Genomic DNA, 124,941 nt, shown 5'->3' with positions numbered 1-124,941 from the left:
ATGAATGCCTTCTTGCTTGTGTGCTTGCAGATGATCTAGCTGTCTTCTGTAGTATGTGGTTTAGGACCTCCTGCTTAAGGAATGATCCCACCCACAATGAGGTGGGGCTTTCCACATCTATTAACTATGAAGACACTCCCCTAGATAGACATACCCATAGGCCAATGTGATTTTGTCAATGCCTTACTTGGGTGACTCTAGGCGGTGGCGAGATGACATTTAAAGCCATCACAGGGCTGGAGTGATGGCTCAGAAGTTAAAAGCACATACAGCAGTGGAGTGTGGTAGTGCACACCTGTAATCCCAGCACTCAGGAGATAGAGGCAGGTGGACCTCTGTGAGTTCGAGGCCAGCCTGGCCTACAAAGTGAGTCCAGGACAACCAAGGCTACACAGAAAAACCCTGTCTCAGAAAACCTGAAACAACAACAACAACAACACAGCAACAACAAAAAGACCAGACTGTTCTTACAAAGGACCTTCCCTTTAATTTTGAGTCCGGATCTTGTTGTGTAGAAAACCTTAAATTCTTTCCTCTACTTCCCAAGTGCTAGGATACCCAGCATGCACTACTACACCTGTCTGGAAGGTGGGTTCTATGCTACTCTCCAAGGCAGAGTTCCTGGTCACTCTCCAACACTTACGCCACCCTCCGCATTCCTGTTAACCATGTCCCAGGTTTGAGGTCTTCTGATTCACACAGGCTTCCTTCTAGCAATTTCTTCCCAGTTGTCCTTTATTTCAGCCACTACTGTAATGACAGGGGCAAACCTAAGGCCACAAGGACAGGCCCCCTTATTGGCTCTCCTTGCCTTCCCTGCCCCCAGCACAGGCAAGAAGGCGGCCTCCGCTGATTAGGAGACAGCCCATGGCTGTCAGTTCTGCTTGAACGAACTCCTTTGTCCTCGAGAATTTTCCCATGTCAAACATCTAGTCTGCTGTGCTTTGGGTCAGTGAACAAGGAGGTGAGTCTGAATTTTTAAACAGCCTTATAAATGCAAGACATCTGTCACACAACATCTGTTGCACTGTTGCCGGCTTTCAAGACCCTTCCTTAAAACACTGATAGTCTATATTTCGGGTGCTAATAATTGTCATTTAAAAAATTAATACTATAGACATGTGTTCTTGGGAGATGGAAGTCCACCAGACCCACCTCCCAAGTGCACGCTCCCATGGAGCAATTAGCTATTATTAGTTAATAGTTTGCTGCTTATTTCTCAGGTTTTTTTTCCCCCATGAACACAGGCGTTACTATTGTCATCATCATTGTCCCCATGTTTGCAATTGATCTGTCTGGAGTGAAAATATTCTAGAGACAGGCTAGTGTTTCTCAGTCTATCAGATTATACAGCTTGGCAGACACCTAATAGGACAAGAGTGCCATCTACACAACGAGGGGTCAGTGAAGGACAGGACCACACCCTGATGAGTCTGCTTAGCTGCGCGCCCATCCTCTCTCTCTAAACTCTAATCTGACTTCAGGACCCTAAAGATGGACTTGAGGGAGCATCACTGGGTCTCTTTGTCCCTCTTCCCAGTGTGGCCACATGAAATAAATCTCCCTTTTCAGCCTTTTACTCGTAATTTGGTTGTTTTAGTTGGATCCTCAAGGATGGGTGGATGACTGAACTTGGCTTTTTTGGAGTATGTGCTGTGGCCTCGAGTTTGGTGACATTCTGTTACCATGGTTAAGTTTCTTTTAGAAAAATACTTGTAAAACCCATAACTTGATGAAGAATTCTTTGTCAAAACCAGAAGTACGATCTTTGGGATCTTCCAGTTAGGAATGTTTGATCCTCAAAAGCCCCCTAAGTTTTCTGCCTACATAAAGACAACGGGTGAGGTGCTTCTTGGAACTCTAGTCTAAGGTTTCTTAGAACAGGTGTACAAGGCACAATTCCTTTCTACGCCCAATAGAACCAATGGATAGCTAACACCTAATAAAACAAACTCATGAGGTTGGAGGAATGCTCAGTAGGTAAAGCACAAACATGAGGACCTGATTCCAGCTCCCCAGGACCCATGATGTGACGTCAGACACTGTAGAATGGGTCTGTAACCTGAGGGTCCAGCGATCACAGCAGGACAGGGCAGGAAGGTAATCCTTGGGATAGCTGTGTTTCCAGCTGCCTGTTCACAGTCAGCAATGAAAACAATAGCCTAGGTCTCAAACAGGGGAAGTGATGGCATATATTAAACTTGTCCCGTTGTTGTCTATGAACAAACACTTATTTAATAAGCTCCCTGGAGATACTTAGACTCCTACCCCCCTCTTCTCAGTTTTTCATTCATACAGTGGATGTACTTGAGCATGTATGTGTTTACTTGTCTGTTCTGTGAATGCAGGAGGTATTTCTAGAAGCAGGTAGGCAGCTCCTGACTACTAAGTCTCAAATTCTAAAGTCAAAACAATGGAGTTGTGGCTGGGTGTGGCGGCCCATGCCTGTCATCCCAGCACTCAGGGAGGCAGAAGCAGGCAGAGCTCTGTAAATTTGAGGCCAGCCTAGTCTACAAAGCAAGTACAGGACAGCCAAGGCTACACAGAGAAACCTGGTCTTGAAAAAACCAAAAACTAAACCAAACCAAACCAAAACCCAAACAAAAACCAAAAACAAACGCAAACAAAAAGACCACACACAGAATGGAGTTGTAAGGAAGAAAAGATTTGTTTAATAATTATTGTCGTCGTCTTCGTTGTCATCATCTTCATGATCTTCATCATTGTGTCTTTGCACTGTGTGACGGGGAAACACCCATGCCACGATATGCATTTGGCAGTCAGAGGACAACTTTGTGGGGCTGATTGTTGCAGGATATTTGATGCCATTGTGAACCCCAACATTGTGAATGGGGGTGGGGGGAAACCTGTTTCTTATTGTGGTGTGGGTCAGCCCTAGCACACACCTTTAACCCAAAGCTTCCTGTAAGCAGGAGCTAAATAAAGCCAACCATAGGTCAAGAGGTGGATCAAACAACCAGTTGACAAAGAAGACAAGTAAGTAAATACAGAAGTAGGGACATTGAGTTGAAGGGTACTTAAGACTGTGGAGAAGGAGAAGGGGCTTTTTCCTCCTGAGACACTGGTGGAGTAGGAAGGTCAGCTGGGTGCTTTCTTGCCTCTCTGAGCTGGCAGGTGTTCACTCCAGCATGTGGCTTCATTGGTAATACGGAATGACTGGGATTTTCTTTCTTTAGAGCAACCGTGGATTCTCTTCCCGACCTTTACCTGAGTGTCAGGAGTCTACCTCAGGTCAGGCTTGTGTGGCAAGTGCTCTCCCCATTGGACCATCTCACCCTTCTCCCAAAAGATTTCTTTTCTTCACCGATGGCAAGGTTTATAATTGATATTCCCATAACAAAGGCCAGCTTGCTAAAAGAAAAGTGTACACTACTTCTTAACTAAAATTTTATGTGAAATGGGAGCCTTTGGAATCGAAGATGCACAGACAGAGGGAAAACTGGACCTTTATGCTGAGACACAATGGCTGAACAGCTGTGTGGAAGTATGGAAGGACAGACAGGAAGCCCAACCAATGATAGCAAGCTGGGGGTAGATGGGTTTAGCAAAGCTTGCTTGTTCAGATTCTTTTTGGCTCCCAAATATCAAAGTGACATCCTCACACCAGGATTTTATGACCTACCATTTTCATTTTGCTTAGTTTTGTTTTTTTGAGATAGGGTCTCTCTGTGTAGCCGTGGCTGTCCTGGACTTGCTCTGTAGACCAGGCTGGCCTCAAACTCACAGCGATCCGCCTGCCTCTGCCTCCGCCTCCCGAGTGCTGGGATTAAAGGCGTGCACCACCATGCCCGGCTATGACCTACCTTTTCAGGGGACACACAGAGGCTTTTCCAATGGCCATGATTCAGGAGAGGAAAGCTGGATTAGGCCAGAGAGAGACTTTGCTTCTAGGGTTTTCTCAATTTTCTTCAGCAGAAAATTCTCAGTGTGCCAAAGAGTCTACTCTGAGTGACTTCACCTGACCTAATATGAATTATATCTTATCTGGCCCTGGTGGGCCAGGGCCAGATATATACACATATATATATATACATACAGATATATATATACATATATATATGTAAAATCTTGATTGTAGTGGTAGTCGTATGACTGTATGTTTTATGAGTTTTTAATTTTTTGAACCAAACTGGATTTTATTATTTACATCCTTCATAGAAAAGAGGGCTTAGTAATCAGGGTGGAGCTGTACGGGAAACTCTGGGGTGGTCCAGTACTACTATTTACATGTGGGAGCAGCATTGTCCTTGCATCAGGCATAGTACATGCACTAGTCTGATGTGCCCTTGCAGACACAGCCTGGGCACACCTGGAGCAGCCCACGGGGCAGCAGGAGCAGCAGCACTTCTTGCAGGAGGTACACTTGCAGTTCTCGCAACTGCTGGAGCAGGAGCAGTTGGGGTCCATTCCGAGGTCTGATGAAGCTGAGCTGCGGAGCAAGCAGGCAGGCTGCTGGAAGTCGTGGTGTTGCCTTGCCTTCTGAGTCTTTCTTTTTTTTTTTTTTTCTTTTGTGTGCGTGTAGCCTTGGCTGTCCTGGATTTGCTTTGTACACCAAGCTGGCCTTGAACTCACAAGGATCCACCTGCCTTTGCCTTCCGAGTGCTGGCATTAAAGACGTGCACTGCCACTGCCTGGCAGCTTTATGAGTCTTTTAAATAAAAATTCATCAATTATACTAAACAATAAAACACATTAAAACCTCCCAAAAGGTGACTTGTCTTGAAGAAGCGCACACACATGCTCCTGGGTATGTGTTCCTTTCTTCTGAGACTTTCTTTTCCCTGCTCAAGGCTGTGTTATAGTGTCTTCATTAAACCCCACTTCCACAGTTTAAAACATAGTATCAGAACTATAAAGGTAAATGACTGAGTTTTAACTTCAGGCTACACCCCTTTTTAAAAACATTTAGCCAGGTGGTGGTGGTGGTAGTGGTGGTGCACGCCTTTAATCTTTGTACTCAGGAGGCAGAGGCAGGTAGATCTCTGTGAGTTCGAGGCTAGCCTGGTCTATAGAGTGAGTTCCAGGACAGGGAGGGCTACACAGAGAAGCGCTGCTTGAAGCCCCCCTATATTATTATGTATGTGTGTTTATGATGTGGGGACGCCTGTCCGGTGGTTAGAAGACAACTCTGTGGAAATGTTTCTCTCCGTTCCCCTTTATGTGAGTCCTGGGACTCGAACTCAGTTCTCCATGCTTGTGTAGCAAGCACCACTGAGTTGTCTCACCGGCCCAGTGAGCTACACTTGAATTAAAACAAAGAAAGTAACTCGCCTACTGGGAATTAGGTCTGCCGCCAGCCCCTACTTTACTACCATTGCGCTGTGTGAGCTCTGATCCCATATATGATTTGTCTCGCTGCTTCCTAGGGTGTCATGGGAGGAAACGGAGCATTTCAGAGGCAGGAAGTCAGAAGAGCTATGTGATGAAAATCTGTTTTCTGTTTCAAGATGTGGTGAAACCCCCACTGCATCCCGTTGCCAGTGCTAAGCAGGAAACTCATTCAGTGTGATTGGTTTATTGACCAGATGAACAGCAAGAAACAACTCTGACGTACTCAAGCCTTTGAAGTCACCCTGTGTTTTCCTGGTGTCTTAGAATTTTTTTAAAAAAAATATTTATCCATCTTTCCTTTAAGTGTACGAGTGTTTGTCTATGTGTATGCATCTCATACCCTTGTGTGCATACTTGTGTGCCTCATGATGTCAGAGGCTGAAGCTGGGTGTGGGGTGCGGGGGGGGCATGGAGACCCTGGACCTGGAGTTACTGAACCACCTTGTGGGTACCAGGAACTGAACTTAGGTCCTTTGCAAGAGCCATAGGTACTCTTTCCTGATAAGCGATCTCTCTCCTCCCTGGAGTCTTGGTTTTGATCTCCTCAAGAAACAGGCACCAAGATATGGATTGGATTGCAAAGCGTGGGGAAGCAGCCAGGGAGAGAGATGGTTCAGCCAGTAGAAACACCTGCCTGATGACCTCAGTTCGGTTCCAGAAGACATGTACAATGCTGATGCGGTGGCCTGCATCTATAACCCTGGCAGTCCTGCAGAACAGGAGAGAGAGAGAGAGAGAGCGCCACGGGGGAATCAGCCAGAAGCTCAACGGCCAGCTAGCCTGAATTACTTAGGGGCAGAAACCAAAGAGGTTGCTTCATCAAAGTGGAGGGTGAGAGCTGACCTCTGATCTTCACATACCAGGATGCCAGGGCTCATACACATCGATGCTCAAATAACACATACACAAAAAATAATTTTAATAAGATTTATTTATTTATTATGTATACACTACTGCTCTGCCCACATGTATACTTGCACGCCACAAAAGGGCACCAGATCACACTATAGATGGCTGCGAGCATGGTTGCTGGGAATTGAAATCAGGACCCTTGGAAGAGCAGCCAGTTCTCTCAATCTCTGAGCCATCTCTCCAGCCAAGGTTCTATTTATTTTTATTTTATGTGCAGGAGTGTTTTGCTTGCATGTGTGTATGTGCATCATGTGTTTGCGGTACCCACAGAAGCCAGAAAAGGGTATCAGATTCCCTGGAACTGGAGTTATAGATGCTTGTAAGCCACCATGTGGGTGCTCGCAACCAAACCTGAATCTCCCACAAGAGCAACAAGTGCCCTTACTCTCCGAGCAATTTCACCAGCGCTATAAGTAAATTGCTTTTAAGTCAGAAAGCAACAGAGGAAAGAGAATGAGACAGTTTTCAGGTCAGAGCTCAGAGTTATTTCTACAGAGGAGCCAAGGACCTATGGTGCCCAGCACTTCCAGTCTGGATTGCTTCAGGCTTTCAGCATGCCATCCGGCCAGGTAAAACCCCACAGGCAGAATTTCAGGTATTAGCAACACACAGCATTCTGGTGCAGGGGTGCCACCTACAGGTCTGAACGCCATAGTTTGAATACTGGGGCATCTGCTAGACCTGGTTAAAGTCCCTGGCAACACCACAGTTTCCCCAGATTCATTTAGTGATAAGAAAAGACTGCATTTTTAGCAATCACATGGGCCACAGGGGCAGTGGATGACTGCTTTTCCTTCTTCCTCAGGGTCTTTTTTGTGTCACTTTTATTTAGTCCCAGCAAGCCTGGCGGGGTCAAGAGAGGAGAGATTAGGTTTTGGAAAGGCTTTTTTTCTTTGTTTTTTCTCAAGACAGAGTTTCCCTGTGTAACCTTGGCTGTCCTGGACTCGCTTTGTAGACTAGGCTGGCCTTGAACTCACAGAGATCTGCTTGCCTCTGCCTCCCGAGTGCTGGGATTAAAGGTGTGGGCCACTACAGCCCAGTCAAGTCAGCTTTCTTTTCTTTTCTTTCTTTCTTTCTTTTTACTTGCTCCATTGTAATTTTATTTTAGTACTTTCTGGATGGGCAGATGGCCCATTGTGGGATCATTTACTATAGGGAATATTTTGGGGGCATCTCCAGGAAGTCTGCCATTTCTGGGTATGGTGATTTGAATGAAAATGCCCCCTCCCACGAGTTTAGATGTTTGAATGTGTGCTATCCAGTCCAAGGTGCTGTTTAGGGGAGGACTCGGCACGGCCTCCCCTGAGGAAGTACATCACTGAGGATAAACGAGGTTTCAAAGACACACACCTTTCCTGGCCTCTCCCTTTCTATTCCTGCTTGCAGTTAGAGATGTGAGTTCTGTCATTCTCTCTCTCTCTCTCTCTCTCTCTCTCTGTCTCTCTCTATACTCCTCTAGTCTCTCTATCTATAGCGTCTCTCTGTCTCTCTCTCTCCTGTCTCTCTATGTCTATCTCTATGTCTCTCTCTCTCTCTCTCTCCTTCCTCTGTCTCTCTCTCGCTCTCTCTCTCGCTCTCTCTCTCTCTCTTCTCTCTCTCACAGTATGCAATGATTTCCCTGCATTTCCCAAAAAAACTCTAGTAAATGCACAGAACAGGTCCCAGGGAACCATCATCCAGAACAGACTCGGGACAAAACCCATCACAAAACAGTAGCTTGTGACAGGGATGCATACAGCCTACCCTGCTCCCTGGATTCCTTATTTGGCTGGCAGATAATTAAGGTGGAGTCTTCTGAGCAGAAAATTTCATCATCAGAATCATTGCTGCTGAGGACTGCACAAAGGAAAGAAAAGTCGCTTAAGCATCTTAGGGGTGGCGGCAGGCCCATACAGCAAGGGACACCTGAGTGTGAGCACTAGGAAGACCTGAAAAGTTAACTCAAGGCTGTGAACCAGCAACTGGCCAAACTGGCATAGATGTGGTCCCTCCCAGCCACTCACAGGCATCTTGCCTGCACCCTGGGTTGTGTTCTCACTTCACCACCTGCCCCTTTCTTTCACCCCCATTTCACTCCTTAGCGTTCTTCTCGGCTCTGTCCATCACTCTTGCTCTTCCTCAGTACCTGGCGATGGTCCTCTTCATACCTCTGTCTTGGGTATATTTCCCTGTCCACCCCTCCTTATAGGTCCCTGATTTTCTTTATTTTTTCTCTTTAACTTTCACTCCACTCTCTCTCCCATCTGCCCCCCCTATTTTTCTTTTTTTTTGGGGGGGTGTTTCAAAACAGGGTCTTTCTGTGGAGCCTTGGCTGTCCTGGTCTCGCTTTGTAGATCAGGCTGGCCTCAAATTCACAGTGATCCGCCTGCCTCTGCCTCCTGAGTGCTGGGATTAAAGGCGTGCACCACCATGCCTGGCGCCTTCTCTCTCTCTCTCCTCCTCTCTCTCTCTCTCTCTCTCTCTCTCTCTCTCTCTCTCTCTCTCTCTCTCTCTCTCTCTCTCTCTTTTAAAGTGGGGAAACCCCTCTAGCCTCAACATTTATTAGCCTCCACCTCTCATTTCTGCCTTTAATTCTCCCCTGATTGCTTCTGCTAAGCTGAAGGTTGACTTTGGAAGCAGGGGGCAGCTCGTTCCCTCCTGCCTCCACCTGGCTACCTGGGCCACCCCAAAGGTCCCTGACAGTATATGGAAGCCCCTTGCCTGGAAACCCATTACAATTCCTTCAGTCATCCTTACCTATTACCTCAGATTCCTGATTATCATTGGCCCTTGCTCGGATGTGTTGTTCACCATCCAAGGGAAATGTTGAATTTTCCTTCTTTATATCTACCAGCTGCACAGAACATGGATTAACATGGACTCCATGGCCGAGCAGCACTGCTCCTGCGGAAAATCATAATGAATAAATTATTTTCAGGGACTGAGAAAACAGCTGTAAAGGTTTGCTGTGCAAGCATGAGGACCTGAGTTCGATCCCAGGATCCACATTTTTTTAAAAAAAAAGACACATAAGTGGCATCCATTTGCAATCCTAGAACTCAGAAGATCCCAGAGCATCACACTGGCAATCACCCAGGCTAGCAAGCTCCCTGCCAATGAGAGACACTGGCAAAAAGAAAGAAGAAAGAAAGAAAGAAAGAAAGAAAGAAAGAAAGAAAGAAAGAAAGAACCTTGCAAAGCACAATATAACCAGAGGTTGACCTCTGACCTCTGCACACACATGCACACATGCAACCAGTGCACATAACCATACACATATACGCACAAAGATTTTCTTTTAACCCTCTAGAAGAGCATTTCGAATGCATTGAATGACCCTTCTTCCCATAATTTCATACCCACTCTGCTCTTCCCTTCCCTTTTGTGTATTTCTCAAATCCCTGGATAGATAATTGATATTTTAAAGATAATAATTAATCAGGCATGGCAAGACACATGTGCAGTTCCAGCACTTGGGAGGCTTAGGTGGGAGGAACGTAAGTTCAAGGATAGCCTGGGCTATACAGCAAGACCCGGTTTTAAAAAACAAGTGAAGATAAAATTAAAATCCTAACTTCAGTATAACATTTATATCTAAAAGTGGGGGTTAACTGATTGCAAAGTGAAATTGTCACTTGGATCAAAAAGCAGATGGGTGACACCCCAGAAGCCTCTGGGTAACACATCCCATTGTTCCCACCGTCTTTCTCAGTGTCAACCACCAGCTCCAGCTTCAAGACCTAGATTAATTTGGCCACTTATGTCATCAATATAAATGAAATCATAGCCATACTATCATTTATCAAATAAACCAAACACTCCCAGGTGTATACATGTACATATATGTGTAAATAAGTAATATATATGTATATACATATTAATGTTTGTGAGAGTCTCCTGAATTAATATTTTGATGGTGTGCAAATATGCTGACTTGCCTGCTCTGTTTCAATTATTTAGTTTTTAAGAATAATACTGTTTCTCAGAGAATAGTTAAATTAGGCTCCTGTCTGTACACATAGCAGAGTGTTGTTAATGGTGTCAGAGACTGGCTCTCTGTTCGCATCAGATGCTGAGAGTCACAGCCAAGCATTAGGCAGAGCAGGAGGGTTTATGTGGAAGGGCAGGAGGGAAGGACAGAAGGACCCTGAAGGGACAAGCATGCTGCAAGAAGACCAACAGAGTCAACCACTCTAGACCCATGAGGGCTTACAGAGAAGTAAACACCAACCAAAGAGCATGCAAGGACTAGACCTAGGCCCCCTACACATAAGTAGCTGATGGGCAGTTTATCTTTATGTGGGTCCCCTAGTAAATTGAACAGGTATTGCCCTCTATGACAGAAATTCTATTGCCTTATTTCGATTACTTCGCCCTAACAGGGCTGCCTTGCCTGGCCTCAGTGGATGAGGATGAGCTCAGTCTTAATGTGACTTGATGTGCTGGGGTGGGCTAGTGGGGGGGGTCTCCCCTTTCTGAGGAAAAAGGGAGGGAGGATGGGCAAAGAGGGTGGGAGGAGGCTATGATTAGGATGTTAAGTGAATATCTAAATTAAAAATAAATTTAGAAAAGAATAATATGGCTAGGAGCATTCTTTCGCTCGTGTGTGTGTGTGCGTGTGTGTGTGTGTGTGTGTGTGTGTGTGTGTGTGTTTGTGTTTTGAGTCATTTGTTTTGAGACAGGGTTTCATGTAGCCCCAGCTTGCTTCAAACTATGTAGTTGAGAATAACCTAGAACTCCTGATCTCTCTTCTTCTTCTTCTTCTTCCTCCTCCTCCTCCTGATGCTGAGGTGTGTGTCTTACCCAGAGCCTTTCCAAAGTCTTCTGATCAACACACATTTCTCCTTGTCCCTACTGAAGAATGTAATGGTTGAGCTCTGAGATGTGCATGTTTTCAAACTTGAGAGGATACATCCAACTGCTTCCCCAATCCCCATGGTTCCCACAACCAGAAGAAGCCAAAGAGACAGAGCGTGGCAAACGCAAGAACCTAAGGATAGTAGGTGTGTTAGGATGTGGAACCGAGCAAGGCTGCCAACCTTCACTGCCACTCTGACAATGCGGACGGCCGCCGAGAGACCCAGAAGGCATTGGGATTTACAAGCTGGATGATCTGGGCTGTGTTTAGTTTACTTCTACTTTACATAGGCGAGTGTTTTCCATGCATGTTAGTGTGTACATGCAGTGTCCCAGCATGTCAGAAAAAGGTGTCAGGTGCCCTGGAACTGGAACTAGGGATGATTGTGATATTAGGAACCAATCCTGGATCCTCCAAGCCATCTCTCCAGCTCAATTTATTTTTGGAAGATCCTTCTTTGGCAGAAGACAAGAGATTTGAAGGTATAAATGTTGTTGTGTTTCCTCAGATGAAGGGATAAGATGAGAGCAGTACCCAAGCTGTTTGAATACATGGCTTGGCTGAGCGTAGAGCATTTCTTTTTCTGTTCTATCCCTGGGCGTTCTGGAATCTTCTCGCCTCTGTACAGTCTAATCTTCTCAAAACCTGGACCTTGAAGGTTTCGGCTTCCAGCCTCCATCTCCTAACCTAGGGCTGGAATGTTTCAGCCTCTGAGACTTACTTTAGAATAAACTCACCCTTTCTAGTTCTTTCTGAACTGTATCTGGCTAGTTCAGCTCAGCTGTTATGGCTCAAAACTCTCTTCTCCAAAGTAACTGATTCAAGCCAGGCAGTGGCGGAGCATGCCTTTAATCCCAGCATTTGGGAGGCAGAGGCAGGCAGATTGCTATGAGTTCAAGGCCAACCTCATCTACAAAGTGAGTCCAGGACAGTCAAGGCTACACAGAAAGACCCTGTCTCAGAAACAAGACAAAACAAAACAAACAAACAAAAAATCAAACCAAACAAAACAAAACAAAAAGACAAAGTGACTGATTCAATCTGGCTTCTCTCAACTTCTGACTGAATTGCTCTGCTTGGCCTCAAACCAACTGTGGCAATTTGTTCTAATCTTCTGGTGTCTTATTCTCTGGCTCCGATGGCCTCTGCTGACCTGCACTGAACTCACAAACGAACTCAGCTCCACTGTGCTGTACTCACTGCACTGACTCCCAACTGACTGACTCTCTCCCCCTGCACTGCTCTTAAGTAGCTTCTCTTTCCTGTCCTCATGAGAGTTCAGTGTATCCTATCTCTGACTCACTCTGTTAAATCTTTCTCTGATTTTTCACTTTGTCTTCCCCTCAATTAGACACCACTTTCAAACATGGCTGCTTCCTTCTACAAATTAATTTTACCTTAAAAGTATTTACTAAAGGTATGACTGCGTTCCAGTTACAGGGATTAAAGGTCTGTGTCATGTCTGTGTTCCAGCTGTATCTCACAGACCTGGGTCTTTGGATGTAATCCCTTGCTACAGCAGCCATACTGCTGCACTAAAATACCTGTACATGAAGGGAGCAACACTGGAGGGGCAAAGCAGCATGAAAGCCTGTTCCTCTAGTTTAAGTGTTTGTGATGAGGTCATACATGGGGTGATGGGCCTGGGGATAGGCACACAGGAGCAGGCTGGAGACCTGTGAAAGTTGTAATTAAAGCAGTGCCAAATCACGTGATAGAAGCTTTAAGCCACTGAGTTGGGGGGATATCTGTTACATTGTTGAGCACAAGACGTCCAAACAACCTTCACATAGGTCCATAGGCATTTGGAACAATGAACCAAGAGGACAGACCTGGGGTAGAGAAGTGTGTTTAGGAACCAACAGATCTTATACAGTGATTACGACCAAGAAAACTGGGGTCTCCTGCAGTCTGAGGGGATTACAGAGTCATCATGCTGAAGGGACTTCTTACTCTTATCAACGGAAATAACATGTTAATTTTCCTCACTTTCCACAGCCCATTCCACCAATTTTTCACTCGTTGCCTCTTTATGCCATCCCTATTTTGCCCTGTTTCTTGATATTTCTTTACCTTTCTATTTTCCTCGGCTCATACTTTTTTCCCTCTATATATTTTACTTTTATTTGCTTGTTTAGCATATGTGCACCACGTCAGAGAACAACTGTGGAAGTAGGTTCTCTCCTTCTACCAACTGGGCTCAAAGCTCAAACTCAGGTCATCAGAGCTGAGAACTACCTTGCTGGCTCCCTCTCTCTATATTTTTATTTGCTTGTTTGTTTTTTTTGAGACAGGGTTTCTCTGAGTAGCCTTTGCTTTCCTGGGCTTGCTTTGTAGACCAGGCTGGCCTCGAACGCACAGTGATCCACTTGCCTCTGCCTCCCGAGAGCTGGGATTAAAGGCGTGGACCACCACGCTCGGCTCCTTCTATATTTCTTAAGTCACTTTATTGTAGGACCAGGAACAGGGTGAGGCAGAGGTGGCGTTTTGAGCATAAGTACTCAACATGAGTACTAAGGAGGCAAAAGTCTGAGTACTCGTGTGTGTGTACCTCTATGTATCTCTGTGTGTGTGTGTGTGTGTGTGTGTGTGTGTGTGAGAGAGAGAGAGAGAGAGAGAGAGAGAGAGAGAGAGAGAGAGAGAGAGACAGACAGACAGACAGACAGACAGACAGGCAGGCAGACAGACAGAGACAGAGAGAGACAGATACAGAGACAGACAGACAGACAGAGAGACAGAGACAGAGAGAGACAGATACAGAGACAGACAGACAGACAGAGATCCTTCTCACCACACTCTGCCCTGTTGTCCTCTCCTGGATGTCTCATCCTTCTCTCCTATGTTTCCTACTAGCTCCCCAGCCATCACCAGAGGTCTCCCCTAGCCCCACTTCGCAGTCCTCTATCAGAAGGTCTTTCTCCTGGGCTTCCTTCCTTGAAAATCTGATAGAAAATGTGTTACAGGATCTCCATTTCATTTGAACTTCTAAGAAGAAAGGTACAAGTCATTTCATCCCTCAGCCAACATGAGGATGTTTACACTCCGTGCTATTCTAAAATCTGCCTGCCTGCCCATCAGTGCTATTTATTTTCTCCAGTTGATCCCACACGTTCCTCTCTCCTTTCTGCACCCAGGGGCACCCCTCTATTAAGGAGAGCAGTACTCATTCTCCTTTCCCTCTCACAACTGCCAAAATCACCCAGAGGCTGTAGTATAAAGCCACGTGCCTGGGTTGGGGTAGAAAGCACAGAAGGACACAAGGAAGAAGATGTTTGCTGTCCAAGAAAAGCAGAGGATAACTTTAAAAATGAGGATAGATATGGAAAGCTAATTTGAGAACAATCCAACAGTCATTCTCCAACCCTCTCTGACATCAGCCTGAACAACTGTATGCGTGAAAATACCTTCCTAATACCTGAGGGAACCAAGTGGGCGACCTCGCCGAGGCAAGGAAAATAAACAAAGGTGATATTGAGGATGGCGGACAGGGCAACGTTAAACTATCCCTAATCCCAACAGTACAGCATGGAAAGAGATAGCTCCCAGCTGAGGGCAGAGAAGCAAGAACCAGAGCTGTACCTTGGACCCCAATAATGGTGCTGCCCCAGAGAACCCGATACTAAGCAGGTCCCTATGAGGTCCAAGCTAGTGCTTGTGACATGAGCCTTCAAGCCTGCTACACCCCATAGTCTTAGGCTCTTGGCCAACAGCTCACCTCTAAATCTAGGCCTAATTTCTTTGTAAAGGAACAGAGGAAGAAAAACTGTAAAGATATAATGGAAAACTTTCTGTATTTGTGGAAGAAGGTAGAAGGACGAAGGCCTCTGGTCTGATTTAAGATAAACCACAGCAAATGAAGTTTAATTCATAATTACAAGCCACCTATTATAAAGGTCTGGTATCGGATATCTTCCTGATCTGAAAGGTAGAAGCTGCTTTGCAATTATAACCCATAGCCATATACAGAAACTCACAGCGAACATCTGTACTCAATGGTTTAAGACTTTCCCTTCAGAGAAGGGTACTCACTCTCAATGCTTCTATTCAATAGGACTATGAATGGCCAACAGAAACACAAAAAGGCACCCAACACCATAGTCAGAGAAGCACAAATGTCCTGGCTGGTTTTATATCCACTTGATGCAAGCTAGAGTCATGAGGGAGAAATGAGCCTCAGTTGAGGAAATGCCTCCATGAGATCCAGCTGTAAGGCATTTTTTTTCTTTTCTTTTTGTTTTTGTTTTGGTTTTTTGAGACAGGGTTTCTCTGTGTAGCCTTGACTGTCCTGGACTCCCTTTGTAGACCAGGCTAGCCTCAAACTCATAGCAATCCACCTACCTCTGCCTCTCAAATGCTGGGATTTATGGCGTGTATCACCATGCCCAGCCTATAAGGCATTTTCTTAATTAGTGATTAAAGGGGAGGGCCTAGATCATGGTGGGTGGTGTCATCCCTTGGCTGTGGTCCCAAGTTCTATAAGAAAAGCAGGCTAAGCAAGCCAAGGAAGCAGCACCCCTCTGTAGCCTCTGCATCAGGCCCTGCCTCTAGGTTCCTTCCCTGTTTGAGTTCCTGTCTTGGCTCCCTTTGGTTATGAACAGCAATGTGGAAGTATAGGCTGAATAAACCCTTTCACCCCCAACTAGTTTTTGATCATGATATTTCATCACAGAAATAGAAACCCTGTCTAAGACACCAGGCAACTTCAATGAGATATCAGAGAATTAAAATCAGTCTGCTAAAGAGGTGCTTGACAATCTCCACATATGGATTCATTTCAAACAGCTGCCAGCAGCTGGAGAAAATGTGGTACCACATAATATAGACTTCCAGTTAGCCTAAAAACAAAGGAGACCCCATCAGCTGAGACAACGTGGATGAACAAGAATATTACACAAAGCAAGCCAGTCATAGAAAAGCATAAAGCTGCACGATCTTACCATAGGTGACATGTGAGAGTCAAGTGGGAGTAAGAAGGGGGATCAAGGCCATAGTGGACATAAATCTCAGTCAAGAAGGATAACTTCAAAATGGTTCATTAGACAACATGATATGAATATACTGTATTCTCAAGAAATGGCTGAGATAGTACATTTAAAGTATTCTTACTACAAAAAATATGTATGAGGTAATACATGTACATTGATGTGGTCATTCCACAGTGAATATTTAAAGCATCATACTGCCTCTGAGAGAGACAGACAGACAGACAGACAGAGACAGACAGAGAGACAGAGAATGAGAGAGAGAAAGAGACAGACATACAGAGAGGATGCTGGGATTGAACCAAGGACCTCACACATGCTGGACAAACATTCCACTACTAAGCTACACTGCAAACCCCAAACATACATAATACTTTTCTATAGTCAATTTTGAAAGTGGTTACAGTTAAAAAAAATAAAAAATAAACAAGCAAACAAAATAAAGCTCTACCAAACACATATAGGCCATCTGAAAAACAAAGCCAAGGAGGTAAGCAATAATTACTTTCTTCCTTCCAGAGCAATGGGTCGTGAGGCTTGCATCTCCATTACCCAGCCGGGCTTCTAGTTCATAGGAATCTGAAGATAGAAAGACCATGGGTGAGATCTCCCGGAGCCTAGCCCTTCCCCAGTTTCCATCATCATCCCCCATCTGAGTCTAGCCTCTTGGTTCTACCTGTAGCTCCATCGGTACAGATGGCTACCCCTACCCTGGAAGGTATTTGTGCTTTGTGACTCCCCTGGTATTTGGTATTTCTTTCCAACTACCCCCTCCAGGTCTCATCCTTGCCTCTTCATGCCTAAGTCACTTTCTTCTTACGCCTGCCCATTCCTCTGCTCCCACTCAGAGCTTCTGGGCCCTTCAATCTCACACTCAGTCCATCTCACCCTCTGACTCAGAACCTGGGCCCTGTAGCATGGTTGCGTGCTTCCTTCCTGGTTCATCAGTCTTGTCACCGGCAATGTGTCTTCCCACTTTGCTCATCTGTACAGGTTCACAGAGGTCTTCCGAGCGTTCATTTTCAAGCAAACTCACAACTAGAACAGATTTTGTTTCACAACCATTTTATTTTCCCATTGCATCAGGATGCGATAGAAATGAGACCTCACTCTAAGCTCTTAAGATAGAGAGCGTTGAAAGCTGGGGGAGGGGCTAAAGAGGCCTGTCCGATAATGACAGGGTGATTGGACAGGCAGAATCTGGAGCAGGGGGACGTGGAGCCATGGGGGAGATGCGGCTCCTTCCAAACTGAGGCCCAAAATAGGGATGTGGGAATCCTGGGCTCTGCTTCCTCTGTTCTCTATAAGCTTTTCCAAGTGTTTATTTTGTTAGGAATATTATAGAAAGCTGACTAGAAAGGGACCTTGAAGAAAGCAGGAGCCTGAGGCCAGAGGTAAGGGTCAGAGCCAAGCATGGACTGGGTAGGGAACAAGTTCCAGAGCAAAGAAATTCAGGATCGATACCCCATCTTTCCCCACAGGGAACCTCCCGGCCATGGGTTCTGTCTAGCTAGACGACTCTATTCCACTAACCTCAACGGTATGTGACTGAATAAGATATTTTGCAGTGCGTGTTTTTCTCTTGGGTTTTTTGTTTGTTTGGTTTTGGTTTTTTTCATTTTTTTTTTTTTTTTTTTTTTTTTTTTTGGTTTTTTTGTTTGTTTGTTGAGACTGGGTTTCTCTGAGTAGCTTTGGCTATCATGGCCTCGAACGTACAAAGATCCGCCTGCTTCTGCCTCCCCAAGTGCTGGGATTACAGGGATGGGCCACCACACCCGGCTTATTTACTCTTTTCTCTTTCTTTCTTTTTTTCTTTTTTCTGAGACAGGCTTTTTCTCCGTAGCCTTGACTGTCCCAGATTCACTCTGTAGACCAAGCTGGCCTTGAACTCACCACCAGTCTCTACCTCCCTGAATGCTGGGATTACAGGAGTACACTAATGCATTGGGCTCATTTACTATTTTCTAAACAAAGAGTTAAGTTACCAAGAAAAATAACTGAAAAGCTAATAATAGAAACCTTAACTTGGAATGTGGCCCTGGTTGCACACTTATGTCACAAACCACAGTGGTTAGAGCTGCCTTTTGGGTTCATGGGCATGATTACAGCCCTTAGCCCATGTGTGTACATCACAGCCCGTATCTTCGCTGGGCCAGACTATCCGACACACACACTCATGGCCCATCTGGGTGTTGTGCTGTTGCTTATGCATATTCATCTAAGCCTGCCACTGGCATCATCAGGATGCCGTTTCTGGGTAGCGTGGCTCAAGATCACACAGACTCAGGAAGAATCCACCTGTTTTTCCCTCCTCCCTCCCTGCTGCATCCCTTCCCTCTGTTCATCAAAAAATCACAGTCCCGCCCACTCAGTGCCTATTATCCTTACACTCCACACACATTGGAGGAACAGCTCATATGTTTTTTATTGCTATATTTTCAAATGTTAAAAACCCGGAGTGGAAGGTCTTTGTCACTCTGGAAGGTTGTCATTTTGTTTTGTGGTTTTGTGCAGGGGTGGTGGTGGTGGCTGGAAAGATGGCACAGTGGTTAAGAGCACTTGCTGCCATGTAGAGGACCTGGGTGTGTTTTCCAGCACCTACAGGGTAGCTACAACTGTCTATAACTCCAGTTTCAGGCCATATGACACCTTTTTCTGGCTTCTTAGGGCACCAGGGACATACATGGTATATATATATACACACACACACCACACACACACACCCAAAATAAATAATTTTTAATAAAACATTGTAAAATAAAGTGTTAATGTTAAAAAATCTCTTCTTTAAAAAAAAAAAAAGATTTATTTATTATTTATAGTGTTCTGCCTGCATGTACACCTGCACACCAGAAGAGGGTACCAGGTATTATTATAGATGGCCATGAGCCACCGTGTGGTTGCTAGGAGTTGAACTCAGGACCTTTGGAAGAGCAGCCAGTGCTCGTAACTACTGAGCCATCCTTCTAGCCCAAGAAATCTCTTCTTAAATGGCGTATTATTCCACCTGGAACCTACACAGTAAATCTTCCTGGGTGCTAGGCACATGTTTCCAAAGATGAGCCATGGAGTAAAGAAGTTAATACTATGGCATACATACCAGCGTGATTTGTGGGGTCAGAGAGTCGATGGTTCTCAGCTTGATTTCCTTGGAAGAGCGTGGTGTTTCTTCTTCTGTTATGACTTCTCCAGCCTGAGGAACAATGGCTTTCATAGTGAGTGTCCATATTAGATACAGAGAGAGAAGACAATTCCCATGTAATGCAGTGGTGAGAAGCTTAGACTCCGGAAGCAAATACAAATGACACTGACACAACAAGAAATGCGTGCAACATTGATGAAGTACCAAACACGAATATGAATGTTATTCATGGTGTCACTTGACATCCATGTGGAGCACGTTTCACTGTGATACCCCTTTGATAGATGACACCAGGGCCCAGAGAGCCCTGGCAACCTGTCTAGGCTTGCAGAGCTCTCTCCCTCAGCTCAGACATTCCCACTCTGCCAGGATCTTAAGGTACAACTGAATCCCAATACTTAGTCAGTGAAAAGATTAGATCCCCTCTGCAGCCTCTGAAAAATAGGGTATATGCTGAGTGGTGGTGGCGCATGGCTTTAATCCCAGCACTTGGGAGGCAGAGGCAGGCAGATCTCTGTGAGTTCAAGGCCAGGCTGGTCTACAAAGTGAGTCCAGGACAATCAAGGTTACACAGGGAAACCCTACTTTAAAAGAAGGAGAAAGAAAAAAAAAGGGCAGTAACACCATTTATAAATTACTGAGAAGACAAATGCAAGAATGCTTGTATCGATATATCAGAGAAGAAAACTATTATAATTAATGCCTTGAATTTAGAGTATTCTGCATTAATAGTAGTTTAAATATTTATTAAATTAAGGAAGATCAAAGGTTTAATTAAAACATGAAAGGGAGCTGGGTGGTGGTGGCCCATGCCTTTAATCCCACCACTCTGGAGGCAGAGGCAAGTGGATCTCTATGAGTTTGAGGTGAGCCTGGTCTACAGTTCCAAATGGGACAGCCAGGAATACACAGGAAAACCCTGTTTCCAAAAACAAACAATAACAACAAAAACTAAAGGAATTTTTCTTTTTTATTTGTTTGTTTGTTTTTGCTGTTTTTTGATTTTTTTTTTCCTTGGGAAATGCTCTTTACTTAGGAGTGCTGTCGCACATACATTCTTTTGACAAGGAGACCAATCACATGATTATAGAAGAGTTGAAGATATAATCTTTGTGCTCTCCATACTGCTAAGATCAGAACAGTGTCAACCGTAACAAAGTGGATAATCCAAGAAGCACTTACAGCTCAGCCTGACCTTGTGCCACGAAGCTTCAAGTCCTATGTTTTGCTGAAGATCTTTACAGTTTTGATCAGACACATTTCTATATTCTTGGTCCTGGGAAATTCTATATTATAATCAGATCGTCTGTATAAAATGGAAATGGTATTAAAGCCAGCATCTGAGGGAAACGATGCATCTGTTCTGCATACATGGGCTCTATAGATTTTTTGAAATAAGGTTTTTCTATATAGCCTTGACTATGATGGGCCCACTTTGTAGACCAGGCTCAAACTCACAGAGATGCGCCCTGCCTCTGGGATTACAGAGATGCATCACCGTGCCTGTATTCAAGGGGGCTTTTCAGTGATCCATCTTGTCTATGAAGGCAAGTGGACATATCATATGGGAGGTCCAGTTGAGTTATGATCTGATGAGCTAAACACAGAGGGGAAAATTCGTTACCTCACAGAAGGAACACGTTCAGCACAGCCCTACAACCACGACTGGACATAAGATCAGAGCATGCAGGCAGTGTCTAGCCACAGTCAAGCAAGGCACAGGAATACAGGGACTCTCAATTGAGAAAAAATCCCTTTATCTGATTGGCCTGTAGGCAAGTCTGTGGGAGCATCTTGATTAATGATTGATGTGGGTGGACACAGCCCACTGTGGTCCTCATGTATATGTAAGAAAGCAGGTTGAGCAAGCCATGAGGAGCAAGGCAGTAAGCAACATTTCTTCCATTGCCTCTGCTTCACTTCCTGCCTCAAGTTCCTGTCCTGATGTCTTTCCAATAATAGACTCTAAGCTGTAAGGGAAACCAAACCCTCTCCGCCCCAAGTTACTTTTGGTCGTGGTGTTTCATCATCACAATGGAAAGCAAACTAGGACACGTGGGGCGAGACAGCAACATTTATAGAGTCAACAAAAACAGACCGTCAGAGGCGGAGGGATCTGAGGGTGACCAGGTCAGGCTTCCTTGAGAACAGCCTTCAGCAGGTCCTGAGGAGAAGGAATTAGATGTTTTCTTCAGGAGGTGAAGCAGGGCTTCTCTTCTGTCTTCATGATACAAGGTATAGATAGCCCCTTGAATTATCAATCCAGAGTTCATCTGGAGCTAGTAAGTTCCCCCTGACTCTTGAGGTCAGACTCAGGTCACGAGAGTAGGGGACAAGGGCCACCGCTGGATGAGTAGTGTCCTTCCTGGGCCACGCTAGCATCTGGTGATGACTTGTCTTCATATCCATGGCTAAAGGATGCCGGCATGTGTCCCCAGAGCTTCCCTGCCCAGTGGCCTTATGTGAACTCTTAGGAGTCCTTGGACTATGTCTCCCTTTACACAACAACCTCTTCATGTCTTTTGGATGGCTCGTCCCTGCTGGCCTTCTCATGAGGATTTGGTGAAGGCTTGCCTCCACTTTCTCTCACCTGTACTATTCCTGAATTTTCCCTCTCCCCATCCCCCCTCCCCCCATCCCCTTCTCCCCCTCCCCTTCCCCCACTTCTGTTTCATGTTTTCCATCAGATTGGCAGTGTGTGCTCAAGATTGCGTACTCTGCCTCCAGAATGCCTGGATTCTTGCTTTCTCATTTATCCCCGTGAACACGCTACAGACAATCTCTCTCAATTTTAGCTTCCTCACCTATAAAATGAGCACCTACATGATTACCCATCTTTGAAGGCAGCTGATTTAGACGGTATCCAAGAGTAGATGCTAATTGAAGCAAGAAGCTAACAACATGATTCTTTCTGTGATTGTCCTATTCTCTCTGCTCTCTTTTGTTTCCTTCTCTCTTCCTGTCTCTGTCTCTCAAAGAATCCATATGCTCTTCCCACGCCTCTACCATTTTCTTGCTGTGTGTGTGTGTGTATTCTTCTGTATATCTTTCTCATGGAATATTTTTGCTCTCAAACAACATTTCTCATATTTGAATCTATCTCTTCTGACATCAAGTGTAACACCAAGATATAGTAGGCAATTAAGGTGAAAAGGAAGTCAATCTACTGTTGCTCATAGCCAGCCTTCCTTAGTAATACCCCAGTGTGTGTTAAAGAGGTAAGGTTGGGAAAGCCCTTAGGAATGGAGGGCTGCTTGCCAGGGGAACAAAATATTGTAAGAATGTTGGAATCTGGACCTCCAAGGTGAGAAGAGCTAGAACTTGATACTGTTAATGATGTCATCAACTGTGTCTGTGTAACACAACTTTTATTAAAAATCCAAAGTGACTCTATTTAGAGAGATTTAGGGTTGACATCACACATCTGGTGTCAGAGACCATGCAGAACAAGAGCCTCTCTTTTACAGAGCATTACTTTCTTGATGCTGCTATGGACCAAACTGCTTCACCCTTCACAGTTTCATATTGATTATTTCCTCCAGGGCTTTCTCTAAATCACAATGACTTCTGAGTAGTCGGTCTCTTTCAAGTCTGATTACTGACACTAGTCTGACCATCTGTTGTCATGGTTGATCTGCCAGAACCCTACATCCCATTAGAGGCTGGTCACAGTTTGGACCTCAAATGCCCTCTCCTTTCATGGCCCATGTATTAGAGGCTTGCCCCTCAGAAAGGCACTAATGGACGCTGGTGGTACCTTGAACAGGCAAAGCATAGTGGAAGGAAGTTAGGTTACTAGGTATACCCTTGAAGGGACAAAGGTACCCCCTCTCTTTCCTTCTGTCCAGCTCCTCATGAGGTGAACATCTTTGCTTCACTCGTTCCCTTCCTGTGATGCTCTGCACCCCTGTAGGCCTTAGAGTCAGACCATCTGGGCTGAAGTCTCTCAAACCAGGAACTCAAATAAGTTGACTTGTCAGTTTCTTTTTTGTTTTCGAGAGAAGTTTACTATGTAAATTGGGTAGCTTTAAACTCAGAATCCTCCTGCCTCAGAATTTTGAGGGTCCAGCCTTTCCTGGGTAATTTGTCCCAGTACAGGAAAGCTAACACCAGGCTCACACCAACTCCTCTCCGTACCCTCTCTGTTTCTTCCCTGACTCACAAGCATCTAATGAGCCCCTTTATTTCCTATTCTTGGAGGTGATAAGAAACTTTCCCCAGTTGTAATTACCTTGTTCAAGACTTAGCTGGGAGTTTGGGTCCCCTGTATCACTTCCTCGAGAACACAATCTGATCTGTAAGACTGAAGTAGGGGAGAGAGGAGGAGAGGAAAGAAGAGGAGAAGCCATTATAAATCTCTAGCAAGGACAAGGGACAGCATTTCAAAACTACACACTTAGGAGTTTCTAGTCTTCCAATCATTTGAAGTTCACTGGGTCCCATGTGACAAAATTCACCCATTATGCCCTGGAACATAAAAGACTCCCACAAGGAAGACTTTATGCTTCCCAGACAGAAAGGAGACACTCAAGGTCAGGGATAAAAGAAAAAAAAAAAAAGGAAAAGTAGAAGACACACAGTGAGGTGTTCCTCTTCCAGTGTTCAGAGACCAGGGAAGGTTATACGTCAAAACAGGCAAAATAGAAGCAAAATATGGCTTCCGGGTTGTCACAAGAGCAAGAAGCAACAGGAAGTTTTCCTGGATAGAAGGGCTAGGATCTGGGCACACACCAGAGGGATGACCCCCAGCAGCTTTAAGGTTGTGTGAGATGGGTTGAAGAGCTGGCTCACACATTGTTGATTTCTATGAGAGCATGTGGTGCTAAACTAAGATGGATCCTGCGCCCACAGCTGAGCTGTCATTCAAGATGGACTGTTATGTCTATCATTGTAAAGGCTCCCACTGAAGAGACACAACAGTGCTACCCTCCTGGGACTCAGCACTTCTAATCCTATCTTCTTCTACACAGCCCGATGCCGGTGTGGCGTTCATTGTCCTGAGAGTCTAACTGTCTGGCTGAGAAGACCTCTGGAGGGTGCCAACTCTAGCTACCAGACATAAGTTTCAAGATGACGCAGGGCATGTTATTTTTGTTAACTGCTATGTCTCCAATTGCACTGCACAATATGTGGCACATGGTAAAAGCTTAATAATTGGTTGTTGGTGGGGGGGGGGCGGGACAGACTGAGATCTGAAAGGGCGATACTAAACCCAATTACCGTTTTCAAAGCTTTTGCCAATGGGTTTCAGGTCAGGGTAATTCTCCATGTTGATATCATTGAACACTTCCAGCAGAACCTTCACGTCGAATATCTTCTCCAGCTCATCCAGGGCTTTGTAGATCACTTCTTGTACAGGGACCAGGTGTCTACAAGAATCCTGAAAATCCTTTAAAAATAGTGAGCGGAGAACACTTAGGTGCAGGCTTCCAAATCACAGAAGAGCCCTAGGACATAATTACAGTTAGTGTCCCTCAGTCCCCTACACACACATCTTCTAACGGAAAGTTTTACGTTTACATGAGTACTTTGTGAAACAAGTAAATAGTTTCTCTTTGAAAGTAATCATGGCGACTTCGAACTACCTCCCTTATTTATACGACATATAAGAAGGGCCACCCTTGAAAGAGAAATGTGGGTTAAAGGTCAACAGTGGGGCTGGTGAGACCCTTCAGTGTGTAGAGGCATGTGGAACAGATCCTGAGTTCAGTCCCTGAGATTCAGATGGTGGAAGGAGGGGAACCAACTAGCCACGTGCTGTTCTCTTACTTCTACATATGCACTGCAGCAGGCTCACATGCACATATACCCACACAGTACAAACACACGCACACACACACACACACACACACACTCATACACATTCATAAGTAAGTAAATAGTAAGTGTAGTAATTTTTCTAAAGGTGTGGAAGGGCTAGAGAGGTGGATGGCGCAGTGGTTGAGAGTGCTTGCTGCTCTTATAGAGGATCCAAAGTTGGGCTCCCAGCACCCACACACCAGCTCACAAATATCCATAACTCCAGATCCAAGTGATTCAGTGTTCTTTTCTGGGCACCAGACATGCAAGTGGTATGCACATATAGATTTAGGCAAAATACTTATACACATAAAAAAAAAAAACTTAAAAAAAAAAAAAAAGAGGCTAATGAGTAGCTCAAAGCCAAGAAACTCTTGGAATCGACTTGGCCAGTGGTCAATGCTATTCTGTTAGCTGGACAATTCCTGTCCTCGCACTAGTATTGATTTTGCCTAAATGGGGTGTCCATTTCCTCTGATTGTGAACGCTCCTGGAGGGCAGCATATTTATAATGCAGAAGAAACACTAAGGGGGCTGGAGAGATGGCTTACTGGTTAAGAACACTAGCTGTTCTTCCAGAGGTCCTGGGTTCAATTCCCAGCAACCACATGGTGGTTCACCAATCATTTATATAACTCCAGTTCCAGGGAATCTGGTGCCCTCTCTGCTGACCTCCAAAAGCACCAGGGACACAGGTGGTACACAGATAAATATGCATACAAAACATACATAAAATAAAAATAAGTAAATCTTTTTTACCAAGTACCTAGGGAGGCAGAGGCAGGTGGATCTCTGTGAATTCGAGGCCAGCCTGTTCTACAAAGGGAGTCCAGGACAGGCAAGGCTATACAGAGAAACCCTATCTCAGGGGGAAAAAATTAAAAACAAACAAACAAAAAAACCCAAAAAATTTGTCTTAATAAGACAGACACTCTGCAGTTTGTAGTGTTCTCAAATTTAGGTTTTTAAAATAGACATTTATTCAAACAAAATGTGCTAACTGAAATTTCATGAAGTCAATTCAATAAAATAATTGAACAGTTAATTAAAATCACTTTTGAGTTTTCATTTGCTCTTTTTTTTAGTTTAGTTTAGTTTATGTTGCATAAATTACATAATATAAATGCAGAATACATTGCACATCTATGGAGAACCCCTATTCTGACCTAGCTTATCTGCAACAATACTGATGGGTTCCAGAGGGTGCCATGGCGCGTCATTCCATCAGACAGAAGCAGGACCATGTCCTGAGGCCTCTGCTTCCCCTCTCCCTTAAAACCCGGAGAGATCACTTCCAGAAACATTTACATGATGGGCATCACTCACAGACTTCTAATTGATGGACTCACTATTGTAACTAATATTTCTACAAAATGCTTTGAAAATCCATGAGCTTTCTTTGTCAAAATTAAGTCCAGAGGCTGGAGAGATGGCTAAGTGTTCAACAGCGTGTGTAGCATTTGCAGAGGACCTACGTATCATTCCCAGCACCCAGGCAGCTCACAACTACCTGGAACTCCAGTTGCACGGAATCTGGGGTCCTTTACTGAACTCCATGGGCATGGGCACCAATATGTGAACACACAAACACACACGAATACACACATACACACACACGAATACACACATACACACACACACACACACAAACACACAGAGGAATACACAAACACACACACCTGCAGGTAAGAAATGAAATCTTTTTTAAAATTAAATTCAACTTTGAAAACCTGTCAGTCACCCCATCTGAAGCTTGGTTCCCAGTTATCAAAGTGTAACTTAATTTGAAGCTTGCCTGCCAGGTTATTATGCAATAGACTTCACTTACTTCATACGTTTTATTGGTGATGAGCTCATGGTCACGGAGGCCCTCAAGAAAAGGAAATGGCTTTCTTATTGCATGTGAAATCGCCACTTTCTGTCTTTTGAACAGCAGGAATACGTGTTCGATGGCAAACCTCTCTGTGTTCTCGTGTTCTGCGGACATCCTAGAGGGGGAAGTAACACAGGAGAATGATCCTCAGGACTGTAGATGCTAGAGGAAACTGTAACGCTTTCTATATGAAAGAAAGACTTTGAAGAACCACCATGTATAAGACAGAGGCCTCCAAAGCGAGTCTAGAACAGTGAGGGCTTTGTTACACAGAGAAACCTCGTCTCCAAAAATCAAAAAACAACAACAACAACAACTCTCAAAAAGTCAGCCTAGAAGATCTGTATTTCAATATAATAAAGATTATATGGGGAAGACACAATATTATTCTTTTAAAAAAGATATTTATTTATTTATTATGTATAGTGTTCTGCTTGCATGTATGCCTACAGGCCAGAGGGCACCAGATCTTTCATTATTGATGATTATAAGCCACCATGTGGTTGGGTTGCTGGGAATTGAACCAGAGCTTTTTTTTTGTTTTTGTTTTTCGAGACAGGGTCTCTCTGTGTAGCCTTGACTATCCTGGACTTGCTTTGTAGACCAGGCTGGCCTTGAACTCACAGCAATCCGCCTGCCTCTGCCTCCCAAGTGCTGGGATTAAAGGCGTGTGCCATCACCACCTGGCCCACAATATTATGCCTAAGAGCAAAGAGATGAGAGATTTTCCTTTTCAGGTCAGGGCCAAGGAAAGGGTGCTCACTCTACCAGTCTCTTTTTATACTATACTTGAAGGAAGGAAAGAAGAAAGAAAGGGAAGGAGGGAGCGAGTGAGAGAGGGAAGGAAGGAGGGAGGGAGGGAGGAAGGATAAGAAAAACTGAAATTCTCAGTGTGGCTGGGCATGGTGATTCATGCCTTTAATTGGCACAAGCCATGCAGAAAAGGCTGTGGCCAGCAAGTGAGCTCTCTGAAGGCTGCCCACCATTTTTTGCACAGCTGGCAATTATGAAGAAAATGTAACTTTACCTTAGGCTGGGCCCAAGGTGAAAGCAGCCTTGGGTGGCTTGACCCCACTAAGATTTTGTCTCTACAAATGATAAGGATCTTAGATAGACTCAGAGAGAGAGAGAGAGAGAGAGAGAGAGAGAGAGAGAGAGAGAGAGAGAGAGAGAGAGAGAGAGAGAGAGGAAGTTTCAGCCCAAGACAAAAGACAGGCAACTCTGCCCAGGGTATTGTATTGCAAAAAGGACCAACTATTAGGAGGAGGAAGCAGGGAAGATCGGAATCTTTAGAGAAGAAGGGCATTGGGGAATCAGAGGGAGAGAGCTCAGAGGTTCCAGCGCTAAGTGCGAGGACTTGGTGGTGGGCAGCGAGCTCAGTGGATTCCTCCAGGTTCAGTCCATGGACAATGTGGCTTCTTGAGGATCTGCTAGACTCCTGAGATTTACACCAGGGGATTTGCCCCACAGAACTGATACCCAGAAGGTTTCATTCTTGTTCTCCTTAATCTCCTTTCCCTCCTGTTTAGGGTAGTTGGGTTGTAAGGGAGGTACATGCCTTTAATAAATTACTAATAAAGTAGGGTTGTTAAGGAATCAGAGCCAATAGAGAATGGTTATGCCCTGGTGAGGCATGAGTCCCAGGGATTTTGTCTCCTGATTGCTCCTTGCTACTGATGTGCCTTTCCAGGCTTGCCATTACAGTGTCTCTCATATATGTAGCATGGTGTGGCCGGAAGTGAGGAAGTCCTCACTGCCTCTGCTCTGGGGTGACTGCTTCCTGGGTCTTTACCCACTCTGTTGGGCAGATTTTCTGCAGTATCAATACGAAAGTGTGCTTTCATGAAACAATGCTGTTTAGAAGAATTGTTGATTTTATAATTCCTCATAGTGGTCTTATAGAATTCCTGATTTGATTCAAGTAACTTTAAGCCTCTCCCCTTCCCCCCGGAAGAATAGCAAAGGCTGTAAATGGAGTTCTGTGACTCGTCGTATGTCACAAGCACATAAATTGCACTAGGAAGAAGAACAGGCTTGAGGCAAATTTACCATCTAGGAAGGCATGCACTCTAGGTTAGGTCCAGAGATGGGATTACAGGTCTCGGTATGAACCATGATAACTAATTTAAGCTATACAAAACCTTAAAGATAAGACATAACCTATGACATTAAAAAAAAACAAAACAAAACAAACAAAAAAAAAAACTACTACTTTGAACTCATAATGAGCTTGTGGAATGAAAGATAGATAAAACTGTCAATTTGAACTAATAATAAACTAGAGGAGCCAAGAGGTGAAGAATGTTTAGTTAAGTGTGAGCCTTAATGGAGAGACATGTAAAACCGTTACCTTGCTGTAAATCTTTAAACCATGTTAACATTAAACCTTGCCAGCATACGACAAGAAGAACTATTGCTTTGAACTTACAATGAACCTGTGGAAGGAAGTGATAGATAAGAAATGTTTAGTTAGGCACGACTAATCAATAACCCTGCTGTATTTTCCCCCGGTGTAACATCTGTTCTTGTGATAATTGCTTTTATGGCTGTGAGGTAATTTTTCTTCTGAGAATTTTGCCTTAGAAAGTATAAAAGGAACCAAGAAATAATAAAGGTCGTTGGAGCCTGTGGGGTTTACTCCATGCACCAGATGCGCATGTGTGTGTGTATATATGTTGGTGGAGCCACTTGAATTTGCTCCACCCACCCAATATGTGTGTATGTGTGTACATATGTAGGATGGTGGTTGGAGCCTCTAGGAACCTGCACATTGGAACTTGGTTTTTAGAGTTTGCTTCATCCACCAAATATGTGTCTGTCTGTCTGTCTGTATGTATGTATGAAGTTATTGGAGTCTGCCTTTGCTTCATCTACCAAGTGTATGTGTGTGTGTGTGTGTGTGTTTTTCTCCTTTTTCTTTGCTTTCTCTGCCAGCAGCCTACACCAGAAGCCATCAGGTCTGGCTCCCTCTACTTTCCTTTTCCCTTGGAGTTTCTTTTCTTAATCAGTGGAGCAGCCAGTCACCATCTCTGGCCATTAAAGAGTTAAAGAGAGTTTCAGAGTCTCTGTGACCTATGCAGACCATAGTCTGAAGTTTTCAGCTCCAGGGGTAAGAGTTTGAGAGTTTCTCATTCTGATCAGTAGAAAGATCCATCAGCTCCAGCTGTTAAGGAGTTAAAGAAAGTTTAGAGTTTCTCCTCAGAAGCTAGCTAGCCAATTACAAAGTACTGGCCCCAAAATGTTAGAGAGCCTAGAGATTTTCTCCATTGACAAACAGCACTGGCCCCAAGAAGCCATCAGCCTTTGGCTTCTTCCTCTGGCTCTGTGACTCTTCTCTGTGTGTTAAAGCCAAGCTTTGATATTTAATCTTAACACTCAGGAGGCAGAGGCAGCAGGTGAATCTCTGCATTCAAGGCCAGCCTGGTCTACAAATAGAGTTCCAGGATAGCCAGGGGTACACAGAAAAACCCTGTCTCAAAAACAAACGAATGAATGAATGAATGAATGAATGAATGAGATGAAGGGCAAGTTCCCTATGAATGTTGCAGGATAAAGAACTTATCTCAAACAAACAAAAAATTCAATGTGGAATAACAATAAAATGTTAATTTTTAAAAAATTTGTAGTCACATTCAAACAATTCTAATCACTTATTCCTGCATGGGAGTGAAATAAAGATTTTTTTTTTAAGACTACAAAGGTTCAGAGTTTCTGAAGACTGGCTAAAGGCGAGAGAAACACAGGAAACCGATTATAGAACCCCCTTGGCTCTGCACTCTACAGAGCAGGCAGGAGTAGGAGTTCAAGATAGATCAAAAGTCCTCTGTGGAATGACTAGAAAACAAAAGCATTTAAAAGTTAATACCACTCTTTAGAGGACTATGGGGTTAGAGAAGCTCGGACTAGGGAGACTACAGGAAGCAAGGGAACATCTCAGAGGTAGCCACAGAGCAGGTGCTGCTCTTTCCCTAGGGCCTTTGCTGATTCTGGGAGAGGAGCTAAGCAGTTGCCCTAGCCAAGGCTGTGGAGAGCCAGTATAGAGGGCAAGAGCTTGGATGTTCCGTGGGGCTGGAGACCAGGGCTGGAGACACACTGCCAACTGTCTCCTGGAGATCCATGGTAGAGTCATTCAGGGCAAGGGGAGAGAGAACCCTGGAGAGATGGCTCAGTGGCTAAGAGAGCACTGCAGAAGAGTCAGAAGAGGGGGAGAGGAAGGATTGGAGGAGGCAGAGTGGTGGACACCAGGAGAACGCGGTTCACAGAATCAACTAAGTAGGGCTCATAAGGGCTCACAGAGACTGGCGCAGCAGTCATGGAGCCTGCGTGGGTCTGCGCCAGGGCCTCCGCACACATACTGTGGTTGCTTAGCTTGGCTTTCTTGTGGGACTCCTAACAGCGGGGGGTGAGGGTGTCCCTGACTCTTGGGCCTTCTCTTGGGACTCTTTTTCTCCTCCTGGGTTGCCTCACCTAGCCTTGATATGAGGGTTTGTGCCTAGTCTTTCATATTTTGTTTCCCTGTGTGCAGTTGATAACACTGCCTGCTCTTTTCTGAAGGGGATTGGAAAGAGGAGCGGATCTGAAGAAGAGGAGGGGGGGGGGGGCTGGGGGAGAGGAGGGAAGGGAGGCTATGGTCCTGATACAGTTCATGAGACAAGAATACATTTTTAAAAAGAGCACTCTTAACTCTTGCAGAAGAGGACCTGGCTTCATTTCCAGCACCTACACTGGACAACTTAGAACTGCCTGTGATTTCAGCTCCTGGGTATCTGAAGTGCTCTCTGGCCTCTGCTGGCTCTGGCACTCACATGCGTATACCCACACAGACACCCATAGCCTCTCCCTAGCCACACAGACGCACATAGCGCCGCCCCCCATTTCTCTCTCCCCATTTCTCTCATTGAAAATAAAAAAATTTTAAGGGCCTAGACATCTATAGCAAAAGCTTCTGAAAAGAAAAGTCAAATGGCCTATATGAACTCCATGCTAAAAAAAAAACAAAAACAAAAAACAAAAAACAACAACAAAAAAAAAACCCACAATGATTTGTGGTCAACCCCAGAGAACATGGCTCCAGAGTTGAAAGCTGTGAAGGAAATGTCAGGCTGACCACACCATCTGTACTTGTTTGTCCACCGAGGACACAGCTAAAGGCTGACAATTGAAACTTGGCACAGAAAACGGATGAACCAACAAAATGTTCCAGGATTGTAGGGCCTGGAATGCAAAATTAAAGAGTTAAGGGATCAAAAAGCTTATATGGTTTTTTTTTGTTGTTTTTTTGTTTTTTTTTTGTTTGTTTGTTTTTGTTTTTTTGTCAAGAACTTTCTTAATTTGAAATCTGCCTAAAGCAAGAGGTTGAAAATAGGAGACAAAACCTTTGGCACAGAGGAGACTTGCCTGCTGGTGATCTCAAAAAAACTCCCCTTACGTTGGCTGCTTTCAGAAGACCCAGGTTGAGTTCCAAGCACCCAAATGTTGGCTCACACATGTCTGGAACTCCTGAGAATCTAAAACCCTCTTCCAACTTCCTGGGGGCACCAAGCAAGAAGTGTTGCACAGACATACATGCAGGCAAAGCACTCATACACACACGACAATGAAATAATGCGTAAGATTAAATTAGACATCAGGACAAGGGAGGTGGCTCAGTGGCTTGACTCATAAGCATAAAGACTTGAGTTCAAATCCCCAGAACTCACATAAAAACCAGATGCTTTCAGGGTGTGGCTGCAATCCCTGCACACCTGCAGCCAGATAGGAGATGGAGACAGGAGAGTGCCTGGAAGCCCAGCTACCTACCTCACCTGGTGGACACACAGGCAAACGAGAGCCTCTCCTTCAAAGAAGGTGGGAGGTGAGGATTAATATCCAACATTGCCCTCTGATCTCCACACATGTGCCACCACACACACACACACACACACACACACATACTACACTCACATACACATATACACACACTGTATGCACACACACTGCATTCATACACACACAATGCATTTATGCATATACAGCCATACTGCATTCACTCATACAAATATACACATCGCACACACACGTACTCACATGCACATAGCATTCACACAACACACACTGCATTCATATACACATATATACACTGCATTCACACACACACACACACACACACGTTTTTAAATTTAGAAATGATAAGAAACAGACCTACTGAAAATTAAGTCATTGTCATGGAGAGAGAGTTGAAGATAGCCCTTATGAATGCAAAGTTTAAAACCAGAAAGAGAAAAGCACTGGGGGCAGTGAGAACTGGGGTGCTGATGTGGCTCCAGTGCAGAATTTTTTTTTTAACCTAAAAATGGAGACATATACGAGAAAATGAATTTTCTCTGAATAAAGATAGACTCAGACCCATTACTTGAAGAACACAGAGCTGTGTTCAAAATAAAACAAACAAAAATTCATGCCATGCCTGGTGGGGGAGGGGTATAAGCCCAGCTACTTCAGAAGCTGAGACAGGAGAATTACAACTTCTGTCTCAAAAATAAAAAGTAAATAAGGATCTGGGGATACAGCTCAGTGGTAGAGAACTTGTTGGCAAGTAGAAAGCTCTAGGTTCAAACGCAGATACTGCGAACAGAAACGCAAAACTCCAACAGCGCTTGGACTGTTTCTCAGTGACTTCCAGTAGTCAGTGGCTTCTGGTATCACTTTATATATGATGCTTCTTTCTTTTGGGGGTTTGTTGTTGTTTTTCAAGACAAGGTTTCTCTGTGTAGCCATGGCTGTCCCAGACTTGCTTTGTAGACCAGGTTGGCCCTGAACTGACAGTGATCCACCTGCCTCTGCTTCCCGAGTGCAGGGATCAAAGGCATGAGCCACCACGCCCGGAGGATGCTTCTTTCTTACAAGATCAACTAAAATTCAGATTTTAACTTTATATAAGACAAAACTCACCATACACAGTGTTAAATGACAAGGGAGAACACGTCACAGTCTCTCAAGATATTTAGCAAGTGTGTGGAAGAAGGGACGACATCCCACTAATGCTAATGAAAACAAATCAGTGACAGGAGAGGGAACTTAAGAGCCAGTGCATTTGCTACTTAATAGGGAGAATGTGGGTTAGCAGACATCTCTATCAACTCTGCACACTTTGGTTGAGAGAGGGATGTCCTCATCTCACTTGCTCCTGGCCTTTGCCACCTCACAAGCTGTCGGCAGCACCTATAAGCAAGGGGTCATCAATGGCCTTTGCCTCAGTGGCTCATCTTTTGTTTGTTTTTGATACAAGGCAAAATACTTGCCTATTAGCATAATGAAGTATATGATCACCATTCTTACAGCTTGTAGGTGACAATGACTAATGGTAGTGACTTAAAGTCCATCAAAAGGAGACTGGCTTAAAAATGCATGGAAAGCACTGGCAGGGTAGCTTGGTTGGTAAAGGAGCCAGCAACCAAGATTGATTAACTTGCATTAGAACCCAGAAGCCACATGTGTAGATGTTGTTTTCACTTCCTCAGATGATGGGATAAGACAACAGTACCCAAGCTTTACAAATACATGGCTTGAGCTGAGCCCCAAGCATGTCTATCTAACCATCCCTAAGCCTGGAAGCTTCTAGCCTCCAGTCTACTTAGTACAGTCTAATCTTCAGCAAGCCTGGACCTTGAAGGCTTCAGCTTCCTGCCTCCATCTGCTAATCTAGGCCTAGAAAGTTTCCAGCTTCTGAGACTTACTGCTGAATAAGCTCACCCTTTCTAGTTCTTTCTGAATTCTGGCTGGCTGGTTCAACTCAGCTGTTTTGGCTCAAAACTCCTCTTCAAACTGGCTCCTCCCAGCTTCTCACTGAATTGCTCTGAAAAACTGCCTTTGAACTCCATGACCTGAATTACATAAATTCAACTGTACTCAACTGAACTGCACTCCTGAATTCTACTGCACTGTCTTTATGAACAAGCCTCGCTTTCTCTCTGCACTGCTCTTAAGTAGCTTCTGTTTCCTGTCTATTCTCATGGGAGTTGGGCGTAGCCTACCTCTGACTTATTCTGTCAAATCTTTCTCTAATTTGTCACCTTGTCTGCCCCTCAATTAGATGTCATTGTTTGGTATTAAAGGGGGGATTATCCTTTCTCTATTTCCACAAGATTTGAAAGCTTATAAACCACTCTGTGTGTGTGTGTGTGCGCGCGCGTGTGCGTGTGCGTGTGCGTGTGCGTGTGTGTGTGTGTGTGTGTGTGTGTGTGTGTGTGTGTGTAACAGTCCTGATGGTGCAGGCCTGTATCCCAAGTCCATCAGAAGACTGAAACAACAAGAGCACAAGTTCAGAGCCAGCCTGAGCTGCAGAATGAGTTCAAGGCCAGCGTGAGTAACTTAGCAAAACTAGACTCAAAAATTTTTAAATAAATAGAGATATATAGTCAAGCATACTCAAGGCCCTGGGTTCCACTGTGGTACTGGGGAAAAAAACTGTATACTTCCTTTGCTCTAAACAAAAACACTGCTGGAGTAAACAATCCTACCATTTCCTGTCAGAGGTGCCATCCACCTAGAACCGAAAGCTAAAGGGAAAATAAAAACATGCAACTTGCCCTGGCCTTTGCTATCAAAGGTCTTTCTTGTCTTTTGTCTTCCTTGGATGAGATTTGGCAGTGAGAGCTCAGACTAAGAGCCTGGAGACAGCTTTCTAGTCCTGTCAGACAGGTAGGAGACCAGGATTGGGGTGGGGGTTGGGGTAGCAGTTTACCATGAAGCCTTCTTCCCATGAGGTGACCTAGTGAAAGCAGGGAGAGGCAGAGAGACTGAGAGCACTCAGGAGTCATATGATAACAGAACCATGCCACAGAGGACAGCGGCAGGAGTCCCTGTCAGCTGTGTCCATTGTCTCCCTCTGACAGCTAAGCAGTGGCTGCGAACAAGAAAGTTATGGCTTGAGTGCAATATGGCAAGGTGGGTTTGCCAGCGGGAATCTTACTCAGTTTTAAAAATCCCAGCTGTTCTCCCGTTCTCCTCTCTCTCTCTCTCTCTCTCTCTCTCTCTCTCTCTCTCTCTCTCTCTCTCTCTCTCTCTCTTGCCTCTCCCTGCCCCACAATCTCTCCTCTCCTACTATCCTACAAGCCTTTGTCATGCTAGGTGGGGTGGCTTGCACCGACAGAAGCTGCAGCTACTCACTCATATTGTCAGAGGGAAAAGTTATCATCGAGGGAGTAGGACTCACCTGGTGCTGACGCTGCGGCTCCCTTCCATCTTCCCACGCCTGCCCAGAGCCTGAGACAGTGAGCTCTGATCCCTTCCTTGGTCTCTGGTCTCTTAGCTTCTGGGCTATGTGCTGTGGCCCACGCTGAGAGCAGGAAGTCAGCCCGAGTTGCTAACTTACCAGGGAGGGCTCCACCCTGATGGGGAAAAGAGAAACGAAAGTATTCTCTAACTTCAAACTTGCTGCCTTGAGATTCTGTCCTTTTTTTTTTTTTTTTTTTAATATGCTGGCAGGGAGGAGGAGAAAGGGAGGCACCTAGAGGATTACAAAGGGATATACCAGGGACAAGCAGATCCAGTTACCAGGAGTACTTTATTTATGCCAAGATGGAAAACAAACAAACAAACAAACAAACCTCCATTCAAATCCAGTGTTCTCAGCTACTTCTCTGTGTCTAGGAGGGTAGCCGAGTTTTCTCAGGGTTGGTAGTATCCTTATTTTGTCATGTCCCTGCCTGAAGTGAGTTGGGGAAGGAGGGTCAAACACTTTCAGGTTCTCCTTAAGGCTAGTAGGAGAGCCGGGAGCTGGATGCTGACCAAGGGAAGATGTCTCTCTGGCCTGGTGGGTGAAAAGAGATCCCCCAACTTGACAGACACTTTGGGTCAGAGCACAATCTCTGGGGAGTTGTCATCCCAGCCTACACCTCACGGGCCAGGAGGAAGCTGCAACAGTGGCCACTAGGGCATGAGGACAAAGAACTGGCCCACCGTTCTGAGGTACAGATGTGATAAGTAGTGGTGGGCAGTCACCTCCTGTGAGTCCTTCTAGGAGGCCCCTCAGGGGTCATCAGCACACAGCAGGTCCCTCTTTGTTCCTCCTTCTGGGAAGACTTTCTTGGAGGGACTTGGTGGACAGGGGCAAGCCTGGACCATCTTCTGAAGAGCTGAGAAACTACCCATGAGAAACACCCTTGAAGAAGCCCAGGGTACTGATAATGCAGCAATAGGAGGAGAAGAGATGCTGGATCCAGGAAGTCCCTACTTCTGGTCTGCATCATCATCCATGGCTCCTCAGTTTAGCTTCTGTATCATCAAGTGGACAGGCACAGAGATTCCCTATGTCCTGGGTACAGATGGGAGGCCCAGACCCTCTGCAGCCCATCGCTGTCACACATGCCTTTCTTCACAGCCCCCTGCCACTGAGACTGGCCATGTGCACACCACACAGCAAGGAAAGAGCTGGCGACTTCCCTTTGTCGTTTTCTTTTTGTTGTTCTCTTGTTATGCCAGCTTTTGTGTTTGTATGAGGGTGTCAGATCCCCTGGAACTGGAGTTACAGACAATTATGAGCTGCCAGTGGTGCTGGGATTTGAACCAGGGTGCCCAGGAAAAACAGTCAGTGCTCCTAACTACTGAGCCATCATCTCTATCCGAGGGCAGTATCCACTTTCTGACCCCGAGTAGGCTCCATCAAGATCTACACTAGCCCCTAGTGGTTGTTACAGGTATTGGTTTCCTTAGACATGGGATTCTACTGCCATGGATGGTACCCAAAAATCCTTTTCAAGAACTATGGTGATAGAAATTCTAAGTTATGACACAATCTTAATATCTGAGCATATATGAGTTTTTGACCTATAAAGAGACCCTTGGTTCAAGCTGTCAGGGGGTCACTGTGAATCTGGCTGATCCGTATCCGCTGGAAAAGCCCATCCATCTGTTCATCTTCCCAGACAGCGGCATTCTGCTTGTGTGCACCAGGGAAGGCCTACCTCACTGGAAGCCGGAAGTCTTTTCTAAATGCACAGAACTTGATGGTGATTTTTAAACATCCCAAAGCACTGACAGTTTCAAAACAAATGGAATGACATTCTAAGAGAAGCAATAGGGCTTGAAGAAATGTTCCGTGTGAGAACCTCGGAAAATACCCTGCACCTCACTTCCTGTGCTCCAGGCTCCCCTGGGGTAGTCCTTACCATGTTCTAAACCAGGGTGCTCCTGAGTCTGCACAGCACTCTCCCCTCTGCACAGAAGGGAGACCCCTCTGGGTTCCCTAGACATTTTCCCTCTTGCCTATGCCCCTCTAATCCAGGAATCCTCCTGCGGATGGTCACTCCATGAATGTGGAACTGTGTTGAATGAAGGGCCACGTCTACCCATGGTAGCTTCCAGGCCAAGCTGTTGTGACAACAGTGGCATCTTTTAACCTTGCCTGCAAGAACCAAGTGTTGGAAGTTTGAGCCCTTTCAGTTGAGATGATTGGTCAGGTTCAGCCTGGATTTACCATGTGTCACTCAGATAATGGTGTAAGGTAAGAATCCAGGGACAATTTTTATATTTCCGCAATAAACTCAGAGCAGAATCTAAGTCTAAGTAACAGTGCTTCGTAAAAGCTTCTCAGAGGTACTGTGTCTGTGGAAAAACCAGTGTATACATGTTTCTGGTTCAGCCCTATTCTTGGAGACCCCGAGGAGTGGCCCCAGGGAAAGCCAGAACCATCAGTGTACTGTCTTGAGGCTGACTGGCACTACAGGGACCTCAGGGTCAAGCTTCAGAATTCCAGTCTTCTAGGGTTTGGGGGTTTTTGTTTATTTGTTTGAGACAGGGTATCTCTGTGTAGCCTTGGCTGTCCTGGACTCACTTTTGTAGACCAGGCTGGCCTCGAACTCACAGTGATCCGCCTGCCTCTGCCTCCCCAGTGCTGGGATTAAAGGTGTGCACCACCACACCTAGCCTCAGTCTCCTAGTTTCAAGTCAGGTGTAACTCCCGGGAGATGAGGTACACAAGGATCAGAATGTGGCCTCATCTACTCACCCCAGGGCATCAGGAAGGAACATCTCACACCCTACTTTCCATCTACAATATTTGCAGAATTGTTTATACAGGAATCTAGAACTTTCTGGCCTTCCGATAAGCCATCTGGGTCAGAATAAGAGCACTGCCATGATTTTTTTTTTTTTTTTTTTTTTTTTTTTTTTTTTTTTTTGCATTTCTGAGAAATTTTTATTGGCCATTTGGATAAAATTTATTTGCCAGGAAGGATGATCCCATCGTACTTCTGCTGGAACCAGCGCATGGCCTCCTCTTTGCTGATCCTGTGCTTGGCCCCAATGCAGCCTGTCCTGCGCTTCTTGTCTGCGATGCTGAAACCTGGCCTACCCAGCACCACATAGAAGTCCAGGCCGTAGATGCCAATGCTTGGGTCATACTTGATGCCCAGGTCAATGTGTTCTTGAATGCCAAAACCAAAGTTTCCAGTATCTGAGAAGTTATTTTTCCGTAGTTCATACTCCCGCACCTTCAGGCCTTTCTCCAGAATTTCTTCTGCCTTGGCTCCACGCACTGTACAGTGCACAGCGATCTTTTCATTTCTCCTGATGCCAAAGGACCTGACGGTGTACCTGGCTTTGGAAAACACAGGCGTCTGGCCCGTGAGCTGCTCCAACACCTTGGCTGCCCGGGTCAGCCTGTCTCCGCTCTCCCCCACGCAGATATTGAGGCAGAGCTTGCGGATCCGGAGCTCCCGCATGGGGTTCTCCTTCTCACCCTGATCTTGCTGCGCCATGATGGAGAACAGGAAGAGCACTGCCATGATTTTGAACCAAATTTGAAGCAAGTTTTAATTTAATTCTGGCCAAGATGATGGATTCTGGCCAGCTCCATTCCTCAGTTCACAAAACAGCCACAAAAAAAGGTGCCATTTTGCCGAGGCTTTTAAAGAGACAGCCTTGTAAGGCCACTGTATTGCCCATCAAGTCCAATCAGAGGCAAGCAGACATCCTGTCGCATTTCCTGCCTACATGCCACCTGCCTGCATGCAATGAAGCACAACCTGGGCAGTCAGGTCTAACAAACCGGTTTAGGGGAGTGAAAACATGGGTCTTGACATCTCCCATGAACAGTAGCCTCCAGCATTTTAGGAGGTCTCTGTCCTTGGGCAAGGCTTAAAGGCATCCTTGTTTCCTGGATCTCTTCTGCACAGTAGTTGAAACTGAAACTGTGACTTTGACTCTCATCCTTGCCCAAACCACTGACTGTTTCTCAGTCAAGACAATACAACAGGGCTTAGGGAGAAGGTGGGGCAAAGGTTTCAGGAGAGGAAACTCTGGTTTTGAGACAACGCTGGAAGAGGTTGCCTGTCAGATGGAAGGCTGCAGATATGAACAGAAGCACCTGGGAAGACTTGGGGAAATAAAAAGGTTAGGGCCGATTCTGGGTCGAGACTGATTGGGTAGGCACCTACCTACCAACTCCTGCTGAAGCCAGACATGGAAAGCCTTTGTTGCTGCAGATGGTCACGTGACTATAATGACTCAGGTCACAGGCAGTCTATGTTGGAAGGACGAGGCCCAGTTCTCAATACAGAGTTCTGTTTACCTGGACAGAGAAAAGAACCCTCTTTTCTGAGATTTCTCCTTCCCTCTCCGGAAACCTGGGTTTTGTTTGTCTGAGTCCTTCCTTCTGCATAACCCTCAGGCTATTGGCTTTTTTGCACAGCTTCCAAAGTCAGCACCTGAGTTACAGCCTAGCTGGCACTCCAAGCCTAGCTTCCTTATTCCTTCCTCATCACACAGCAGCGTGAGCGTCCAGACCACTCCCATAGCCAGCCTGACTCTGGAGGCCTGAGAGGATCCAGACAAAGCCCTCTGAGCTTCCTACCCACTCAGGGGGCAGATGCGCCCCCGCCCAGCTGCAGCAGATGCAAAGCGTACCTTTGGTAGGAGAGATGCAACTCAGAACCAGAGAACGAGCCAGTTTCAGTGAAGTAAACAACACAATGTTGGGCTTCTCCCAGCATCCCTTGCTCCCTACCTGCTGCAGGGCATGGATGGCATACCCAGTCCTCTACCTTGAGCTTTCCAGGCCAGGGGCAGGAGCTCTCCTTACCCTTCACTATATAACCCAGACATTCTGATTTCCCTCTCTCTTCTCTTGGGTACTTTTTCTTCTTTCTGCATTTCACCTCTCCTCTTCTCTTCTCCTCCTCCTCCTTCTTCTTCTTCTTCTCTCTCTCTCTCTCTCTCTCTCTCTCTCTCTCTCTCTCTCTCCTCTCTCTCTCTCTCCTTCTCTCTCTCTCTCTCCCCTCTCTCTCCTTCTCTCTCTCCCTCCTCTCTCCCCCCTCTCTCCTTCTCTCTCTCTCTCTCTCTCTCTCTCTCTCTCTCTCTCTCTCTTTCTCTCTCTCTCTCCCTCCCTCCTTCCCGCTGCACGGTAGCTAAGAGCTGCTTTCAATAAACCTGTATTTAATACTTTAAGTTGTCTTGTATTGGCTCATGTCACCACTTCAGAAGGTTTATCAAACAGACCTGTGGGAAAGACATGACTTATTCTAGATTTTCAGTTGGAGTTAATACAGGCCGTTGTTGAGTTTCAGACCTTGAGCAAGTGGCTGAGGTACCTACTAAACATATCAAAGCAGACCTGGCCTCCAGGTTCTCCCAGCATCCTTCAGTCCCTACCTGTTACAACGTGTGGCTGGCATACTCTGCCCTCTACCCCAAACTTTCCAGGCCAGGAGCTGGGCTTTCCCTCCCCCAGAGCTTTTCCCTATATAATCTAGACATTTTGGTCTCTCCCCGCCCCCTCTCTGTCCTTGTGTATGCACACTCTTTCTCTCTCCCTTCCTTCACTGTCCCCCACTCTGCAATGGCATCTTCCTGTGCCCATTCCTTGGGACCAGTAAACCTGCCCAAGAGCTGTCCCCCACCCCCAACAAACCTGCCTTTATACTCTAATTTGGCTTGAATTGGCTTGATGAATACCTATCATCATCCTGATAGAACTGATATAGATGTTCTAAGGAGCCTGAGAATACCTTTTCTTTGCTGAAGGAGATGCAGTGATAGCATCAGATGTAGTTTTTGTTTTAGACATTTGCTAAGCAGTCTTTATTTTCCAATGGATTCGGGCCATGGCCTTCCCCGTGCTTCCTGCTGTATTTCTCTGAGCACATAACTAGGTAAGAAATGTTGGCCTGCCAAGCAGATTAGAGCTTGACCTAGTAGTTCCTGGGCTCCAGGGTGTTGACAAGGCTCACAGCTGTGTTCCATGAGAGCAGCTAGAACAGTAGCATGCCCAGCCCCTACCATGAACCTTTTGGCCTGGGGGGAGGGGGGCTGGCCTTCCTGTCCCCCAGAGGCTCTTCACTAAATAATCTAGACATTTTGGTTCCCTTCTCTCTCTTTCTGCAACTTTTCTTTCTTTTCCTGTCTTTCCTCCCCTCTCTAGCTCTGCTCTCTCTCTCTCTCTCTCTCAGCACTCACACTTTCTCTTTTCTGCCCCTCTCCCCCCTGCTTTTCTGCCCCCTCTCCCTTTCCCCCTGTTTTCTGCCCCCCTCCCCTCCCTCCTGCTTTTCTGTCTCCCTTCCCCCTTGCTTTTCTGCCCCTCCCCTGCTTTTCTGCCCCCCTTCTCTCTCCCCTGCTTTTCTGTCTCCCTCTCCACCACAACTTCCTTATCCCCATTCCTTGGGACTGATGAACCACCCAAGAGCAGCTCCCATTACAGTTGCTTTTTTTTTCCCACTTTTAATTTGGCTTGAATTGGCTAATTTCATCAGTGAGATAACCTATCAACTCTGAAGAGCGATACTGGGAATTCAGGCTAAGGGTCACTACCAAGAGTCTTTGACTTCTCGGCTCAGAACAGGCAGGCTCTCCAGCAGCTCCAAGGGCCACACACAATCAGCAGAGTAAGAGCACTGCTGGGCTCTGCAAGCTTGCAGAAAACACCTGCACCCTGAGTTCAGGATAGATGACTGACAGCTTTAGGCTCCTTCATTGCTCTTGGCTGTCCAACAGGGTGGACTGAACAATGGCCTGACCAGTTCAGCCTTTGCCTCCATCCACAGTGCAATGTAAACAGTGATTGCATTCCAGCAGACTCAAGCAGCTTGGCTGCTGGGTCTTCGCCCTGCAGACTGGCTGGAATTGGCCCATTCCTCCACTGGACAGCAGTGATGCACACTAGATGCTCCCCAGGTTGGTTCCATCCATCAGCCATGCTTTCCTCAGCTGTCCAGCCTTCCATGGCCCCATTTTCTAGTGGTACCCAGTACCTTGGTGTGTACATTCTCTCCTCCTTTGGCATATAGGTAGAGGGATCATTGGCCAACATATTTGAGCAATCCCAGCCAGTTCTATAGTTCTGAGGGGAATTCCTACACACTGGACTGAAGAGTTATAAAAATGTGTTTTTGTTTGCTCACTCTTTTCTTTTCTTTTCTTTCTTTCTTTTTTTTTTTTAACAGCTTGTAGCTGATCATCAGGCCGTTTAACCAGAAATTCCAAGTGGTGTTTCTGATGTCAATGGCCAGAGCTGTCTTGGTTTCTAGGCTGTTTGCCAGCTCAACATTCCAGGCTTCCTGCCCTTTCACTGCACCACTGTGGATCTCATCAGTGATGTCCCTTTTTGCTGTATATATAAATTAAGTCTCTCTGAGCACTAATGAGTCTTGACTCATTGAAGGATGCTTACCTTTTGTGCATTAAATACAGGGCCAAGCTCTTTATAAACACATGATTAATATGAACGAATCAACTTGCCTCATGGCAACATATATCTAGCACCTTCATGATTCAGAGGGGACAAGGACAAGGGCAAGTAAATTACCCACAGCCACTTGGCCAATGGACAGTGGTGGGTTTCCATCCACATGGGCTGACTTCAGAATCTCTGTTTGTCCTATTTTTAGTATAAGCAATTCTTACTCACAACAGCAACAGTAACCAAAAATGGCCCGCTGCAACCAAGACTTAACAAAAGGCAAATACCTTGACCTGCACAATAGTGCTTTGATTACTGGTGATAATATTCATTGTCCATTACTAGGTAGCAAACATTGATTAGCACAATTTATTAATTAAGACAGCATACCTTCTATCCCAACACCCAATCAAACACACATGTCTTAGTTGGGGTTTTTATTGCTATGACAAAACAATACGACCAAAAAGCAAGTTGGGGATGAAAGTGTTTAATTCAACTTATACTTCTAATTTTGTTCATTATTGAATGAAGTCAGGATAGGAACTCAAATAGGGCAGGATCCTGGAGGCAGAAGCTGATACAGAGGCCATGGAGGTGTGTCTCTTACTAGCTTGCTTCCCCTGGCTTGCCCAGCCTGCTTTCTTATAGAAGCCAGGACCACCAGCCCAGGGATGGCTTCACCCATGATGGGCTGGGCCCTCTCCCGTTGATCATTAATAAGAAAATGCCTCACATCTGGATCTCATGGAGGCATTTACTCAACCAAGGCTCTTTTCTCTCCGATAACTTGAGCTGCTGTCAAGTCGACACATAAAAGCAGCCGGTACACATAGGATTCAAGAGCCTTGAACGGTTTTCATCAGAATGCCAACCACAGCCATTTTTCTCATCTGTTCCAGCAAATGCCAGGAGCTGAGCTCCAGGCTCTCCATCCTTCTGACTGGCCTGGAGTTACCTCATCCCTCTGCTGGACAGCAGCAGTCTCCTCAAATTTGTGTTTCTTGCTCGTAGGAAATGCACACACAGTACGAGGGCTTGGTGCTGTGAAGGGGAGATACCAAATACCATACCCCTGGGCACTTATCAGCATACCAGACATCTGGATCTTTGTAAGATTTACCTCTTAACTCTGAGAGAACCTATAACTTACCAAGGTACTCAAAATACTCAAGAGTACCTGCTTGTCAGATTCATTGAATGTACAGTTACCAGTACAGATGGGTACAATAACACACGGTGTCCAGATGAGCGCTCTCTCTCTCTCTTTCTGTGTATGTGTGTGTGTGTGTGTGTGTGTGTGTGTGTGTGTGTGAGAGAGAGAGAGAGAGAGAGAGAGAGAGAGAGAGAGAGAGAGAGAGAGAGAGAGAGAGAGAGAGAGAAAGAGAGAGAGGAGTTTTACAATCCTGAAACTTTATAAGTGTAGACCAGACTGGCTTTGAACTCACAGAAATCCACCTCTCTTTTCTTCTGAGTGCTAGGATTAAAGGTGTGTCCCACCAGGCCTATCGGAAAGGTTATGTTTTTTACAGAAGCCAGGAGAGCTCACTTTTCAATAAGGTAAAACTATACATGTAGTGTTGTCCAATCCATGCAGTCAATTCTATTTAACTTAGTACTTCCTGGTAGATTTTCCATAGTAATAGCTGTACAGCACTTTCCAGGGGGCTATAATAAAGACATCCCATCTGGGGACAAGAGAGATGACTTTGAGGTTGACAGCTCTGGCTGCTCTTCCAAAAGACCTGGGTTTGACTCTCAGTACCCACTTGATGGCACGTATCTATCCCTACAGTTCTAGCATCCAACATCTCTTCTGGCCTCCTCAGAGCACGAATGTGGAGCACAGGCCTGTATGAAGGCGAAACACCCATACATACAAAGCAGGCAAGCAGTACATTTGGTACAAGTACCATTAGGACTTCTCTCCTTATTGGGTAAGTTTCTAGAAGTCAGCTAGCAGCCATGAAGGGCTTAGCCTTCGCAGACTGTGGCCTCCTGAACTGAATGGAGGTGCAGTTGGGATAGCAAAGTGACACTAGCCCTGCCGTTACCTGGATTGTGCTGGAATACTGCTTTCTACGATTTGTCCCATGGGAAATTTCAGTGTCCACCTCCATCTGCTTGGTCTTTCTGAGACAGTCTTTGTCATTTCATAGTTGAAAAAGCCATCTCAACTAATTGCTGTATCTATCCTGATCATACATTTAGGAACCAGGGAAATGGTTTCTGGGTGGCTCTGGAGATCCAGTGCACTCACTGTGACAGGGACATGACCTGGCCTCTCCATAGTCTCCTCTATCAGGAGACAGCGATGGAGCCTTGGCTTCCCAAATAGCAGCATCAGCTCAGATGCTGCGTCTAACATTCCATGGAAGACCATACATTCCTTTCCCTGGTATGAGTCAGTGTCAATAAATGGAACCACTGTGTTGGAATGTGAACTGTGCTACTGGGGAAACAAGCATAGAACTAAAGCTAGGCCAAGATATATCCAAACCATGAAAATCTCAGTCTTAAACCTGAAGGACTAAGGATTGCTCCTTTCCTGTTCTGTGCCTGCATGCCCTGGTGTGAATAGTCCGGTGACACTCCCCCCCTCAGGCTCACAATTCTTGAGGTAATCATAAAACCTAGCACCTGGAATTCCTCTCTATGCAAATGGAACATTCCTAGCACCCCAGCCTCATCCAATGATGTTCACTCACCTGAAAACCCCTACCCACTTCCCCAGTAAAGAGAGCTGTGTTGCTGTATCATTGGGAGAGCTCTGTAACACTCAAAGAGTGCCAACCAAGAAGGCATTCTCCCTCCAGGCATTCACCTCCAGACTGGGATCCTGAAGACCTCACCCACTTGGCTACGGTCCATTCCTTCAAGTCTAGCATCAGTGCCTAGACACCCTGAAGGGAAAAACTGGACCCAGGCTCAGGACTGACACCAGTGTATATGCACTTGCAAAGCTCATTCTGCTGGGAAACAGGCCCCGGTTCTTTTGATGAGTTCTGAGTCCCACTGAGAACTGGTTCAAATTGGAAATTGGGAAAAGGATCTAGGCTTTTATTGGAATGGCTGACTTCCACCACGTGCTCATCTGTTTCCTCTACTCTTCTGGTGATATCTACGAAGGAGTATCTTTATGGGCTGCCCTTGACTGTAGAAACATTGTATCCAATTAGCTGTCTCCACAGGCACCTACAAACAAGGTCTCCAGCTGTCTCTCTACGGAAACTACATTGTCTCCAACAGTTGTGTGTTTCTGGTTATCTGGAACCCAATGCTTCTGTTGCTACTGTGGAAGTAGGAAGTAGGAGATGGCCCCACCATGATTCCATCCTACAGAGAGCAGCCTCTGCTAAGCTGATTCAGGATGCTCATGACCCCAGCAGTGCGTTGCTTGCCACCTCATTAAGTTCATGCCTCTGAATGGCCCTGAGGACCACAGCCATCTATCTCATGGACCCATTTGTAGGGTTAGAACTAAAGAGTAGAGCTATCTCATCATTTCAGTTATGTTTTTACCCCCAAGTCTGAGATCATAGTTCCACCAGTAGTCCCTCTGCTTCTTTAATGTGTGTTGAAGCTATGCCAAACCTGCACAGCCATCCTAGGATCATAACCCTTGGCCATCTCCAGATGGATTAGATTCTGCAGCACAGAATAACATTTAAGTATTGATAACTCATGGGTGTGGGAGAGCGTTTGGGCTGACCAACTCGGCTACCATCCAGGCCCAGGTCCAGGACGTTTGAGTCGGTCCACCCACACATCTACCTTATCTACGAACTGCTAAATCACGTGAAGAAAGCAGTGCTACGGACCCACAGTAGCAGGATCTCCAGGACGCAAGGCAACAACAGAATATCCCGAGACAAGTCCTGGCGAGGATTCAGTATTGATAATGTAGCAGAAGCCAGAGGCCTCAAAACAGACCAGTGGCTCACTTGCAAAAAAAAATGAGGTTTGGGTAAGAGGTATGCTGTGTGGCACACTGCAGCTTTCATGGCAAGACGGTTTTGTTGTTGTTGTTTCTTCCGGTGGCGGGGAGGGGGGTTGCAAGCACAGAGAGCACATAGGAAGGGACTAGAAGATGAGTAGGATTGGGGAGAATGATGTCAAATTCACAATGATTCAATAAAAAGTTTTGTTTTTAAAGTATTGATAACCCTGTTAGCCAGTTTAGCATTTCCGCTTTCTTTATCCAGTGTCACTTGAGCCATGCTGGGAGGCCCCTGGGATAGTCTTGATTCAAGCAAGACACAGGACATGGGTGGCTTTTCAAAGGATTCTTCCATAGGCAACGGGTTCAGGGGAAACAAGTTCAATGTCCTCATGCACACCTATTTCAGTGCCCCTGTCTGAGTCTCAGGACCCTTACATTGACATTGACACTTCCTGAACCTAGAGTCTAGTCGTCTCTGGAACTCTGCCTTTCTGAATACAAGGGCCTGGCATGTGCCTTTGCTGCCGCCTGACTTTCAGCTGCAGGCCTTAGTGTCTTTTCTCATGGTTACTTGGGATTACTAGATCTAAGTAGCTCATATCAATCTATTAGTAGAACATAGCAAGTGCCACCAAACCCCATCTTTCTTAAGAGTTACCTTTTCTCCACCCACTAGTAAATATGCCACTTTACTTGCCTGTAGCTCGCATAGTCTGTTTGTTTGTTTGTTTGCATGTGTGTTTGGTTGCTTGGTTGGTTGGTTTTAGTTTTTTTCAAGACAGGGTCTCTCTGTGTTAGCCTTGGCTATCCTTGACTTGCTTTGTAGACCAGGCTAGCCTCAAACTCACAACGATCTGCCTGCCTCTGCCTCCCTGAGTGCTGGGATTAGAAGAATGCACCACTGCACCCAGCTTCCAATGCCTTTCTATAGGTTAAAATTTGGCCCCTGTGTTGGTTAACCACTCGAGGACCTATGGAGACTCCAACAATCACCTTTTGGCTTGGCAGTGGCCCAACTCTACAATGTCACCCTTAGGCTTTGCTTGTAGGACATTGTCTTACAATGAGTCTCCTAGAGAAAGATCCAGAGTCAAGGCCTTTTTTTTTTTTTTTTTTTTTTTGTCTTACTTGGTGAGTGGTTTGTTTTTTCCTGAATCGTGTTCTTACTTTATAACCCAGGGTAGCTAAAAGTCACTATCTAGCCCAGGTTGGCATCACACTTGCAGCTATCCTCCTACCTCAGGTTCCCAAGGACTGAGACAGGAGCGAGCTACCACATGCTTTGAAGTCTTGGAAATTTGTGATTTATTATGAATTTCCCTCTGTAGTAGGAGACAAGGAAAGTACTGTGTGTGTGTGTGTGTTTTGGGGGGTACTAAGCCAGCTAGATAAAGGCTCCAACAGCAACGTACCACATCCTCGATTCCAGCTGGAGGCCGGGAGATGGACCCCCAAGTCCAGGTGATGTAACTCCCAGCTGCAGCTGTCTCCATGTGACCCAGAGCGATCCTCCGGGGATGGTGGAGTCAATAGAGCACGCCCATTGCTACAAGTGGGAAGACATGGCCAGAGAGGCAGATTGTGCCAGGACACCAGCAGATTCTGTGATGTCAGTCAGCTGTTTTCATTTGTTTCCTGGACAGCAAACACTTCCTTGAAATTCGTCTCAAACTTAGACTCCAGTATAAGTCCTATTTGGCCAAACTTAGCATCCTAGAAAAAAAAATAATAAAGGCAAGATTGATGGTGATCATCATCAGTGGAAGAGCCATCTCCTCCTCCTTGCTACGTCTAACCTCTGCTAACTTCATGGTTCATTCATGTGTAAAGAGACTCAGGCTTTGATATTTCTGATAATCCTGCCTAGGGGAGGTAAGAAGCAGAAAAATTCTCAGAGTAGGGAGATGGCTCATTGGGTCAGTGTTTGCCACACAAGTGTGAAAAACTGAGTTCAGGTCCCCAAAGCCCATGGAAAGCTACATGTAAGGCACACGCATCTGTAATCCCAGCCCTCCACAATGGGGAGCTGTTGTCTCAAAGAAGCGACGTGAAGAATGACACACAAGTTTGCTTATCTCACACACATACACACACACACACACACACACACACACACACACACACACACACTTTTTATTTTCCAGACAGGATTTCTCTGTATAGCCCTGACTATCCTTGAACTTGCTCTATAGACCAGGCTGGCCTCACTCAGACTCAGAGATCTGCCTGCCTCTGTCTCCCATATGCTAGGATTAAAATCCTGTGCTACCACACCCAAATTGGACATACAAATACTTTTAAAATTATTCTCATCTGCGTGTGTGTGTGTGGGGGGTTGGCTTAATTTTCCTCTGTGTGACCCTCTAGGCTTGTAGAACAGCAGAGAAATGAGCTCTGTGGTACTGAGGACCTTTTTGTTGGTGAGACACAGTCTAGATTTTAAACAAAACAAAACAAAAATCACTTCCAGTTCTTTTGTTTTGTTCTGGTTTTGTTTTTGTTTGTTTTGATGCTGTTGTTTTTGTTTTCTGAGGTATGGTCTCATACCGTAGACCAGGCAGGCTTTGAACACAAGACAATCCTCCTACCTCAGCCTTTTGAATGCTGCCATCACAGGTATGCACCACTGTGTCTGGCACCCTCAGATCTCCTGTTTATAGAACCTTATTACAGAAAGATGTGGGAAACTAAGCAGAAAAGTAGGTGCTAAGTAACCTGGAAGATGAGATGCAGGCAGAGAGGGACACTGACCTTGAACGTACTTCTGTGATTCTGGAAGATGAGCCTCATGTCATTCACAAACTCTTCTACTTTGGAGTAAGCCTGTGCACTCAGCTTTCTCTTGATCCTGTCTAGCCACATAGGTTCCGACACATCCCCGGCCACATCACTAAACTGGAGAGAGAAAGAGCAATGGGAGAGTGACTGACATCACTCAGCATTTACCTTCCACGGGGTCCCAGAAACTCCACAGAAACAACAGAGCCTGTGTTCCTGGGAGATTCTGATGACAATCCCACAAGTGCCCATCTCAGTCCCATGGCATCATGGAAGCCAGGAATCAGGGGTTCAGCAGCGTTACTTACATAACAATAATATGGCATCTTGGAAAAAAAGGATCTCTCAGGACAGCAATAGACTTTCAGGAGAACAAATTCACACTTCTGCAAGAATAAAGGACTGAAGCCAGACACTTGGAAAGGCAGAGTCTATACACACCCCTGGGGGGAGGCACCACGCAAACCCACCTGGAAGTTTGCCCAACATGAGAGCCTCTTGGCTCTTGTCATTAATGACTGAGTTAGTTTTTATATCAAGGGATTATGCTCTGAGAGCAGCATGCTGGAGCAGCAGGCTCCCTTTGGGTTCTATCCTTCTAGCTCCGAGCCTGTTTTGTCTTCTTCCAGAGGAAGGGAGAATGTGTGGGGTTCACAGTGACTTACCAATTGTTCCTGGGGCGACATCTGCCTCTGCAGTATCTCGGATTCTGGACAACTCTCTTGGCTTCCTAAGGACTGAATCCTACAGAAGATGCAACTCCACGGTGTCCTGAAAGACAGGACATAAAGTGAGCAGGGTTCAGACCTTTGAAAACAGCCACTGTGCCTATGCTTGCCACTCTGCTCTCAGGGGTGGCTGATCACCTCATCTGGGGGAGGGGCTCCCAGGCTCAGAAGGACCCCTCTCCCCCACCCCGAACCCCCCCCTCCCTGCTTAGGATTTTAATTCCTTCATATCAGGAGCCAGTCCTTGGAAAGTGGGCTTTAGAGTGGGTGGTGGGTCCCCATTTCCTGTCAGAGGTTGCTGGGAGCACAAGGAGAACAGGCTGTCCGGTCTGAACACAGTAAAATGGTCTTCGAAAAACTCTGGGAACCCTGGACTTCCAAGGGTCCATTACAACCTGGTGAAATGTGACAAACAGACACTCCCAATCTTGTGGACAAGAGGATTTGGTGCACAGCTTTGAGAAAAAGCAGTAGCAGCGTGCAGGCAAAGGACCCAGCCTTCGCACCAAGAGAGATGCCTTCCTAACACAGAGAATATTAACCTTTTGCTGACAACATCTGGACACAGCCCTCTGAATCTTCCTGTTTGGTATTTGTTATTAAGAGCCATTTGCTAGATGGCGGCAAGCAGTGTGGACCGCGTTTGGAGGCTCCAGTGAACAATTCAGGGAATTGCACAGATTTCTGAGCCAGGAACACCGAGGTCCGAACATCACGGCAGCGGGAGTGCTCCACGGTTAGGAGGGACCAGGGTGCGGAGGACCTGCGTGCCCCTGCACACGGGAGGAGCATGGATTTTCTCTGATTGGAGCGGCAGAGGCAGCAGCACCAGTGGCACCAGCAGCGGTGGCTGAGGTTTGCAGCTCATAGCCTTCCAGTGGAGGCGATTGGTGTGGTGGCTGGTGGGAGTTGCTGCGGGAGAGGGGACTCGGGGCAGGATTTGGGTCACGTGGAGCCCTTGGACCCAGACTGGACTCGGCAGACAGTTCGGCCCCAGAGTCCCGGGTACTGGCCCAGCCCAGCAAGCAATTCTGCCTGAGGCACTAACTCAGCTCCGGCCACAGCTCCCCTGCTGTGGCGCAGGCTTAGTTGAGCACGCAGCTCCACACTAGGCAGCACCTCAGCTCAGCGGCAGCTCCCCTGCGGTGACACAGTCTGGGCGGAGCACTTGGTTTCACCACAGGCGCTAACTCAGAGCAGCTGCAGTTCTCCTGCGGTGGCGCAGGCCTGGCCGAGCACTCAGTTCCACCCTAGGCGCCACCTCAGCTCAGTGGCAGCTCCCCAGCAGTGACACAGTCTGGGCAGAGCACTTGGTTCCACCATTGGCGCTAACTCAGAGCAGCCACAGTTCTCCTGCTGTGGCGCAGGCTTGGTGACATGCTCAGTTCCATCCTAGGCACCACCTCAGCTCAGCAGCAGCTCCCCTGCGGTGACACAGTCTGGGTGGAGCACTTGTTCCACCACTGGCGCTAACTCAAAGCAGCCGCAGTTCTCCTGCTGTGGCGCAGGCTGGACAGAGCTCTCGGTTCCACCAGCTCTAAGACTCTGGTTGGACACAGTGTGCAGTTTGAATCCAGAATTCCTGGCTGAGATTGGTGGTCAGTTCGGGCCCTGAGTCAATAACTGACCACAGCACGCACTTTAGGCCAAAAGGCCCTAGCGGAGCTTGGAGCGTAGTCCCAGCCCAAAAATTCTGGCTGGACCCTGTGTGCATTTTGGGCCCAGAATCCCTAGCTGAGCTTGGCAGACGGTTCAGGCCCTGAGAATCTAGCTGAGTTCAGCCCGTGGTTCGGTCCCAGTGCTCCTGGCTGGACTTGGCAGGGAACACAGAAGGCTGTGGATACCTTGGCCTGACCCAACGCTCATTCAGAGACCCAGATCAATTGCAGGATCCACGGCAGAGGGGGGCTGAGGATCACTGGCTGTGAGAGACCAGAACAACAGGGCTAACCTCCTAACATCCACACCAGTGAAGCTTTGAGCTCCCAGCCTAGGGAAATCGTGAGAAAACAAGTGAATCTATCGTCAGACACCCTCCATTCAACTCTGGAAGCTACCCAACAAAAACAAAGACGGCAAGATGTCTAAAGGACAACGAAAAAGCATACACGAAAAACCCCAAAACAACATGGCGTCTCCAGTTTCCAGCTATCCCAAAGAAAACAACCCAGAGAACTCAAATACAACGGAAATACAAGAAAATGACCTCAAATCCTTAGTAATGAGGATGATAATGGAGGAAACAAATAAAATTCGTAATCAAATGCAGGAAGACGCAGACAAACAGGTGAGAGACATAAAAGAAGCACATAGAGTGGAACTGGAAAAATTGCAGGAAAATGCAAACAACCAGATGAAAAAAATAAATAAAACGGTTCAAGCTCTGAAGACCTATAAAGAGTCAATGGAAGAAACTCAGGAATATACAAAAAATCAGATGAAAGAAATCAAAAAATCAGTTCAAGATCTGAAAATGAAAATGGATTCAATGATAAACACACAGACAGAAGAAAAACGAGAACGGGAGACCTCAGAGAAGAAGGCGAGCAACACAGAGGTGAGCTTTTCTAACAGAATCCAAGAGATGGAAGAACGAATCTCAGGGCTAGAAGATACAATCACAGATATTGAATCAACCATTAAAGAAAATGCCATATCTGGAAAACTCCTGACACAAAACATCCAAGAAATTAAGGACACCATGAAAAGAAGAAATCTGAGGATAATAGGCATTGAAGAAAGAGAAGACATCAGACTCCAGGGCCCAGAAACTATTCTCAACAAAATCATAGAAGAAAATTTCCCCAATCTAAAGAAAGAAATGCCTATAAACATACAAGAGGCCTACAGAACACCAAATAGAATTGACCAGAAAAGAAAAACTGCCCGCCACATAATAATCAAACACAAAACATGCAGAACAAAGAAAAAATATTAAAAGCTGCAAGGGAAAAGGGCCAAATAACATTTAATGGTAAACCTATCCGAATTACACCCGACTTCTCAGCAGAGACCATAAAAGCCAGAAGGGCCTGGACAGAGATCCTACAAACCCTAAGAGACCACAGATGCCAGGCCAGACTACTTTACCCAGCAAAATTATCAATAACCATTGATGGAGAAAACAAAATATTCCAGGACAAAAACAAATTCAAACAGTACCTATCCACAAACCCAGCTTTACAGAAGGTACTAGAAGGAAAACTCCATCCCAAAGGGTCAAGCTACAACCAAAACTACCCAGGAAATAAATAACTATCCCATGGCAAAAAACACAACTACACAAACGCTCGACTGGAAACAACATCAAAATTAGGACTCTTAACAGTCACTGGTCATTAATATCTCTCAACATCAATGGCCTCAATTCTCCAATAAAAGACACAGACTAACTGAATGGGTACATAAACAAGATCCAACATTCTTCTGCATCCAAGAAACACATCTCACCCATAATGAAAGGCATTACCTCAGGGTAAAAGGTTGGAAAAAAATATTCCAAGCAAATGGTCACAAGAAGCAAGCAGGTGTAGCCATTTTAGTATCAAACAAAATAGACTTTCAACCAAAATTAATCAAAAGGGATGAGGAAGGACACTTCATACTCATCAAAGGTAAAGTCAACCAAGATGACATCACAATTCTGAACATCTATGCTCCCAATACAAGGGCACCCACATTTGTAAAAGATCTCCTAAAAAAGCTTAAACCACACATCGATCCCCACACAATAATAGTGGGAGACTTCAACACCCCACTCTCACTGAAGGATAAGTCATTGAAACAGAAACTAAGCCAAGAAATAACATCATTAACCAATGCCATGGGTCAAATGAATCTAACAGATATCTATAGAACCTTTCACCCAAACAAGAAAGAATACACCTTCTTCTCTGCACCCCATGGAACCTTCTCCAAAATTGATCACATCGTAGGTCACAAAGCAAGCCTCAATAGATACAAGAGGATTGAAATAATACCTTGTATCCTATCAGATCACCATGCTCTTAGGCTGCAATTCAACAACAACAGAAATAGCAAAAAGCCTACACGTACGTAGAAACTAAACAACTCTCTGCTAAATGACACCTGGGTCAGGGAAGAAATAAAGAAAGAAATCAAGGAGTTTCTGAATTTCAATGATAATGAAGAAACAACATACCCAAATTTGTGGGATACATTGAAAGCAGTGCTAAGAGGAAAATTCATAGCACTAAGTGCCTTTAAAAAGAAATTGGAAACATCGCACATAAGCATCTTAATAACACAACTGGAAGCCCTAGAAAAAAAAAGAAGCAGAAACACCCAAGAGGAGTAGACGCCTGGAAATAATCAAACTCAGGGCTGAAATTAACAAATTAGAAACTAAGAAAACAGTCCAAAGAATCAACAAAACCAAAAGCTGGTTCTTTGAGAAAATCAACAAGATAGACAGACCATTAGCCAAACTAACTAAAAGGCAGAGAGACAGTATTGAAATCAACAAAATCAGAAATGAAAAGGGAGACATAACAACAGACACTGAAGAAATTCAAAGAATCATAAGATCCTACTTTGAAGGCATATACGCCACAAAATTTGAAAATCTAAGGGAAATGGACGATTTTCTTGAACAATTTCACTTGCCAAAGTTGAATGAAGAACAGATAAACAAGCTAAATAGTCCCATTTCCCCTACAGAAATAGAAGCAATCATCGATGGTCTCCCAACCAAAAAAAAGCCCAGGGCCAGATGGTTTCAGTGCAGAATTCTACCAGACCTTTAAGGGCGAGCTAATACCGATACTCTTCAAGCTACTCCAAAAGATAGAAATGGATGGAAAATTACCAAATTCATTCTATGAGGCCATAGTCTCATTGATACCTAAACCTCACAAAGACTCAACAAAGAAAGAGAATTTCAGACCAATTTCTCTTATGAACATAGATGCAAAAATACTAAATAAAATACTTGCAAAACGAATACAGGAGCACATCAAAGATATCATTCATCATGACCAAGTAGGCTTCATTCCAGGCATGCAGGGATGGTTTAATATACGGAAATCCATCAATGTAATCCATCATATAAACAAACTGAAAATAAAAAAACCACATGATCATCTCCTTGGATGCAGAGAAAGCATTTGATAAAATTCAACACCCATTCATGTTTAAAGTTTTAGAGAGATCGGGGATACAAGGCACTTTCCTCAACATAATAAAGGCTATATACAGCAAGCCAATAGCCAAAATCAAAGTAAATGGTGAGATACTCAAGGAAATTCCTCTCAAATCGGGAACAAGGCAAGGCTGCCCACTCTCTCCATATCTCTTCAATATAGTACTCGAAGTTCTAGCCAGAGCAATAAGACAACAAAAGGAGATCAAGGGTATCCAAATGGGAAAGGAGGAAGTCAAATTATCCCTCTTTGCAGATGATATGATAGTGTACATAAGTGACCCTCAAAACTCCACCAGAGAACTCCTAAAGCTGATAAACACCTTCAGCAAATTGGCTGGATACAAAATTAACTCAAAAAAGTTTGTAGCCTTCCTATACACAAATGACAAGCTTACAGAGGAAGAAATTAGGAAAACCACACCCTTCACATTAGCCACAAGCAATATAAAATATCTAGGAGTTACCCTAACTAAGCAAGTGAAGGACTTGTATGAAAAAAATTTCAAAACTCTGAAGAAAGAGATTGAAGATGACCTGAGAAGATGGCATGATCTTCCTTGCTCATGGATTGGGAGAATTAACATAGTAAAAATGGCCATCCTACCAAAAGCAATCTACAGATTCAATGCAATCCCTATCAAAATACCTACACAATTTTTTAAAGACATTGAAAGTTCAATTCTGAACTTCATATGGAAAAACAAAAAAACCCAGAATAGCTAAAACAATCTTGTACAATAAAAGGTGCTCCGGAGGAATCTCCATACCTGATCTCAAACTGTACTATAAAGCAATAGTAATTAAAACAGCATGGTACTGGCACAGCAACAGGCTGGTTGATCAGTGGAATCGAATCGAAGACCCAGATATGAATCCACACACATATGGTCACTTGATTTTTGACAAAGAAGCCAAATCCATTCAATGGAAAAAGGATAGCATCTTCAACAAATGGTGCTGGTCTAACTGGAGGTCTATGTGTAAAAAATTAAATTGGACCCATATTTGTCACCTTGCACAAAACTCAAATCCAAGTGGATTAAAGACCTCAACATAAAACCAGAGACACTAAGCCACTTAGAAGAAAAAGTGGGAAAGAGCCTGGAACATATTGGCACAGGAGACAACTCCCTGAACAGAACACCAACGGCCCAGGCCTTAATGTCAACCATTAATAAATGGGACCTCATGAGGCTGAGAAGCTTCTGTAAGGCAGGAGACACTGTCAAGAGAACAAAGCGACAGCCTACAGACTGGAAAAAATCTTCACCAACCCTACATCTGACAAAGGTCTAATATCCAAAATATATAAAGAACTCAAGAAATTAAACACCACCAAACCGAATAACCCAATTGAGAAATGGGGCTTGGAACTAAACAGAGAATTCTCAACAGAGGAGTATCAAATGGCTGAGAAACACTTAAAGAAATGCTCAACCTCCTTAGTCATCAGGGAAATGCAAATCAAAACAACTCTGAGATTCCATCTTACACCCATCAGAATGGCTAAGATCAAAAACTCAAGCGACACCACATGCTGGCAAGGATGTGGGGAGAGAGGAACACTCCTTCATTGCTGGTGGGAATGCAAACTAGTACAGCCACTTTGGAAATCTATCTGGTGCTATCTCAGAAAAATGGGAATAGGGCTTCCTCAAGACCAGCTATCCCACTCCTTGGAATATACCCAGAAGATGCTCCAGCACACAACAAGAAAATTGCTCAACCATGTTCATAGCAGCCTATTCATAATAGCCAGAACATGGAAACAGCCTAAGTGTCCCTCAGTAGAAGAGTGGATAAAGAAACTGTGGTAAATATACACTATGGAATACTACTCAGCTATTAAAAACAAGGAATTCCCGAAATTTGTGGATAAATGGATTGAGCTAGAAATGATCATAATGAGTGAGTTAACCCAGAAGCAGAAAGAATCAAATGGTATATACTCACTTATATCTGCATACTAGCCCAAGGGGCATGTCCCACGAAAGCCTTCACTTACCAGGAAACTGGGACAGAGGGGAAGGCATCCTATTGGGACTCTAAATGAGAGACGCATGGGAGAATAGCAAAATAAAAGGATACAGATGGTCCTAGAAATCTACAAGTAGAACAATATGATAGGCAGATTTGGGCCCAGGGGTCCCGCTCAAATTAAGGCACCAGCCAAGGACAATACAGGAGGTAAACTTTAAACCCCTTCCCAGACCTAGCCAATGGTCAGAATATTCTCCACAGTTGAGTGGAGAGTGTGATACGACTTTCTCACGTACTCTGGTGCCTCACATTTGACCATGTCCCCTGGAGGGGGAGACCTGGTGGCACTCAGAGGAAAGACAGCAAGTAGCCAAGAAGAGACTTGATACCCTATGAGAATATACAGGAGGACGTAATCCCCCTCAGGAACAGTCATAGGGGAGGGGAATAATGGGAAAATGGGAGGGGGGAGGAATGGGAGGATACAAAGGATGGGATAAACATTGAGATGTAACAAGAATAAATTAATAAAAAAAAAAGAGCCATTTGCTTTCCCCTCTCAAGACACAAGTTGCCACTCTACAAGGGTAATGTGCATGACAAGAAAAAGGCATCTAGGAGACAGAGAAGGCATCGTGTCTCACTTCTCGGTGTCCACTGCTGGGATGTGACACTCTTCATGGAAGGCTCTGGGACAGGTATCACAGCAGAAGAGCATTCCTTCACGCCGGCACATCTCGCATTCGTCGGAGTTCTGCATCTAGAAGGTAGAACATCTGCATCACTGGGATGAGCCCCACTGGGCCACCACTGAGCCAAAACCATCTTCCTTGTAAAAACCAAAGATCCTGACACAGAAAGACTAGTGTGGTGGTTTGGATAAAAAATGGCCCCATAGATAAGTCAGCAGGGAGTGGCACTTTTAGGAGGTGTGGCCTTGTTGGAGTAGGTATGGCTTTGTTAGAGGAAGTGTGTCACTAAGGGGTGGCCTTTGAGGTCATGGTAGCTCAAACCAGGCCTACAGATCCAGATGTAGCTCAGCTACCTCACCAGCACCCAACTCAGGAGATTAAGGCAAGAGAATCATGAGTTTGAAGACATCTTGAAGCCTTGTAACATTGACAACAACAACACCCACAAACAAACAAAACCCATAAATAACTGAGAGGGCCTAGGGGAGTCTATTTATTGCCCGCCACACCTGTCCCTGTGGGAAGCCTGTGACTCAGAAAGTTATTCAAATGAGTTCCTCAAAGCCTCCCTTCAGAGGTTGGTGGGGTTTTTCTATGATCACTGTTAACACAAGAACCTGGAAATATCTTAATGACATGTGCACCCGAACACGTATGTTTCTGGTCCCAACTTCAGGGAGGATGGTAATGGTTTGAGAAATGAGAGGTGGTTCTATAGGAACACAGAAAAATCTCAGTCTTGGCACTGGAAAGTTGAGACAGGAGAATCAAGGGTTCAAGGCCATTCTTGGCTATATAGTGAGTTTGAGATTATTTTGGCTTACATAAGACCCCGTCTCAAAAAATCAAGGAAGGAAGATGGGAAGAGAAAGGAAGAGGGAAGATATAAAAGGGAAAAAAACCCTCCCATGTGTGGGGGCCATGCTAAATTCAGCCATGCTAAAATCCTGTGCTTAGGCTCCATGCTATGACTTTCCAGTTGTTGATCTTGCCTGAAGGAGGTCTTGTGTTTAGGGTATCTTCAGATTGTTTACCTTTGAAAGAAATAAGGGAGTTCTTACAGAGAACTACTCAGAGGACTGTATTCTTGCCTGGGGGCTGGGGGAAGTGAGACTGTAATAGAGCTTATAGTGTCCTTGCTATATAAACTGTATTCACTTGTAATAAAGTAAGTCTTGATCAGGACTTTCTTGACTTGGCTTCAGATTTCTCGTGTCTGTGTCCCCCTTTTCTCAATCCCTACTCCACAGGGAACTGTGTTCAACTTGTCCCATGGGCCAGGATATATGGCGCCTGAAAAGAGGGGCCTGGAAATGAGGGGGTAAGTGATGGATGTTGCTTTGAAGGGTGCCCTCAAAAAGACAAGTGGAACGGTTCCCCTGAAGTCACCTGCTTCGCGGAGAAATGGTAAGGCAAGCAGAGAAAACATGGGACAGAGCGATAGCAAAGATTTATTCAGACAGACACTGGAATATAAGCTTCAAACACGAAGAATAAAGGTAAATACTGAACAACTGGTTGAATGTTAGCTTTTGTCAATGAAGTATGTCCGTGGTATCTTGAGGAAGGAACAGTCAATTTGGAGATGTGGGATAAAGTTGGTAAAAGATTGCAGTGTCACTATGTTACAAAGAGACCTGAAGAGACACTTGCCATGGATTTTTCACTTTGGGCAATGATCAGGGGTGTTCTTGACCCCCATCATGAGCCTGACTGGTGGCCTCCACCTCTAGCATCTCCAGCTTTTTCCATGGTGCAACAAGACTCTAATGAAAAACATTAGTTATAGTATAGACCCCAGGCATGCTGTATATTGTCAAAGTTTTGAAACTGTGTTGTTTTGTCTTGCCTGTCAGACTGTTTGTTTTATGGCCATCATGTCAAATTTTGTTTCTATGTCTGTAAATTTGTCTAATTATTTAAATGTTGTTTTGTCTTTTATGTTCTATAAAGAGGGCCAGGCTTCACCTGCTGGTCATTTTTCTAACTCATTTTAATGATTCTCAAAAAAGAGAGATTAAACTAGTTTTGTTCTTGGAACCAGGAGTTTCCAGCTTGGATCAAACTAGCTAAACAAGCGTAAGGCTAGAATGGTGGCCTGTTGGAGAGGCGGACTTAGGAGGCTGATAGTTTTCTAAACTGACCTAGATACTGGAGTTAACTACCTAGAAGAATAATAAAATAAAACTGCTATGGTCCCTTTCCAAGGCACCATGGCAGAAGGCTCCTAGATCTTTTTTGGGCTTTGTTTTGGTGTTTATGAATTTGTTTGCAATGGGCTTAGTCATAGTCAAACTTCTCCTTACCCTCTCTAAAAAGGTTCAGGGAAAAAGGTAGAGAGCCGAGAGATGTGAGGCTAAGTTTCTGGCAACTAAAGGGAAGGAACCAAACTCTTCTCCTTAGAGTTAATAGCAGCTGAAATCCAAAGCTCCTTAGCTGCAAGGTGTTTGTCAGGGCTTTCTGGAAAAAGCCCACCAGAAAGAGATATCAGTAACTAAATTCCAAGGAATGGTGGACAGGATTTCACTAACTAAAGCCTAAATTGGCACAACTGACCCAAGGCTTAGAATTTTCTTGTTTCCCTGATTAACTTTTGCTTGATATGTTTAAAGATTTTTTTTTTTACTGGAATTGAGATGAAATAATTAAACAGGGCAGTGGTGGTGCATGCCTTCAATCCCAGCACTTAGGAGGCAGAGGCAGGCAGAACTCCTGAGTTCCAACCTGGTCTCCACAGGGCATGGTACCCTGCTGATACACTAAGTTACTTGAAGAGATGTAAGTTCTTTTCTTCTGAGCTCTGGCAAGCCCACCTGAATTTGAAAGGTTAAAATGTGTTCATGTTTCCATGGATACCTATTCTGGATGTGTACTTGCTTCTCTCCAGACTAGAGAACCCACAAAAAATGGTGAAATGAGCTCATTCTACTATACAAACTTATTTACAAAAGTAAAGAAGGGGGAACTATACCCCAATCACCTAAAAATACTTTGAGTCATGTTCTCTTTATTTTAAAATTTTTACTGCTTATTGCCAAAGGAAATTCTGCAGCACATTAGTATTCAGTCATCCTTCACTAGAGTGGCATGGGAGGATCCTTTAACTGGACAGCCAAATGGACCCCACTTTGTATTAATACGGGGTCAAGGCACTGTTTGTGTTTTCTCACAGGAACATGATGCTGCACGCTGGATACCCAAGAGGCTTGTGTGTCAAATGGATGCTGGCATGGATGAGTTTACTGATGATGCCAAGGTCAGAGGTGAAGCTTCATTGGACAGTTATTCCTGATCTTCCTTTTCTTCAACCTACTTCTTGGGTTAACCTATGTCAACGACACTGGACTGCTTGATTTCCCTGTGTATAAAGGGGAAAGGAGAATTCAAGTGTTCCAGTACCCATGAGACATCCTCCTTGCGGACCTCAAGAGTTTGCTGACCTGACTGAACTTTGGAAACAGTGCTTTGCAGAGACTCCTCCGGAATATTTTCCTTCCAAGAGCTCAAATTTTAAGCTTTACAAGTATTTTTCCGCCTTAATTGTTAGGGTCAGTTTTATTTGCAGGATTGTGGAGAAATGAAAAGGGACTTGGAGTACACTGTTGAGTGGTAAAAAATTTGTTATTGTTCTTGTATCTACTATTGTTTTTGCTTTTGCTTTACTAATATTCTTTATGCCTTCACTAAGAGTTTAGTGACTTGAGACAACTGAGCAAGTTACAATGTCACCCTAGATTTCCCTAGACTCCTTATGAGTATGATGCAACTAGATTGGCATTCAATATAATCTCTTTAGAATTAACAGTATTCTATAGCAAGGATTATCCTTGGCGGGGATGGCAGAGCTTGAAATTATAGCCTGTGCCTTCCTTCCTTGCCTAACACAACTCATGACTCAGCAATTGCAGTCAATACAAACATGAGTTCATGGTCTAGATCTGAAGCACTCTCTTACCCCTGTACGACATGAAGGCAGCCAATTACAAGTAAGAGTGATTCTAAATCCTATTGACCTAAGACAGAGGCCTGTGAAAATTATATCCAGGACCTGGATGACTGGTAAGAAGGGTTTTTAGTTAACCAACCGAAGACAGGTGCTTCATAAACTTAAAAAGAAGGACAAGATGTGGAGAGCTATGCTAAATTCAGCCATGCTAGAAATCTTGTACATAGGCTCCATGCTGTGACCTTCAAGTTGTTGGTCTTTGCTGAAAGAGATCTTGTATTTAGGCAACTTCAGATTGCTTACCTTTGAAAGAAATGGACTAAGGAAGTTATTAAAGGGAACTACTCAGAGGATTGTATTCTTGCCTGGGGGCTGGGGGAAGTGAGACTGTAATAGAGCTTATAGTGTCCTTGCTGTATAAACTGTACTCACTTGTAATGAAGTAAGCCTTGATTGGGACTTTCTAAACTTGGCTTCATATTTCTCACATCGCTGTCCTCCTTTTTTCAACCCCCACTCCCTCTTCCAGGAAACTGTGTTCTACTTGCCCCATGGGCCAGGACACCTATGTAGTCCATGGGCTGTTGGGAAATTTTCTACCTTCCTGTGACCATCTGAGGGACAAGCATGAACTTGGCTTAAGGACTGGTCCACCATGGGATGAGTAATGGGAGAATGGAAGTAGCAAGGTGATAGGGTCAACTGTTTGGTACCCTGGGCCATCTCTGCCTTCAGGAGAAGCGTGTCTTTAGGTGTCATTCTTGGTGGTTTGTCTATTGACTAATTGCTATGGCTCTTCCTCTTGATGGCCTCCTTATCCAAAGCTCAAAGGAATGTCGTGCTGGCTGCAGTGTTAAGAGGCAACAACAGAATTCACACTGATTTTGCATATCCATCAGAATGACTTTTCATCCTTGCCTTCTGTGATACAGGCAGTCACAGCTCTTAACTCCAGTTCAGGGCAGAGAGCTGGAGGCAAGCACAACCGAGGCTACACTAACCCAAGAGGTGGTCCTGCCACTGTCCACTGTTCTAGACCCTGCCCCCACTTTACGCTATTGGTTATTCTTTAATGTAGACAGTGACTTTGACAGAACACTTGAGGTCAGTCAGAGCTATTGGTACTATCTTCTCTACCAGTCCTTGGACATTCTATGAATACTTTGTAATTATGCATTACACAGATGAATAAATGTGGCTTCACTTTGGAAAAGGAAAGGCCAGGTATCTCAATGCAGATGTTATCATACAGAAGTGATGGCTATGGTGAGTATCCAGCACTTCCTGACACAAACCAGTCATCACCAGAAAGTTTAAGCAGTCTTGTGACGAGTTGGAAAGCTGTCGTGTGGTGCTGCTAGTGACATGAAAGTTTTCAGAATCCAAGCTTCTGTGCAGACGAAAAGGTCCTGGGACACTAATGAAAGTGGAAGTGGATCTTGGATTCTAATTCTCTGGGAATTCTGTTCTTACAAACAGAGACACAGAATAAGAGACCTGTGCCCCTTATTATGAAAAAGCATTGCACCCATGAGTAAGCATGAGTTACCTGGGTTGGGCATTTCTAGCTCATTCGAGTAATCGAGACTGAAATACTTTTAGCACTTGGGATAAGGTAGAGGCACTGGCCTTTAAAGCACTCACGGAATGGGCATCCTGTGCCAAGAGCCACCCTGTTAAGGGAGCTCACCAGACATGTGGGCTGTCTAGGAGGTGATCTGGTGTTTGCAAGGTCTTATACCAGGATGCACCCCCAAACTGCTTCCAGCCTCTGACATGTTGTCAGGAGCCATTGATTTGGGGAAGTCCAGTAGGCATGAGAGATCTCTGGAGGTGATCTGGTATTTGCAAGGTCTGTATTGTGATGTACCCCAGAATTGCTTCCGACCTCTGACTACCCTGTCAATTGTGCACTGCTACATCTCTCTAAAATCTGGCATTAGAGTTGGGCATGGTGGCGCATGCCTTTAATCCCAGCACCCAGGGAGGCAGAGGCAGGTGAATCACTGTGAGTCTAAGGCCAGCTTGGTCTACAAAAGTAAGTCCAGGATAGCCAAGATTACACAAAGAAACCCTGTCTCAAAAAACCAAAAGTAAATACATCTGGCATTGGTGTGAATTGTTATTTTCTGGGCACTGACCAGCTCTGATTGAGCAAACTTCCTACAGGATCTTATTGAAGATGTACTGTTTGTTATTCAGATGAATTAACCCCTGATTATGGAATTCCTGATTTGATTCAAAAAGCTTTAAAAGTTAAAGTTAGTTTATGGCTGCAATAAATACCTTTGTGGGCCTCCAGATGCCTCACTAAGGATAGCCTACTAGCAGATTTGTGGCTTCAGATAAGCCTCTACTGCAGATGGCACGACGAATCCTGGTATTTTCACCATAAATATGGGCAAGTTTGTTTAAACTTCTCATGACCTAAGTGGAATGAAGCTACCTAGATATTTACTGTTTCTTAGAATGAAAGATAGATAAAAATTATTGTCCTGGGCTAATAATGAACTAAGAGATAGCTGGATAATGTATAGTTAGGTCGATTCTAATTGATAAGTTGTATACTATTGTAAGTTTCAGACCTTATTAACCTTAGACTTTGTCAACCTTTGTCATTCTGAACTCACTATGAACTTATGTAGTGGATACATAGATAAGAAATGTTTAGCCTTAAAACATTTGACCTGTTGTATTTTAGAATTCATCTGTCTTTGTGATTAATTATACTCTTTTAACTATGAGGTAACTCCTTTTTCTCAGAAGTATAAGTACGGTCTTCTACAATACACAGGGCTGGAAATTTGGGAAGCTTAACTTCAGTCGAAGTTAAGGTGCCTGACTTCATCTACCTCTTCTCTTAAATGTATGTGCTGAAAATTGGGAAATTTGACTTTAGTTGAAGTCAAGATGCCTAATTCCAGCTACCTTTTCTCTCGAATGTATGTGTGTGAGTGGTTTATTTTCTATTTCTCTTGTATTTCTCACTTCGCTGTAGATTTGCAAATAAGTTAGCAGACTCGGGCCTTTTACCCAGCCTAAGTTGACATCAGCTTATTGGAGCTCTCTGCAAAGAGGCCTATCTACAGATCAAAGAACCTCATTTTACAACCCCAGTGCAGTTTCTAGCCAGAAGCCACTTTTATAGGCTCAGCCATAGGAAAATTGTGGTCAATTTAAATTTTCCTCCTCGGCTGCTGCACAGCCAGTCCCTAGAGAAGAAACCTTGGGCTCTTTTTCCCCTTCCCTCATTTCTCTTTCAATTCTGATCAGTTGCCTGAGCCATCAGCTCTGGCCACCCAAGAGATGAAGCAAACTGGAAGGGCATCTACATCCAGCACCAGAGACCCTACCGTGGACCTCTCTAGAGCACCAGCTGAGCATAAACAATCCTGTGTGGAGGAATGTCTTGAGTGGATGTAACAACTGTCAATAAAGTGCTGTTTAGCCAATCAGCTGGGCAGAAGGACAGGAAGTGAAAAGCGGGACTTCCTAAAGAGAGGGTGGAGCCAAGAGGGACAGTTGAGAGGGGAAGATGGTTTACAGTTAACAAGACAGGAGAGAGAAATGGCCCGAGGATCACCAGATTGGCAAGTGCTAGGAATATATGTATGTTATGAGGTTTACAGTAGTTTGTTTATGTTAGTTTACCAGTAGATTTGTATCTGTTTAGATTCTGCCCAGCATAGTACTGGCAGCTTTAAAGTACCTTTCAGACTCTGTCATTTATTAGCCATCTTAGGCTGAACCGATACAATTTACTACAACATTCCTGGTAATTTCCTTCTAGGGAAATGGGTGGATGAAACTTCCCAGCCATTCAGGCTTCAAACAAGCTAGATGTTAATGCCAATGACAAATAATATGCAAGCCTGGCGTTCAAATTCTCAGTGAACTATGAAGCCAGTGTCTAGTGATGTGTGGTCTGTTGAAGTCTATGTTGGTAGCTCTCTAATATCTCCAACTCAAAGCAGTCAACATTCAAGGAAGATCTAGGGTTGGCATAAGGTTATTGTGTAACTCAAATGCTGATTTCTGTATCCCCCATACCTGGTTGTAAGCCTCATTCTGAGGATTTCCTGTCTAAATGTTGTATAAACTTTGCTCCCTAATTGTTCCCTGATAGATCAATAAGGCATCTTATAGCCAATCGATGAGCAGGGGAGAGAATAGGGCTGGACTTCTTTCCAACCAGGGGAGGAGGAGTTACAAGAGGAAGTAGGGAATGGAGCCACAAGCAGAGAAGCAGGAGAGCTGAAGAAGATTCAGCTGGAACAAAGGAAGAACTAAAGAGCAAATGACTTGGGGATTTTGGCAAAGATGAAGTCAGGATAGCATAGAGGGTTAAGAACACATCAAAGCTGCTCAAAGTTGTGCTGTAAAGATTTATAAATAAGTAAAAGAGTCTCAATTGCTTGTATGATAGCCAAGTTAAGAGAGAAACTAAGAAAAAGAAACACTGTTTTATAGAAATAACATCAACAATCTAGCTTTACACACAACACAGTAGCATGGTAAAGACATAGGCTGAAAACAAGAAAAGAAAAAAGTAGAGGAGGGAATGCAAGGTGACTTTAAATATAACAGCCCAACTGAGACACCATAAAATATGATGCCGTGTGTAACATCACATGATGAGAACTCACCTGTTTTCTCTTGGCATATTTTCGTGGAGGATTGGGTAGAAAATTTCTCTGCAAGATAAAAGGAGTGAAATATATAGGTATCTGTTTTTCGGCGGTGTGAGTCTGGCATGTCCAACCTCCTTCCAAAAAGTTCTGCCTGGATGTTCTTTGGCCTATTCAGATCCAAGATGTGTGACTCCACTTCCTTCTCATCACCTGCAGCTTACATACTCTAGCCTGGACAGCAGAGATCTATTTGCAATAACCCTGTCCAGAATGGGCTTTCCCTCCTCATAGGTTCTGTGTCTATTGTTTGTCAGCACCGCCAAGGGTGTACCTCCCGGCCACGAGGAGGCTATGCATGTGAAATGCCTCTCTCCTGAGTGACAGGAAAACTGGTATCAGGGCTTTCCCATAACTCAATACCTATTGATCTGTAAGTGGTGCAGTAAGAAGCGCTGCCCTCCTTCCCCTCCACCGCAATACCTTGATCAGAAATTTCAAGGGCCTATTATAGCAGCGCAGACTCAACTTCCAGTTCTTTGATCTTCCGTGACCTCCCATGATTTCAAATTCTGAGGGTGTGAACCAGTTTCCATTCTCACACTGTATGGACATCATGGAGACCCCTGTAAGACCACAGTAGGTTATTCCAGAGCCTGCTTTGTCTCTAGAGCTCAGATTCATAATCTCCCACCACAGTGGATCTACAGCCACCCAAACCGTGCTGAAAGCCAATAGCAGAAGAGTCAGGCCTCCTCTCTGGCTGCAGAAATCCAAGCTTAGCACCTAGACTCCCTGAAAGGGTTTTCATAAAGCCTTGTATATTTCTTTGATTTTTATGCATGAAAAATAATAATCACCACTAACAAACACCTTTTAAAACGATTTCAGGGTCGCCTAGAAACAGACAAGCAGGTGACTGACTCCACAGCATGAGGGGATCCAGCCTAATGTTGGGGTCTTGGCCTGGAGAACAACCAGAGGCTCAGGTGCCCCCAGGCAACATGGAGATAGAATCCTCAGGTTAGAGCTAAGACTGCAGCTGGTTTCTACAACTCAGGATTATGTGACATCATTTTCTATACAATTTAAAGGAAAGGTTGAACAGAAGTCTGCCCATCCCTGCAGTCATAGGTAGGCACCATCAAACATAAATAAAATATTTTTTTCATAAATGAAATCCAGTGGAAGTACAGATTATGATCTTTAAAAAGCTGGTCATATGAGCATATTTTTGGCGTCTTCATTATTATGAAAATGCAAACAAAATCCCAGCCACACCGTTTCACAACCACCAGGATGACCATAATAAACGACAAAAAAAGAATATGAGCTTTTGATGCAGGGAAGTTGGAGGCCTCCTGCATTGCTGGAAGGAATACAACACAGTGTAGCCACCACCAAAAACACTTAGGTGATTCCTTACTGAGTTTAACATATAGCCACAGCAATTCCATTCTGTGTGTGTGCCTCAAACTGAGTATGTATATTCCTACGCATGTTGTCCTCAGATTTTCAAAACAGTATTTATTATATCCAAAGATAGAAATAATCCAAAAAAGATAGAAATAATCCAAATGAATAAATTAAGAAAATGTAATATGTACATACAATGGAATATCATGCTATTTGACAATTAAATACACATTGCATAAAGTACGCAGATGTGGCTTGAAATCATCATGCTGAGTGAATGCAGGCAGGTTGTATGACATGTGTACAGGAGGAAGATTTACAGAACAGGAATTAGGAGGGTGATTGCTCAGTGGGGTAAAGTGGGAATGATCAACTATTAATAGACAAAGGGGGGCAAAAATGTCCTCATGGTTCTGATGTACCAAAGAAGAAAATCCCATTCATCTGTAGACTCTGCAAGTGAATTGCACAGTGTATGACTCACAGCTCACCAAAGCTATTTCAAAGTACTGCAATCATTTCCGTTAACTGACACCCACAGGCTCATATTGAGAGAGATCTGAGATGAAGCCCATCATAGTGAGAGTTTTTTTCCCTTCAAACATTTATGGCATACATTGCAGAATATATTATACCAATGACATAAGCTCATCCTCCTGGGTCAGGCTTTATATTACTGTCCTCTATTTCAGCATGAGAACTTTCAGGCTTACAAAGCCCCCCTCACGCTATAGAATTAAAACAGATTTGCTTGGCAAATCTGAGGCTGGAACATGGTTCTCAGCTTTTCGGTCTTGTGCTCACTTGTCTCACCATGACAAGTGTGGTGCATTGGTGCTAACGACCCAGAGGTACAAAGGCAGAGGCTGATGGCCTCTTCCATTTATACCTGGCTAGAAGGAAAATACAGAATAGTTTCCATCTATGGATGGAAATCCATAGGCTTCTCCCTGGTTCTCAGGGCATCTCATGGCTGCATCCATGTGGTTCTGAGCATCTGTTAGGTATGGTGTCTTCAAGTGTGAAAATAGCATGTCAAGATCCCTTCCTGTTTTCAAGCCTCACATTTCCTTAAGTAATTCCATTATTGATGGTGATTCTTTTTTTGATTTAGCAGTTGCAAACTGAAAACCGTGAAACTCACCTTGCTTGAATTTATGCTTGTGTAACACCCCCTTCATGTCACCACATGTCACAGGAAGCAACTCTGCATTGAAATGTGCATTTTCACTTCTGTGCCGTCTTAGAACTGAAAAAGAAGATTTCTTCTTCTGTCTCACTTTGCAGCTTGTTCATCCCCCCTCCTCCCTCTTGGAGTAATTCCTTTAACACTCGGGACATTTTGCTTCTCAAATCTCTAGCTTCTAAGTTTTTCTTGCAAGTGGCGTGTTGGATACATAATCACAAAACATTTTATCCCTAAATCATAAAGCCCAGAAGACTTTAGCAGAGAAATTTGGCTTCAATAAAACTGTCTCGACTCCCACTCTTGTTAACACCACTGATGGCTACATGATCATGAAGCATACAGCTGAGCTGTTGTCGGGTTGTGACAGGAGATGTCTAGACATGCTATCTACTAAAGATGGCAGCCAGAGATGTTCCTCATATAGCCCCCGTTTGATAACTGACTGGGTGAGCAGAGAGAAGAGACGATGGGCACCATAGCAGAACTGGGTGGGATCACTTCTACTTTGTCTTCGTTGTCTGCTCTGCTTTTTTTCTCCCTCCCAACAGCATTTTGTGTTTGTAGAGAAACCCAGAAGGTTCTAGAATAATCTGAAAAGTATACAGGAAGCAGAGAGATGCAACTCCACAGAAGTAGAGATGAAAATTCCTCAAGGGAATTCCTAGAAGATGAGTAGCTAAGTTTGTCCTACTTGCCATCAGTGCAGAGGCCTTGATGGGAGTGGGGTGGGGGGTGGGGGGAGGCACCAGAGGGGCGCTGTCCGTGGTACTGAGATTAAGTCTGAGAAGTAGCTGATCAAGACTGCAGTGGACTGAGATTGGTAGACACAAATCATCCTACTATGTTAGAAATGAAGAAATGGAGGTGAGAGACAAGGGACTTGTCCAAGGAGGTGAAAACTTGGACCTAGGTCTCTGTCCATCACTCTGGGCCACCTTAATGTACAATCACTGCTGGTTGATACCCTGTGTATTTCAGAGATAGTTTCCACTCTTGAGAGTTCGTAGGTCAATGTGGGCAGCATTGCAGTGGTCTTGGTTCTGAATCTTGTTTCAGTTGCATCAGTAAGATTCTTGTTTCTCAGACACAGTGAGTAGACAGGAAGTGTCTCAGTGGCTAATTAAGCTATATGAAGCTGTTATGGAAACTAACATTCTCGCTTCCTCTCTCTAGATGGTGGGATCACCAAGCAACAGAAAGTCTCCCACTCAGGAGTGGCTTTCCAGGGGACTCCCCTCTTCTCTCTCACCCAAGACACCCCTGAGACTCTAGAAGGCAAGGCCATGCTTGGGAGTACCCCATTCAGCCTCCTTCCACTGGGAAGACTTTCACCTGACTCATTCCTGCAACTGTCCCTCCTCTATTCCAGCTTAACTTGGCACCAAAGCTCTGGCAACAGGCTCAGCCAGCCAAGTAGATACAGAGTCCTTATCTCCCCAACTCTCTGTGGTGGTTTTTTTCATTGTGGGACTAAGTCTGCTGGATTACCTATTATTGAACGTGTTTAAGCCTTATCTGAAGAAAAGGGGAAAACACTGATGTCTGTTCTAGCCTGCGGAGAAGGTGGTATAAGGAAGTTTGGAGATTGGATCTAGATGCATGTTATTTCCTCCAAGCAGAATAGCTGACCAAGGCAAGACTGAGCTCTTGTTGCATCTAGAGATAATTTGCCCTTGTAATAGCGTGAAACCCATCACAAACCCAATAAATACAATCGTGGTCAGAATATTATTTAAAGTTATGTTTAAATAACTGTTATGGCTAGTCTTGAATTTTAGAAGCATGACAGGTTTGTCAACTCCCTACTGCTTATTCAAATTTGTTATAAAAAGCCCAATAGTTGAGATCAATTTAGTAAACGTCAAATAAAGTGACCTATCTGCTCATGTCACTAATGATATAGGCATTCCTGGGGATGGGGGACTGGAAAGTCTCTTTTTTCAGGTTGAGTTGGTTCGGCACATTCTACGGCAAAGTGCCAAATCACCTTTGTGACCAGAGAACCCATTAGTGGGACTGGGTCATGTCAGCAAGGCCTCTTACACCAGGCCCCAGAAGTAAAGCTGAATTTCTTTTAATGAGGTCAACCTGATGTCTGGCCCTCCTCTTTTCCTACTGCAGAAGTAAGTGATGGAAACATCTCATGAGAGAGAGACAGAGACAGACAGAACCAGAGAGAGAGAGAGCCAGAATCAGAGAGAGAGGGGAGAGAGAGAGAGAGAGAGAGAGAGAGAGAGAGAGAGAGAGAGAGAGAGAGAGAGAGAGAAGAGGAGCATCCTTTACCTCCAGCATCCTCCACAAGTAACCCCATCAAACAAGACACCTGCACAAGCTCCCAGTCATCTCGGTCCTCTTCCATCCAACCCAGATGGGCCCATACCAGCTGCTAGGCAACAGAGGCAGAGCCCCAGGGGAACACTAAAGCAGATGTGCCAGCCCTGCTTTGCATGTCTAGTTTAGGCCTTGCCAGGCTAAAGGAGAGGAAGTGCTTTGAATTGGTGAATGCATGAAGGTCGTTCCTTTGTGGTTTGCTCTAACAGGCAGGGTCTTCCATTCTCAAAGACTGGATATCCGATCAGAAAGGGCTCTTGGCCTCTGCTCTGGAATGCTGTCCCTGCTGAAATGGAACTGGAAAACTACAGGCCTGCCCAAGATGAGAAAGAATTCACCAAAAAGGAGGAGGAAAAGGACGAGGGGAGAGTAGGCCTGGTTTGTGCTTACAAGTCACCAAATGTTGCCATTTTAATAACCAAAAAGTGAGAGTAAAATGGTTCCATAAAACTCAGGTGCAACTCAGAGGGTAGGGAGAAATTAGGACAGATGAGATTGATGATATAAACACAATTTATGACCTTGCTTCAAACAGCTTTGCTTTTTCCTTTTGCTCCTCTCAAATTGACAAATAAGCTTGAGTAGGTGTTGTTTTGTTTTGTTTTGTTTTTTTAAGGCTTTAGATCTTCCCCTGCAAACCTTACCAAAATCTCTCTGTGCTCAGAGGGTGAAGGGAGAGAGCCACAGAAGCCATCTTACCTCTGAGCTTGGAGCATCCTGGACTCTTTATCATTTTCATTCTCCTGAAAGCTGCCTGGCCATAAGCTCTGCTGGCATCTAGGAGGGACACAGGGAAACAGAGTTGAGCAGAGCACAGGGGCACCAGGAAGGGGCACAGGAGTCGTCCCACTACATCAGGGTGCTTTCCCCATGCATTGCAGACGAGAACTCATGACAAGGAGCCGTGCTCTTCCAGGCAGAAGTCAGAATCAAAGAGAGTGCAGGATTCAGTTGTGTTCACACGTTGGAAAGAAATCTATTTGTCTACACTCGAAGAGACTTGAGTAAAAATGTTTTCAGAACTCAGCCCAAATGACGTGGTTTTCAAAATTGGCATTCGAAAAATATGGATGCAACCACTTTTTTTCTTCCTTTCCAAACAAAAATGTCTACATCAGTTAGCAGCAGATCTGGGTCATTGCTAAGAGTGTACAACTCTTAGTTTGGTGAAATTAATATTGAGTAAGGTTCCAAGCCTACCTCATAGACCTGATGCAAATTGATAATCGTTTTGAAAGTGGCATTTAGCTTTTGTCTAGAAAGAAGGCATCCCTTAGACCATTCCTAAAATCAGATGGTGGGCTGTTTGCAATATATGCATGTTATAGCAATACGAATGTATGAAACATTACATCACATTCAGAAAGTATTCTAGGGTCAATTCTTCTCTCTTTCTCTCTCTCTCTCTCTCTCTCTCTCTCTCTCTCTCTCTCTCTCTCTCTCTCTCTCTCTCTCTTTCTGTATGTGCATCTCTAAAGAATAGCTTTCATAACAGGGGATGAGCATGTTCAATATTTTAAAATATAACCAATGTATTCATTTTTGCATATGTGTGCACATGTGTGTGTTGCTCTTTATGTACACATGGGGGTGTGCCTGGATGTGTGTGGAGGCCAGAGATCTAAGTTTGGTGTCTTCCTCCATAGCTCTCCACCTTAACACAAGGTCTGACACTAAAGCTGGAGCTCACTGGTTTGGCTAGGCTTATTAGTCAACAAATTTGAGGGATCCATCTGTAGGCACCTCTCCAGTGAGGGATTACAGATGTGTGCATTGTACCCAACTTTTTAATGTGGGTGTTAGGGATCCGAACTCAGGTCCTCGTGCTTGTGCAGCAGGCACATTAGTCACTGAGTCATCTTACCAGCCCTTGAGTGAACACACTTGTAGAAATGGACTATCAATTATTTTCGTATCTCTAAGTACATCTTTTTCTCTCTAGACAGATAAGTACTTATATTAAAAGACCCGAATTTAGCCGTGCATGGTGGCACATGCCTTTAATCCCAGTATTCAGGAGGCAGAGATAGGCTGATCACTGTGAGTTCGAGGCCAGCCAGGTCTACAAAATGAGTCTAGGACAGCCAAGGCTACACAGAGAAACTTTATCTCAAAAAAACCAAAAGAAAAAAAAAAACATAAAACAACAACAACAACAAAACCCTGAATTTATAGACAGAAATAAATGCTTTCACAAGAACATATGTCTACACACACACACACTTGTTAAGGGACTGGAGACAATTGGCTCACTAGGGGCTGCTGACTGGAAATTATCAAGGGAATCAGGTAGAGAAACCACCACAGAGAGTTGGGGAGATAAGGACTCTGTATCTACTTGGCTGGCTGAGCCTGTTGCCAGAGCTTTGGTGCCAAGTTAAGCTGGAATAGAGGAGGGACAGTTGCAGGAATGAGTCAGGTGAAAGTCTTCCCAGTGGAAGGAGGCTGAATGGGGTACTCCCAAGCATGGCCTTGCCTTCTAGAGTCTCAGGGGTGTCTTGGGTGAGAGAGAAGAGGGGAGTCCCCTGGAAAGCCACTCCTGAGTGGGAGACTTTCTGTTGCTTGGTGATCCCACCATCTAGAGAGAGGAAGCGAGAATGTTAGTTTCCATAACAGCTTCATATAGCTTAATTAGCCACTGAGACTCTTCCTGTCTACTCACTGTGTCTGAGAAACAAGAATCTTACTGATGCAACTGAAACAAGATTCAGAACCCATGGCATTCAACATCCTCCTCAGTGTGTGTACCCATAAGGCCCTGTGTGAATAAAACACACACACACACACACACACACACACACACACACACACTGTCCTGGCTCAGAAACTCACAGACCCCCCAAGTGTGCAATGGGTAACACCTTAATAAACTCACAGCTGGAACACTGTCCCTCGGTTTGCTTGCTTTTTGGCCATACATTAGGTAACCCTCTCCGTTTTGGTTTTGACCAGTTGTGGCCTTTTTTCCTTTTTCCTTCAAAACAAAAGAAGAGCAAAATTAATTGTTCATAGATAGGAATATAATTCTCTGGGCCTGATATGTCAGCAGTCTTCAGATAGAAGTCTCAAACTTCATTTCCTAGAAACAAGGCAAAATTCTTAACAGTGTAGGTGTGTGAAGGTTGATGGCAGAGTTCAACATCAATTCTTCCTGGGTCTTGGGTTTGGCCTTGGGAGGCTAGAGGAAAGCATCTCCCCTTGAATACCTTTGGAGAATGCAGAGCTAAGTCCTGCTCATGCCTTCGATTGGTAGAATGACAAGTCGGAGCATCCCTACCATGCAAATTCAAGCCAGAGGCTGTGCTACACTGGGAGCCAAAGAATGCTCTAAACTTCCATGTGCAGACTTTTTCTTAAATGGTCTCCATTCCCTTAAAGTTGTAACCCCTCAGGCATTTCATTTGCACCAGAAGGGTATCAGTGGAGGTGGGGGCACGTTAGGAAGCCTAGTAGGATCTTTCTGTTGTAGTTTTGTTTTCTCTTGAATTATCCAAATCCATGTGACCACAGCTCTGGAGCAATGGAAAGTCTAATGATGACAACGAAGGGTCATTATTATTCACTAACCTGTGTGTGTGCGTTGAAACATAGGATGTGTGCATGTGCGTGTCCAGGTATGTGCATGAGTGCAGGCATACTTGTGCCCATGCACGCATGTGACGATCAGAAGGCAACTCCGCATGGCAATCTTTGCCTCGCGCTCTGTTTGGGACAGGATCTCTCTGGTTGTTCACTGACTGTTACTGGCTGGGAACAGCCAGTGACTGTAGCTCTACTGGTCTAAGTGAGGGTCTGACCCACAAAGGGAGACCTCGTGAATTTTCCACTTGAAATGCCCATCTTGGAGTGAGTCAGCAACCGACTCCTGGGTGACAGGGGAGGAGGCACCGAGACTGTCCTGGTCTTCCAATGAAGGTGACACGGTAAGGAACGTTCCACTCAGTCATACTTCTGCTGTCCAGGCTACTGCAAGCTAGACATCAGTTACTGAAAAGTTCCATCAAGATTCACCTGGGCATAGCTCATGAGCTCAGCTAAGCTGATGCCCATGTCAGCTGATGATGCCCATGTCAAGCTGATGCCAAAGCTACTCTGCTCAAGCAGGTCAGTTACACAGACCTGAAAGCAGATGTGGCCACCCCTCAAGCTGGCAAAACTCAGCCAACTAGGTTGAATATTAGTTCGGTCCTGTGAGAAGCCATGATTGGCAGGTTATGCTACCCTTCCCAGGAGCTGTGGAGGTACATTGTGACTGAGTAGCACCAGTGTCTGGTAACGGAGGCTGACACTGGGCTCCTCCTGCAGAGGCTATTGCTGCATGATAGCCTTACGCCTCAAGATGGACCTTCTCTCGTGGGCTGAGCCCTACCACAGAGTGCTTTGCCCTGGCGCATCACTTAGAACTTTAAAGCCCTCTTGAGGGGTTAGGTTGCACCTTCAGTCTGTTTAGCCACATTTGGGTTGTGGAGCAATTGCATCTGGCTGCATCGTTGTGACCCTAGAAGTCTGTCCCTGTCACACACTTGGCTGTTGGGACCATTTGCAGTCTGATAATATCAAGCCCCACCCCCCTTTTATGGCAAACCTATGCCTGTGCTGATTCTTTGACCTTCGTGCCCTGCATACACACCTGGGTGGGGCAGTTTGCTTTCTGCAGGGGACAGTCCTCAGAAAGGATCTCTCACCTTCCTGGAGTCAGGACTGAGATGGGGGCTACAGGTGACATGTGGTCCTATTCTGAAACTCATGCTTTGGTTCTGGTACCCATGGTTTCCAGCCTGATCCTGGTTCCTTCCATGGAAAGTCTTTGCCTTACTTTCTGGTCCTTGGATGGCCTGGGTCTGGGTGAGAAAAGAAGATGGTCTGAACAAGAGGTGAGGGTGCAGCCTCCAGAACAACATGTACAGTTTTATGGCAGGAGGTAAGAGCAGAGCTCCAGGCACCTGAGGGGATGGTCCACACTTAGGAGGACTGGAAACAAGGGGAACACTGATGACACCTCCCTTTCAGAATTGACAGACCCTCACTCTGGTGTGCACTCCTCACTGTGGATGCTGAGATGATGCTAAGGTCATCGGCAGAGAGTGGAGAGGATGCCTGGCCCACAGGCAGTAGCCTTTCTTCAGCCAAGGACATGGTGCACGGAGCTGGGACCCAGATGCACAGCTGCCCCCAAGCCATGTGGCACTGTCCACCTTCACAAGTGACTAAAGAACATCCTGTTCAGGGGAAACAAACTATTACCAACATTTCTTTTCTAGGGATATTTTCTTAGGACTTGGGTGGAAACCAGGCATTTACATATCTCCCTCATGCAAATACAGTGAGCCACACTTTAGCGATGGCCGTCAGACCCAGTCAGGATTTATGTTTTATAGACTTTGTTAAATTCTGCAGGAAAGGGTCACATTTGTCAACACTGCCTTGTGAGACAGGGACTTGCCTGCGCACGGTGCTCTTCAGTCCCTACATAGACCTGTGTGCGTGGCATCTACCTGGCTTGCTCCACATCACAGCCCTTGCGGATCTTGACAGAGGGACAAGAAGAAATCTACCCTATATACAGCATGCAGGTCACCCCCAGATGCTTCGGTAAGAATGGGAAAGCACAGTGGCACATAGGGAATCCTACAAGGACGCTTCTAACAGCTTCTTCCTAAAGTCCAAGCTGGAAACATTGAGACTCCAGAATTTGGAGACCATACAAACAAATTCATGCTACTCAAAGTATGCTCTTAGCAATAAAAAGATGCCATCCACCATTGCATCCCTCGACGTAAGTTAATTGCAGAATCGTTCTGTGGAGGGAGAGAAACTTTACAGTAAAGAACATGTTGGGAAATCTCACCTATAAATCACGTGAAAAAAACAGAAACAAAAACAAAAAAACAAAAACCAAACCAGCCTAAATTAAGTTATCCTTGAACCCAGGGGCTGCCTTTATGAGTGGGGGACAATGAGAGGGAACAGAAAAACCTTCTGAGGTTTCATGCTTGTGTTCTGTGTCTCCACAGGATTTCTACTGTAGAAACAGTGCAGTTAGCAGGATTCATCAAAGGGTGCTCTTAGGACTTGTGCCTTTCACTAACACTTTATCTTAAAAATGAACTGAAAACACATCGAGCCCTACTTAATGGTCATATGCTCAAACAAAAAGGGTATACACTGAGGGGATATATTTCTCCTCAGCGTGTTCTTCATGTCTCCTGAGTGCTCACTGTGTCTTTCCACTCACTGCTCAGGGCACTCCAGCCCTTTTCTATCATGGTATTTGAAATTCCTCCTCAGGGGCCCAGCAGACGGGTGGGGTACACCTTTAATCCTAACATTCATGAGACAAAGGCAAGCATATTTCTGTGAGTTCAAGGCCAGCCCGGTCTACATAGCAGGCTCCAGACCAGCCAGCAGGGCTGCACAGTGAGACCCTGTCTTAAAAAAAAAAAAAAAAAAAAAAAGACAAGTGAATGACAACTTTGTCAGTCTCCCCTCATTGTCTAATTTAAAAGCTAATTCTGAATTATTAGGAGTATACTGGAGCCACATCCCACTTTCAGCAACTCGCTCATTGCTTAACCATGGGTACATTCTAAGAAATGTGTCCTTAGGTGATTTTGAAAACCCACAAAGCAATACCATTTTATGGGGCCATCCTCACATATGTGATCTTTCACTGTCAGGGCCACTGTTCAGCAGTTCCTGACTATTCCACAAATATGTACCACTCTCAGAACAAATTACCAAAAATTCAGTAGTTTAAAACAGCACAAATGGAGCTGGGCGGTGGTGGCACATGCCTTTAATCCCAGCACTTGGGAGGCAGAGTTAAGCGGGTCGCTGTGAGTTGGAGGCCATCTGGTCTATAAAGTGAGTCCAGGACAGTCAAACAGTCAAGGCTACACAGAGAGACCCTGTCTCAAAAACACTAATAATAACAACAACAACAACAACAACAACAGCACAAGTGCATCTCACCATAACATCCGTTAAATGTGTGATGTGGGTCTCACCTGGCTGACGTCCACCTGTCTACACCATCCATCTGCTCCTGGATGCTCTACGGGAGAACCTATTTCCTTGCCTTTCCACATTCTTGGGGTCACCACGTTCCTTGGTCCCTTCCTGCATCCTCAAACCCACCAGTCTTGCATCCTTCTGACTCTTCCTGCCCAGTCATTTCCTCTCTCTGCAGGTTCCCCTCTTCTTAAGACCTATATGATTAGCCAGATTAGTCACCCCTACACCAACAGTCAAAAACAATCCCCCTCCCCATCAAGGTCCCTAGCTTAATCATATGTGTACAGTGTTTTTGTCATTAAGGTAACAGATTCCAAGAGAGAGGAGGGCCTCAAGGGAGGTTACCACAGGCTACCCCATTATCACACACAGCAACAACAGTAATGCTAGCGATACATGACTTCTCAGTTACATCTGTCAGGAGCCATAGGACCTTGCCTGACCTGCCCCAGTGGCTGAGAGGCCCTGCTGGCTGAAAGCCACAACTGTCTGCATACTTGAGATAATTATTCTGCCTGGCAACCACAAAAGATCCAGCCTGACCTTGAGAAAGAGAACATTCGGTGTATCGCAACTTCTGAATAATCGCCCCACTCCACACCTGCTGCCCTTGGGCCTGGCCCAGAAGATTTTGTAACTTTCCACTGCATTCCTTCCTACCCCCCACCCTCCTAGAAGCTTACTTTAAATTTGGATACCCCCTTACAATAAACGGCCCTTGACAAGCAATGTTTCCCTGGGCCCCTGTCTCTCTCTCGCCCAATTCTTTATTCACAGGTCACGACCCTCCTCATCACTCCACGAATAACTGAACCCGCGGGTCGGGGACATACATCAAAGTATGTAAATGCTCGTTGATTCCTTACCTCTTCTCTTCTTGGGTTTTCCTACAAGAATGCCGTTCCCAGTGTTCAAAACTTCTAGAAAACAATACATGCAGTTGAGGAAAGAAATGATAAAGAGAAGTTACAAAGCTTAGGACTTTTTACACTACAAAGGTCTTGCTTACATCAGTATTTGGATTGTCATTTCTTTCCTCCTCCTAGAAGAATCCAAAGCTACTAAACTGACAACAAAGACTCAAAGGAGGGTCCTGGCCATTTTTGGCACCCTTACCTCTCAATGAGACATTTTAAAATCTTAACATCTTCTTGAACAAATAAAATGAGAATTGTGTAGGAAATTTCTGGGCAAGCCCTATGTAGTTTTTCTACACACTGGGTTGAGAGTAGTTAACTTGAACTCTCTCCTCTTCACAAGCGACAGGCTCATGCTTGACAGGGGCCTTTGTGATGCCCTCACCGTAACAAAGCAACTTTATTATCTGGCTGCAAACATTTACTCGTGGCAGGCAAGAATGGGTGTGACTCAGTACATCAAGGCAGCAGACAAGTGACAGTTTTAGCAGTGCATTTCTTCTACTTCATCCACTTGTGGCCAACTGGTTCCATCCTCTCACAGGCGGCTCTGTGGATGTTTCTTGCATCTCTCCAGCTCCCAACAGGCAGATGCAGAAGACTGGATTCAGGTTTGGGATGGGTCACAAGCTACTTAACTGGAGCAGGAGCTGGGCACTCACTGAGCTATCCCTAACCCATGACCCCTGGCAGCCTTATCTATTTGTTACCTCCTTGGCTGCTTCCCAGTCTTGCTTCTGGGTCTTCTGTCGCATATGCTGGCGAATACATAACACAGGAACACGTCCCTCCACTTGTCGATTGCTCTGCCTCTGGAACAAAATTGTGATTATTGGTTTGTTATTTAATTTTGCAATAGGAAGAACTAAACTCAAGGCCTCATTAGTCCTAAGCAAACAGTCTACCACTGAGCTACACTCTCAGACAGTTTTTATGTTTCATTTTAAAACAGGTGTCAACTAATTTTGAATTCACTCTAGCCCAAGCTAGCCTTGAACTGTGGTGTTCTAATTGTCATCTCAAGGATCTGACACATGACTTCTTTATAAGTTTATTGGACTCATCCTTTCTCTTGTTCCTCCAAAATATTTTTTACATTCTCCCTCTGTCTTTCAGTTCCTCTTTTTACGTTTCTCCTCTCCTGTTTTGCTTCCTTTATCAGGAATACATGTTGGATTATTTTAGGGCATGGCCACCTTGTCTCTCACAGAACAGCAGAATAGAAGCATTTCTGGCCCCTTTCTTTCTTTAGTTGATGACATAGCACCCTGGATACTAATCCTAATCAAAAAATTTCTCTCCATAGATCCTAAGGCAGAGACAGAGAAGAGCCCCCATTGCTGTCTGGCTGTACAGCCAGCTACAGTCTGAAACAAAGAGGAGTGCTTTCTGGAAAAGTCAAAACAACAACAACAAAAACTAAGAAACAAACAAAACACCTGCTCCAGCAATCACATCCAAGATCCAGTGGAATCATTCTCTCTCCACCATCTACATTATTTTCCACTTTCCATCTTTAATTTGTTATGTGTAACTATAAAGAAAAATTTAAAGTTCTTACTGTCTACGATGAAGAATGAAACTGTTCTTTGAAAACAGTAAAAGGTAAAAAAAAAAAAAAGAAAGAAAGAAAGAAAGAAAGAAAACGATAAAAGGTAACATTTGTTGGTTTCACCAGTTTCAACCCCTTCTCTTTAGCCAATGACTACTACTCAGTTACCATGCTTCTGAAAGCTAGCCAATCAGAGGCAGTGATACTAATTTGAAATCCAGCCAATCAGCAACAGCCACCTAAACACTTGGATGATAGTTGCATGGCAGCCTGTTCATAAGCACTTCTGCTATGCATAGTCTACATACCCTGAACTACCTATTTCTCAGAGCTCCAAGTGAAACTCACTGTGGCCTTTTAATAGAAGCCACAGGCTTTGAGCACAGTGCTTCCTCCCACTCCATCCAGGGCCTTCACCTACAAGCTTTCAGCGTCAGACGTGAGAGTGATGGTCTTTAGTGTCTGTGTACGGTGTTCCCAGCAAGATCATCTGAAGGCTTGCTAGGAGTGTCCTGCAGATGTAAATTCTAGAGCTCCTGTGCACAGCCCAGATAGTGTTCCTGAACCATGGCCAGCGACTCAGTATCAACAGCAACTTGTTTTCTTGTGCTCTTATATTTAAGATGCATATACAAATCAATGTAAAGAAATTGCTATCTCAATTTGTAGGTGCAGCATTTAGCTGTATGTTCGCTCTGTGTTTACCCTTGCTTCATTTTATACCACGAACTTGTATAAAGTCTTTTTCCTTATGTCTGTTTCTGATCCTCCTATTTTCTCCTGAATATTAGAAGATAATGACACAAAACAACAGATGGGAACAAAGGTCTAACAAGCTCCCAAGCCAAGTCAGCCTCAAAATCTAATGAATGTGGACTCACCAGACAGTGGCCAAACTGTGCAAAGAAGTTTGGCCCTACTCTGTCTTAGAACATTCACAAACACACACGGTGGCTTGTCAGCCTATGAAATAAGTCACTTTTTCCTCATTGTGTATGTAATCTTGGATCAACTACTGCCATGTAATTGATTCCATGTCTCCTTTTAGCCCCTGCTTCTCTTGAGAGCCTAGGACTTCACACATGGCAGCATACTGTTCACACTTATAACCCATTTGTCATGGGTTGCTTTCTCTTTTTTTGTTTTTGTTTGTTTGTTTGTTTGTTTGTTTTGAGATAGGGTTTTCTCTGTGTAGCCTTGGCTGTCCTGGACTCACTATGTAGACCAGGCTGGCCTTGAACTCACAGTGGTCCACTTGCCTCCGCCGCCCTAGTGCTGGGATTAAAGGCATGAGAGCCACCACTCCCTGCCCCCATGGGTTGCTTTCTTAAAGCCACAGTCTCCCATGACAGAACTCGCATTTTCTCCTTGTGCTCTCACAATGATGCTAACTTATACCTGATAAACAGCAGGATTTCACCAAATGATTCCACTTCACAAGGGGGGGGGGATACAGGGACATGGGGGGGGGGGTGGGGTGTGATGGGAGGGGAGGACTGGGGATGGACGACTTCAGATGTTTGTCAAGCAGCTCTGTAAAACAAAGGAGGAGGTCCCCAGTGTTCCCAAGTCCCCACCAGTAGTTGTCATTCTAGACCATTCTCTGGGGAACGTTGCTTTCTTTGATAAACCCCTCAATCTTGAGGCTGAGATCCTTCCACAAATGGAACTGCCAGATTATGCAAACACAGAGGTGTTTAAAACATCCTGAGAGGTTCACCTGCGTATGTCTCTGTATAATGAGACCTGACTGGGTGTGAGGCAAGCCCTCACCCCTTCCTGAAGTGCCTTGCCTAATCACAGTGGTCTCTCCGTCTCTCCTGAAGGCTTGTTCTCGTCTTAGTACATTCACGGTCTACTTTCATTTGATGACCCACAGCATGTTACTTGCTTGAGAAGATCAGTGGTTCATCCAGACGTTTACTTTCTATGAGGTGTCTTAAGCTCTGTGGTGGGAAGTAGGCGTTCCAAGATGGTTCCTAAGATCTCCCTTCACAATCCTGTAAACTGTGGGGGCAAGGTGTGATATTACCTCTGTGCTTGTCTTAGATTAAGTTACAGAGCCAGCCTTAAGAGAGAGAGAGCAATCATCAGGGTTAGCCTGGTCTACTACAACGAGCTCTTTCCAAGCAGAGAAGCTTTTCAAGTTGGCAGCAAAACAGGAAATCAGAGACTAGAAGAGTAAAGAAGAAGGTTCCCTAGCCTCCTGCTTCCTTCAAGATGGAGGGGAATTCCAGTCAGAGAAAGTGAGCAGCTCTGGGGAGCTGAGTGACCCCCGGGAACAACCAGTAACAAAGCTGTGACCTCAGTACTACAGCATCAAGGAGTTGGATTTAATAAGACTTGGATAAAATTGATTGTAAGAACTCCCCCAGAGCCCTCAGAGAAAAGAGCTCAGCCTGGCTGACAGAGTGATTTCAGCCTGGAGAGACTGAGAGGAGAGCTAAACTGAACATGCCCGGAAACCTGACCTGTGGTGTTGAGATAATACAGCAATGTCTAGTTAAACATTTGTTTGCAGCATGATTTGATAAATAATGAATAACCCTTGGGCATCTTCTCTGTTCTGATACAGACATCACTTCCTTCTAGCTGTTACCAGTCTGGCATGAAACTTTTAAGGATGAATTCTAATTTTGTGAAAAAGTCTGGCAATAATGTGTTTTATTTTCTCTGTTATACTGTATTGGCCAAAGAAATGATATTATCCAAAATTACTCAAATCTCACGATTGCAAGGAAAAGGAGATTTCTACAATTCATTGGGCCTTCAAAAAAATGAAGAACAATCCTTGCTGTGGTTGATTTTGTTGAATCTTTGGAGGCATTCTACAGGAGCACAAGCATTGAAAAGACCGTGATAATTTTAAAAATACTTATTTGTTTTGTTTTTAAGTTAATTAAGTTATTTATTTACTTTACATCCCTATTGCAGCTTCCCCTCCCTCCTGTCCTCCCAGTCCCCATCCTCCCCCATATGTGCCTCTCTTCCCTTTTCTACTTTCATTGGGTTGTCCCACATTATCATAATATTTTAATTCTGTTTGGACATTAAAAACATAGGCCATGCTCTAGGAGTATAAGTTCAAAACACAAGAGACATCAAGGGCCTGCTGCTCATGGTCCCAGCTTGTCTCATTGGCTCAAAGTGATGGACAATGACCAATTAGCCAAACTTTGTGCTGGAGTCATTTTAAACCATATTAATACTGTGTGGGTAAGAGCTCTATTGTGAGTTGGAAAGACGGGAAAATTTTCTTACATCTTAGTGAAATATTCATCATCTGAACTTTTCTCCCAATCCTGAGAAGAAGTGGGCACAAGTCCCACCCAAACCTATCAGCAGCTGATCCCTGCTGGAAGAGGAAACATTATTTTTTTCCAATAGACTGCCACTGGGTATGCCAACCAGACTGCAGGGTGGCCCCATACTCAAGAGTAGGTGACACAAACTTCATAGATTTTTATGTATGTGCTTCTTTTGTTTTCTTTTGGTATTTTTTGTCTTTTTGATTTGTTTGTTTTGATTTTTTGAGAGAGAGTAAGACACACATATATGAGAGAGGGAGAGAGAGAGAGAGAGAGAGAGAGAGAGAACATTAAGTTATCTGGGTAGGCATCTGGGTTGAGTTGGGGAAGGAAAAAGAATACAATCAAAAGATATTATATAAAAATATTTTAAGCTAATTTAAAAAAATCATAACTTCTCTTTTCTGTCCCTATCCACAGACAATTTTCTCAAATGATTGATCTACAACTCTTATGTAATGAAGTAGAACTTAGAATTTTGGATTCAGTGTCCTGTTACACAAGAGATACTTTCAATATGGACATTATTTAATTGTCTCTCTTGCAAGCTTCAAATGATGAACTTCCTAAAGGAGAAACTAAAAGTGGAAAGTTCCCGTACTGGAGCCAAAGTGACGGCTCAGCAGGGAAGAACTCACACTGATCTTCCAGAGACCTTACTTCTGTTCTTTGAATAAAGACCTTGGACATTCCCCTTTGGGTTCAGGCCACAGGAACCTAACCACCATCCTCAGAGAACCTAGATCCCATGTGGGACCATCTGAACACTTGACCTCTCCTTGTCCTTGTCAAGTTCAGAAACATATCAGCATCTTATTCACATCTGTATATCCCAGAACCTTAAAATTGTAACAATTTCCCCTGACAAGGTCTTAGGAATAAAGGAATGACATATGTTTATCATCATCTAGCTTTGGGTTTCATTGAATGGTATCAGTCAGATGACATAATACTTCCTCTTAGAGCACTTTCACACGTTTGTGAAAAGAAAAAAGAAAAAAATATAAACCAGGATAGGGACGCTAAGTTACTTGGTTTCCATGGAGATTGAGATATCAGAACAAAAATTTGTCCTGTGGATTGATTCTATTATGGCCGTAGAGGCTGTGAAGTGACAAAGGCAAGGAGTGTTGTCCTGCCCACCAGATTCCTTCTAAAGTGACATGTGAGACCCTAATAACAAACAATATTCAGTAATGATGTTTCTCAAGATTTTACCTCCCTGAAATTATCCAGAATGCCATGCACAAAAAAAAAAAAAAAAAAAAAAAAAAAAAAAAGAAAAAAAAGAAAGAAAGAAAGAAAAAGAAAAGAAAAATATAGAAAACAGTAGCCAGGGCATAACCATCATTTCATTGTGATGGGTGTGTACAGAGCAAACACAGCAGGAAACACCAGCTCAGAAACCAGCCTCCAGAACCCTGCAGACCACACAGTGTACCCCTCGCTCACGTGCTTCACATCTCAGTGATGAGAAGAAGTCATCCCGGGGCTCTCGTCCATCAAACACTTGTTCACAAGAACTACTTCTCTCCGTAGAGAAGAATGAAAGACTCAGTGGACTTGGAATGGCCAAGGACAACCATAGCAGGAGAGCCGCGTGGAACAACCAGGAAGCTCAAGGTGGCCTAGTGTTTTTGCAGTAAATGTCCCTGTTTTGGGACTCTGAATTGGATGCTGACATAGCTCCTTCTCTGTCACAGGAGGCAGATGGTTGGCCACCCATCAGTTCCCTCCCTGCACACCTCATTCACCGTTATTTCTGACCCTTGGTGCTGCTCTGTGATCTCTTGTCTCTGAGTATGTGAAGAAGAAGGGAGTGTGGGAAAGGGGCAGGGACAGTCTTCCTCTCTTACAGACGTGCCAGCTGACTGGCAAATGAAGGCTCACCTATTTCTCCGCTGCACTGCGGCAGGCTAGGCACCTCCTCTCCTTGTTTATCACTAGTTTTTGAATTTCCAGGATGACAGAATGCTGAAGAGAAACACGGATACAGCAAACCAGGTAGAGGGGACCAAGAAATACCTCAGTTTGCTCAGGTGGAACCAACAAGGTAAGGAAATATAAGAAAATAAAGTGTGGTAGTGGCACACACTTTTAATCCTATAACTTGGGAGGCAGAAGAAGGTGACTCTCCATGACACGTGACTAACATAAAGCCAGATTGATTTGGATAAACTTAAATCTATTTAATCTCCTGTTCTTCCTAAGAATAAATGATATTCCTTCATGATGTTTCTCAAGACTTTTTCCCCTCCCTTAAATTCCCAATTATTTCTGGCCCTTGCTGCTGCTTCTAGGATTTCTTGTCTCTGAGTGGGTAAAGAAGAGGGTAAAATGGGGAGAGTGTGGGGTCTTTCTCTTGTGCAGATTCACTAGCTGACTGGCAAATGAAGGCTCACCCACCTCCTCCATTGCACTGTGGCAGGCTCGGCAACTCCTCTGCTCCATCATCATTCATATGAGATGCTCCAGGACTCTCACCTCCTCCATTGCACTGTGGCAGGCTTGGTACCTCCTCTGCTCCATCATCATTCATATGAGATGCTCCAGGACTCCCACCTCCTCCACTGCACTGTGGCAGGCTCAGCAACTCCTCTGCGCCATCATCATTCATATGAGATGCTCCAGGACCTCCACCTCCTCCATTGCACTGTGGCAGGCTCAGCAACTCCTCTGCTCCATCATCATTCATATGAGATGCTCCAGGACCTCCACCTCCTCCATTGCACTGTGGCAGGCTTGGTACCTCCTCTGCTCCATCATCATTCATATGAGATGCTCCAGGACTCCCACCTCCTCTGTCGCACTGTGGAAGGCTCAGTACCTCCTCTGCTTCATCATCATTCATATGAGATGCTCCAGGACTCCCACCTCCTCCATCGCACTGTGGCAGGCTCGGCACCTCCTCTGCTCCATCATCATCCATATGAGATGCTCCAGGACTCCCACCTCCTCCATTGCACTGTGGCAGGCTCGGCACCTCTTCTGCTCCATCATCATTCATATGAGATGCTCCAGGACTCCCATCTCCTCCATTGCACTGTGGCAGGCTTGGCACCTCTTCTGCTCCATCATCATTCATACGAGATGCTCCAGGACCTCCACCTCCTCCATTGCACTGTGGCAGGCTCAGCAACTCCTCTGCTCCATCATCATTCATACGAGATGCTCCAGGACCTCCACCTCCTCCATCGCACTGTGGCAGGCTCGGCACCTCCTCTGCTCCATCATCATCCATATGAGATGCTCCAGGACTCCCACCTCCTCCATTGCACTGTGGCAGGCTTGGCACCTCTTCTGCTCCATCATCATTCATATGAGATGCTCCAGGACCCCCACCTCCTCCATCGCACTGTGGCAGGCTCAGCATCTCCTCTGCTCTGTCATCATTCATTTGAGATGCTCCAGGATTACAAGATGCTGAAGAGAAACAAAAACACAATAAACCATGTGGAGGGGACAAGAAATACCCCCAAATTGCTCAGGTAGAACGAGGAAGTTAAAGGAATATGAGAAAATAAGAACGCAAGAAATCAAAATGGCGACATTCACTGTGTGACACAAATATGAAGAAGAGCAAGGCTTTCACACTCTTTTCCCATTTAATTACAACTTCAGGACGAATAAAGAAGCCACATATTCTACCCATAAAGGCCGAGTTATTTCAAAGAATCACAAATATTTCTCCCTGTTTCCCACAAAAAAAAAACAAAGGATCAAAGGAGAATCAGGGAAGCAAAGTAACTAAGAAAGCTTTACACAAACTTCGTCTTTTGGAGGACAGGAAGTGAGAACCTTCAGGGAGGAAAGGACTCCATTCTTATGGCAACAGAAGCTGTTGAACTAAGTGGGAGAGGAAGGTGTGCCTACTGTGTGGCTGAGTATCTCGCTGAGTTGGAGGGAAGGAGCAAGGCTGAATGACGAAAGGCATCGAAGACTAAGGGCTGTTTCTGTAGTCTTAAGGTGAAACAAGAGATTTGATTTGGGGGTTGGGAAAGATGATCCCGTGGTTAAGAGTATGTGCTGCTCTTCCAGGGAACCCAGGTGTGATTCCCAGCAGCCCATGCCAGCTCACAACTGTCTGCAATTCCAGTTCCAGGGGATCTGACACCATGTTCTGACCTCTTTGGACACCAGTCAAGTATGGGGTGCATGCGCGCACACGTGGGTGTGCTTGCGTGTGTGTGTGGGTGTGTGTGTAACACTCATACGTATAAAGTAAAATAAATTAAAATAAGTGACAGAGAGAGAGACAGAGAGAGAGACAGAGAGACAGAGAGACAGAGAGAGAGAGAGAGAGAGAGAGAGAGAGGGAGATCTGATCTTGTTTTACTGTTTGAAAAGTAAAAATGGACAGAGGTGACATGTGGAAGACTGCTTTACATTAGAAAAGGGCAGTCAGTAACAACCCTGCCAGAATGGAGAAACAGTGTCCCATGTGGAGATAGAGGCATCAGCCAAGGAGGCAGGTCCTCTGATAAGACAGGCATTATGTGTAACTTTGTAAGCGTCTCATACTGAAGATCCTGGAAAGCGTCCAGATGGAGAAGTGTTTGGGAGAGATACATGAACATGTTCAAGCCTGCAGGTAAGGAAGCTGGCAGAGAATCTGGAACCAGATAATAAAAGCCCGAGAGAGACAAATTGCCCCTGGACGTTGTCCAATGTCACTTTGAAAGCTGCAGACACCACAGCCTGCAAACTCACAGCTGATGTATTCACCTTAGGCCAGAAGTTGATTTGGCTGGTAATTCAGTCCCTCCAATATCTCAAACTGTTTCTTCTCTTCTCTGAAGATAATTTTTGCTCTCAATATATTAAATTTTTATTGTTGTTACTATTACTGTTGCTGTTGTTGTTATATTTATGTTGGCATGGGAGAGTGCCTCATATACCATGATGCATTTGTGTATGTCAGAAGACAAATTACAGGAATCAGCTCCCTTCTTTCTATGTGAGTTCCAAGGATCAAACCTGGGTCCTCAGGAAATGCCATTTACCTGGTCTCCTATTGGGTTTTAATTCGTTCTCCTTCCCCCGCCCCCTCTGTTTAAGGTTGATGAATCTCTTTCACTACTAGCATCCCCTCTTCATACAATTTTCTTCACATTTTAAACTCTACACCTTGTTTTATAATTGAGATTAGCTCTTTTTTTTTTCTCCACCATTGTGTTCATTTCCTTACTCAATCTGTTCTTTTGTTAGCTTGCTGTTTCTGATTTTTTTTCCCCTCAAAGTTGAACCTAAACATTTAGATTTATATAAACCGAAGTCTGCTTAATCTCTGGCTCCTGCCTCTGATCTTCCTTTTCATTACTTAGTACCCTGGTAACTACCCAGAAGCCCCTCCACCGGGAGACTCTCTCTTCTTCCCTTCTTCTCTCTCAGCGTGTACAGCAACCACAAGCTGGAAAAAAAAGTGTGTGTGTGTGTGTGTGTGTGTGTATGTGTGTGTGTGTGTGTGTGTGTGTGTGTGTTAGGAATTATCAGCAGAGAGTAATAAAGACAGGAAAATAGTATAAGTGAGGTAATGTGTAATCTTAAAACATACCTTCCCTATCAACTGCTGACAGTCTGGGCCTCTTTTCAGCATCTCTTCCATTCATCCTCTCAAAAGTCCTATGATTGTCTAATGCTGAGGAAAAACATGATGACGACAAAAATCAGACAGTGACCGGGCAGAGACCTCCAAGCACTCTTACAGAGTTGTGGTGCTCAGCGCACAGGTGAATGACTTCACCTCATCTGAAATACTTAGTAAAGGAATTCTAACCCACTAACATGGCTACTCTGGCAAGGGATCATATCCAAAGACCTCTAGGTCTGTATGAACTAGCTGACATGCAGACATCCCCTGGATTATAGTACATTCTTGCTGGAATAAGAACACACCCTTAGTACACATCTTTAATCCCAAACAATGAAGGTAAAGTTAGTTTGTAGAAGGAAGCAGCCAAGCTTGAAAATGATGTCTAATTGAGAGGCAGACAAAGTAACAAACCATAGAAAGATTTGACAGAATGAGTCAGAGATAGGCTACACCCAATTCCTGGCGACATGGACCATGTGTGTGCTTCCTACATCTCCCCTGTGCTGGTCACACCATAGTTCCCTCAGTAAAGTATATATCAACCATCAATGAGTGGCTGAATGAGTGAATGAAATTGGCTTGCATTCCCCAAAGGAGGAGAGAGCTATAGTTACCATTTTGGAAGAAGTTTTGTAGAATCTCCTCTAAGTCCGGGTAGGCCTTCAGATGAGCTTTGCTGAATATCACTTTCAGAAGCTGCCAGCTAAACTTCTTCTGTACGTCACTGAGGATGTCATACACCACTCTCTCCACTGGTTCCTGTTTCTCACACCTTTCTTCACAATCCTTAAAAATATTCAATGCATAATTATGTCATGATGGATTTATGCATTATAAGAGAGGCTTAGATTGGTTCAAACACTGTGTTGTTGTAAAATGTCTGAGTTTTGCATATGCCAAGGGGATTTCTTACATGTCCTCTCTGTACTAACAGACCCCCGCTTCCCTGAAATCAGCTCTGATGTTGACACACAGATGACAGGAAGGAGTAATCACGTGATGTGTCTGTAAGAGTCAGGCCAAGATGCTCTACTGTGGCACTAACAGGCCATGAGAAGCTGTCCTGGGGACCGGACAGGAACTCCCCCAAGGACTGACCTGGTTTGAAGGGCTCAAGGCAACCAAGGGATCATCCCAGTTAAAGGGCAAAGAAAATGCATCAAGAAGAGAAAGTCTTTGTCATCCCAGGGGACTCTGTCACTGAGGTTTATACATTCTGGGGCCTCGGCGGTGCCTGAAGAGCAGGGAACAATTTGGAGAGAGAAGCAAGCACCACTCTCAGTTCTATTCTCATGGGCCCCAAATGTCTGTGGCTTTTAAACCTCTCAGGCTGTGGGATTTGGAATAAGTAGGCTTTGTAACGAAGTGCTGCTTGGACGTGTCCACTCGCATTCTAGTCTCTGTTGTTACACTGCTACAAGTGAACCTGGGATGCTCTGTACTTTAAAGACCCACATTTCCCGCCCTTCCACTGTCACCATGTACCTCAGCCTCAGTTACTGCAGAGGTGGATGTGACTAGTTCCCGCCATGCTTGCTTCTCTGGTCATCTGCCTTACAAGAAGTACCGTTCTTTCCTCCCTGGAGGCCCATCAGCCTGGTGGCCGCCCCCAGAGGTACAGCATGAGGCAGGCTTACTGTCAGGACTAAGTCACTCTCCTCACTCACCTGAAACTTCTCCTCAGAGATGATGCAACGATCTCGGAGGCTCATAAGGAAAGGAAATGGCTTGGTGATGGCACTTGCGATTTCCACCTTATTTTCTCTGAAGTGATTGACCACGAGCTGATAGTCAGCTGACTCTTCTTCATTATGGTCCTCCGTGATTGTCCTAAGGGTTAGAGTCCATGTAGAAGCAGAAAGTGGTTTACAATGGCTGAGTAATTTCTGACATGAAAAATGGTCCACTAAAAAGAAAAAAGTTAAAGTGAAATTGAAACTTAAAACATCTAAAAAAACAAAAACAAAAAAAACCGATGCATGTTGTGATGCTTTGGGTTTCGTTTGTTTGAGACAGGGTATCGTCTATAAACATAGCTTGCCAGGAACCTGATTTGTAGATAAGGCTATCCCCAAGCAGAGATTTCACCTGCCTCTGCCTCCTGTGTGCTGGGCTTCCAGTCATGCTCCACCATGCCCAACACGGTGGCCAGTTTTAACTGTCAACCTGACACAATCTGTAATCTTCTGAGACTGTGTGAGGCTTACTAAAGGAATGTCTGGATTAGGATGGGTATGGGTGTGTCTGTCTGTCCTCATTATGCCCACTGTGGGCAGCATCAGTCCCTAGGTAGGGCATCCTGGACAGCATTACGTGCAGGGACAAGCTGAGCGCTGACAGGCACACCTGCGTTCATTTCTCCCTACTATTGACTCCAGATACGGCCAGCTACTTCAAGCTCCTGCCTAGACTTCTCTGCAAGGATGGCCTGTAACCTGGACCTGTGAGCTAATAAGTTCTTTCTCCCCCAAGTGGCTTTGTGTCCGGGTATGTTATCACAGCAACAGAAATGAAACTGGAATACAACCTATAGACTTCTGGGGGTATGGGGGGAGCGGGGAGGGGAAAGGCAGACCCTCTTCTTCCAGGTCTGAGAAAATGTTCTACCCAACATATGCGCTGCGCGGCTCACCCATTGGTCCACATGCTTTCTTCTCTCCTCCTTGTTCCCCACATCCTTGTAGTGATGAGGAGTGGGCTCTTTAACAGCTCAGAGCCAGCACTTATTATCCATGCTGTCCCCTGCAATAGTGCCTGACAGTGCCGGTGGCCACTGCTCCCTGCTCAGAGTCCTAGGAGAGCATCCTCTGGCAAAGAAAGGCCCAGAAGCCCAATGAAACATAGAGTTGTTTGTTCATGTTATTGAGTCCATTCTGGCTGACAAATGGAAACAAATTATCATGTATAGTACAATGACAGAAGCAAGAAATCAACTGGGCATGGTACAAGTGCCTGTCACCATGGCATCCTATAAGCTGAAGCAGGGCCATTCATGGCTTATACAGTGATTTCTTTTCCTCTTAATTTTACCCAGTATTAGTACTGTTATGGTATTAGCACATGAAGAGGTCAGAGGACAACTTTGTGGAGTTGATTCTCTCTTTTCACTCTTCTGGGCATCAGACTTGGGTTGCCTGGCTCGCTCGGTGAGCATCTTTACCCACTGAGGTATATTGTTGGCCCTTACCTAGTGACGTCATAGCTGGCCTGGGCTATAAAGCAAGACCCTGCCTCAAAAAATGAAGAAAGAAATCAATACCAGCAAATTTCTACTTGAAAAAAAATGTTAGGCAGGCTGGCGAGAAAATTCAGTGGGCGAAAGTGCTTGCCCTCTTGTATAAGGACCTGAGTCCAATCCTGGGACCCACAGGGCAGAAGGGGAGAACCAACTCCTGCAAGAGGGGGAGGGGATGAGTGAAAAGATGGAATGTATGCATGAGGATGCATACAGAGACCAATTATTTCATATGATGACTTAAATTAGAAATTAAAAATAAAACTAAATAAAATAAATCAGGACACATCTTTGCTTTTTGGCTATTTTTAAAGTTTATGGTGTTTTTGAAATTTTCATACATGACTACTGTATTTACATTATTCCTCCTGCTCCCCCTTTTCTCTCACTTCCTCCCATGCCTTCGTCTTTATTTATTGTTATATGTACATACATACATATACATACATATACACATGCATGCATGCATACATACATACATAAAGACAATCTTTTTTCTTTCTTCCTTTTTTGTTTGTTTGTTTGTTTTTGTTTTTGTTTTTGGAGACAGGGTTTCTCTGTGTATCCTTGGCTGTTTTGGACTCGATGTGTAGACCAGGCTGGCCTTGAACTCACAGAGATCCGCTGCCTCTGCCTCTCAGAGTGCTGGGATTACAGGCGTGCGCCACCACGCCTGGCTATATAAAGACAATCTGCTGAATTCATTTAGTGTTACTCCTTTGCATACCTGTTTAGGACTGACCCTTAGAAACAGGATGATCTAACAGAAGATTCGTTCCTGGAGAATACTGGTTGGTTTTCCCATTCTTGGCAGCCATTAACTACCTATAGCTCTTCGTCTAGGGGTGGAGCCTCATGGGATTTCCCCCATCCACACCAGCACATCAACTGATGCTGCCGTTGCAGGGAGTTTTTGTTTGTTTGTTTGTTTGTTTGTTTGTTTGTTTTAAGCACTTAAAATGCCAATACCTAAATGCTAACTAGTCTGAGGAACCTTGACACTGCTCAAGACTTTCAGATGTCACCAAAGACAAACTATTCTCAGAACAATGCTGAAATGCCATTGCCCTTTATCTCTTTCCTCCTCCCAAGAGTGTTCAGTGGGTTTGCAGATGCCCATGGGCTGCAGTGTCACAGCAGATTGAACACAGGGGTACAGGGAGGGGTCTTCTGACTTTGAGTGAGCAGGAGAGTAAAGGCATTTGCAAGAAGGTAAAGCAGGATTGCATCTTGTTTATTCTTATTTCTTAAAATATTGTTATTTTCCATAAGAATGTGTCACTTGAAATAGTGATTAATTTATTGCTACTACTTTTAATGGATAAACATTCTAAATGTCTGAAGCTTTAATTTATAATTAATGGTAACTCTCGTTAGATTTAACTGGAAAACTAGCTTTTGGGGTTCTCCATAATTTTTTAAGAAAAAAGGATGTGGTTATGCACAGCTTTAATCACAGCATCTAGGAGGCAGAGGCAAGAGGATCTCCATGAATTCAAGGCCAGCCTGGCCTACATAGTGAATTCCAGGCTAGTCAGAGATACACAACAAACAAACACAAAAAATATCAAAGTTATCTGATAATAAAAAACTTGAGAAGCATTTTGTTTTTAAAAGAGTCTATGCCATGCATGGTGGTGCATGCCTTTAATCCCAGCCCTCAGGAGGCAGAGGCAGACAGATTGCTGTGAGTTTGAGGCCAGCCTGGTCTACAAAGCAAGTCCAGGACAGCCAGGGCTAACACAGAGAGACCCTGGTCTTGAAAAACCAAAAATAAATAAATAAGTAAATAAATAAATGAGCCTATACTCCAATGTAATAATATAACTAAGCTATAAAATTTTTATCTTAAATTTTATCTTAATTTTTATCTTAAACTTAAGGGCTGTGTGTGTGTGTGTGTGTGTGTGTGTGTGTTCATGTGTATGTGCCTGGGTGTGGGGGCAGGGGAGTCCAGTTGCTCTTCACCCTATTTTTTGAGGCAGGGTCCCTCACTGAACCTGAATGGCATTAATTCAGCCATTGGTCTCCTTTCCCCTGATTCTGGCGTTAACACACACACACCACTGCATCCTGCTTTTATGTGGGTCCTGAGGGTCTGAACTCAGCTCCTCATAAGAGAACTCAAGTGAAAACTGGAGTTAGAATTGAATTGCTTCAGAGAGTACATTCAAATAGCTCAGTTTTACATTTGTTCTTTCGGCCCAACTAGACAAATGTAGCAAATTAGTCAGACATCTAAAAGTGGCAAGATGTGAAAACCAAACTATGAATGCCAAAAAATAATGAGCTGGGGGGGGAGGTGAGGGGTGGGGGACACGCTGTTTAGCAAAAATGGAGACATACGATACGAAAGTTTCTCCAAAAAGATTATCAAGAGGATCTCCAGAACTAATCCCCAGTACTGCAAAAGAAAGAGAGAGAGAGAGAGAATAATTGATAAAGGAAGTCATGAAAAAAAGTCATAAAATGCTTGACTAAAAACAAAAAGGCATAAAAAGAAAGGAAGGACAACAAGAAAAATAAAATGAAACTATTTACAAACAGGGTAGGTGTTGCTCTGTGTTCATCAGACTAAACGTGAATGGTCCAGTTATAACAATTTAAAAACAGTACGGGGAATGAGAGAAGGAGAGCTGACTCTGCCTCCTGTCGACAGCCACGTTGTGTGCCCAGGGCAGTGCTGGAGAGCTTGGTCTGGTGATGTGGATGAGGCAGAGCCAGCCAGCAGACTAGTTCATCTACCACCCAGGCCAGATCCAGAAGTGGGAGTTGGCCCACCCCAAAAATCTATATCATCTGCAAATGGTTGTCCTCTGACTCAGCATACACACATGCACTTGCACACACACAATAAAGGAACGTAATTTAGAAAATAAAAAAATGAAAGTATAGGAGTAGACTGGCAAAAGTATGGCCCTTTCTCCTGCACTAAAAAGCCCTGAAGTTTAATACATACATACATACATACATACATACATTTGAAACACCAAAACAGTGCCTTGGGGAAAGTGTATAGCATTAACTGTATGTGTCAGAAGATAAGAGGGGCCAATATGAGCAATCTTCTGAGGAATCGGGAAAATAAGAGGAGCAACTTCATCCCAATGAACTAAAGATGTGATAAAAATCGAAGTAGAAACCCATAAAATTAAAATAAGTAAGCATTATATTCACCCCAAAAACTACTCCTTTGGAAAGACCAATAAAGTTATTAAATTTCTAGTCAGGCTAACAAAGAAGAAACAGACACAAGCCATGATGAACTCCACGGACATTAAAGGAAAGCAAAGGCTAATATGGCCATCCTATACCTGTAGATCTGATAGCTGCCACAGCAAAAAATGACCAAATGCCTTCAAAGACAGAAAGTAAGAGAAGTCTCACTCTGAGAGACAGATCATCTGAAATCGAGCCTGTACGTAATTAACCTTCCTCTCCCAACAGAGACAGCAGGCTGTTGGCATCACTGGTGGATCTAACCAAGTTTCACAGGAGAAATTCTGCTTTCTTAGGACCCCTGCAGGACCAGAAGTAGCCTTGACTGAGGCCCTTTTGGAGGACAATGAGCTCCACACACTTTTGTCTTTTTTTTTTTTTTTTCTATTTTTAACTTACATATACATGTGTCTGCCTCAGTGTGTGTTTCCTGCTTGTAAGTGCAGTGCCTGTGGAAGGCAGAGGAGGGTGTGTGAGCTCCTGGAGTTGGAGGAAGACAGTTGTGTGAACTCATAACCACTGGGCCATCTCTCCAGTCCTGTCGTGTGTGTGTGTGTGTGTGTGTGTGTGTGTGTGTGTGTGTGTGTAAGATCCTGCTCTAATCAGCTAGGTAACCAGCACAGAATAAAAAAGGTTACAGCAACACCCACTCGCAACGTGCTCAGCTCTCATTCTTCCTCCATTGGAGTGATCAAACTCTTAGACTGGCCTAAGCGGGACAGGTGGGCTCAGAGCAGAGAGTCCTCAACGCAGACTGGGGAAAGATCCTCAATGGGCAGATCGGATTTGAACTTCTTCTAAGCGATCATTCTTTGGACAGGCTTGTGTTTTGACAGTGATGATTAGGGAGAGATGAGAGGTCAGAAGTCACAATGAACCAGCCACTCCTATGGGAGCTCCCAGAAGTCCACACAGTGGCAACCCAGCTCTGCGACAGGAACAAGGAAGTGTGGTGGGGTGAGTTGGGGTGACATAGGACTCTTCAACAGCTAGCCTACAGCAGCGAAAGCTGCTTTTCCTGGTTCTTCATATCCTAATGATCTCATCATCTCAAATACATATGGACCATGGGCCCAGCCTGGGCAGGCCCCAGTCGTTCATAGAAACACCGATCTTAGCAGAAAGGAGGGACAGAGGGAAGTGGACTTACCTTTTTCTGAGCCCATTGTCTCCTCCTGCCATTCCCCCACTCAGCTCCAGGGCCCCTGAAGTCAGCTCAGGGTCGACTGAACCCTGTCTGAGCCTCTAGGGAGCCCAGAGAGAACTCCTTCACGGCCCTCTAAAGAGAAGAAAAAGGAAAGTGAAACTGCCTGCCCATGACGTGGAGCCTGCACTCACAGTCTCTGCCTCAGAGGGGAGGGACTAAGAAAGACCAAGTCCCAGAAACCTAGAACCCCTGCTGCTCTCCAAAGAAAGAAGATGGAAGGGCCTGTTTCAGTTAAGGGCTCTGGGCTGTCTGAGGCCAGCTGGCTAAGGAGCACCTTAGCTGGGGTGGTGCCTGGAAGGAGAAGGGATAGTAGGTTGTGTTCTCTCTCTCTCTCTCTCTCTCTCTCTCTCTCTCTCTCTCTCTCTCTCTCTCTCTCTCTCTCTCTCTCTCTCTCTCAGACCTGTGGCTGTCCTGCCACCCTGATGGAGCAGAACTAGAGGAGCCGGACCTGGTATTTGAGCACCAGAGTAGAAAAAGTCCGAAGCTGTGGCCTCCTAAAGTGATTGGAGCTTTTGAAGGTAAGAGACCTCCCCCCACCACCACACCCACACACCTCCCCAACCAAGGGCAAGTACAGAGACTCCAGGCAGAGAGCAGCTCGCGTAGCTGTGCCCTTGACAGCTCAGGCAACAAACGGCTTCAGCCATTTCACCAGGGTCTTGAGATCAAGAAGCATCTGTGGGAATAAATGAGAAGTGATTACCGCTAAGGCTATAGCTGCTCACGGGCAGCACAGTTCTGAAGGATGGGTGCACTACGTATATTCTCCCAACTTTCTCACCTGCAGCTAATCCTCGTTCTGTAAGTGGGAAGACTAGTTTGAAGTGGAAAGGTAAAGAAACAGGAGGAAAGATGAATGACAAACAAACAAACAAACAGATGACTGGAAATGCAGGCAAAACACGGAGTCAAACACAAGGTGGATGGGCTGAGGACCTGTGCAGGGTTCACGGCTCAGACCTCTGCTAAAGAGGAACAAATCCCAGACCTGCAGCAACAGGTCCCACAAGTACAATGATGAGCAAATGAAATCATACACCAAAAAGTACGCTGTACACATTTTCATTTATATGACATTTTCACACAGACCAAACTTAGCTGTGTAACGTCCAATCTGTGGTTATGTGGGGCTGGAGCCCAGGAGGGGGTTTTCTGCCAACAACAGGAAGGAGGGATTTCAGGAAGAGGGGGGAATGGCCTGTGTGTTCATTGTGGCATGATTATATTTGGTAAAATTCACCAGATTATTTTGTTTTTGTTTTTCGAGGCAGGATTTCTCTGTAGCCGTGGCTGTCCTAGGCTCCCTTTGTAGACCAGACTGGCCTCAAATCACAGCGATCCACCTGCCTCTGCCTCGCTGAGTGCTGGGATTACAGGCATGTGCCATCATGCCTGGCCAAAATCATCACTTTAGATGAATGCATTTTACATATCTATAAAACTGTGCATATATTTTTTTCACTTGGTGTGAATTCCCAGGTGAGGTTTCACCAGGATTACTGTACGCTTGAGTATGTATGGTTTAGAATAAAAATTTTCAACCTTATTTACATCTGTCTGATGTAATAATTTTTTCTGTTCTAAAAGTTTTTTTCGGGGGGGGGGTGGTATTTCCTGGTATAGTTATGTTAAGGGCTAAAGGAAGTCCTTGCTGCCATATTTCTAAGACGCCCAGGGAATGTGTGCCAGATTTAGTGGCGTTCCTTCAGAAGATAGTGTCACATTTTCATAAAAGTGTCCCCTCCCCATTAGCATGGTGTTTTCTATGTCTTATAGTGTTGCATCAGGGTGTGTTGGGGCATCGTGCTGGCAACTACTACTACTGCTACACACACACACACACACACACACACACACACACACACACAGACACACACATGCATGCACGCATGCGCGCACACACGCGCGCGCGCGCGCGCACACACGCATGCAGGCGCACACCAGCGTTAACTGGACTTGCCTTGTTCCTTTCCTTCTTGTGACAATCTGGCCCAAGCCTGATAGTTGGCTATGAATGCTACTGTTGGTGTCTCCAAAGGAAGTTACAGAGGGACTTTCTCCTCTCTGGGCTGCTCTTGGTTCAAATGTAAAGCCCCAGAGGCCTTGTAGGTGTCCTAGGTGGGAGATCTTGTGAGTCAAGTACATTTGGGAAATATTAGACAGAGTTACACTGAACTCTCAGTTGAGGACCTCTCAGAGGCTCCAGTTCAGGCTCCTTAGGGAACTTTAAAGGGGTGTGTGTGCAGGGCCTGTCTGCCAGTCTTCACCTGGGTGAGGGGAGTGATCACCTGGATGCCTTTGATTTTATTTCAGCTTTCTCGCTTACTTATCCTGACAAATTCTAGACGTTTCAAACACATCAGCTCTGGTTATTGTTATTGTCGTTTTTAATTTAATGATTTCTAGCAAATCTATTCCGTGTAACCTTCACCACAATCCAGTTTGAGCGCATTTCATTCCTCCAAAAAGGCTGGAATGAGGCCACTAGGGAAATAGAGACTGCCGAGAAGCAGACAGTGTTAGCCCGGTTCCCTTGATCTTCAGTGCCTGTCCTTAGCCTTCCCTGCCTGTCCCTTCTCTCCTGCGGGATCTGGATTTGCAGCAGAGCCTCTGCAACCCAAAAGGCTAACCAAGCTGGGGCGCCTCACCAGCTCACCACCCAACCCGGGCGAGGGGGGGGGGGGTGAGGGCGCGGGGGCAGGGGGGTTGAGCGGGAAGTAGCGCTTCCTGCTCAGTGTACGGAGATCACTTTCGGTTTCGGTTTTCTTTTTTCTGAAGCCTCTCCCCTCGGGTCTGTCCAAGGTGGCCACAGCGTGGCTAGGGGGCTTTTATCCAGCTGGGTCCAAGATCTCCTTAAGGAATCTCCGGGGAACCTGAGAGAGAGACTGGTGGCAGCCAGGCAGCCAGGTGCGGTTCTGCTCTTGGGCTCTGCAACGTGGGATCTTCGTCCTTGGGGTCAGCTTTTATCTGCTGGACCTTAGAGTCCTCGGGTTCTCCTCCGCAATGTACTGTTTTCCAGGGTGCCTAGGACCTTCGTGAGTGGGTTGGGGGGACGGGGAAGGAAAGGATAAGGGAGAAGGAGGGGAGTGCGGTGGAAGCCGATACACGCAATTCTTTTTCCTGAAAGTTAGAGGCTTTTGGGTAGAGTGTCCAGTGTATGTTCCCAAGGTTGGACGTGGAATGCACCCATGGTGGGCAGTGCCTTCATCATCCACTAGGCGCTTGCCAACTTATGGAGCTATTGAGAAAGAGAAGTAACTTAGCATCCTTACTTCTACCTAGCGTGTACAAATAGTCTTTGCATGCTTTTATTTTTTAATTTATGGCCATTTCTTGAAATACATTCCTGTGCATTAAATTTAAGGGAATTCATATTTTAGAGCTTGCGACACCGATTACCAAATGAACCACAGAACACTTGAACTGGCTTACATTTCTACCGTATTGGGGATTGTAGCTATTGATTTCTCTCTTCGTCACTTTGATATGAATATGCACTGTCAAGCCCCTCCCACTTTCCCCAACTTAATTATGTATTCAGGGATGGTCGTGGTAGTGATGCACTCCTTTAATCCCAGCACTTGAGAGGCAGAGGCAGGCGATCACTATGAGTTTGAGGCCAGCCTGGTCTACAAAGGGAGTCCAGGACAGCCAAGGCTACACAGAGAAACCCTGTCTCGAAAAACAAAAACAAAACAAAAAAATATGTATTCAGTGTAACCAAGTAGTTATTGATTGCTCATTTGGGGTGTTGTTTTTCCTAATGGATGCTTGCCTTTTCCTAACATGTCAGGCCCCTTAACATAATAAAAACCTGAATGCAAGCATCTGAGATACACTATCTTTTTTTTTTTTTTTTTTTCTTTCCAAGACAGGATTTCACTATGTAGCTCTGGCTGTCTTGGAAGTTACTATGTAGATAAACCAAACAGGGCCTCAAATTCTCTGAGGTCCACCTGTCTCTACCTCCAGTGCTGGGATTAAAGGTATGTGCCATTTCCCTGGGTTTGAGATACAGCGTCTTGCACAGTGAGAAGAAACAAAATACTAGAGACAGACACATTCTGGTGTGTACTGGTTTCCTTGGGCTAGTTGCTTCACCTCTCCTGGTCTGACTTTCATCCTTTGGAAACTGTGGCAGGTGGCAAATGAGAAAGCTGTCAACTGTCTCCATCTGAGTGCTGCTATATGGTAAAGTATAGTAAATCATCCTAAACAGAGCCCAGAGCATGTACTGCGCTCTCCCCTCCACCCCCTGCATGCATATCATCACCAGCTTTCTCTCCCACCTGTCTTCTGTCTTCCAGGACTTCCTCAGGACTGAGGACTGTCCATGGCACATCTTCCTGTTTTACAGTCCTGCTGTGAATTCTTCTTCTTTTTCCTCAAGTTTTTCCTGCCAAGTTTAAGGAATTTAGAAATAAGGAGAAAGGGACAGGATGGACTGACTTGTCACTTTCTTCTGGAAATACTTACTAATTAGAGTTTGATATTTTACTTAGCAAAAGATGAAAGGGGAGATCTTTGCTTGCTTTGCGTTTAAACACACAAACAAAACCTTGAGTGTTAGCTGGGGATGTAGCTCAGTGATGGGGCACTCACCTAAGATGCACAGGTCCTCGCTCCTTCCCTGGTGGTGCCATCCAACAACAAAAGCGCCCCTAGATGATTGCACCATTTATGGGGACTTTCATTCTTACAACAGTTTGCCAGACTGTCACCTGGATGTTTTCTTCCTGTTAAAACTGACTGGTTATTTTCTCGTGGTCTGGAAGCAGACAATTTCTATGAACGTCCCATAGGAAGATACAGGCCCTGAAGAATGAAATGGGTTCATAAAGCCACGTGGTGACCTTAACCAGTTCTATGTTTCACCATCTTCCTGGTTTTATTTACGTGTTGCCCTACTTCTTTCCCTAGGATGTTCACTGTGACCAGGGCCTTGGAAGAGGCCCTCCTCCAGCACTTCAGATACACGAAACTGGACATCGCCTATGCCATCAACAAGCCGTTCCCCTTCTTCGAAGCTCTCCGAGACAACTCCTTCACCACTGAGAACATGTACAAGGTGAGGCCTGGGGACCCCCACAAGACAACCAAGTCCTCGATAAGTATGTGCCATTATTGAGCTCCCTGACCACAACCCACCGTGGCTTCTAGAACATGGAAAAGCCCAACTTGACCAAGATCATTATTGCAGGAAGGGATGATTGGGAGAAAGGGTGTCATGGGGCTGTCTTAGTGCTCCCAGAGCAAAGGACCACAAACCGGAACCAGAAGTTCGGGAGGCCAGAAGGCCCAAATCGAGGTGTTGATGGATTGACTTTTTCTAGAAGTTCTAAAACAGATCTTCTTCTTGCTTCTGTTAAGCTTCTGGTGGTTGCTGGCAGCTTTTGGAGTGCTTAGACCAATAGTCCACTGCAGTGCTTTTCCGTCTTCGCTCTTCTGTTTTCTCCTTTTCCTTCCTTTGATAAGAACATGTGTGTTTAGGAACTGCTCTAACCCAGCATAGTCTCGGCATCCTCTACCGAGATCTGCAAAGATCTTTTGCCAAATAAGTTCACACTCACAGGCTCCAAACGTTGTATCTTATTTGGAACGAAGATGCCGCTCGACCTAGCACAGGCATTGTCCCAATGTCTAAGAACACGTGGCTGCCAGGTTAGTCTAAAACATGACGTTTGTTGTGCTGTGTGACTGTATGAGTGTGTGTGCACATATGCCTTGGCGTGTGTGTGGAGGTCTGAAGATAACATACGGGAGTTGGTTCTCTGTTTCTGCCATGTGGGTCCCGGAGATTAAACTCGGGGTTACCAAGCTTGGCAGCAAGTGCCTTTATCTGATACATCATCTTGCAGAGTCCCCAGTTCATTCTGATGTAAGGCAGGCACTGGAGGATATGGCTATATGCACAAATGTGGTGCCTTTTTCATACCAGTTTAGTGTTGGCTTGTTTGTGTTTTGGAATTCAAGGTTCTGGAAAGTTGCAGCAGCCTTTTCCACATCTTGACACATCTCCTCCATCAGATCACAGCCCACACTGCATTGCTCAGAGGGTACCCACTCATCTCACAGAGATGCTCAGAGTTTCCCCGTAACAACTTGTGCTTTCCTTATGACACTTCTCAGTTGCAACTGCCTATTTATTGACTTTCTTTTCAGGGATGGATGCTCTCTCGTTCTCCACCTGGGCAGGGTCTGTCTCACATGGGCAGGGGCCCGCCTGGGCATGGGTCCACCTGGGCAGGGGCCCACCTGTCCCATCACCGTGTCTATCTGGTGGTGGGCACACAAGGATTAACTAACAGGTCTGTCAGATGCTCGTTGGAAGGATTTTGCAGTTTGTCCTCTCCTCCTGTGCCTTCTGTTTTGAAAAGATTTAGTATATCTTCTACTAAATTTTCTCCAAAATTAAAAAAATATTTTTTTTCATAAATTTTGCTTTTTGTTTCATTTTGCTCGAGACAGGATTTCTCTGTGTAGCCTTGACTGTCCTGAAACTCACTTTGTAGACCAGGCTGGCCTCAAATAGAAAACATTAGAGATCTGACTGCCTATCTCCTAAATGCTGAAATTAAAAGTGTGTGCCACCAAGCCTGGCTTCTTCATTCTTTTTCCCAATTACAATCACTTATTTATTTGGGGGTGGAGGAGGGCATATGCTATGGTGCAGGTGGAGGTCAATCTAGATTTGCTGGGCATGGTGGTGCATGCCTTTGATCCCAGCACTCGGGAGGCAGAGGCAGGCAGATCTCTCTGAGTTCAAAGCCAGCTTGGTCTACAAAGTGAGTCCTGTGCAGACCAAAGTAGGTTTCTTACAATCTAGAGAAGCACAGATATCGAGCTGTCAGCTCAATGAATAATCATTCAAACTAACCCTACGCTCCACCACTCTCTGAAGGAATCTCTAAAAGCCTGTCAAAATATGGTCCCTCTGTCCAAAGTGGTGCACAAGGTTCTCACCAATCTGGAGAAGACTTTTCACATGTCACTGCTGCAGACATTGTTCAGCCGTGTCAACCTACGTGAATACCCCAGCATGGAAGCAATTTTCAGAAGCTTCAAAAATGGTAATGTGGGTTTTTTTCCCCCTCTGATAATTTTTACACGTGCAATGTTGCTACACTAAAAGCCTGGGCTTGTATCCAATGTGTCTTCCGGTGCCTGCATTTCCTGTGTAAAGGTATAGCCCACAGTCAGTCATAAAAGCAGCTGGAGGGCTAGCCCTTGCTGACTCTGACCTCAGTTTCCCCAAAGTGAATTCCTATAGGACACAGATTTTTTTTTTTTTGTTGTTGCAGCTAATTAAAGAATTTCAGTGTTGGTATAACTTTGTTTGTTTGCGGCAGAGTCTCATGATGTAGCCCAGGCTGGCCTGAGATGTAATCATTCTGTTTCAGCCCTCTTTCCAAATTATGGACATGGTCCCTCATTCCTATCTTGAAAATATAATGTACTGGGCCATCTCTAGGAAAGAGGAATGTCAGAGACCCGATATGAAAGAAAAGGAGCTCTAGAGAGAGAGTGGACCCAATGTCTATCTCTTTGTGACAGTGTGCTTGTCCCCACACATTTTGTATGATCATCTCACGTGTCCTTAAAACAATCCGTGACATTATTGTTAGCTGCTCTTGGCAAGGAATGCAAAATTCAGAGGTAACTCCCCCAGTCCTCCATGTTAGAAGTAGAACTGGGGACTCCTATGTGGATTTCCCAACACAAGAGCCTAATACGGTAACCACTATTTCCACAAAGCCAGCAAGGAGGCAGCGTGTAAAGCTAGGGAATAGGGGAGCTCACAAAGACGGGGGAGATGGGCATGTAGAGAAGGGGGTTGAGAGAAAGAATGGAGCATGGAGTCCACTGAGACAGGAAGGGCCTGTGTGGTAGTCACATTTCTATCTCTGTCACAAAATGCCCAAGACAATTAACTTATAATGAGAAAAGAGTTTTGGGGGGCCTCATGGGTCGAGGTGTCTTTACTTCTGAAATAAATGACAAAGAGCAATCTTAATAGAAACCAGCCCCAATCTGTTCAAGGGATTAGCACGTGGAAAGCCATGTGCCTGGTGTTAGGCTGGGAAGGAAGATCATAGGGTGTTCACAGTGATGTGGCCAGATGACAGGGTTTCAACAGAACCTGCAGGAGTGAGGAGAGACCACAAGACCAAGTCCCAATATACCCTGGTAAGGAAGTTTTGTTTCATTTGGTCCAGGGAGATATGTTTATTTATTAAAATAATAATAATAAACAAATAAATTATAAAATAATAATAATAAATATTAGAGACCTTTGTTAAATTAGAACATTCACACAACTGACCAAGTTTTATGAAACCAAAATTGCAGAAAATTAAATCCTTGGGTACAAAATACCCAATTTTATGTGTTAAAATCCACATGTGCTTAGCTTTCTCCCCATTTATTTATTTATTATTTACTTATTTATTTTTGCTGTCAGTTTTTCAAAAAAATGTCCATATATTTGGTCATATTCTCTCTCTCCTCCCTCAACTCCTCTCAGACCCCCCCCCCACACTTCATAGTTTTTCCTCTCTTAAAAAACCCAAATCAAGCCAAACCAACAAAAAACATGGAGTCCATTTTGTGCTGGTTAACTATTCCTGCACATGGGCCTTCCCTGGAGTGTGGCTCATACCCAGTGTCCCTCCATTGCAGAGAACTGGTTTTCCCTTTTTTGTCAAACATTAATTGTGAATAGCTTCTCTGTTAGGAGTGAACCTTTATATAGGTTACCAGCAGAAGAAGTGACCCAGATTAAAGGTGGATCTTCCCACCTCAAGAGATCTAAATTTAGGATGAGTCTTCCTGCTTCAAATGATTTAATTAAGAAAAAAAAAAAATCCCTCACAATTGTACCCAGCCACTTGAGTTTTGGTTAATTCCAGACATAGTCAAGTTGACAACCAAGAATAGCCATCACAATGGGTATATCAAAAAAAAAAATCATTAGGAGTCATTTTGTTGCTACATTCATTTAGAAGATTAATTGTAGTAGGTTTTACTCTAGAGCCCATGACCTATCTAGTCTTAGATCCTTGGCCACATTAACACTCTAGAGCCCATGACCTATCTAGTCTTAGATCCTTGGCCACATTAACACTCTAGAGCCCATGACCTATCTAGTCTTAGATCCTTGGCCACATTAACACTCTAGAGCCCATGACCTATCTAGTCTTAGATTCTTGGCCACATTAACACTCTAGAGCCCATGACCTATCTAGTCTTAGATCCTTGGCCACATTAACAATGTTGAGTGTGGGTCCTGTTTCATAGAATAGTCCTTACTGGTTGGTCACTCCCATGACATTTGTGCCACTATTGCACCAGTGGGTGTATCAAGTAGGCAGGTCATTATCACAGCATTCCTAGCTGGGTGAGATTGATGACAACTTTTCAGCTCTGGTAGTGTGTATAGAACCTTCCATCACTATGAGTGGATGAAGCTTCTGGTTGAGCAACAGCTTGATTTCTTCATGTTCAGTGGCATAAGTATACGGTGCCTTTAGCAATAGGGTTTTGCCAGCAGGTTCTGGAGGATACTTGATAATTCCATTTATATGCATATATATTTTAGGGAGCTTCTATAATAGTAGGTTTGTATATGGTCAGTCCATTTTTGGTGATAGATTGGGGACTAAATAGCACTGAGTGTCCAAATGAAATAAAAGTTGGAAGGGACACTTGTGGTGACAAACCTGTTCCATGCACGGGGAGAAAATCAGTAACTCTGCCTCTGGTCCTATGGGTAAAAATGCACTAGGCGATCCTGTCTGCTGGATAACTTCTGAATCTTCAGGCTCCTGATGTATGCTCCTTTGTGAATTCCAGTTGCTGCTGCCTATGAAAGGAGGAACACAACCACACAGACCCTAGTTGAAGTCCCAAGCGACCCAGCAGAAGGGTGCTCCCTCCAGGCTCTGCCACCCCTGCCGCCACCCCAGCTACCTCCACCAGGTCACCTGTCCTCTGCAACAAGAGCCTGCAACCCCAGAGCATCCTCACAGCAAATCACTGAGACCCTGGATGAGAAGCACAGCCTTTCTCACCCAGCAGTACCACTCCCTGGCTTCATTCAGGAAGAAAAAACCACTCCAGGCAAGAAACAGATCTTGTCCTACAATTTGTACCAAGAATGCTTGCTCCCTGTCGATTAGAATCCCAACTTACTGTCTTTTATTGATCTGTTCTTTTCTATGCACCTACATACCTACACACAACCCTTTCTAAGAAAATCACGAGCATTGCCAGTGGCCAGGCAGGCCCAGATCCCAGAGCACCTTCCTCCTGTACTTGGACACTCCAACCTCTGCCCTTGACCTTATTCCTTCACCTTCCCTGCACCTTTAGGCCAGCGGTTCTCAACCTTCCTAGTGCTGCGACTCTTTAGCAGCTCCTCATGTTGTAGTGATCCCCAACCATAAAATTATTTTTGTTGCTATTTCATAGCTTTCATAATTTTGCTACTGTTATGAATCATAATGTAATTTTTTGTTTTGTTTGTTTTTTGAGACAGGGTTTCTCTGTGTAGCCTTGACTGTCCTAGGCTCACTTTGTAGACCAGGCTGGCCTCGAACTCACATCGATCCCCTTGCCTCTGCCTCACTAGTGCTGGGATTAAAGGTGTGAGCCACCACGCCTGGCTCATAATGCAGTTTTTTGGAGATAGAAGTTTGTCGTGGGGATCTTGACCCACAGGTTGAGAACCACTCTTTTAAGCCATTCACTCTCTTTCCTTATAACCTTTATATTCCCTTTGCCTTCAGCTGCCAGTAACGATTTAACAGCTACAACCAATAAGGAAGAAAATTCGGAAAGGATGCCTAGCCCTTCCCCTGGCACTGTACAAGGTATCACCAACTGGGCTGTGGAGGGAGACTATGCACATGCCAAATGAGAGGCTGTGGTTAGAACCACAGGCATGAGAAGGGGAGAGAAGCAGACAGAGCTGTTCATAGGCTCCCAGAGCAAAGGTAACCAACCATCAGAACTGGTGTGTGGGTCTGGGGTGTAGCTCAGTGGGAGATGACTTCCCTGGTAAATGCAAGGCTCCTAGGTCAGTCCATGGTATATACAGTCAGTCTCTGTCTCTGTCTCTGTCTCTGTCTCTGTCTCCATCTCTGTCTCTGTCTCTCTCTATCTCTGTCTGTCTCTGTCTGTCTGTCTGTCTCTCTCTCTCTCTCTCTCTCTCTCTCTCTCTCTCTCTCTCTCTCTCTCTCTGTCTTGTTACACACTTACAGTGGTAATTCTTCCCTGACTACAGAAGCCTTTGAGTCTTAGCCTTATTTGTTCCTTTTTATTTTGTAGTGTGTTAAGAGTAGAACTGAGGGCCTCTGGCATGCTGGACAAGCACTCTGTCCCTGAGCTAACCCACCAACCCCTATATTTATCCTTAGATGAATTAGGTTCTAAAATATATGTATGTTATTAACATTATTAGAAAATACTGGCTGGGTGCTGGTGGGGTACGCCTTTAATCCCAGCACTTGGGAGGTAGCGGCAAGCGGATCTCTGTGAGTTTGAGGCCAGCCTGGTCTACAGAGTGAGTTCCAGGACACCTAGAGCTGTTACACAGAAATCCTGTCTCAAAAAACAAAACAAGACAAAAAGAAAGAAGGAAAAAAGAAAGAAAAGAAAATACCATTAAAAATTTAAAGGTCTATTGGACCTAATTGAGCTTCCAGACTTAATGTCACTTGCCTCCCCCAAACCATCACTATAATAAAGTTTCATTACATTAACTATAGCTGAACATATTGCTGACATTGTCAAAGATATGTATTGTGGATCCCTTGCTCTCCAGGGCAGAGAATAAAGGAGTCCTATTGAACTCAGTAACATTTCCTCCACTCCTCTGATTCCTGCCATTTAAATACGTTTAACATAATCAGAAAGCTGGTGACAATGGAAGATTTCATCATCTACGTTTACAAAAAAGGTAGAAGAAATCCTGTTATTAAACTAATGAGTTGCTAATTAGGAGTAACCAACTGGTTACTGTCCTTTCTGTGCCCTACCTGACCCTGATCACCCACCTTCTGGTCACCTGCCTTCCTTGCTGGTTGAAGTCACATCTGTTCTCTACCATTCTGATTCCGACTTGCTCATCCTGAAAGCCTCAATATTCTCTCTCTCTCTCTCTCTCTCTCTCTCTCTCTCTCTCTCTCTCTCTCTCTCTCTCTCTCATTTTTTCAAAACAGAGTTTTTCTGTGTAGCCATGGCTGTCCTGGACTCACTTTGTAGAGCAGGCTACCCTCAAACTCAGAGATCCGCCTGCCTCTGCCTCCCGAGTGCTGGCAGTAGAGGCATGCCACCACCACCCAGCTAAGCCTCCATTCTTTTTCCTCTGCCTAGTGTCCTCCAGGCATCACCAGAGAAAAGATAAGGAAGACTCTCGGGAGACACCCCCCAGTCCCTCAGGCCCTGTGTCAGGTAATCTGCATTTGGCTTTAGTGTTCCTCCTTTTCTGGGCATTTACACCATCCACTCTCCTCCCTGGCAGCCAGACCGGTAACCCAAGATTTTCCTTCCTACAGTGATCACAGACAGAATTTAAGATATTTTCATAGTGTTGTGTAAACAACAGACAGCCTTAAGGAGACAGGTCTTTTTATCTGTTACAGTTTCAAGTCTCTTTGTTTTTCTTATTGCATCAAAGCTAGCAGAATCTCATAATGTATTTGCTGTTGGCAGTTGCACTGGTAACAATGACAGGGTTGGTCAGGGATGAAGAGGCAACTCAATGGCTAAGAGCACTGGCTGCTCTTCCAGAGGACCTGAGTTCAATTCCCAGCAACCACTTAGTAGCTTATAACCATCAATTCCCAGCAACTACGTGGTAGCTCATAACCATCAGTAACTCCAGTCCCAAGGGCCCTCTTCTGGGCTTTACATGAACGAGGCATGCATGTGGTACACAGACACACATGCAGGCAAAACACTCATACACATAAAGTTTTTAATTTAATAACGAGGTGGTCAGATCAAGACAGAATGCTGTGGGCTGAGAGATCCCCACCTTCGTTCCTTACTCTTTTGAGTTCTTCGACTGACTTCCCTTTACACCTTCTCCTTAGTCCATTCTGAGCTCTGAGGTGGATTCTGTTTCTTTTGTTAGTGGTAAAAGATGACTCTCTATCAGCAAATGACCTGGAAGTGCCCCAGGAAGCAGCCAGCACTCCTGCAAACATGAAAGGTACAGACATCCTTTCCCCTGTTCCTCCAGCTGTGTCACACCCTAGCAGCCAGGATGCAAACCCATTCCTGCTACTGCAGTGTCTCTGCAGTTTCTTTTCATTGCACCTTCCTCAAAGACTTTGTGAAAAATTAGAGGTAACAAGAAGGCACTTATGTAGTTCTGTGTCCTGTGGCGGGGCCTGAGTCCCACATCCGGCGGGTCAGTCCAGGTGCTGCTTGCCTCCTGACAAGAATGGATGGGCCTCAAGGTCCCATTTCTCGCTCATGATCAGGGACAGTTTAGAGCGCTCAGGGGTGAGGCTCGTGGCCTGGCCACTAAGCCAGGTTCCCAGCCTCTCTGGGGGAAGGTAGAAAATGAGTTTCCACACTGGGTGTTACAATTAGCTCTTTTTAAGATGAGACTGCAAGTCCCAAAAGGCAGTGGAGACTCGGGAGCCCCACCAGTGTCACAGTCACTTCTTTGAGCCACTGTGCCAAGCACTGCAGCAGAAACAGGTGGTTGTCCAAAGCCCACTAGCAGGTAGGGTGAGATACAGGCCTGGAGGTGCTTTACCAGGGGTCAGCACAGAGCTATCAGCAACTATGGTTGAGCAGGCCCCAGAGGCTGCAAAGGCAGTTCCATCATTGCTGCCTGACCACCAGGTCCAGTGGCAGGTTTCACACACACACACACACACACACACACACACACACACACACACACACACACACACTAAACAGAGTCTCAGGTGATCGTGGTGGAGGAATGGCAAGCCAGACAGTAGGAGCAGGGGCAGGAACTCGAGCGTCAGCCCGAGCATCCCACAGCCAGCCAGCCTTTATTTATAGACCTTGGGCAGCGGGGAGGGATTTTGAGGGTGAATATGTCTGATTCTCTAGGGCTAAAGTTGCCAGGATACTTAATCTACATACAGTGTTGCAGCCTCACTTACAGTCAGTAACAGGGGGACCCTATCACAAGAAGGAGAAAACAGTACTTAATTGTCCTATGTGTGAGGGAGTGATCCCTAGGTGCAATTAAGGGTCATTTGCTGGAAGCTAGGATCTCAGTATGGGGATGGGACCTGTATTTTTCTGTTAGGACTGTGTGACAACCCTTACAAAATCTGGGATTACCAGATCAGGTGGAGTGAAAACCCCCCACTAAGAAAGGGAGTCCATCTTCGTAGATGGAGCGCAAACCGGCTATCCGGAGAAGTCAGCCTTCAGCCTTCTCCAGCAGAGTCCCACCTCTCAGACATATTGAACCAAGCATCCCTCAAAACCACTGGACTCCTATTCCACAGCTGCTTAGCGTGTCTGTTACACTACCTATAATTAGTCTCCCAGGAGGAGACTGCTTCCTGTCAGGTCATGTCCAGGCAACCTCTGTCATCCTTCACTTACACATCATGGTGGGAAGAAGGTTGAAGGTCTGTCTACCTGGCTACCTACTTCCTATCCTGCCTTTTGCTCTCTTGTCTTCACCTTTGAGGTATCACCATTCAATTGAAGTGCGTTATTGGCCTGACAAGACGGCTTATTAGCCAGAGGTGCCAGTCACGAATCCTGAGGATCTGAATTCAATCCCTGAATCCCAACTCATGCAAGTTGTCTCCTGACCTCTGCGTGTGTACCATGGTACATGTGCCCAACCTCCACATGCCAATAAATGTAATCATTGTGATGATGGTGATGATGATGATGGTCACAGTGACCTCTCTAATACTGTCATCCATTGGCTTCCCCATTGCTTTCTGGAAGCCTCCTAAGCCTGTCTTCTCCCACCTCACACGCCGCCACGGTCCTGGATGCCTTCAAGGCATGATGGATAGCAGATGACCCACCCCATACTCCAGCTGCTCAAGTCTTTATCTCCTCACATCTGGTGATTTTTTTTTTCCTTCACAAATTCTTGGTTTCTCATGTCCAAAAGCCACCCATAAGGTACTACCATTATCCAAGACTCATTCAATTCCCTAATAACTAATCCAAAGAATTCTCATTTTAACTCTTATCCTTGAGGTTTGTCCTTATAGTCCAATCTCTGATCTCTCTTTTCCAGCTGATCCTTTAAAAAGGTTAGGGGTGAGGTTGGAGAGATGGATCAAGGTTAAAACACACACACACACACACACACACACACCACTCACATGCATACACACATGATTAATGAATGAAAATATAATTTTTAAATAACAAAGATTGAAAGATCTATGTGACCATAAAAGATTTTGTATTCTCTCTTCTTAGCCAAAAATAAAAGAAAAAACATCTGGTCAACTCCCAAAAGACAGAAGAAAAAAAGACCCCCAGAAGGTAAGATGAGGGGCAAAGGGGTGCTGGAGGGAGTTCCTGAAGGGCTGGAGATTCAGTGGGGAAGTGGGTGGAGAGCTCTGAGCCCCATAGGAAGGCACACGGGAGCTCTGGGCAGTGCCCTGATCTGGTTTTACATTTCTCGAGACCAGTTCTGCCTCTGAGTAAACAGTGAGCTGGAGCACGCTGGAATCCTGTTCTGATGGCCGGTTACAGCCCAAGGCGAAGAAGGGTGGAGAGGGATATGGTTCCCCTCTATATACATGAGGATGACAACCATCCTTCCGAACTAAAAGGGGAGTTAACAAACCTTGCTACTTTGAGATAAAATGCAGAAGAGCTTGGGTCCTAGCCCTGAGAGGCAATTCATGGGACAAGCCCCAGAAGAGCTCAGGAGAGGTGGCCTCCTGACAGTGGGGTGTAGCTGTGCGGTAGACACCAGCTCCCAAAGTCCCAGCAGTGAGAAGTACCCTGAATGTCCTCCCTCCCTTCACAGAAGGCCACTAATCTGCCAGTCCTGTCACAGCAGAGCCCCTGGGGCCTCACCACCCTCTCCAGTGACACTCCTGGGAGCTGCCTTCAAGGCAAGCACTATGCCTGTCTCTTTTGTGCTTCTATACACTTTGCCCAGAAGAGGTGCCTGGGGACCTTTGGATGTTGTCTGTCTATACAAGGGTACTACATGGAAGGCCCTTCCCTCCTGCCTGAAGGATCCCAGGCCTTTGCCATTCTGCTCCCACAGGGTCACCTTGTGGTTCAGGAGTCTTAGTAGCAGGAATCAGAGAGCAGGCTCCCCCAACCTTACCCCCAATTCCTCCATAGTTATCAGGGTACTTTTGCTTGCTTGTTTTTCAAGACATGGTTTATCTATGTGGCCCTGGCTATCCTGGAACTAGCTCTGTAGACCAGGCTGGCCTCAAACTCACAGAGATCGGCCTGCCTCTGCCCTCCCCCCAAGTGCTGAGATTAAAGGGGTGCACCACCACTGCCCAGCTATCTAGTTAATTCATGACTAACCTGGGGTGAAAACATGATTTGGGGGGGAGAAAGCATGATGCATAATAAAATAAAATAAAAGTGAGGCACAGAGGTACAGAGATCTGGAAGGAGGGTCGATGGGGAGCCTGGGAAGGAAGGAAAAGATACACTGGGGTCCTCCATTTAAGCCATTCACGAGTCTGTCTTGGCCCAGGGGTGGCCTCACCTGGACATAGAGTCCAAAAGAAGCTCAAAGTGTTGGTTCAGAAGACTCTGAGGAAGAATGACTCAACCAGGAACTTGAAGGAGGTGACCAGTACTCGGAAAGCAAGGAGGAAATGTGCCCAGACACCCAGATCACAGGGTAAGGCCGGGGGGGGGGGGCTGCCATTGAAAGGTTTAGTATGGGAGGGTCTCTTAGAGCTGGTGCTAGGGTAAGGAGATATATGGTGTAAAAGGAACTTTTATTCTCCTGGCTCAGTTGTTGTCTCGGAGGCTTACTGCCTCTGTCTGCCTACTAAGGAAGCGCGTAGGCTCCATGCAATCTAACCTAGGCCTAGGATGTTTTCTGTCTCTGAGACTTACTGCTTAATAAGCTCACCCTTTCTTTTTCTACTGACTTCTGGGCTGCCTGGTTCAATTCAGCTGTACTGGCTCAAACTCCTCTCCCAGCTGACTTATTCAATTTGGCTTCTCTCTTGGCCCCTGAATTGCTCTACTTGTCTTCAAACTAACTTCAGCAATCTTCTCATTCTCTGCCTCATTCAGTCTTCACATGAGTTCTCTATCTGCAACCTGTTTCTCTATTACTGTCACGGTAAAACTGCCTCCTCCTCTTTCTCTCTCTGCATTGCCCCTTAAGTAGCTTCCCTTTCCTCTCTCTTCTCATGAGTGTTGGGTGTATTGTGTTCTGTCAAATCTTCTCTGATTTGTCACTTTTTCTGCCACTCAATTAGACATCACTTTCAAACATGGGTGTTTCCGTCTACAAACTAACTTTACCATCATTGTTTGGGATTAAAAAAAGCATATATCACCATGCTTGGATCTAAGCTTTTCTTTACCTGATACTTGCTCTATTCCAGGCTGGCCTTGAACTCAGATCTGCTTGCCTCTGTCTCCTGTATTAAAGACGTGTTTGTATTCCAGCCGGATTACACAGACCTAGAAGGTCTTTGGATGTGATCTCTTGCCAGGACAGCCATGTTCTGAATTAACATTCCTCTACAACATGAACTCAATATTTAGAGAGAGAAGCTCAGAGAATGTGGATGGGGTGTGAGGGGGGTTAAGGAAAGGCAACATCTACTGCTGCTGAGGAATTTGTGTTAAAGGAACAGATATGATCACAGCTGCAGGTCACCTCAGCCGAGACCTGAGGCAGAGAGCCTCAACCCTTTAGACCTCACCACCTTAGGGATTGCTTAGAACATCCCAAAGTCTATGGCTATGTTGTTTATGTCTACCTATTTGCATATTATTCATAATTAAAAAATAATAATTTATAAATCTTTGTTTAAAGTGAAATAAATTGGTCACATAACTGTATAAAAATGTATTTCTGAAGCAAAGACAAAATTAGACGATACATGTCAATCTGTGTTCCTGCAGGTCTCGGCAATGTCAGGCCTCAGGAGAGACAGGTAGATTCTTATAGTTGTTTCTGAACCTGCACATCTGTGATGAGTGGCTATGGCTGAGGATAGGGAGAAAATCTCCAGTCCTCTGTAAGAGCAGTGCATGCTCCTAACCAGCACCATTAGTTATAATCTAGACTCTGAATCTACATCTCTGACACTGTAGTTCTGTTAAAATAAAATGTGTCAACACCAGCCCGTGTGCTATCCCACGCCTTTAATCATAGCACTTGGGAGACAGAGGCAGGTGGATCTGTTTGAGTTCAATCTCTTTGAGGACAGCCAGGTGTATATATTCAACTCCAAGCCAGTGAGAACTACATAGTAGGGCCTGCAGGGGAGATGGTTCAGTGGTTAAGAGCACTGGCTGCTCTCCCAAAGGACCCAGGTTCAAATCCCAGCATCTACATGGTAATTTACAACTGTCTGTAACTCCAGTTGCAGGGGATCTAATACCCTCACACAGACACGCATGCAGGCAAAATGCCAATGCACGTAAAATAAAATAAAATATAAATGTTTAAAAGAGCAAGAGAGAAAAGCCAGGTGTGGTGGCACATGCCTTTAATTGAAACAAACAAATAAACCAAAACCAAACAAAAAAGAACTACATAGTAAGACCCATACATGCCCCCCAAAAGCAAACAAACAAAAGACATTAGCCATCTTACTTTTTTTTTTAATGTAGCCCTGGCTGGCCTCGAACCCAGAGAGATCCACCTGCCTCTGCCACCAAGTCCTGGGATTAAAGGTGTGAGCCTCCACACCTGCCTCCCTGTCTCAGATGGATCACCTACTCCTATAAGATTTTAAGTCTCAGACATTTGGAAAGTGTTGAACTATATAGTTCACAGGCACTTACATATTTTTCTTGGGGCAAGTGGGATTTCGAGATGTGGCAGAAGTATTTCGTATTTACTTCTCACTTTCTCACCCTTGGGAGAGGAGGTGGCCTGGAGTCTGCAGTCCTCAGCTCTGAAGGATGGCAGGCCTTCCAGGGTCAGGAGCTGCCTTATGGAGCTGCCATGTGCAAGGAACAGTGTTTCTTTCTTCTTTTTTCTTCTAGAGCTCAGCAATGAGGCTTCAAAGACAAACAGTAGAAGGAGGCCTCAGAAGAGGCACAGCATACCACCAAGAACCAGACACAGTAAGGATGGGGCACTGTGGGTCCCAGAATGCAGACTGCAGGAGCCCACAGCCAGAGCTGCACTCTCTAAGCCAGGATTCACTGCCCTTTACTTTTCATGGCCGCTGCCCTAAGGAGCCAGTTAGGGATTTACTGCCTCGCCACAACCTTCTCATGATGGCTTAAGATTACTAATGTATAGCCATGCATGGGCTCCGTGTGTGTGTGTGTGTGTGTGTGTGTGTGTGTGTGTGAGAGAGAGAGAGAGAGAGAGAGATTTTTTAATTTGTTTTGTTTTTTAGGATTTTTGTTTTTTGAGACAGGGTTTCTTTCTGTCACAGTCCTGGCTTTTCTGGAACTCACTCTGTAGATCAGGCTGGCCTTGAACTCACAGAAATCTACCTGCCTCTACCTCTGCTGAGATTAAAGGTGTGTGCCACCAAGCCTGTCTTTCTTTTAGGGGAGAGGGTTGTTTTTGGTTTGGTTTGGTTTCAGTTTTTTCGGTTTTTTGATTTGTATGTGAGGTTTATCTTTTTTTTTTTTCCCCTCCTGAAAGGTCAGTGTTTGTCCCATTGTTGAGAACCTGTGTTTGAGAGCCTTGCTTGCCCTGTGCTGAAAATGTCCAGTTGTGAGTCAGGGTCGTTTTTTTAGAAATCCAGTCTCTGGAGAGATTGCTCAGAGGTTAGGAGCACTGACTGTTCTTCCAGAGGACCCAGGTTCAATTCCCAACATTCACATGGTGGCTCACAACCATCTTTAACTCCAGCTCTAGGGGATCCAATGGCCTCTTCCGGCCTCCAAGAGCAGCAGGCATGATCGTGGGACACAGCAAGCAAAACAAAACACACAAAACAAACATACGGACATACAGACATAGCACTATGTATGGGCAACCTGCAGCACTGCGAAAGGACGCGTGTGCCGAAGCGTGCATGTGGAGTCAGAGGATGACTTTCATGGAGTCCGCTCTCCGCTTGCACCTTTATTTGGTCTCCTGAAATCAGACACTGGTTGCCAGGCTTACATGGCAAGCACTGTTAGCAGCAGAGCCAACTCTCGGCCCCACACATCTCTGGTGCACAAAAAACTACTGCGCTCGGTAAGAGATGAGCACCTCCAGAGCTCTGCAGTTTTCTGTTTTGCCTCCACCGTCTCTCTCTCCTCCCTTTACCCACTCTCTGTCTCTCTTTTTTTTTTTTTTTTAACTCTCAGAGCCCAGGTCTTTCAGATCCCTGGGAACTTTCTTCTGTTCTGTGCCTTCATGGAGCACAAGCACTCTCCTAGTTCCCAGTAGCAGCCAGCACCTCACTGCTTTGCGAATTCCAATTCCTCAGGTTGGTTTTCCTTACAATTGCCTTTTTATAAGATAGGCTGCAGACCAGTCGCTATGGAGGTCAGACTACCGTGCGCTTTCCCCTTCCCCTATGCCCCCCACCACCACCACCGCCTCCTTCCCCTTCCCTCCCCAGGGCCTCCTCCCTCAGACACACCCAAAACAGATCCCATCTTCCTGCTCCACACCAGTAGAAACCACCTTAAATCAATTATCACCTTCACACGGAAAGATCCTCTGTCCGGGACAGGGGCAGAGGTCCTAGGAATGTGACTTGCCCCAGGGAACCCTGGAGATATTCCTCTTGGCTCTTTCTGAGATTTGGTTACTTGTCTGTGTGCCTCCTGTTTACTGTGAGAGTGGCATTTGAAGTCAGAGAGCTACCTCAAGTCTTGCTTTCTGTCCTGTATCCGCGCCTCTGTGCCTCTATCCTTATCAGAGCACTATGAAGGCCCATACCAGGGCCTATGCTGCCCTCTGCTGGACTGACCCTGTACTGCGCACACACCGCCGATTGTTTCTCAGGGGCCTTCTTCAGCTGAGGTCTGGACAAGAGGGCACTGGCCCTTCATGTTGTCATTCAATCGTCATGATGGAACTCAATTAAAAGGGAAAAGACTCATATAAGGTAAAAATCCACTTGGGTGCTTCCGAATGCTTTGTTTTTTACAATGAAGGAAGTGAAAAATCGCAGGTGCCTCTTTAGTCTTTTTTAGTGAAACATTTGATGAAACAGGAACCCAGACCCATGCGTACCTTTGTCCTTCAGCTTGGCTTCCACCCTGGGCTGCAACTTCCGGGTTGGTCTAGGGTGCTTGTGCTATTAGGAGTCCCTCTGTGCCATTTTGGATTTTATCAAAATAATATTTTCTTTATCCCTTAAAAATGTCATAGATGGGCTGGGGAGATGGCTCAGAGGTTAAGAGCACTGGCTGCTCTTCCAAAGGTCCTGAGTTCAATTCCCAGCAACCACATGGTGGCTCACAACCATCTACAATGAGACCTAGTGCCCTCTTCTGGCCTGCAGGCACACATTCAAGCAGAATACTCTATAAACAATAAATAAATAAATATTTTTTTAAATGTCATACATGCAGAGGCAGGCAGATCTCTATGAGCTTGAGGCCAGCCTGGTCTACATAACAAGTGAGTTCCAGGATAGCCAGGACTGTTAAACAGAGAGTCCCTGTCTCAAAACAAAACAAAACAAAAAAAGTCATGTGGATATACAATCTGCTTTGATCAAGCCCACCTCCTCTTTCCTCCTACACCTTTCCCCGATTTCCAGGCCTAGCACACGCCCCTTCCATCTTGGTATCTCACTGAGTCTAATTAGTACTGGGTGTGGGCCTATCCACGGGAACATGGGCAACCTAGGAGGTGCCACACACCCCATCCGCATCCCAGGGCCAGCTCCCTCACACACTGTCACTGTTGCTCACTGTCCCCGTGTCTGAGCTTCTGCCCATCTATTAAGTGGGTGGTCCCGGCCTTCTTTTTGTGAGAATGAATGATGCAACTCTTGGTGTTCTTGATTCTGTTTAGAAGTCTCCAGCCACCCCACCTCCACCCTTCACCGTCACCCAGGCCATTGGTCCACAGGTCACGAAGTGCACAGATCTGCCCTAGACATTTCATTTTCTCAGATACACATTAGCTGTGGATCTCCGTGTGTTCTGGAAGTAACAGGAGCTGGTCTTTGGGCTGCTAATTAGGTTTTTTTCCGTTCCGCTGTTCCCCTCCCTTCCCTAATAGGCTTCCTCCATAGATGCTTGTCGCTTCAGGAAATTGTTTTTTATCTTTAATTGCTTACTTGCAGGCTCCCGGTTGTTTGCTCACACTGATGAGAGTCTAAACTGGCTGCTGCTGCTCCCTTAGAGTAGGGCTGGATGATACTGACACACAGGCTGGCCCTCAGGTTCCATCATTAAAGGCCTCTTGCTGAAATGGGCAAATGAGGCTAAGCCAAACTCAGTACCAGTGAGGACTCACCAGGAGACTGCTCTTAACAGTAAGGTACTTTAGAAGTCCTCAAGACTAAAGGCCCTGAGTACCTGCAACAGGTAAAAGAGGAAGTGATGCTTGTGGCCTGACCCTGCATGTTAGCTTGCTGCCCACAGCACCCCCAAGCCCCCACTGCCCCTTCATCTGTTACGAGCATATGCAGGACATCTGTCTTCTTTAGAGCTATGTTTACCATAGGAAGTTAGCAAAGATGTTTCCATGGAGACAGAGAACCGTGGGAGATCCCCACACTGTGCTAATCTGCCCACCCTCTAGGGTTTATAAATAGTAATTCAGGGTTACCTGTGACTCTGTCTCTCATTCAAATCACAGAGCTGAGAGCACCAAACCTCCCACTCAAACTGGATAAGGACTTGATTGACCCTTCTAGGGAACCGCAGAGCCAAGAGTCCACCTCTGGCTCCGTGTTCTCATCTACCGTACCATATTTGCATGGAGCCCAGACTCAGGTGGTGGGGCAAGCCAGTCCGCACCCTTATCCACATGGCTAACCTGGATGCCAGCCTGGTTCCTCCTAAGCTGGACATCCTTTGGGGCTCTTTGAGATAATCCATGCCCTCAGATCCCACGAGCCCCTCCTCCCGCAGTGTGACACTCCTGGCTCCATCTTTCCAAAGTAATTAATGATAATTAGCATCTTCACCTCAACATTATTCTTTCCTTTTCCCAATAATGACGTGTGTGTGTGTGTGTGTGTGTGTGTGTGTGTGTGTGTGTGTGTGTGTGTGTTTTCTTTTACTATTTTGGTGTTAGAGGCTAGAAGGAGCTGGGTCCAATGTTTTTATCTTACATGGGCCCCTAACTCAACACAGACATTTTGTTCCTCTGTCCCCAGGAGACAGCCCTGCATGAACTCTTCCCCAGTGAGGTTGGAGGGGAAGGAAGCAAGAACTACCAACAGCTATTTTAAACCCTTTCACGAGTGTTTCTTTTGAATCTTAACCTGAGATCCCTGCTCTGAGGTTCTGAGCTGCCAAATCTTTCCAGGTGCAGTTTGCGGCTTCATCCTGCATGGGCCCAGAGTTGTAAAGTGACAGCAGGTGATAAGGATGGATATTATCGCTCAGTGCTAACCACTTCACTTATCCAAGTCCGTTTGTTCTCATGCTTCTAGAAAAGCCCAAGGATGACACTGCAGATTTTCTCTCTCCTGCGCTTCCTGTGACCTGTGGTAAGGCCAAAGGGATTTTGTTCAAGGAGAAACTGAAACAAGGTGAGTGCTTGCTCCACTCATGTTCCGGTCCCTGGATGATGGGGTGGGCTGGAAGGGAAAAGAATGTCCTTTGTGTAACTTACCAGGAAACAGACCTTGCTAGCCAGACCGCAGGGGAAAAGCAACAACAATAAAAAGGCTTCCCAAGAGGGAGTTTGCAGACTTTTCCATAGAAGGTGATGTGGACCCTGTCCTCGCTACATGTACAGTCTGCTACATGCAGACTCTGACCTATTCCCTCAAAGGCCTGTAGAGATTATGGTCCCCTGAAGCTGAGAGAGAGGAACCCCAATTCTTCAATTTCTGCTCCCAATCCTGAGGAATCCCCTCTTGACCTGGGAAGATGGAAAGTCATAATGGCAAAGCTCAAAAGTTTGTGGAAAATTCCCAGAAGATCCAGGTGTGCCCTGGAATGGCCTGTCTTTTTCTTACAGGATCCTCGGAAAAGTGCATTCAGAATGAGGCAGGAGCTTGGCTCACTCCAAAGGAGTTTTTAATGCAAGGAGAAAGGAGCAAGTCAAAAGACTGGAAGAAGGCTATACATTGCAAGGCAAAGACGTTACGATTCCTGGAGGAGGTATTATAATGGCCAAAGGGGATGGGTTCAAATCTCGGAAGAGTGAGTGGTGTTTCCGTAGCAAAAATGTAGACAAACTCCCATTGAGACAATATCATGACTTACAGATAGCCAGATGTTCAACCAGAAACAGTTGTAGGTAAGGAAGTTAGGAAGATAGAGGCACACGATGACGATCTAAGTGCAAACGAAGTGGGCTGAGAATTTTAATGCAGGCCAAGTTTTTAAGAAGCTTAGCCTGGTAAGGCTGAGTGGTAGAGTGGAAGGAAGCTAACCGCAGGCAAAAAATTTCCCCGAGTCCCCAGTCTGTTAAGACTTTACAGAAGGCCCAGTTCCTGTGGACCCAGTGAGCCGTTTTTTTCACAGCCACTTCAACGCCTTTGTGGCACTCCCTTTCTAACCAGTTCCAATTGCAGAAGGTATGAGTTGTTGAAATTCCTGGACAGGGCCTCCTAATAATATGCAAACCATTCTCACAGGGTGCTGCCCCATATTTGCTTTGTGGTGGTGAGTGCTTTAGAAACAGACTTCTCAGGAGACAGCTTCAGTGAGACAGCTCATTTAATTGGGGGTGGGGGGAATGGGTGAGTGTACATTATTGGCTGGGGCCAGGGTGTTGAGAATGCCTTATTTGCATGAAAAGGAATTGCAGGTGCTTGCTGGGCATGACTTTACAGAGGTGGGGCATGGGGGCAGTAAGGCTACATGCACCAGAGACATACAGGCTGGAGGGGGGGTGGGGAGAGCAGTCCTACTCCTGCCAAGAGATTTTGGGGATTTGGACATGCCTTGACCTCACTCTTGCTCTGGGCCAGCTTCCCCAGTTGCACAGCTCCCCTGCCTCATAAAAGGAGGCCAGTGAGATGGCACAGTAGGTAAAGGTGCATTCCGTGTGAGCCTCGAAAGCTGAGTTCAGCCCCCCAAATGTGGAAAAAGAGAACTGACTGCACAGAGTTGCCCTCTGACCTCTGACCTCCACATGTGCAGTGTGGCTCCTGCTTACCTCCATAATAATAAGTAAAGTGGGGTTTGTTTTTTGTTTGTTTGTTTTTATAAATAAACCTCAAACATCACATGTAAGGATTTTACCTGGAGAGGAAGAATGAAAAGAGAAAGTGGGGGACGAACTGAGAAAGGAGAACCTAGGTCTTGGGTTTAAGTAAAGGGGAAAGTTACTTTATCATTAAGGGAACATTTTAAAAGGAAGCCATTAGGAGAAGCTCATTTCTCTCCTCACACTGTGAGTTTTATACCTAGTCTGATATTTAGGTGCAGGTAAAAGGGGGTTGGTATCAATATCCACAAAAGCAGAGCTTCCAGAATAACCTTCACTTGTCAACCTCTTCTCTTTCAGAAAGGACTTTTGCCCTGTACCTTCAAGAATAAACCTCAAAACAAGGGTGACCAGTGGATGAACTCCTGACCCATGCTCAGCTGCTGTGTTGCAGGCTCTCCGTGTCTAAACTTTGCCTTTGAGCCCCTGGGTGTCCCAGCTCTGAGACCCTTCCTGTTTGAGCAAGGCAACTCATCACACCTGGTCCAGCACTGGGGTACATGCTTGCACTGATGCCTTTGTTCACAGATGATTTGCCGTGGAAAAGTGCATGCATCCTGGAAAGTAAAGACAAAGCTGTTGCTGTCTGTGTGCCTTAGAAAAAGATGTTGGTATTAGAATGAGTACAAACTAGAGGTGTCAGAAGGAGGCGGCTTTAGTGCAAGAAGCAAACATGACGCCACACACCTATTGCTTGTGAGTAAGGTGACCCCTTGTCTGCAGAGACCCCCCCCCCTCCAGGGCAAAGGGCCACTACTGGTCAGCTCCACTAACTGTCAGCCTGCCTTAGCTCTAAGACGTGTTCTCCATCCTTGGTCCCACCTGTGAGCTCCTTTTAAATGAGAACTTCCAGCAGAGGCGATGCTGTGTCTCCTTCTTGTCCAGGAAACTGGCCTGGCCCTTGGCCAATTTCATTCAAAGTTTAAAGCAAAGATCCTCCAGTGTCACTTATAACCAAAAAAAAAAAAAAAAAAATCCTTTTTATGCTGATTGAAAGACACTGGGATCAAGGATGCTTAGTGTGTGGTTGCTACCACATTTCATTGATATTATAAAATATATTGATACATGTATTGGCTAAACTTTTTTAAACAAAT

General features: G+C 45.1%; 4 protein-coding genes across 4 annotated transcripts; 1 reads left to right on the top strand and 3 right to left on the bottom strand.

The window, feature by feature from the left end:
- Positions 1 to 8,971: 8,971 nt before the first annotated feature.
- LOC127196066 (nuclear autoantigen Sp-100-like) lies at positions 8,972 to 27,018 on the bottom strand. The gene is made up of 5 exons (XM_051153658.1): positions 26,853 to 27,018; positions 24,446 to 24,614; positions 19,130 to 19,360; positions 16,636 to 16,662; positions 8,972 to 9,147 (listed from the first exon to the last, which is right to left on the bottom strand). The coding sequence occupies exons 1-5, from the start codon at positions 27,009 to 27,011 to the stop codon at positions 8,987 to 8,989; spliced, it is 747 nt and encodes a 248-aa protein (XP_051009615.1). The 5' UTR covers positions 27,012 to 27,018; the 3' UTR covers positions 8,972 to 8,986.
- A 12,040-nt stretch (positions 27,019 to 39,058) lies between these two features.
- Positions 39,059 to 39,646, bottom strand: LOC127196488 (60S ribosomal protein L11-like). Its single transcript, XM_051154239.1, has one exon. It carries the CDS (start codon positions 39,632 to 39,634, stop codon positions 39,095 to 39,097), a length of 540 nt encoding a protein of 179 aa, XP_051010196.1. The 5' UTR covers positions 39,635 to 39,646; the 3' UTR covers positions 39,059 to 39,094.
- A 9,216-nt stretch (positions 39,647 to 48,862) lies between these two features.
- Positions 48,863 to 98,363, bottom strand: LOC127196065 (nuclear body protein SP140-like). Its single transcript, XM_051153657.1, has 14 exons — positions 98,332 to 98,363; positions 92,395 to 92,557; positions 91,342 to 91,513; positions 90,689 to 90,772; positions 87,537 to 87,603; positions 86,587 to 86,663; positions 73,043 to 73,120; positions 69,968 to 70,072; positions 67,840 to 68,033; positions 67,426 to 67,473; positions 50,935 to 51,114; positions 50,578 to 50,655; positions 50,243 to 50,386; positions 48,863 to 49,204 (listed from the first exon to the last, which is right to left on the bottom strand). Exons 1-14 carry the CDS (start codon positions 98,361 to 98,363, stop codon positions 49,106 to 49,108), a joined length of 1,521 nt encoding a protein of 506 aa, XP_051009614.1. The 3' UTR covers positions 48,863 to 49,105.
- A 2,848-nt stretch (positions 98,364 to 101,211) lies between these two features.
- LOC127196478 (interferon-induced protein 75-like) lies at positions 101,212 to 124,520 on the top strand. Its single transcript, XM_051154226.1, has 12 exons — positions 101,212 to 101,295; positions 103,309 to 103,456; positions 105,290 to 105,458; positions 108,241 to 108,507; positions 110,764 to 110,841; positions 111,527 to 111,604; positions 113,839 to 113,916; positions 115,094 to 115,243; positions 117,583 to 117,663; positions 122,115 to 122,213; positions 122,648 to 122,790; positions 124,145 to 124,520. Exons 2-12 carry the CDS (start codon positions 103,310 to 103,312, stop codon positions 124,211 to 124,213), a joined length of 1,359 nt encoding a protein of 452 aa, XP_051010183.1. The 5' UTR covers positions 101,212 to 101,295; position 103,309; the 3' UTR covers positions 124,214 to 124,520.
- Positions 124,521 to 124,941: the final 421 nt, after the last annotated feature.

This window comes from Acomys russatus, chromosome 12, assembly GCF_903995435.1.
Source record: "Acomys russatus chromosome 12, mAcoRus1.1, whole genome shotgun sequence".
NCBI classification, from domain to species: domain Eukaryota; kingdom Metazoa; phylum Chordata; class Mammalia; order Rodentia; family Muridae; genus Acomys; species Acomys russatus.
Note: the sequence above shows the minus strand (reverse complement) of the source record. Positions and strands in the feature narration are given on the sequence as shown.

What these genes read in the sequence shown, in the direction of transcription:
- LOC127196066 (XM_051153658.1), bottom strand. Translation starts at nt 27,011, where the DNA reads ATGTCCGCAGAACACGAGAACACAGAGAGGTTTGCCATCGAACACGTA. An exon ending in TGGCAAAAGCTTTGAAAACG is followed by an intron (nt 19,361 to 24,445) that starts GTAATTGGGTTT and finishes CCGGAGTCTAAG; the next exon opens with CTTCTCACCACTGCATTACA. An exon ending in TGAACTAGAAGCCCGGCTGG is followed by an intron (nt 9,148 to 16,635) that starts GTAATGGAGATG and finishes GATTTTCCGCAG; the next exon opens with GAGCAGTGCTGCTCGGCCAT.
- LOC127196488 (XM_051154239.1), bottom strand. Translation starts at nt 39,634, where the DNA reads ATGGCGCAGCAAGATCAGGGTGAGAAGGAGAACCCCATGCGGGAGCTC.
- LOC127196065 (XM_051153657.1), bottom strand. Translation starts at nt 98,363, where the DNA reads ATGGCAGGAGGAGACAATGGGCTCAGAAAAAG. An exon ending in TCTCTGAGGAGAAGTTTCAG is followed by an intron (nt 91,514 to 92,394) that starts GTGAGTGAGGAG and finishes AATATTTTTAAG; the next exon opens with GATTGTGAAGAAAGGTGTGA. An exon ending in AGGATGCTCCAAGCTCAGAG is followed by an intron (nt 70,073 to 73,042) that starts GTAAGATGGCTT and finishes CTTCTTTTTCAG; the next exon opens with TTCTAAGACGGCACAGAAGT.
- LOC127196478 (XM_051154226.1), top strand. Translation starts at nt 103,310, where the DNA reads ATGTTCACTGTGACCAGGGCCTTGGAAGAGGCCCTCCTCCAGCACTTC. An exon ending in TTTCAGAAGCTTCAAAAATG is followed by an intron (nt 105,459 to 108,240) that starts GTAATGTGGGTT and finishes TGTGAATTCCAG; the next exon opens with TTGCTGCTGCCTATGAAAGG. An exon ending in CCCAGAAGGTAAGATGAGGG is followed by an intron (nt 113,917 to 115,093) that starts GCAAAGGGGTGC and finishes GTCTTGGCCCAG; the next exon opens with GGGTGGCCTCACCTGGACAT.